General features: G+C 38.7%; 3 protein-coding genes across 3 annotated transcripts in view; 2 read left to right on the forward strand and 1 right to left on the reverse strand.

Moving 5' to 3' along the window:
• Positions 1-6,089: 6,089 nt before the first annotated feature.
• On the forward strand, positions 6,090-17,089 carry LOC140240883 (dipeptidyl peptidase 2-like). Its single transcript, XM_072320661.1, has 11 exons — positions 6,090-6,457; positions 7,051-7,190; positions 8,163-8,326; positions 10,317-10,452; positions 11,139-11,226; positions 12,293-12,459; positions 12,917-12,980; positions 13,707-13,828; positions 14,904-15,060; positions 15,608-15,743; positions 16,709-17,089. The coding sequence occupies exons 1-11, from the start codon at positions 6,211-6,213 to the stop codon at positions 16,809-16,811; spliced, it is 1,524 nt and encodes a 507-aa protein (XP_072176762.1). The 5' UTR covers positions 6,090-6,210; the 3' UTR covers positions 16,812-17,089.
• Positions 17,090-24,089: 7,000 nt separating this feature from the next.
• Positions 24,090-112,898, forward strand: LOC140240932 (uncharacterized). The gene is made up of 10 exons (XM_072320703.1): positions 24,090-24,608; positions 31,347-32,241; positions 65,560-65,635; positions 66,287-66,430; positions 67,465-68,144; positions 68,889-69,132; positions 95,434-95,602; positions 104,919-105,016; positions 106,456-106,697; positions 112,696-112,898. The coding sequence occupies exons 1-10, from the start codon at positions 24,123-24,125 to the stop codon at positions 112,896-112,898; spliced, it is 3,237 nt and encodes a 1,078-aa protein (XP_072176804.1). The 5' UTR covers positions 24,090-24,122.
• A 13,504-nt stretch (positions 112,899-126,402) lies between these two features.
• The window catches only part of LOC140240469 (pre-B-cell leukemia transcription factor 1-like), a 19,653-nt gene continuing 1,876 nt past the window's right edge, over positions 126,403-144,179 (reverse strand). Inside the window, exons 2-6 of the mRNA XM_072320240.1 lie at positions 143,217-143,410; positions 140,910-141,045; positions 138,725-139,045; positions 136,244-136,381; positions 126,403-126,624 (exon numbers count right to left, since the gene is read on the reverse strand). Of these exons, the coding sequence (XP_072176341.1) occupies positions 126,403-126,624; positions 136,244-136,381; positions 138,725-139,045; positions 140,910-141,045; positions 143,217-143,410 (1,011 nt within the window). The remainder of the gene's footprint in view (positions 126,625-136,243; positions 136,382-138,724; positions 139,046-140,909; positions 141,046-143,216; positions 143,411-144,179) is intronic.

Consider the following 144,179-nt stretch of genomic DNA (forward strand, 5'->3'; position numbering starts at 1 on the left):
ATTGTTTTAATCTGGTTCTTATGTAAAAGTGCCTCTTTGTAAATACATGTATGCTTGTACTATACACCTGACGGGATGATGGGTGAAAAGAAAGACAACTCGAGTTGATTTTGACAAATATTTTTCCTGTAATATTTTTGATGAAAGCATGCAAGCTCCAAGCACACTTTTGACGACTCCCGTGGCTTCACTCTGCATCACAAGAACACAGTTATGTTGTATTCACACAATTCCTTCCTGAGTAGGAGAATTTTTTGGAAATTCTTGAAGTCTTTTTAAAGAACAGAGCAGTGTCATGATCATTTCATATTTTTGTTTCTTTGTAAGGAGGCATTTGCCAGAACTTTTGTGACAGGGGCTGTTGTCCATTGTAAATTTGTATATGTAAATTATGTTATATTATTATATAGTATCTTTTTGTAACAATGTAATTTAAGTGTATGTACATCTAGTAGAGAAAAAGTGTTTGTAACTTGTGTAGGATGCAAAAAAAAAGAACTCTATTTATCTGAAGATAGGCTTTTATATTGTGATAATGAATTCTAGAATGTAAGTCGAGTGTTGGCAGTGACTGACTATTTTTTTAAATGTGAATTTCTCCCTTCTAAATGCCCTCTACCCCCCCCCCCCCAAGAAATAGACAGAAAAAACACTGTACATTTGTAAAAATTCCCTTCACATTTAAAAGTGGTTTCACTCACCCTGTGTCTGTAAAGCAGCCCGTGACATTTCCGAAGCATGGATATTTCTTAATAGACTCTTGTGTGCATAAATATGCATGATTTACATAATGGTGTAGAGATTTCATACATGTAATTTCAGGAAGGTTATTGTGTGGGTGGGACATTAATAAAACAGTGACTTGAATGTCAGAAACAAAAGCAAAATGATAAAAACAAAAACAGGGAACTAGAGTATGAAGTTCATTTTAAGCCAAACCAGAGGGGCTATGATGAGGTTATATGGTAGCGGTAGGAATTCAATTCGTGACATAACATATGCATCCATCCACTTGAATTTTACTATGCATGCCCATGCCATTGATGGATTTATCGTTTTAAAGTGTTTAAGATAGACTGAACCACAGGTGTAATATGGTTTGTGATAAGAATTTGACTTTTTTATTCTGTAAAAATCTTGTCCGAATTTTTGAGGCTTTTTCTTTGGAAGAAAAAAAAAAAATATGACACCAAGTATCATTAAAGTTTCTCCTACTCTGTTTTTGTTTAATGGCAAAATTATGACTTAACTATGACAAGTTTTTGTGTAAGGAGATTTCCTTACTGTGCGTGACACGTGAAGTTTAGGAGGTGGAGAGTTATGATGTTCTGTATGATTGTTTGATTTACTCAAGAAAAAAAAGAATTACTTTCATTTATATGTGCCTTCACTGCCAAGGGATGAGTTCGTTTGTGTATATTCCCATCCCCGTTCTGTCGCATTAGAAATGCACGTTGATTAGATCAGTGTCTGTCTGTCTGTCTGTCTTATTGTTGAGTTGATTATGTTTGTAGTTCTTCTTGTACAATTCTGCCCTCTCCTCCTCCTTTTCTCTGGCTCTGGTTTTGTTTTTCATGGATATCATACTATGTCTCATATAAAGGCCTCTCCAATTGTTATACTACAGCCAGCTGCAATGTCTTGTTTGCTAACTCTGTAAATGACACTGTTCTACTTCCTCTAAATTAGATTACAGCTTTTGTTGTAGTGTAACTGGTGATTTCCGATGCATGTAGTGTAAGACCTTGACTATTTTTACGTCAGTTTTGGAGATTGTTGCAAGTCGTGTATGCCAGATCTATGGGGAGGATCGTCAACCTAAAGGTTCTCCCCTCATTTTGCACCGTTCACAGATGAAATTTACCCTGCCCCAGATGTGAGGTGTTAAGATGTGAAACAGTTCTGGAATGAATGAGTGATGTAACACCAGTAATTGGCTGCTCGGACGCAAAGTAAAAGATGACGTTCCAGGTTGATGTTATTGCATTAGCACTATGTTCTGTTCAAAAAGTTTGAGGGCTTTTTGTTTTGTTGAAGTTTAAACTGTTCATTTGTTACAATATGTTATCAACCATTTCTGGCAGGTGTTCCTGTTTATAATTTTTGCCAAAACAGATCCTTGAGCACATCTCCACTTCATACTCATAATCCGTCAATATTTTTTTGTGTAGCGATGCACAATTCCACCCCCCCCCCCCCAAAGTAATTGACCACTCTTATGTCAATGGACACAATAAGATATACATGACTGATGCATTTGCCAAATTGTTGTTTAATGTCACCATTCATCTGATATCAGTTTGATATGGATTTGGGCTCCAGCTGCAAGTCAGCATTTGTTGTAGTTCAGATTCAGTTTGGAAGTCGTTCCAATCAAAATACTCTCAGTAAGGCACATTTTATATCAAAAGCAGATCATTCTTCACCCATAACTTGTGATGCAGGGGAACAAAAAGTTCTTTTCTTGTGTAAAATCTCATGGTTATTCATCAGTGTATTTTCTGTTACATACATATGCCTGTTTTGTGAAGGGTTGTTAATAAAGATATCTGGAAATGCAGATGAATTTAGATGAAACATGTTTCAACCTGTGAGCCTTTGAGTCTGGAATACATTGCATACACATATAGATAATCAAAGAAAGAATCCAATGAAAACGCTGCAGGAGCCTCTGGTGTTTACATTTGACTCTTTCTTCGATATCTGTTTATGACACACTGACAGAACGTTCATATTTTGTGTTTTATATATATATATATATATATATATATATATATATATATATATATATATATATATATGAAGTGTTTGTTTGCAAAACCGATAAGTCCATATTTGCCAAATGAGATATTTGCGATGAAAGGTCAAGAAAAACAAAGAAAATAATAAGAAATTTTTTGCTTCTTTTGACCATAACTTCAAAAAAGTACCTTTATATGTAGTGACCAATATATCGTTTAAAAGGTATTATTTTGTACTTTATGACAGAGAACGTAATTCAAAATCTTCAAAAATGGACTTATCGGTTTTTGCGAACAAACTCTTCATATATATATATATATATATATATATATATAATATTATATATATATATATATATATATATATATATATATATTAGAGAGAGAGAGAGGGAGAGACTGAAATTGCTATAGTCAACTTCTTATTGCTTACGAGTTAGCTGCTCCTAAGTAACATAGTAATAAAGCCAATTATTACAATTGCATTTTTTGGAATATGATTTCTTCACACAAATAATTTTAAAAAATAGGATGAAATTTACCTCACTTGGGATTTACAAAGAAAAATAAAAAGTTCTTTATTCCATAGGTTTGTTATTCTGAAACATGCAAATTCCTTATGACTACATGTTGTTAATCCATATACTTGTGGCATTATTGTGAAGGTTCATTTTTCCGAAAGTTTGTCAGTCCAAAATTAATTGAGTTCATTGTTCCGAAGGTTCATTATTCCAAAAATTAAATGAAGGTCATTAATCCGAAAACAGTGCGTACCAACGAAGCTACTGAATTACAAACCTAATTTCATTTTTGGATTAACAAACTTTAGGAATAACGGACTATACCACACCTACCTTATACCTAACATATATATATATATATATATATATATATGAGATTAAAACCTAAAATGGCATTAAAACGCTTTATCCTGGCGAGGAAAGCGCATGTTTTTGAAACAAGACACCAAACAGGTTAGTCATCGCATTCTTCATCAGCGACCAGGATGCGATGTGATGTTAGATTAAAAATCCGTTTCTGAAGCAGAAACGGATTTTTAATACACTTATGTATATAATATATATATATATATATACACTTATATACAAGTCCACTTTCATACATGTGGATTGAGTCAATGCAACAATATTAGAACACATCAGTGAAAGTTTGAGGAAATCCGACAATCCGTTCAAAATTCATGAATTTTTAAAATATCTGCGCAATCACTGCTGGATGAGGACACTACTACAGTGTATGATGTCACATGTGTAGAACAATGTAAGGAAAATAAAAAGAGAAGTTCACAAAGCTTTACTTTTTGAATAAAGTGCACATTTCTCCGACTTGTTACTAATGTATGTTAAAGGTAATATTATTCCCCTTGGCTTCTGAAAAAGAGACGTCTAGTTTTCTTTTGTCATGCTAGAAAAGTGAAAATATGTTGAATTTTCTTTATACTTTCTTTATATCATTGTACACATGTGACATCACAAGCTATAGTAGTCTTCTCATCCAGCCCATGACTGAGCAGAAACTTCAAAAACTCATAACTTTTGAACGGATTGTCCGATTTTCCTCAAACTCTCAGTGATGTGTTCTACTAATATTGCTGCATTCACTCAATCCACATGTCTATGAAGGTGGACTTGTCCTTATAAGATCATGTGCTCAATCATGCATGACATTGACAACATAATTAAGTATCAATGAAAAGAGGTAGAGTTCCTCACAGCCAGCATTGTGCTCTCCATAGCTGACAATTCTGAAATAGTGGCCCTCCAAATTTGGATTTTCTTTTATACACACTATATAGTAGGCCCTATACACACCACACACACACACACACACACACACACTCTCTCTCTCTCTCTCTCTCTCTCTCTCTCTTGTTTATGTAAGGACACTAAAATTGAATTCATCTTCTAAGTTCACTTTGTCTACCTATTCAAAACGCATTCCGGTACACATGACTTTGCTTATCACTCCACATGATTAAAAAAAAAAAAAAAAAAAATGATCACATTTAAATAGGTTTAAACCTATACTATTATCATTGGATAGATAAAATTTGGCAGTGAAATTTGGCCGTGAGATAAATCTTTCTGCCGAAGTTGAGCGTAAAATAGACTGAGACTGAGCCATTTTAAGACCAGAATCTTGCAACCCTGCATGGTCACGACAATCAGTTGAAATACATGCAGTTATCAAGCACTTAGCCATCAGATATTCTTCCTTTTCTGGATGCGAAAAAATAAATACCAAATAATAATAAGTACAGACTCATAAACTGTTGGTACGGTAGCCGCAATCGGGCCACAAAAACCAAAAACAAAAAAAAAAACAAAAATCATTTCTTAAATTTGGTGCATGCCTCTATTTCTGGTGGCCCAGGCCACAGGGCCTTTGCTAAGGATGAGCTTTAATTGGTACCCCGGTATAGGCCCCTATTTATGCACATGGTTTATTTCCTCTATCTTACAGTCACTGATATGGTCATTTATTAGACTTGTGGGGTATATCTAGTCTTGCAATCTTTCTGAAACAAAATACGAACTATTATAATGAATTCTTTTGCAATTCACTTCGAATGATTTATAAGTTTTCTGTTTGAAATTGTATGTTTTTTGCATTTTTCAAAAGCCATTTATAGTCACAAACACTAAGGCTAGAAATAGTGCTGGGCATGTGAAAAAAAAAAAAGCCAAAAGAAAGAAGAAAAAAAAAAAAACACTCTCGAAAATGACATCTATTACCAGGGCCCGGTTGGATGTTGTAGCGTATTTCCACTCCATACCACCTTCATAATTGACTTTATTTATTCATTACAAGTACTAGGCCCTAAATAAGCTGCTTGCCTACACTTACAGTCTGTACATGCAGAGCCGATCACTTTGAAATTACAAAGAGCTACCGCCCCTCTCTGTACCTACCCGTTCATTACCCCCATATCTACCGCCCGCCCGCCAAAAACCCAGACAAAAGAATAACACAAAACAATGGCTCGTTCACATGACTTGCTGATAACACGTGATTCGGGCTGTCACCTGACTCGTGTGTGTACGCCACAGAAGAGTTCTGTGGTGTACGCCGGTACGGTACTTGAGTCGTCGGCTAGCGACTGTAGGTCGTGAGGTAGGGAGTATAATAGCATCGCTGCTGTCACTGGATATAAATGTTCATACCGGTAATTAGTTTTGATATAGTTTCTACACGTATTCATTATCATAGTCTAGCCCGACCAGACGCTATTTATACAGCGACTGGGCTATGTATAGTTAATCATGAGCAGCATACAGTGACTCCGCTCGTGATGGAATAAAAGTGGACAAGCAGTCGCTGGTCTGGTCGACAACAGAACTTTAGAAGACTTCATCCTTTCCAGTTTGATACCGACCATTTCTTGATTTGGAGCTGATTTTTGCCGAGGTTGTTGTAGGGCCTACAGAAGTCAGAGTCTCAGTCAGCCATGGCCGTGGCTCTCAAAAACGTCCTACCACTAGTACCAGCTGCAATACTGCTCATTTCTGCGGGAATCTCTGCTGTTGCTTCTGTTTCCCTTCTTCATCTTCCTCGACAGCAAGTCCACTCCCGCCCACTAGATCTACCTCAGTACAGATACCCGTACGTCGAGAAGTATTTTGACCAGACGGTTGACCACTTCAACTCGGAGAGTTACGGGCAGCAGACGTTTCGACAGAGATACTTTTTGACAGGTAAGCCAATTTGTAGTTTACTAGAGTTCGGGTTGACTGACCATGTATAAGTGCAGTGAGAAGAGGACATGAAATAAAGTGAGAAGAAGATAACTGTGAAATATTCGCTTTTGTTGAAAGAGCTTACCCTTTTACATTAGAAAAAAAAAAGAAATGAGACACAAGCATCAGTGTGATCACAATTTGAAAAACATTGGCAAATTGGTGGAAAGCCATTACTCGGATGCAGAGAGCAGCTAGGCATGCCATGAGATTTTGATGTAATACTTGTTCGATTATCCATTCAGATTGAACCTCTTGTCTAAATGCACCAACGTACGTGTCTTCTTGTTGCTTGGCCTTGTAGCCCAACCAGATGCCATGCGAAAGTGTACAGCAACAGGGCTGTGTATAGGTGGTTGCTTTGAAAAGAGTGTTGCATATCACGTGTAACAAGTTGCACCTGAATCGCCCATGACGACACGTAATTGGCATCATTTGCGCACAAGTTGCCAATGCCATGGTACAAAGCGAGTTGAATGGTAACTTTTATGACAACCTACCTTTAATTATCACAAACCTTCACTTCACTTTCTTGCTCTTCTCTCTGGCAGAGAACTACTGGAACAACGGATCAGGTCCCATCTTCTTCTACACGGGTAACGAAGGACCACTTGAGGCCTTCTTTGATAACACCGGGTTCATGTTTGACATAGCACCAGAGTTTGAAGCTCTTGTTGTTTTTGCCGAACATGTGAGTCGATTTCTACTATCCTGTTCTCCTCCTTTTCATCTATTCTCCTCCAAGTCCTGTTCATTTTTGGAAACTTTTTCTTCCAGTACAAGTTCATCAACCTCTTCTCCTCTCTCCTTCCTCCCTTTTTTCCTCTTCTTCTTCCTATTTTACTCCCTCTTCTGCTTTGTTGTGTTCTTCTGCTCATTTTCCTAATCACTCCCCCCATTCCTCTCCTCCTTCCGCTTTCCCTTTCCTCATCTTTTCCTTTTTCTGCTCCTATTCCATAGCCTCCTCTCTCCCCCTCTTTCTCCTCTTCCTACTTTTCCAGTCTCCGCCTTCTCCTCCACCTTCTCTTTTCTTCTTCTCCTTCTTTGTTGAAATCATTTTCATCCTCTTTCCTTCCATTTCTTCTTCCAAGAACAGTAAATCCATCTGATTATTGTGTTGCAATTTGTTTTGCTTTTTAGTTATGGTGCCATGCCTCCCCCCCCCCCCCATATACCCAAAGAAATATTGTATTAAGACAAAACAGATTAAGTGATGCTAACTACTGATTTACTCAATTTCTTTTACTTTCTATTGTCATCATGTAAGAGACACCCATATATAGCCTGCTAATCTTGAATAGATTGAGAATGAGTATGAGAACAATATCCCTTTGCTGACTTCGGAGACTAGCATGCATCATTGATCAGGAATCAAATCATTGATTATATCTGTAACTGTATCAAAGTTTTGAACAAAAAACCTATTCATGTCCAAGTGGAGAACCATACACCATCTGCAATGAGAGCTAAGTGAAGTTTCTATCTTGATCTTATTTATTGACATGATATTAGAACTCCCAGATGGAGTGGCCCTCCTAACCAAACCACTTGTTTCAAGCTGAATGCATTCTGCCACTCACATGATTGCACAAAATTGAATGTGTGGGACTTTCACAACTGAGTATGATGAATATTTTATACTTGTATTTTCAATAAATTTCAGAGATATTATGGGAAGAGCCTGCCCTTCGGGAACGAGTCTTTCACCCCATCCAACCTGGGCCTCCTGACAGTGGAGCAAGCTCTAGCAGACTACGCCACACTCATCACCTCACTACGGGCAGATCTGAAAGCCCAGGACTGTCCTGTGATTGCCTTTGGTGGAAGGTTAGATATATATGTATGAAGAGTTTTATCATAAAATGAAATAACTCCATTTTTGTGAAGTTGAGATATTTGTGATGAAAAGCTGCTGAAATGAAACAATGAATATGATAAGAAAATAACAGGATATATTCAATCAGAACTTCAAGAACATTCCTTGTTGTGTTACAAGTCTGGTATCTCTGGAGATATTTTATTTAGCTCTCTTTGTCGATAGACTTACTTTCAAAATCTCTTCATGAGATCATGCATCAATTTCACATTCATTTCCATCTTCAAAAGCATATTAACTATTTTCAAGGCGTATGAAATTCAGGTTAAAAAAGTCAAGTCATGCAAACAGAGGTGAAGATAGAAATGCAAACACAAGGAACACGGAAATAAAAGGTAGGATATATATTACGCTCTTCACTAGATCATCTTTTCATCAATTACACTTTCACTTTCAAAAGAAAATCTATGTACAAGACCTGTTAAATTCAGGCTAAAGGAGAGTCAAGTCATGGTGCAGATAGAAATGCAAACACAAGGAACGCAGAAATAAAAGCAAGCAAAAAATATCTTACTGTTTCATTTAATATACGTTAGAACTAAAGTTACAGGCATATACAAGGGGGTGGAGAGATTTTGTGTTATTCTGTCCAAGTACAGTTGATATGAGGGTTTTGCAAAAGGAAGTTTTCTAGCACAACCATCAACAATTTCTGTCTATCTTTCTATAAATGTACCTCTTGATATGTATTCATGTGGTAATATTATTCCAACTATCATCTGATGTATCTAAAATCTGTGTTTATGTGCAATTATTCATCTCTACACATTCACATATATATCTTTGGTATTTACCAATTAAACCTTTAAAGGGATTGTACAGTTTTGGTTGAGACCTTATTTCAGGTTTCTAACATTTTTTTTTTTGTGAAATAATGAGAAACCTCTTATGAAATATGAAAGAGCACGTAATTCTATGAGGAATTCAACGTTTACTTGATGAAAATTGGTTTTGAAATGGCTGAGATATCCAAAAAAGAGCAATTCTAATAAAGTGTGGGACCCACACTTTATTACGATCGCTTTGTTTTACTTTGTTTTTGGATGTTTCAGTCATTCCAAACCCGATTTTCATCAAATAAACTTTGAATTCCTCTTAGAATGGTATGCTCTGTACTATATCATAAGTGTATTATTGGTATCTCGCAAAAAGTTAAAAGCCCAATTCTCATCTCCACCAATACTGTACCATCCCTTTAAACCACTTCAACTTAGGCCTTTTTATTGGATCACTTTCATGAACTGTTTTCCTCTCTCCACATTTATATGTCTATGACTATATGAATCTCTTACTCTCTCTCTCTCTCTGTCCATTTGTCGGTTTATGTATCTATTTATACATACATCCATACATACATATATATACAGTATATATGCATACACAGTATACCATAAAACCAGAAATTTTAACGGATTTTGCAAGGAACCATGATCCCCGGAATTAAAGGCACAAAAAGACTTTTGGCTCCAATTTGCAAAAATTTCATGCCGTGAATGAATATTTCTGGTTTTACAGTACAGACATATATTATCAAACACATTCTCTATTTGCATCACTTCTTACTCTGGCCCATGGAAATCATTTTAATTATAACCATACTTATGTTCTTATTTGTCATAAGTCTTTACCATTCTAATGAGTGCCATTAATATCCTCCAAGTCGATCACTGTATACACCATATATTTCGCGAATCTAAATTTTCATGAATCGGGAATTCCTGACGATTTCGCGAGTGGTTAAATTTGCGATAGTGGAGTCCTGTACTGAACGGAGAAGTGTAAACACGTACATCACATTCACATTGGGATCAGAGTCACTATTTTCGCATGTCTTTACTTTCACGAATAGCACCTGACTCGCGAAATTCGTGAAAATAAAAACCTTGCGAAATATTCAGCGTATACAGTACCTTTCATTGTCACTCGCTTTTCAAATCTTAGCTATGGAGGAATGCTGAGTGCGTACATGAGGTTCAAGTATCCCCACATCATCCAGGGGGCTCTGGCGGCCAGCGCCCCCGTTCTCAGCACTGCCAACCAATCATCGCAGACTTACTTCTTTGAGCAAGTCACAAAGGTATGCCCACAGCCCAGGGGTTGCTCTTTAAAGGTCCTGTTTACCTTTGGGAACAGCGACTTAAAAAAATGTTCAAGATGTCACATTTGATGCATATGTGTAGGTCTGTTGTATCACAAAACATCCTACCGTACCAAATTTTTGCCATAAAGCCTAAAGTATAAGGAGATATCAGTATTTTGCTTATTAAACCATAACTAGACGGTTTAATCTGACAACATTTTTATTATAACTATTGTTTATATTTTGTCTATTTAAGAATACTCAACATTGATTGTACGGATTCAAATTTTTACAGTGGTTGTTTCTATCCCAACCTCACATTTTGTTACTATTTTAAAGCACTAATGCCGGGTTTTTGTTTCATCTGGAAATGGTAAATTGTGCCTTTAAATTTGCATCTAGGCCAGTCGCCAGTCTTAAATAGCCATATTGCACCACTCGTTATGCTCTGTAGAAATTTGATTAAAGTATGTGAATATGATAGCATGTTTCATACCTCTGGTTGAACGTCTATGTGTTTAAGTATGTGTCAAGTAGTGTGTGTCCCAGGCACAAAGAAACCCAAACTGGGTATCCCTTTACATGAGTTTCTTCATGTATTGTAAAGTTCTTCGTTGGTTCTCATCATCTTTCTGTATCTTCACTAAACCATATTTTGCTCTGTTCTTGTTAATGACTTCTAGGACTTCCATGATGTCAATACCAAGTGTCCTGATATTGTCAGAGCTGGCTTTGAGAAGCTGCAACAGTTGGCAGATGAAGGCACGCAGGGTGAGCGCTCTAATTCCTTTACATTCTTTAAAGTAAATTTTTTTTTTAGGGTGCGGTCGTATCACATGGCATTACAGTGCTAACCCTATAATCAGGAACAGCTTTAAAGTTTGATGCAACAATTACATTATTTCCACTGCTTAATCAGAACTATGAGCCGCTTTATTGCAACAAATTTTGGCTGAAACACTTCCATTGCCAATCAGTAGTGCCTAGCAATGATAAGTAAATCCTTAGAAATAATCATAGGTATTTCATTTCCTCACCAGAAGCGGTTAAGCGGCAGTCCTCCTTAAACAGGAGAAAATCTTGTCTACTAACCCCTCCTGATTAAGCGGTGACCACTGTACTCCAATGCTGAATCTCAGCAGTAACGATTTTGCAGATGGTCATAACCACAGAACATTTTGTGCATGTGCATACCAGAGAATATTGCAGCTATCAAGGTAGGGCCCAAAGTACTTTTAAGTATGTTAATGAAGAAATGAAACTCTTCTGTAAAAGAGCACTTAATTACCAAAGAAACCTTTAAGTTTTTGAAGTATTTGATATGACAACAATAAAAAAAAAAAAAAAGGAAACTGGCATTAAAGGGATGGTACAGTATTGGTGGAGATGAGGGTTAAGCTTATAACTTTTTGCAAGATAACAAAAAAACTACTTACGAAATTATACAGAGCATACCATTTTAAGAGGAATTTAAAGTTTACTAAATGAAAATCGGTTTTGGAATGGCTGAGATATCCAAAACAAATTAAAGCAAAGCGAGCCAAATAAAAGGTGGGTCCCACATTTTATTAGGCTTGCTCTGTCTTGGATATCTCAGACATTTCAAAACCAATCTTAATGAAATAAACATTGAATCCCTCTGGGAATTACATGCTTTCATATTTCATGAGAGGTTTCTCATTATTTCTCCAAAAAATGTTAGAAACCTGAAGTTAGTTCTCAACCAAAACTGTACGATCCCCTTAAAGCAACAGGTAATGTGACAGACAGCGCACAACCAACTATCTTTCGCTTCATGAAGATACAGATTAATATGCCTCGTAACTTGCATGCGTAGGTTTTAAGGAGATCAGCGAGGCGTTCAAGCTGTGCAAGACCCTTGTCGCCAAGTCTGAAGTCTACCACCTCCTGGGATGGATCCGAAACTCCTTCACCTTCCAGGCCATGCTGGATTACCCCTACAGCGCCTCCTTCATGGGAAGCCTACCGGCAAACCCTGTCAACGTGAGTCTCATGCAACATCCTAGTGTGTTCTCACTCCAACCATAAAAATAGTAGGAAATGAAAAATGGCAACAGGGAAGATATTGATCATGGCAATGTTAATAGTACTGATTAAGAAGCAGTGACGTGATGATGATTATGATGATTATGATGATGATTAAAGAAGAAGTTCAGAAGAAGAAGAAGAGTGCTGCTACTGCTGACATTTCTACAGTACTTTTCAGAACATGGTGATTATGTCGGAATTGCATTAAGGATTGAATGAATTATATGTACACTTTTGACAACTGTGTTGTCAACCTCATTATGTGTATAGGAGCAGTTTACTTCTGAATGATGTTCTGCTAGAGAAATGAAAATGATTATGAAAAGTTTGATTTATAAAGTTTTAATCTAATTATTTGATTTGGAAGAGAGCTTCATGCTGGTGCTAATTCTGTTTTGTTTGTATTTTTCAGGTGTCTTGTAAGCTGCTTCTGGACACAGAAACTACACCCATGGAAGGTCTTGCAAAGGCATCAGGTAAGATGTTGGGAGATAACTGAAGTGTCTTGCCCTCCAACCAAGAGTTATGATGCTAGCTGGCATGTCAAGATTCTTCATTGTCTATTACCAAGTTTGTGTTCAAGTCATGACATTTGGAACAGTTTAATTGCTGGCAATATAGGATAATGATCACAATGGTGCTGCTACTACTGCTTTTGCTGCTGCTGCTGATAATAATAATAAAAGTGATGATGATGATGATGATGATGATGATGATGATGATGATGATGATGATGATGATGATGATGATGATAATGATGATGATGATAATAATAGTGATGATGATGATGATGATGATGATGATGATAATGATGATGATGATAATAATAGTGATGATGATGATGATGATGGTAATGGTGATAATGATCACTGCTTTGGTCACATCTTACCAACATATTTCACAACTCCTTAGCAGTTATCTAACTTGCTGCTCACCAGCAAAATCCCTCTTTCTTTGCCATGTTTAAGATGTTCTGAATATGGATAAACTGAAAATGCACCAATTAAATTTTGGACCATTAGAATTTCTCTGTTATCAAAAAGTTGTATTGTCTTCACAGGTTTGTTTGTTTATTCATGTGTATTGTGTTCTCTGAAAGGATTATCCTTTGAACCATGGTATGAAAGACACAATTTTGTTTTCTAATGCTACTGGTTAATGTTTCAGTTAAGAATAATGCAAAGTGATCTGTCTTCTCACAGCCTTGTACTACAACAGTAGCAGCACTCCCCTGAAGTGTTTCGATATATTCACCGAGTTCATCCAGTGTGCGGATCCGACGGGCTGCGGTCTTGGCACAGATAGCACTGCCTGGGACTATCAGGTGGGTTGGGATTTTGTGATGCAAAATACAAGTAGGAAATGAAACAGAAAGTTAGAAATGTGCAACGTCTAATTGTTTATACATTATGTTTTGTCTTTTACATTGTCATAGCTATCATGATGGTCACAAAAGATGTCTGCTATGATGTGCCCTTATTTGTTGTGTTGACATACTTTTGTCCTTTTTTTTTTTCTCTTTTCCTCTTTTTTTTTATTAACTCAAGATTGCCAGTTTATATCCAGCAGTTTGTTTTCCTGTCCATACTTAAAGGGGAAAGCAAATACTCATCTCAAGCCAAACTATGTAGAAATTATTCTTTGTAGGAAGCCAACATTACATAGATGAGTCTGTGCATGTGACTTTGCATATATGTCAACAAACCATCGTCAGAAAGAAATATTCATGCGTAAAACTTACACACAAGCAGAAGAGATAGAAAGACAGAAAAAAAAGAAAACTAAGGATTGCTGCATGCAGCTGCAAAAAAAAAAAAGCTTCATGTGCAGAAACATATTAAGTTTGTTGTCTGTTTAGCCTATGCTGCTGCTACGATTTGAATAGCGTGTGTCTGAAAACCACTTTGCCATATAAGATTAAAGGGGAAGGCTAGTAACTGATCAGTGGGAATCAGTGGAAATGCTGGGAGATGATTGTTCCAATCCTTATGGGATTCATTCAAGAGTTCATTGTGTATCTATTGTTGTGTGAAAATGATTTGCTTCAGAACGGTCTCATATTCAAGTAATATGCAGATTAATGCTCCGTCACTGACCAGGGACGCTAACCTGGAAGCATTAAACTGCACATTACTTGAATGTGAGACCATTCTGAAGCAAATCATTTTCACACAACAATAGATATACAATGAACTCTTGAATGAATCCAATAAGGATTGGAACAATCATCTCCCAGCATTTCCACTGATTCCCACTGATCAGTTACTAGCCTTCCCCTTTAATGCCCCATATTAGAAAATGTCAGTTCGTTTCTGCTCCAACTTGTTTGTTTGTTTGTTGTTCGTTCCTATTGTCTGTGTTTGTTGTTCGTTCCTATTATCTGTATTCCTGTCACACAGGCCTGCACTGAGGTCACTATGCCAGCTGGGAGCACCAACGTGACAGACATGTTTCCCAGCATGCCGTTCACCCTGGAGATGCGGACGGAGTACTGCAAAGACAAGTATGGCGTCGTTCCTCGAGGCGACTGGTTGGCAGTACAGGGCTTAGGAAAAGGTTAGCAGTATGCGGCATTGGTATTTAATGAACAGATGACTGTACGCACAGTATAATTTGCTGTAGTTTGTTTTGTGGGTTTATGCAAGTCAAACAATATCTACAAAATTAGCAACTTGTGAAAATATTGTCTTCCCTTTAATACACAAATGCATTGTACACAATCTCAAAAGGTGGCAATTGCATATTTCGTGAGGTTTTTGTTTTCGCAAATTTGTAAGTCAAGTGCTCTTTGCAAAATTAAAGACATGTGAAAATAATGACTCTGATCCCAACGTGACGCACACATATAAATTTCTCTGTTCAGTACAGTACTCCACGATCGCGAATTTAACCACTTGCCAAATAGTCGGGAAGTCCTGATTCATGAAAAATTTAGACTCGCTAAATATATGGCATATACAGAACGATTGTGTGTGTTCATTTGATGGAAATCAATTGAATGATGTAGATCGACTCACATTGAATTGATATGAGTAATTTCAACATGAATTATATTGAATAGAAATGAATAAAATTTTCATTTCTAAAAAAAAAAATGTCCTAGGCCTCTCACAGTCCTCCAACATCATTTTCTCCAACGGCCTGCTTGACCCGTGGAGAGAGGGCGGGATCACAGAGAGCCTGTCCGAATCCCTGGTAGCCATTCCTGTACCACAGGGAGCGCATCACCTCGATCTAAGGTAAGATACCGGTATCTGTTGTCTTCCATGGCTTTCACTGGAGGGATGGATGAATCAGTATTCCTTCAGCACATGGTAATATTTGTCTGCGTACAGTGGACTCCCTTTATAACGAAGTCCTCGGGACCGGCAGTCTTCTTTCGTTATATCAAAATGTTGTTGTAACCGATTAAATAAACAATAAAAAAGCATAGAGCCAATAATGTTGCAGCGCATAATTTGATTTTGTTGTAACCGGAGTTTCGTTATAACCCTGTTCATTATAATAGGAGTGCACTGTACTTAGATAGTTCTTTTCTGCTGTTTAAGCTGATATACTTAACTCATCTCATGTAATACTAAGTGTGGGCACTCTTCCAGTACTGTATTGTGAAAAATGAAAATGTTAATAAGATTTCACTTTGCTAAACCCAACAATCCATTCGTATTGATGATACATAAAATTGCCCTTTGGTGAACTACCTTCTTTCCCTGTCATACTTGTACTTCATTTCAAGTTTGTGGGACGCATCAATCTCTAAGATGCAGAAATAGATCATCAGGTTTTGTTGGGCAATAAGACATCTGAAAAAATCAGCAAGTCACTTGACAATGTCAAATTGTAAAGCAGCACCTACTGTAAAACCTGAAATTTTCGCATGCATGAAACTTTCGCAAATTTCCTTGCCTTGACAATGTCAAAGTGTAAAGTGTACAGCATCTCATACTTACGGTAAAACCTGAAATTTTTGCATGCATTAGACTTTCGCGAATTTCCTAGGGAATCACAATTCATTAAAGTAAAATGCGTGCAAAAGTTTTTTGACTAAACGATGTATTGCCTGCCAGTGCAAATACCGCACACCATCCTGATCGGCAATTTGTGAAAGTTTCATGCCACGATTGTTTTCTGGTTGCACACTTATCAAGTATCAAGTGTAAAGTTCCATTTCATTTGTTACCTCTGATTCATTTTTCGTCACCAGAGGATCGAACCCGAAGGATCCGCAGTCTGTCATCCAGGTTAGGAGTCAGGAGAAACTCATCATCAAGACTTGGCTTGATGTGTGGAGGAATGGAGGAGATTGAAATACCTGATGGTTTCAAAATCTTGCTGAAACTGTGAACTGAAACATCGCTCTGAATTCCACTTTCTTTTTCGTTCTTTCTTTCTTTCTTTCTTTTTGTTCTGGCTACCAAAGTGCATGACCTGATTGAGAAAGCATCACTGTTCATGTTTTTTTTTTTTTTCAAAACACTAATTATGCATTCTCACAGGAAAATGCGTGATGCAAATACAGTAATGGGTGACAACCTAAATTTCATCCCCCCACTCCAAGATATGGAGTGTGTGGCATTGGAGTTCTCCAAGCAACTATCTTACTACAAATTTGGGACCTGGGTGGGTGGGGGGGGGGGGGGGGAGAGGTTGTACTTGATTGTCCAACATGTTTTTTAATAGATTTGAGCTTAGACAGTACAGCCCTTCTCAGAGTGTCAAGAACAATCACAATGATACATTGGTATGTATATATATATATATATATATATATATATATATATATATATTTACACATATATATGTATTTTTTCTTCTTCTTCTTTTCAGAGGGATCGGAGAGGAGTGGTGTTGTTATTATGCTACGTTCAGTTTTCACAAATCATGATCTTCCTGAAATTTGCTCTTTTTTTTGAGGCTTCATTTTCATGTTTTAAAGACTTCTAGAAAAATTGTCGAAGAAAGAAGAAAACATGATACTGTGAGTATATTTCATCAATGAAATTTAGCAAATCTGTGCAATTCCGTGATTGGAAGATATACCATTTGGATGCATCTACTTCCTGTCCACTGACTCTGTTCTCCATCCGTACATCAATATGGACCTTCCAGTCAATCCGTAGGATCTGAAATAGTGGCAAAACAGTAGTTGTAGTTTAAGTGGTTCATCTGATCAATCATGTTTAATTCATCTCTTTATTCATCTGTGTCATTTTTGTTCCTTGTCAATTCCAGTGTTGTTTCTATGTGATGCTTAGCGTAAATCAGAGCAGCAGCAAGATTTCCTTCCAGATCCCTTTGATTTTGTACTCTCTATTTTACGGGTCACAATTACTTGTTCAATTGGTCACATGTACTTGTTCAGGAAGGCTTCTTGTGCTTCAGTCAAGAGCAGGATGTAAAGCTGCACCGTTTTTGTTCTTTTGTAATTTCTTGGAGTGCAGAGGCACTGAAGGGAATTATATATATATATATGCATATATACATGATATTTGCATATTCATGTTATTCATATATTCATATTGCAGAAATGAGAAATATGATGAGATAGAGGACTGTATCTGATTCAGTATTGCATTGTCTAATATGGGGAAAGTTGCAGACAGGTCAGAAACTGATCTTTTTTATGTAACTCACACTAGTATTTCTTTTTTTTTAGTGCTATCATGGAATGTGATGTGATAAATTTTGACATTGAATGAGGCTGAAGAGAATAGTTTACCACACAGAAAGTAAAGAGTGAATAAAGCTATAAATGATGATGATAATTCACAGCATTAGTATGGCACCATATACTAGAGTCTGTCAGAAAAAACACTCAAAAGTGCAGACCCGTCCAAGATAGTATAATAATAATTACTCTGATGAAAATCAGATAGATCTTTAGGTGCATGCAGCACTCATTAGATTTTATACACATTTTATGTATGTGAAGTATGAAGCGACATATGACTTGATGGATATACATTTTAATGATATTTTTATTCAAAGTTTTTATTGAATAAAGATATGGATATTTCTTCTCAAAAGAGCTTTGGATATCTCTATGTGATGTATTCTGTGGTTATGAAGATATGTGTAAGTGAACTAAGCATGTGTTTCCATTATGTCTCTGTTGTGTGATGCAGTTGTTGTTCTCATTCATGTGTGTTTACTTTTGTTATCTTCTGTTGTTGTTATGCTTGTTGCTAGCACTCAGAATCGTATTCAATTATTCTTTTTAAATATATGTATCACATTTCGTACCATATTTTCATCACTGCGTAGACCATAGAACACAAATACAAACTAGTGAAGACACATGCCTACATAAAAAAATAAGAAAATAAATATTGAACCCCTTAAAAATATTGAATTAGAGATTTAATAGTCCTCACACATCTAACCCCCCCCCCCCCCCACACACACACACACACACACACACACACTTACCAGAGTGGTGGCCTAGTGGGGTCTTCAATGAAATGTCTATGTGAATCTTCAGGTCCTATACTTTAATTTACTTGTCTAACATTATGTCATAGCATCGAAACTTCTCACTACCATACAAGTAACACAGAACCAGATGGGAGTAGCCCCCACCCCCCCCCCCCCATTTTTGGCTCTTGAAAAAACAAAAATAAAAACAAAACCCATAACGTTCCGTTGGTTCCGTCTGGAAATTTGCCCGTGCGAAGGGCGTAAACTATTGCCCCCCCATTCACACACACACACACACACACACACACACACACACAATTCACACAATGAAAAAAAAAAAACAACCACAAAACATTCTGCGGCTTCAGTCTGCGCTCGGCAATCACTGAATTACATCAATCACAATCATAGAAAAAAAAAAAATCACCATTTACTACACGTAGAGGGAGTTCAACTTGGCAATTGTGTGACTTTTGCCGATAGATGGCGCTCTTCTGAAACCCGCTCTGGAATTGGATGTATCCAAGAGGTAGGTAGAAGAAAACGCGTTATGTATGGAAAGGGGCGGGGTGCTATGAATTGGGATTTACATAGATTTCACTTGATTTATTTGAACTTTTGGAAGTCAAAGGTATGCTGACAACACGTTCTTATTTGAGAAATATGTAATGATAGATTAATATCTACAAAAAATCTGTGTGATGCAAACTGGATGTACCATGAATAGGTTTCTGACGAACCCGCTGCGTATAGCCGCAGTCGGCCACAAAAATAATGCAACTTTTAAAACGCCGCCTCGATTCGGTGGAAGTTAATATTTTCAATTATTTTCATATTCTTTTCATGGAATAACTGAACCGTGTTGTGTTTTATTTTGGTTTGTTTTTGAAAGACATCGACAGACAAGCAAAAGAGGCCCTAGCATATAAAGATTAAGTATAAGCTCTCCTTGAGATACAACTTCATTTGACGTAATGTAACGATTTGAAAGTATTGCGGGATGAAAAGAAAGATATAAAGAGAAGGATGAGAGAGAGAGAGATAAAGAGACGGAGAATAGAACATGAAGCGAGTATAGTCAAAGCAATTAAGTACCACATCTTGAATTGTCAGAAACAAATCTTTTTATCATCAACCATTCGTGTTTACAATCTCCAGAATTGTCACTAATCATAAATACATTACCATAGCATCATCAAAAACATATTCTGCGTAGCTAATTACGTATTTCTCATGATTAATGTAATTCACTGCAAATCATTTCCACGCAGAACTCGACGCATATTGATTTCATAAACTTATTTATAGATTTTAACTTTGCCCCGTAGTAATTTGAGACGCCTTTAGCTGTGGTTATTAGCGTTCATTTCCGAAACATCTACAAAATCAACAATTCAATTAAAGGATTCGTAGATATAAATGAAATGCAATGAATTAATTTTGAACCGACTGTGTGCTTTGAGTATCGATTTGCACAGAAACCGCATGGCGTGCTATATACACACTGCAAAAGAAAGGACCGAAACCCCATTGGTATATTTGATGGCAGAATAGATCATCGTGCGTCATGTTCATGGGTAGAACATTATTTCACACAGATATCAGTATTTCAATCGATTTAACCACTCATGAGAGGAGAAACTTATATTCATGAACAATTAGTGTGTTATATTTTAATCATAAGTTATTGTAAAGGCTAGGTGACGCAGTTCTAATTTCGATAGCCCATTAAGTCAAACGAAATGGTAAGACAGTGGAATTGCGTGCTATACTTTACTCATACATACAATGTGAGAGATATCATAGTGACTGAAAATACTACAAAGGAAATGCAGCGATAAAAGAAAATATCAGCTTTGACTAGAAACCCCCAGAAATACATATGCATATCTTAGGTTTCACTTGCATTCAAGCTGTTACCAACCGCTGCAATGATCCCTCTCATTTAGATTCGCTTTATTTAGAATACTCAGTGAGATATTCCGGACCTAAGTTGCATAATATGGTGGGTGCTAACTCAAGCTTATCAAACTTTATAGGCATATTCGTGCTCAGACATAGACATGACAGACAGACATGCAATATAACATAACGACAGCTTTACGGAACGACGACTATTACGCACATTCACACACAAACACAGGCACACACACAACCGTTAATGAGTATGCCCTATATATACCGTATCCTGCCCCCCCCCAAAAAAAAAAACAAACAAACATATATATATATATATATATATATATATACATGTATATATATATATATATATATATATATATATATATATATATATATATATATATACATGTATATATATATATATATATATATATATATATATATATATATATATATATATATATATTATTATTATTATTATTATTATTATTATTATTATTATTATTATTATTATTATTATTATATACAACGGGACCCTCCGCAACGATAACTACAAAGATAGTGAATCAATCCAAATACAATTCAGGGTATATAAAACTATTTTTATCACCCACATCTTACAGAAGACCCCATTCCCATTTGCTTTAGTGGTCAAAGAGAACTGAAGATCCTTGCAGAGCATGTTAGAATGCCTTCCCTCAAAGTTCTGTCCATTGTGTTCACATATTAAAGGGATTGTCTAGTTTTGGTTGAGACCTAATTTCAGGTTTCTAACATTTATCGGTGAGATAATGACAAACCTCTTATGAAACACCATATGAAAGAGAACGTAATTCCATAAGGAATTCAATGTTTATTTGATGAAAATTGGTTTGAAATGGCTGAGATATCCAAAACAGAGCGAATCTAATAAGTGCCGGACCCACACTTTATCACGATCTCTTTGTTTTACTTTGTTTTTGGATGTTTCAGTCATTCCAAACCCGATTTACATCAAATAAACTTTGAATTCCCCTTAAAAGGGTATGCTCTGTATTGTTTCATAAGTGTTTTCTTGGTATCTCACAAAAAGTTAAAAGCACAATTCTCATCTCCTGCAGTTCCAAGAGCATCCAAATGCTAAGCTTGGAAGAAACATACCGATGACATGCTTTACAACGACCCACACTTCTCTGTGACCACTTAATCAAATTGAATGGGGTTTTTCTGCAAAAGAGAGGTAAGATGTTATATTTTTAGACTGTATTTTTATACTGTATATGCACTGCAATATCTCCAATATTGAAAGATAACTACATCTATATCTTTCTGTCTTACTTTCTTTCTGGTGTTAGTTTGTCCACACTCGAGGACATGACGTGTGTGTAAGCCTACTATAGACGAAATTAGACATTTCATAGAATTCCTGTTCATCCGTCTCGGATTGTTATCACATTTTCTTTCTTTCTTTTTTTTTCTGAGTGGGAAGGAGGGGTAGGGAAATATGGGTTTAGAATCTAAGAATAGGAAAGTGATTGTGAAGTGAGAAAAAACAACTATTTTTGGTTTATTTAGAGGGAAGCTTGACGGGAAGGGAAGGGGAGGGAAAAAAAAGTCTTAATTCGTCCCGGATTCTGAGCATACTTTTTTCATCATGTCCCAACTATTCTTCTTGACGAGATGTTTCCTTTAGACAGTCTTGTGCAATCTAAACTATTTCACTGCAATCATGCGTGATATCTAGCTCTTTGTACGCCTACTTGATGAAACTATCTTTTTTTTTTTTTTTTCTTTTTTTTTTTGGAGAATTGAGAAATAAATCCATTGATTAAAAATAGATCCCTGTCAGGAGTGACTTTGATACAACAAGCTGCCGGAAGTAAAACGAACAGAAGAATGAAAGTATCACCATCCTTCGGCGAAGACCAGTTAAGGAGAATTCAGTTTTGAACATATTATAGAAGTTTCATAAGATAATTTAAGGAAATAAATTCAGGCGGACTTGTGGCGGCCGATCATGATCTCGTCAATATGCAAATCATTGATTATGACGTGTTTTGATGTCATCTCAAGCGCCCTTTGCACACGGGTACATGTATAAACGTTCATTCAGATTGATTGTGTCGATGATTTAACAAGTTATTTAAATACTCTCCTTAATAAAGAAATCTTGAGATTATCAGCTATCGCTTAATCCTTACAACGACGGGACAGATTGAAACGGGATAAACTCACCATCGGAATCATTTCAAATCATTTTCAGTCATTTATCATCAGATCATTCGAATTATTCCCAAAATCTTACCACTGAAAAAAGACACAGAAATCCAAGCATATTCTAGTTTGAGCAAATCAATATTGAACATGTCCTCATATTATATAGCCTAAGCATTGTGTGATTTTGATTGATGTCGTTGGAGTGATGCAGTCTTGTGTAATTTCCATAACTTGTTAATCTACGGAGACCAACAATGCCCTACTAGGTTGAGGTTGTGGAACTTTAAATCGTGGAAATTTACTTGGAAGTCATAAATAGGTTAGACCTATCCAGAAAATCGGTACATACTACATTATATTTGAAAATTCAAAATCTTACTTACCATGTACACAAAACAAGGAAACATTGAAACATAAATGCAATTACGATCATAATGAAAACAAAGCTACTCTCGAAGCTAGAGGTTTAATGCTCCATTTTAACATCAGACTGTGGTGGTTGTTGTTTGGTTCTCACAGCTGAGTCAAATTCTGCGAAAAGTTTTACTAGCGGTCACCAGCTTATATGTTTACATTGGCTTCCATTGCACGCACGCTGCGGTACCTTCATTGCCATAAGAAATCTGGTTCCACAAAGACTTCGTTAAGTGCATGGCGGGCACTTTACCTAATTGATAAAAGGGAAGAGGGCTCAAATCGATTTGCGTCTTTTCAAATATGACACAATTGCAGCATTGAAGCTTTACTTTTTCGTTGGATCGAGAACAAGGAAGGGATAAACGCTTGAATAGCCCGCAATCGGTCAATGGCAACCATCTAATTTACATATCATGGATATTCATTGAAGCCAACTTCTTTGAAAGGGGATTGGATGATGACGTCATGTGACAAATATTTGCATGCATAATAGAGTGTACATCTAGCAACAATACGGCAGACGCCATGTTCAAAAAGAGACAACAGGTGAAACCGGCTGACGTATGGAATATGACACTTTCTATGTGACACCGTCGGAATTTCGAGGATTTAAGAGAAGCGTAATGTCAACATTCGATTGTGATGACCTTCTGGCGGATATGTAGTTGAGTTTATAGTCTGAAAACATGAACGCTATCCATTATTCTGGGCGGCCCATTCATCGCGGCGGCCAGCAGATATCCGCGACTGGGCAAAATTTCGATCCCACCGTGGCGGCTCTCGTGTCTTCGATGAGGCAGGATCTGGTGGTTCCCGAGTCGTCGTCGACTCCCATTCCAAATGGCTATCCTTCTTATTCCCCTGGTTCAACTCAGATGGATATCTACACTCCAATCACTCCACCGCCCGAATTCCGTGGTGGAATATCCCCAGTACCGAGTGGCGGCTACCAGGGGCCGGCGAATTCGTACGACTACCGGCAGGAGAGCGTGAAAGTTGAGCATCCACGCCAGCGAAATGGGCGGACAAGTCCGTTGGTGTACGGGCGCGGTTTCATGATCAGCGGCACGCCGTCGCCTCGGTCCCCGAGAGAGGCCGGGCAGCAATCCGCTCACTACTATGGTCATCAGCAACAATCGCCCCATAAACACGTACACGAGAATAACCAGGTAGTCCTTCACTCAGTTGGCTAGAATACAAATGCTGCCATCTTGAATATACTGTAGGCCTATGTCTAAAATATACCTTATTAATTAGGGAATGTACCATTGACAAAAACAAATTGAAATCACTGGTTTACGACAATAATAGCCAAAATAAACCCAAATAGACAGGTAGTAAAATTGGAGAAATTGGAGATACTTAAGTTAGAGTGAGATCACAACTAGATTTCTAGTGCTATTAAAAACCTCTGCATTAATAACCTTTCATACTACCCTACTCGTTCATGTAACACGGTGTAATTATTTGGTGTAAATGGGTAACACTGAACATTTATCATTCACTTTGATATAAATGGTACCGTACCGGTATTGCTAGATTGAATATGTCTCTGGATCTAAGTTTTCTTACACTTGTTTAGCCATATTAAAATACTTCAGTCAATGAAATGTACGTAGTTCTACTCAACCTTTTTTTTGTTCTTCATGCCTCATTTCCTGAGTTAAACAGAAACCAGGGATGAGTGTTTCTGTTGAGCTAGGTATTGCGATCTCTATTTTTGTGCAATATTTAAAAGACGGATCTTGTATTTGTCCAACATAATTCAGCTAAGCACATTATTTTTTTTTTATACCCATCCTTAAAGCAGAGGCTATATTAAATGATACTCAACTAACTAATTTTGAGCTGTCCAAACTATTCTAAATCTCTCTGCATTCTGCATTACACATTCTGATCTTACACAAGTGTAGTTGACCATGCTGCTGTGATTGTTGCTGACGAAAGCTTGAGATGGAAATGTTTTGCATCTGATTGATACTGCTTGCACAGGAAATTGTCATTACAGTGCACTCCTGTTATAACGAACACGATTATGAGGCTGCTTTCAAATAGAAGTATTCGGTATTCGCTATTCGCTTTTCGCTATTCGAGCACCGAATACACCATCACCCGCACCGTCAACTCACCATCCCATGTAGTGAGGATTTCTTTCTCCTACATCGCAGCAAATTTTATAAACAATTTCTAAACTGCATCAGAATGTCGGTCTACATGCTTATATTTGCTAACGGGCAAATCCAGACCAAAAGTGTCATTATTTCATAAACGAGAGACGGTATATGCTGCAAGAAAATCGAACAAGTTCGATTCCCGCTTTGCTATACTTTTCACAGGTATTCGGTACTTTCGAATAGTGCCCTCTTATGTGAACCGGTGTGAGGAAATCCTATCGTTCGATTCAAGCTATTCGCGTGCCCTCGAAAAACGAGCCCGAATACCCGAATAGTATACTTCTATGTGAAAGCAGCCTAATGAAATTCTCGGTACAACAAAATAGAAGTCCAGGCCCCCAAATTATTACCTCTACACATGTCTTTATACTGTGCTGTGATTGTCAATTACAAAATTTCATTATAATGAAAGAAAACTGCCGGTCCCAAAGACTTTCTTATCAAACAGGAGTACGAGTACTGTATCACTCAAGTGATGGCCTTTTTCCTAAAATCAAGCATGAAAGAAAAAAAAAGTGTCTCTGCGGGGGGTACTTGAATGCATCATGTCTGTTAATAAGACATGACAGGAGGATTAGCAAAATCTGTTCATATATTTGTACATTTGTAATTCCAGATCAGAGTTCATTAAGAACATATCTTGTGCATTGTTCACCAGTCACTTCGTGTCCCAAGTCTGTTAGTACTATATTTATGTATTGATTTGTAATCTACAAGTACACTTATTGTGATGGTTAAGAAATGACATACACGATGGCATACACTGTACTGTAAAACAGATTCGCGGCATGAAATTTTCGCAAATTGGAGCCGACGGCCTTTTTCGTGGCATGAAATATTCGCGAATTGCCACTGGCGTTCAATGCATAATATACATTGTAGTGTAGACAAGAAATTTTATGTGCATTTTAATTTCGCGAATCTTGGCGCTCGCGAAATTGAAAGGCACACGAACATTCCTCGTTTTACAGTATACCTGCATATTATAAAGATTGGCCATACTATGAAGTTTGTCATAAATTCAGTATTCCATCAGCATCAATTAGTCGTCCAGTTCTAACCATTTTGATAACCAAGAATGAGTTGAGCACGTGAGAGGTAAAATGCATCTTGCTTCCATGTTACTCACAGGTTCTTTAATTTGTTTGACTTTTCCGCAATTGAAAAAGACAAGAAAGTAATCATGCCATGCCACAATGGCCTTTGCCGGGAATTCTTTTGTTTATATCTCTACTTTTCACGTGTTGCATGATAAGCAGCACAAAGAGCAATCTATGATCATCAAACCCAAATTGTTTGATGAGCACCCCTATCAGAATCTGTCTTAGGTACACACGCTCACCTGTTGATTGATGTGCAAAGTCCAAATAATCAGATCGATGAGACAGTCATTCAAAAGATATGAGAAATTTTGTGGAACGTTGGAATCTAGACTTGGTTCCAAAGTCAACTGCGCAGAATGAGTTCACAAGAAGAGACAATAGGAATTATCGAATGCTTGTTCTGCTGGAGGTGATCTGTGCTGGCATTGGGTGTCAAGTATTCTGACCTGGAGGGCTGGAGCGATATGTAGTGTCTATCGTTGGTGCTTGGACTTTCAGAATTGCTTCAGTTTGCAAGGAATAACTTTGCTGTTTCTTTGGGTTCTGGTCTTGCTGTCTGATGGGATTATTCCTCTGTGTATAAAATATAAATCTGAAAAGATGTTCGTTCGTGTGATCAAAACGATGTCTTGTTCCTGCGATGGAGGGTGTTCTTGATATTGGAAACATTGACTTGGATGTATGGGACTCTGATGAAGAGTCTAACGTAAGTAGCAGGATTGGCATGATTCAGGAAGCGCAGAAATGTAGTGTAATTTAAATGTGCATGATTTGGCATTTATATTTCTTCATAAACCTCAGTTATTGAAGGTGATTGTTCAATTGCTTCATAGTCTTTGATCATGTTTGATGCTTTGTAATTGAAATTCAATGGTTTTATATCATGGACTAGTTTTATTCATAAATCTTGGCAAAGTTCATTCATACCTCCAAAGTACATGCATGTGGGTCTTGTATTCACAGCACATGTGCCATCAGCCAAGCTGAAAGGAAGTACATGCATGGTCTTGTTCAGCTCATTATCATCAAAAAAGTTTTCACAGAACACTAAGAGTGAGGAACAATATATTTTTTTTTAACCCTCACTTCCTTCTAACCAGTTGCTTTGATCCTGCAGGATTTTATTGAAAGATATCAAACAACTTCCTTTAAAAAAAATTATAATAATAATTTCCTTTCACAAATTGGGAAATATACTGACAAAGCATTTAAACCAAGTGTCATCTTTGCTCCGATCAGTCGCAAACTTGTTTGTAGAAGTTAATAGTTCACTAATTGTAGCTCTGATGTGTGTTCTGTTCACTATATGAAGTGTGGGTACAATTATGGGATGCACATTGTAGGCAGGCTAGACTTAAAAGTAAATGCTGATTACTTGTACACCTTGAAGTAGGGTAGATATAACCAAAGATATGCTGTTAAGTGCCAATTCAGGGATCTCTTGCCCGACAGTGTTATTTGCCCTGCAACTGTAGGTGAACAGGTCACAGGAATTGTAGTTTAACCTGCCTTGAACACAACTATAAAACTGAATTTAATACATTTGCATTCATGACTCATATATCAGATGCATAGAAAATAGGTCAGTTTGCTATCACTTTCCATATCATAGGCATACAATTGTGGGGAAAAAAAGAGTTGTTTTTGACAACCAGAGAGTTTTCCTGTATATTTAGTAGGCAAGACGTCATGTAGAAAAATTCATTCCGTCTTTAATTACGGTTAAAAAAAAAAAAAAAAAAAAATTATGGAATATTATGCACAGGGCAAATAGAAGGAGAGCTCCCATGCAACATCTTGATGTTGCCTATTTACACTTGTTTGATCAAAACCATAAAAAAAAAATCACTACTTTCTTGATGGTCCTCTCATTTTTCTGCATCTGTTCACAATCTTGAACTTATTTTCAGGGTGGACCTCCCGTATTCATCTTCCATACTAAAGCATCGTCTGTGATGCCAGTGCAGCAAAACGTTGATTCTGAGTGCTAAGATTGATTAAATAGAAGCAGGTGAACTGAACACTCAGTAACTTTATTACTCTGTTTTGGAGGGAGAGGGAGTTCTGTACGTAGATATTACCAGTAATCCTAATTAAACCAGCCTACTGTCTCCATGTCTTATGGTACAAGTATACAACATGTGCCCAATTGTCTATTTACATATATATGTAGCTTTGCCTTCACTTAAAGAGAAAAATCCAGTCCAAATATAAGTTAGTCTGATAAAAAAAGAGTAAATTTTTACGAGTTCAATGGTAAAAATTTGACTGAAATCGGATGGAAAAAAAGAAAGTTATGAAATTTTGATAAATTCTTCAAAACAGTTCTTGTACGGTGGGTATGAATATGCACATGAGTGAGCTAGCCATGTCATACCCTCAAAATTTTCTATTGATTAAATGTACAAAAAATGACGAAAATTCAATGGTTCTGTCATTGAAGTATGAAACATGACGTTATTCCTGATTGAATACCTTCAAAATAGTGATCAATTTGATATATATGAGGATTTGAGCCACGGGCATAAATGCGTTTGAATGAAAAACAGAAAATTTCAAAATTTTATGTACAAAGTGTATGGTAAGTTGTGAGGGAATAACATGCTCACTTTGCCATTTGTTTTATTATATTCATATTGACTGTTCAAGAACTGTTTTCCCCAAGAATTGCAAAATTTCAAAATGTCATAACTTCCTTATTTTTCATCAGATTACGATCAAATTTATACCGTTGCACTCGTAATATTTTACTCTTTCTTATCATATCAGACTAACTTATATTTGGACTGGATTTCCACTTTAAAGGGGTTGTATAGTTTTGATTGAGACTTACTTCAGGTTTTTATCATTTTTTGATGAGATAGTGAGAAACCTCGTATGAAATATGAAAGAGCATGCAATTCCAAGAGGATTTCAACATTTATTTGATGAAAATTGATTTTGAAATGGCTGGGATATCCAAAAAAGAGTGATCCTAATAAAATGTGGGACCCACTTTTTATTACGATCATTTTGTTTTACTTTGTTTTTAGATGTTTCAGCTATTCCAATCCCGATTTTCATCAAATAAACCTTGAATTCCTCTTGATATGGTATGCTCTGTACTATTTCATAAGTGTTTTCTTGGTATATCTCGCAAAAAAGTTAACGCCCAATTTTCATCTCCACCAATACTGTACCATCCCTTTTAAAAGCATTCTGGGAAGAGAAGTAGAGAACACATACTAGACTGTCCTAGAAGACAAGAGCACAAACGGAATAGATCATGAATCATTACATTTGTCTAAATTGCACATGGATTGGCTCATACACTTCCTTGAAGGATGCAATTGTAGCTTTATATGGACCATTGTAAACAAAGAGATGCTATCTATAGTTTCACTTTTGTGTCATTGCTACTTCACATAATCATTTAAAAACAAGAATAAGTATAGACATCAGCACTCACATTGATTATGATATTGCTTTTCAGTGCATTAACTTCCATTTTCTGTGTATACCCAGTACATAGTATGCAGAAACTGAAGGACCAGCGCAGTTTTCATGCAAACAAAGAAAGTGAAATTAAAATCTGAGATCCTTTCTTCATTATTTGATGAAGTACAGTACGATATATGATCAATATCTTTAAATATAATTTGGACGTCACACATAATGGAAGGTCCATTGAGTTGAAAACCTTCCAAGATCATGCTTATTATATTACAAACCTACAAACTAGTCTCTGATTGCAACTGATTGACAAATCACTCTACATTGACGTAAATAACCTCTGATTCAATCAGTGTTTTACTTATAGCCATGATAAAAATCATGGGCATACATTCTTGAGCTGGATTCAAACCAATGACCTCCTGATCACCACACAGGCGTCTCATAATCCACTTAGACCACCAAGCTTTCATCGGACAGCCAGTACTGGTTCTAATGTTTAGCATGCAGCGGGTATCACATATTTATTCAAATTATTAAATTACATTCATGCATTGAGATGTTTTCATTGCAACTGATTGACTTCTTGGAAAGCAATTTCTTTGTCTTTTAATGACATGCTTCTTATAACTGCACAAGAAAAGAAACATCTTTTCTTTCTTTTTTTTTCTTTGCTTTGCTTGAGCAAATCTACAAATTCTTGGATAATATTGTAGTATTAGACATGAGAATCTATAAGTCAGTGCAGAGATAGATATGGATGCCATTACAGTACAATGTCTTGTGTGGAAACTGACAAAAATTATCTCATATAAAGGGTTATAATGAGTTTCAAAGTGCTTATGTTTGGTTTGATTTTGAGCTATTGACCATGTCTATAAGCTTCCAAGAATAAGACAAACAAAGTAGTGAAGCATTTTAATCAATCCAGCTTCAAGGAAGGCAATCAATGATTTCGGTCCCTACTGATGCAGTCAATGCAACATGTTATGATGTATTTGGTATTTAGCTGAGTTTTCTCTTGGACTTGTGGCCTATGGAATGGTGTTTTCTGAAACTTTCTTAATATGCTAAAATGATTTTAAAAGGCTGACAGAAATTATGACCTTATCATGGTAGAGTGGCTAAATAACAAAATGAAAACAAACTGGATAAATGGTGAGCTCATTCCTTCTTTTTTTTTTGACCTCTTCATTCACAGGGAGAGCCAGTGCTCAACAACAATCATGGTTATGTGAGACCACATCAAAGTGACTACATACACGGCAAGCATGCAGGGAGTGTGCTAGCCCCACAGAATGGCTACGTTGGCTCGGCAGATTTCAGCCACAGCAGCCACCATCCTGTGACGACGTATCATGAGGAAATCCAATTTAGCACGAGCGGAACCCCAGATGGCGGTGCGGTGACACCGGCCCAGCTCTGCCATGCTGCCGTTACGCAGAATGGGGTGGGTGCGCCCTCGCCGCGTGACGGGGGCGCAATCCAACCCAAGCCCCCCTCTTCCATGAAACCGCGTGGCTCAAGGACGCGGCGCAGCCTGAGGCGAGCGGCAGACATGTTGCTGAATCGAAGCAGGCAGAGTCTCTCTGATACGGAGGGCAAGGGTTCACGCAACCCCACCCCGAAACCAACCCCTCCCCAGCCCTCCCCGCAGACTGCATACCCTTCCGAGGGTGTACCAACCTCCGGCGAGGAAAGGGCGCCCTCTGTGCGTGAAAGGCTGCAGAAGAACCGGGCCCGCATGGGCGAGCTCCTCCGCTCGCCAAGCCTCTCTAGGTGGAAAAAAGGAAGCAAGGAGAACTCGGGAGAAAACTCAGGTTCGCAAAAGTCCCCCTTTCAAAATGGAAGCAGTCAGCCGGCAAGACGCCAGTACAGGAGTGCGGAGAATTTGCATACGCCGTCCTACACCTCGTACGAATCTCCTGATGCTCTGCTCGATAGTCGGACAGACCACAGCTATGCAGACAGCTCGGATGGGATGTCCTCCCGGTCCATTGACTCCACCCCGGCGGACTACCACCACCAGGGGAGGCGGTACTCCAGTGACCACACCCATCAGAGGACCAGGAGCAGAGACAGGGGAAACCACAGAGGTGAGTTTTGTACCTGGCTCCAGGAATGATGGTAGGCATTTGCCTGCAAACCACCCTGCCCTAAAATCCCCTGTGATAATCTCTCTCACCCTCTGTTCTACAATTCATCTAACACCAAGACTCTGTTTCACAGGACAGGAATAGCTCTAAGTAGTTGTCCCTCGCACTATGGTAACTAAAAGTTTCCATTATACTCATTTGGTAGCCTGGAGATCTTTTAAAGGCTCACATTGATACTCATTTAATAATTGCTTACTTACCTACTTTTACTCCAGTTAATCATGTATTTATTCATATCTGTAGGTTTATCAACTTCTGTATGTCTATCAAGGTATACCGTGCCAGCATACTGAAAGGATCTATTCTGTAGAAAGTGATAATACATGGATACATAATGCTTCGAGACTTTTAAAGTTGCAAGACATTTTTTTTTCTTCATGATTCCAATGAGTGCACTGGATAAGGGGAATGATAAGGGAGTGCTAGTTGAGTGTGTGTGTGTGTATTTGTTCGTTGATTTCCTGTAAAACTGAATTTTCAACAAAACCAAAGCCCAATATGTAAATGTGGATTGAGTGAAAGCAGAGCAATATTTATAGTAGAACACATCAGTGAAAGTGTGAGCGAAATTAGACAATCAATTCAAAAGTTTTAAATGGCTTTTTAAAGTTTTGGTGTCATCATTGCTGGACAAGGAGACAACTACACTTCATGAGATCATTATGGACAACAATATAAAGAAAATCCAAAGAAAATTCAATCATTTTGGCTTTTCTAGCATAATGAAAGAGCTGTCAACTTACAATGTTTTCAGGAAAAATTCATTTTTGTGGAATTCTCCTTATAATATTCTCCTTTATATTGTTGTTGAGAATTATGTTATGAATTGCAGTTGTCTTCTTGTCCAGCAATTACATTGTATGGCACGAAAACTTGAAGAATTCTTAAGTTCTGAATCAATAGTCTGATTTTCTTCAAACTTTCACTGATGTGTTCTGTTGCTGCTTTTACTCAATCCACATTGATATTTGGGCTTTGTTTTCTTTTAAATATTACAGAACTTTCAATATGTCTTTTTATGAATACCTTCCCACTTGCTTTTGTGTATGTAGCAACTCATCCAGGAATTCAATTATCGCAAAAATGTTTAAAAGTAGGAGGAGCAGTACTGTAGATATACGTAGGCGTAAATCTCTGAGATGTATTTTGAGCCATGCTGTTCATCATGACTCACCAGAAATGAGTGAGTAAAGGGAGAAAACGCAATCCCTTGCACTACCTGACCCTTTAGGAATTACAGTATTCATCGCATAATCGGGCATCTGATAATCGGGAACCTCGCTTAAATGACATACGCTTCCCAGAAACATTTCCAATGCATGTTATTTTCACTGGATAATCAGGCGGGGACCTCTGATAAACGGGACAATTTTTCTTCAGGCGATCTTTGATTTTGTTGATATTTTACACAAAAAATCTACCAGAATACCACAACAGTATTTCAAAGATTCCCTATCAGTTGTCGTTTACATCGAACTTACAAAGCAAACTTCAGACTGGTGTGTTTTGACCTCCGTCCATCCAGTACACGTACATTTCAGCGCGCTGCCCGCCTTCGCTTTTCTGTACATGTGTATATATGGCGAGCTAGATAGCTACATATTGACAACACATGTACAGTGAAGTGATCGCGGCAAGTAAACAATCAAGCCGTGATGACTGAATGATTGATGGACTTCTCATTGACGTTACCACATCAGTTCTGGGTAATCATTTCCCATGGTTGTGGATATGTATTTATACGGAACGCCCTACGTGTCCAAGAATTCTACGAATGTTTAAGAAAGTGCTAGCTTTGAATCCACATATTTTCTGTTCGAAGAGAGGTGACAGAAGAAGAACCCGGTTGCGATTACTCTACATCATTGCGAGAATGCAGGGAGCTCTGGAGAGCTAGAGGGTCGCGCGGAGGGGTAGCGTGGTTGTGTATTCATGTACATGTACAGTACGTCAGTATGCATCATGTGTGTGTGTGTGTGTGTGCACTAGACATGTCGTATGCAGTTAGTGTATGGTGAGTGCTCATCGCGAAATCGGGCACCCCGCTTAAAGGGGCCGTGTTTGCTACTCCCAACCCAGGCGCGGTGGAGCACCCCAATTATCTCGCAGAAATCCATCGGCAGCCGAGCCTCATTTGCATAAAGTAAACAACATGTACTCGCGTAGTTGAGAAAAAGTAAACAACTTCTCAAGCTAATAACAATTTAAGGAAACCTATTTTCGGATTAAAATTGAGTTAGTTTGAATTTGAAAACATGTCCGAATATGCACATATAACATATCAAAGGATTTGACAATGATAAAATGTGAAATTTTAGCGAAAACCTGGCGAGCAAAATTACCAAAAATATGCCTCGAAAATCATCCTAAAATTCACGAAGTGTGATTGCGGAACCAAAGCGCCATTCGAACAAAGTACACCGAAATTTATTTATCTGCTTGCATTTTAAATGTCATACCGTAATATTCCCGGCCATGGTTGTGTCGGAAAAAAACAGAAGGTGATGTCAAAAATGACACGAACGCAAAGCGTACAGGTCGGTCCCATGTATATATAATCGCATGACTGTAGCGTTGCATGTCACAGCACACACAACGCTTTGCTGCATGCAGCGTGCGCGGCAGCAGCTCAGCAGTCACCGCCGTGCGACACTCAGCAAAATTGACTGCGTCACATGCAAACCAACAATGAGCACGAAATCCTGAATCTCACGTACCACGCATGCCCAATATTACGGGAAAAGAAATGACGTCATTTTCAATTGTTTCGCTTACTACAATTTTCTATTCCAAACCCTGTAGAAACATGTTGATTTCTCAAAAAGTACAGGTGGAACCAAGCGAAAACTTTCACCATACATGGATTGAGGCCTGATAAACTTATGTTGCCAATTTCGGACACATTGGAGCCCGGCCATAGTCCAGTCGGAAAAAAACAGATAGCATGTTTTGCGAGAGGTGATTTTCAAAACGCTTTAATATCTCAAGTTCTAGTGCAGCAAATTTCATAATTTTTTCATCAAAAGGAAGGTTTTTAAAAACTTAGATAGTGTGGGAAGTTTGAGTTTACTAGCGGCACGCATAGCGGCACAAGGAGAAGGTAAAGATTTGACTTTTTCATGCACACAGTTTCGGGCAGCCGTGGATGCCCGTTGGAAATTCAAATAGAACGGGGCGATAATGAGATGCAAATTGAGGTGCTCCACCGCGCCTGAACCTGTCCCGATTATGCGATGAATACTGTATAGCACTAGCATGTTATCCACTCCCACTACTCCTGTAAAGTCATGATGCTTCATAGTTATATGCATCATAGCTAAATTCCACTGTTGGAGATTATCATCATCATCAAATTGAAATCATCTTTCTCCCTGGCAGTTGTTTGAAATGATCACTTTTGCAATATTTGGTCGCTCAAGACAAGCAATACCTTTACAGAACAAAGCAAGACAAACCTCAAGTCTTTCTGGTTCTGAATTTTTTTCTTTTTAAATGCCCTTTTATACAGGAATGTAAATTTGACCGACCCCCATCTGTCAATAAAAGTATGTCATGAAAGTGGAGAGAGAGAGAACCAGTTTTGAGTCAAAATCATCTTCAAGTTGCCATGTGACAGTTGACTTGATTAGACCATGATTACACAAAATAAAATCACAAGCAATGAAATTCAAGGAGTTTCAGGGACAAACTGCATACAAGGGCTTTCCAAACTGTAGCTCAGTTGGTAAGAGCACCACTGTACCAAGCCAGAAGTCTTGGGTTTTTATCCCCATGGAATCCCATTTTCGTTACTCATTTTCACTCACGTGTACTGATAGTTCTGGTCAGTTTTGTTTTTTTTGTTGAAACTAAAATAAAATCAGATATCATGAGCAGAAAGGGAGAAGTATCAACAGAATGAAAAAGAATCTGAATAAACTTGGAAAGTTACGGAGTTTCAAAGTTTGGCAGGTTTTCACTATGGCGTGATGTTGGTTGCAACCATATGTGTATCATTTAATGCAAATAATTCCCTGAGGCAATGATATCATCAACTCATATTGAATAGTATTCTGTTAGTTCATGCCTGAAACTTCTTTGAAAGTCAGAAACCTTTTTTTTTTTAAGGTAATCCAGCAAACATGCAACTCATTTACAAGACAGTCATCATCACCATTTGGATTTTGCAAGAAGGCACAACTCTGATGCAACGGATGATTCAGTTTTACTTTCTGATTTCATGCAGACAATAAGATATTTTGGTCATGATTATCATGTATTTCAGTGGTATACTTTTATGATTTTGACATCATTTCCTCATTTTCATTGATATATAATAATACTACAGTAATATGGTATAATATCATATTAGTATCACTGTTTCATATCATGGCATCTGCCTTGCAATCCATTTATTCTTGTTCAATTGCCATTAAAGTCTAGCTGAGCAATGCTGCATGTAATCATGTCGTCCCCTCTAGTTTCAGAGGGGAAAAAAAAAAACACTCTGTCCCTCGGATAGGGGCTCCCATGTGTGAGGGATGCATGGAAAAAAAAATCCCACTTTATTCTCTCATTGCAAGCAGCAGGGGGCTAACCTGGTGAAGTAGTCCACCCTACATTATACCCACACCTGAAAACAGGTATGAATGATGCAGACCCCTTGTGGTTCACCCCAGGTGACTAGCAATTTAGTCAGCAAATGGTATCAACCAGAGTCCCAATATATTGCCTTACAAGGAAGAAGAAGAAGAAGAAGAAGGTGACAGTTGCATGGAAACAAGTACAATTTTAGAATCCCATAACTTTCTTATTTAACAGTATGAGTATAGGTGTGATTTTGATGTGATTTCTACCATACTGTGTGCTTGATATTTAATATTCATAGTGATTGAAGCCATTTTACCACGCTCTGGAAGTGCTGTTAACAATAATAGATGATTGCATGCAGATCAAAGAGGAAAAAAGTGATTTGTAATGATGTTTGCTCTGAACCAGCGTATAAATACAGTAGTCAATGCAATAGGTTTCTTTGTTTTGTTTTTTCTAAACACAGCTTTTAGAATTATTTGAGAGAGTGGTGCTGATTCATTCGGGTGAATCTCCTTCTTTCCCCTTTGCAAAACTTACGTCAGTTTCTATATTCAGCCAACGCAAAACAATTCCCATCTAATTGCCCTCAATTTAACGAGTTCCCGTTTGTCCCAGTCTCTTCATAAAAAGATTTCCTGTAATCGACTACGTACTTGACTCTGTGAGAGAGAAAGAGAGAGAGAGAGTGTGTGTGTGTGTAATATCTCACAAATAGTGATAGTATGGTTGGCAAGTAATTATGCCATCCTCTACTTGGCGAGAATATGCACCTCAGAGTGATGCATGGGTGTTGCCGTGGCAACTCGTTCATGTGATTCAGGCATCCAATTACACTGAGGAGTTTTGCACTTTGATAAACTAATTATCGAGATACATATGTACATGACATGTGTCTGGCAAGCATCTTGTTGCTTTAATATGGCTTCATGTGCTTAGCCAAATTTGTGTCCCTCTATGATGATTGTGGATTTCTGAAGCGCCGTACATTTGTAAGTCACTGTTTTATCAAAATGCTGAAAATGCCATGTGAAACAGAGACTCCAACTCTCCCGTTTTCGACGGGAGATCTCCCGCCGAAAGCTCATTTTTGCACAATCTCCCGTTCTCCCGTTTGAGATTTGATTTCTCCCGCCCTGGCTCTGTGTCTCCCGGTGGAAAGGATTTCTTACTTATTTCTATCGTATGTTGAAAAAATAAGCCTTAATATAGCACCAGAGAACATCTAGAATCCTAACGAACTTCGCACTTCGCACACATCAGCTTGGAGTCTCCCGTTTGCTAGGGGTTTCAGGCGGGAGAATCTCCAGATCAGAAGGTGCTTGGGGTTGGAGTCTCTGGTGAAAGAAGGAATTCATATGACCACATAAATTAATGCAACTGCTGTTGTGCTCTGAATCACCATGTGAGGTATAAAACCACAGGTACATCCAGGCATCTCATGCAGTACACACTCATACAATAGCAATGTTTACCTTCGGGGAAAATAATGGATTTGTTTTTTAGAGTGTTCAAGAATATGAACAATGAAGTACCACTGTATGTGAGCTACATCATTTGAATATGATGTAATAAAAGTTATTAGAAGCTATCCATAGAGTTATTGATATGAAGGGTTAATTCTAATGTGATAAATTCAAGACCTTTGGATGCATTATTAGTTGTGCTTGTATTGATCATTAAGTTTGCAATTATTGTGTAAGAAAAAAAAAACCCAACTTTTTTTATGGGTTCAGAAAACTCTGACCCTAACCACTGTAAAGTTTTCATTTTTGCCTTTCACTTGTGTTGAAACAAGTCAGCATCAAGCATAATTTGAAGGCTGTAGTCTCAAAAAGAGAATGCTTTTAAACCAACTTTTCTGTAGTTGATCTACAGTGTAAACCATGAAGTGCAATATGAATGACAAAGTGACTTTTATGCTCAGATGGTGATCCTTAACCTCAAGTATAGCTATCTTCAAGGATCAGCTCTTAGTTAAGCACCATGTAGACATACTCTTTGATAGCTAACTTGACGTTAACTCAAAGATTACTATCCATGAGATATCTCAGGGTCATAGCTCTCTGTCAATCAGCCGGGGGAATCCCACTCGTAGTTAAGCATTGTGTGGACATAAACATGAACATTACTTGCAAATTATTCCACATACTTATAATCTCACACAGCTACATTTTAAGAAAATTTGCTTATTCATGATAGGCTCTCCAGACAATTAACCTGGTCCATGTACTGAATAATCCCCATCTAGACTTAATACACAGGCCGCCAAGTTCCCGCAGGGAATGGGTTAAGAGACACCTTCAGGATTTCTGTTTTCAAGTCTAACCACCGAGAACATGAAGTGCAAACAGTTTTGCCAAGAACAGTCTTGTTACCAAACCACACTGATGCTTTCAACAAAGTATGATGCAGCACAGCATTGCTCATTCAATGAATTTATTGTCTGTGGAGAAACTCTTAACAGTTATTGATGGAGTGATCTCAAATGGAAAATTTGAGAGAGTTCATAGAGCTAGGAAAACTGGAGTAGAAAGGAGATCGTGCTCCATTTTGAATCATTCAGTGAGATTTGAAAGATTCTATGGACTCTCTTTAAAATGATATACATGTATTACCAGGGTTCGAAATTGGCGATGGTCCGCTGGTCATTGGCCACCCAAAATCACGTCGGACTAGCTAAAAATCATAAAATTCTGAAGTTACTAGTCCGTCTGGCTAGCCAAAATATTGCTTCAGTGTCAAAATTGATTCTAAGTAGTCCGCCTGGCTAGTTAAAAAAAAAGTTAAGTGCGACCCGATCATGCTTGAGTATACCCATCTATGTCATACTTACATTTACAATAAATTTCTTACACTCTCCACTGTCCACAATACCTCATCCCCATCGATGCCCAAGAGGGGGGCAAGGGGTTGGATTGTAAGGGTCATTAGTGCAGACGTCCATGATTTCCTGCCCAATCATACAGCGTAGATCGTCGGCGATTAGCGGTTGGGAAGCCGAAACACACTCACTGCTCACTGTTGTCGAGGGAGTTAGTCAACTTCCAAACACTTGCTGCTTAATCCCGTTGTTGCGACATTACTCGTTGCCCGCACTGGGCTTCCAATAATCTTCGGCGTTTTCCACCGTTCAGTACCTGTGTCGGGCATTGCTATCTTGTACAAGCGCAAGGTATCATACCATGACATGTTAAAAGGCAATATTTATTGAAATGATGTTCCAAATGGGATACATTGATTGTCAGAGCTGTTCCTGACTTGAGCTGCTATTTGCCACATGTTGAGTCTACCATTCGGGCATGAGGATATCAGGAGGGCAGGTTTGGATATAATCATTTTGTCAAAATCTTCGCACTTGACACCACCATGGCCGTGTTTATCAACCACATGGCAGTCCGGCTGGAATACAGGAGGTTCGGTACGTGAGAATAAAGTGTGTTTTTCTGTCCCACGTGAAGCAAGCTTTACAGGGATAGAATAGTTTATGATAGTACTATATGTTAATATTCAAATCAATATTCAGATATGCTTTGGTTTTTAGCAAATGACTTGCTCTCTCTCTCTCTCTCTCTCTCTCTCTCTCTTTTTCTTATTTGGGCCACTGCATTTCCCATCCATTTGATGTTTAAAGTTGCATGCTACTGTCTGAAACGATACTGGTAGCAATTTGCCATTCAAATCATCAGGATTGCTTGTGTGCATTTCTGTTCAAGAACAATAGACACTTGTTTATTAATTAATGAATTAATGTAATAACTTTGTTTTTCCATCTTTGGTGTTATATAACAAGTACATGTAATCAAATTTACTTTTTAGTACTTTGAATCCAGTTTAAATGTGTCAGTTGTTGCTATGGGTATGTTATCAACTCACTTCTGGCACAAAAGTTTTCCAACAACTTGATACACGTAAATTATGCAAAACTGTCAAAAGTTACTGACTGTTCTGTGTAAAGATGGTACTAATGCATTAGAGGTACTCATTTGGCAGACAAGAGTTGTTAAAATTCTGCTGTTACCATCAAGAAATCTGTGACCAAAATCACCATGCTAATCTTTATGTTGTGTTCACTGTTCAGATGCCATATACCATGTAGTTCATATATTGCTTTTGACTGCAAGACTAATTGAGTATAATGGTGAACTTAGTCATTCAAATGCAGATTTTCACATCTTTAAAGCATCAAGCATTCATTTACAAAGGCCATTAATTTAGTGTATTTTGCACAATACTTTAACAAAGATACCAACAGCATGTAGGACCACATACATTGTAGCTCATGTTTTTCATATTAGAATACTTTGTCAGAGTCTTTGATGCCATGTACACAATAGGGCCTCAAGGTGATGACTATCACATTAATCATTACATTCATTCCTAATCCTACAAGGTCTCACTATGTTTTCCGTGTGCACATGACCCCGCAACCTGTCACCCGCATTAAATGCACAGATGATGCATCGTAACCAACTAAGCAAGCATTCTACTCGATACTTTTAATTAGTACACGTTTTCTCTGGCATCGCACACCCATCGCACTCACCTGTGTCGTAGAAGACCTTGTGAATTATTGATCCCTTTGAGGGATGAATGGAGGACAGTTACGGGGTTTAGGCTCTTTTCTTCATCTTGGCTTGTGCAAATTGTGTCTCGCACTCTTGCGTTAGATGTGCTCAGTGTGGGGAGACCCCTACTTGTGGTGCAGTTGTAAAATTGTGTGAGTGTGCATTCAGTGATTGATTTTTTGTGTGAGCTTGTGAAACTATTGTTTGTGTGGGGCATTCGTTAAAATGCAGTCATTCCAGTCAACATCATTGTGCGTATGCAGGAAACCGGACAGAAACAGTGGTTCCTCACACCTTACCACATTATCTAGCAAGAGGCAAAACACTCTGTCCCTCGGATAGGACATAAAATGGAGGTCCCGTGTAAGAGAGAGTCACAGCTCATGCACGTAAAAGATCCCGCTTCATTCATTCATCGCAAAGAGCAGGGTGTTTAACCCGGTGAAGTGGTTCCACCCCACATCCAACTGGACCCCATGGAAGACCAGCTTAGTGTAGCTGAATATGGGCTATCCAGCCATCTTCACAGATGGAAAATGAACAACAACAACAACAACAACTTACAATTTGTACCATTTCTTTTGAACAACACCTCCACTTTATTGCTTTACGTCACCATCTGAAAACACTGTATAAAGTGCATAACTATTTGTATTCAAGTGGGTAGCCTTTGCACTGTAGGCAGACATCAAGTAGATCGCTGCAGTTTTTAATAACTTTGTTGAACTTTACGTTATGACTTTCGTCACTGATACTGGATCTACAAGTATGATGGGTCACAGTATACCTGTTCTTGCTTCCAGATATCAGACTAATGATTTATTTGTCTAGTAGAACAAGAAAGAAATGACATTCTTATAATGTCCATGCCTGCAACTTGCCTGCCAAGTGACAAATTGTCAACAGATATTATTCGCCTCATTCCACTATACATGTACATGTATGGTTTCTGAGCTGGAGTAACATGTAGCAAACTAGGAAACTATACCCATGGTAGCCTTAAAGCTGTATCATTGTTTCATTGATACATGTCGTAAATTTGTCTTCAAATTGTAGTTCCTCTTCTTTTAGTTTTGCTCAAGTTTTTCTACATCTGTAATTTATTGTCCCCGCCGAACGAGTTCGAGCAGGGGACTATGAAACGGGCTCCGTACGTGTGTGTGTCCGTGTGTCCGTCCGTGCGTCCGTGTGTCCGTCCGTGCGTCCGTGTGTCCGTGCGTCCGTGTGTGATCAAAATGTTCAAAATGCTACTCCTTCGCCATTTCTAACCCGATTTTGATTCTGTTTGCTTTATATGATAGCACTACATAGGAGCTTTGAAACTTCTATACAGAATTTCAGTTGTGACCTTTGACCTTGACCTTTGACCTATATTGTACATTTTGCTTCAAAATGCTACTCCTTCGCCATTTGTAACCCGATTTCGATTCCGTTTGCTTTATATGATGGCACTAGGTGAGGGCTTCAAAACTTCTACACAGAATTTTGACCTTTGACTTCTTTGACCTTTGACCTTGATTTTTGACCTATATTGTACTTTTTTGCTACAAAATGCTACTCCTTCGCCATTTGTAACCCGATTTCAATTCCGTTTGCTTCATGTGATGGCACTAGGTGAGGGCTTCAAAACTTCTACACGGAATTTTGACCTTTGACTTCTTTGACCTTTGACCTTGATTTTTTACCTATATTGTACTTTTTTGCTACCAAATGCTACTCCTTCGCCATTTGTAACCCGATTTCGATTCCGTTTGCTTTAAGTGATGGCACTAGGTGAGGGCTTCAAAACTTCTACACAGAATTTTGACCTTTGACTTCTTTGACCTTTGACCTTGATTTTTGACCTGTATTGTACATTTTGCTACCAAATGCTACTCCTTTGCCATTTCTAACCCGATTTCGATTCCGTTTGCTTTATGTGATGGCACTAGGTGAGGGCTTCAAAACTTCTACACAGAATTTTGACCTTTGACTTCTTTGACCTTTGACCTTGATTTTTTTACCTATATTGTACATTGGCTACAAAATGCTACTCCTTCGTCATTTCTAACCCGATTTCGATTCCGTTTGCTTTATGTGATGGCACTAGGTGAGGGCTTCAAAACTTCTACATAGAATTTTGACCCTTGACTTCTTTCACCTTTGACCTTGATCTTTTTACCTATATTGTACATTTTGCTACTAAATGCTACTTCCGGCGGGGACATATTTTACGCACCGCGTAATTTCTACTTTTCCTTGTATTGTTATTAAAAAGTAAATGCTTGATTTGACTACTTGCTGTCAGTTGTTATGGAGATTAGAAAAGGGGTATCTTGATGTTGTACAATGTGGACTTTAATAGCTAGACTGTTTCTGATGTGCAGGGGCAGATCCAGGAATTCCATAAAGGGGGTGCTGGGCATGCTCCATTTTTTTCTTTTTATTTCTTTTGTTTTAACAAAAAATAAAGGGAAGAACACCTGATGCACCCTCATCTGGATCTGCTACTGCCTTGTGTCAAAATCCATCCATGTTTCTTTTTTTGGACAGCCTATGTAGTAATGAACCATTTTATTTGCCTGCTTGGGGCCTCTTAGGCAGCAATCCGCTTCCTAAAGCATGAAATTGATTAGTTGTTGCTAGGTAGGGTAAGTCTCCGGTAAGCTTTGTGCTTGTTTGAATACACCATGTACACACAGAAGTGGCCTCTCTGGGTGATCACTGCACTGGGCTATATTATGAGCAAGTATTTGATTCATATGTCTCAGTGTACATTCAATGGACATGAAACATTTACTAGGATAAAAACTGATATAAATCCATTTTTATCAACTTGAGATAATTAGAAGATTATGAAGATACAGTGTATACATGATTATTCTGATTTTGGTTAATTCCTATGGACAGAGTTTAAATACCTCACAGAGAGTAACGCTTGTTTGAGCCACGATGCTTGTTACCATGGCAACACCAAACATTTCTGGAGAGCACACTCATGCATGTAGAGTATGTAAATAAACATGGAACATGTGACTAAAACTATATCTTTGTTTGCCTACTTGGGCAATATGACTTCCAGGCGTGTTGGACGTTGATCCTAAAGTTAACCAGATGTTTGTTTGTTTGTTTGTTTTATTTTATTTGAGAGCTTCGTGTAGAATGTGACACAATTTTGCCCCAGGCCAAGGTACAGAGTACACCTATTTGTTGCAAGACTGTGTACACATCGGAATGACTGTTCATAAAATTGCATGCCTTGACTTGCATTTTCTCATGTAACTTGTTCAATGTAAGTAAACAAGAGTGTCAACAAATACCACTTCAAGTTTGCAACTTGGACCCCGTTTACAGTGCGGGGCTGGGCCGAGCCGCGGCCGAGCCCAGCCTTAATTGCGGGGCCGAGCCCCGCAATTCTGTCCGTTTACACTGCCGGGCTCGGCCGCTCTTTTAATTCAAATGTTTCAATATTTTGTGGTAGTGGCGCTCTGCTTGTAAACAAACGCAATTCGGTATAGTCTGGTTTTCAGACCCTTTGCCAACTGTATTCTGTGGCGACGAAGTCGCCGTTCGGGCAAAGGCCTTTGCCGAAGGAAAAATCCTTTGCAGGACAAAACCACCTTAAACTATACTAGTTTTCGACGTTGAGGGGGTTAATATCCTGAATAGCGAAATAGTACGGGCAGAGGGTTTGGAAGCCAGACTAAAATTGGCCGCGCATTTGGCCCAGTATAGTCTGGTTTTCAGACCCTTTGCCAACTGTATTCTGTGGCGACGAAGTCGCCGTTCGGGCAAAGGCCTTTGTCGAAGGAAAAATCCTTTGCAGGACAAAACCACCTTAAACTATACTAGTTTTCGACGTTGAGGGGGTTAATATCCTGAATAGCGAAATAGTACGGGCAGAGGGTTTGGAAGCCAGACTAAAATTGGCCACGCATTTGGCCCAGTTTGCGTTTACACTGAGAAAAGGCCGGGCTTGGCCGTGGCCGAGACCACCTCCAGAGCATGGCCAAATGCGCGGCCAATTTTGGCCCCGCATTTGGCCTTTTGTGTGTTTACACTGAAATGAAGGCGGGCTTGGCCGCGGCCGAGCCTCACACCGTAAACGGGGTCCTAGTCACAACAATGCCAGCCATTTACAATGTACTTTAGGGCCAAAGAACAAAGTATGAGGCTAGTTTATAAACCATACAGTGGAATACTGCTTTAGGATTGCATTATAATCAATGATAAAATAGTGTGCTATGACTTACATTTTCTCATAAAACTGGTCAACAAAAGCATGAACATGTCATACAACTTCAAGATGACAATAATACTAGCTCAATGAGTGTTTAAATGGATAGAAAAAGAAGTAAGGGGAATATAGTCTTATCACTTACGTGTAATCTTTCCTCTATCAGACATTGTTAACAATGTTTATGTTACAGTGGAAGTTTTTTTTTTTCTCCCTCTTTATGCTGACATTTTATAGATTTGTCAAGAGAATGTCAATCATGTTATAAGATAAGCCAAATAATAGTATGTTATTACTTTCTTACAATACAATTTTTATCTTTGTAACAGCTAGTAAACTTGGTTATTTCAAGCCTGGAGGAGGACTGGGGCTGTCAGTCTGTTTTATGTATAGGTCAAAATTTATGGAACATACATATTGTACAACATTTGTACCCTGGAAATTGGAAGAGATATGGGGGGGGGGGGGACTCATTTTAATAGGTGCAACACATTTTATGCGTATAAATGTACAATACAGAATTGATAGATTTGAAGGAGTACCAAATCACTTGTGTGATCACCAACTGTACCAAAACAGGCCAAAATTACATTTGTATGTGGCACAGGATGAAGATACCCATGATGCAGGCTTGTACAATGTATGCCTACAATGTGTAGACTGAAATGTGAAACAACTTTTATAACCTGTTAAGAACGGTTTGATTTTGCTACAACATGCATTTCGCATCAGAAGCTTGCTTGGGTACACTTGGGTCTTGTACTCAATGGGTTAACGTACATTGTACTTCAGTGATTTTGCTGTTCCTTAAAAAGAAGGGAAAGAAAAAAGTATAATTTCACCAATTAAAGGACAAGTTCACCTTCATTAACATAAGGATTGAGAGAATGCAGCAATATTAGTAGAACACATCAGTGAAAGTTTGAGGAAAATTGGGCAATCGATGCAAAAGTTATGAATTTTTTAAACTTTTGTGTTGGAACCGCTGGATGAGGAGACTACTAAGGCTCGTGATGTCATATGAGTACAACGGTATAAAGAAAATGTAAAGAAAATTCAACATATTTTCACTTTTTTCGCATAATAAAAGAGCACTTGACTTGCCTCTTTCTAAAGGCAATGGGAATAATATTACCCATAACATATGTCAGTAACGAGTCAAGCGAATGTGTACTTTTTCAAAAGATGAAATTTTGTGAAATTCTCTTTATATTTTCCTTTCAATATATGGCTGTACGCATGTGACATCATACACTGCAGTAGTCTTCTCATCCAGCGGTGACTGCACAAACACTTCAAAAATTCATAACTTTTGAACGGATTGTCTGATTTTCCTCAAACTTTCAATGATGTGTTCTACTAATATTGCTACATTCTCTCAATCCTTATGTTAATGAAGGTAAACTTGTCCTTTAAAAGGATATCCATGATTGTGGATTGTTTTGAGGGATCATGCTAATATGCTACATTTTATCCATTGATGTAAAATTGGTAAATAAACAAACAAACAAACCCCAAAAAACTAAAATGAAAGTGGAAAAATGCACCACGATGCGTATGAGTGGGAGTACTAAGAATTATTGATGGATGCTGTCCATATTTTGTGTAGTTATTTTACAATGGAAAAATTGCTGTGTAATAATGTCTAAGATTGATGATTTAGTAAGACTCTGAATTGAGGAGCTTCAACTTCTGAATAGATGACAGTGTGCATATGTGTAGTCAGATGACTGGAACACATTTCAAAACATAACCCTATGTAAATCCCACTGAAGTTTGTCATATTTACGGGTAAAGTCAGTTTGTTCAAATAGCTGTAGTACCATTCCACACAAAATGAAAAAGCCAACAGATTTGACCAATCAACCCTGAGAATATCCACAAAATTACCAAATTGAAAAGATAAAATACAAACTCTAGATTTTAAGTGACTATTAGAGTTTGAAATGTTTGATATTGTGGATATACAGCGTGTCCCAGAAAAAACGAAACCGGATTTCCATGCAACTTTTTACTATCGAAATCATACATTTTCTTTACGAGCTATATAAACTTTCCTTCTTTCATTTGATGTACAACTTAATGTTCATTGTTCATGCATGACTGAGTTAGAACAATGAAAAGTGGTGCTACCAAATTTTCATTTGCACGCGCAAATGGTGACTTTAAGTGAATTTTTCAGACTTTTAACGTTACGGTTTCGAAAAACAAAGTTCTTAACCCAAATATTCATATTTTCTTCTTTCATATGAGACCTAACGAGTCAAATATGAATAACGCACGCTTGAGAAAAATCTGTATGAAAGCATGCTTCATTTCTGCCAATTCTACGGATAGTCGAAAAAAGCAAGCATTCAGCTCTCCCGACATAGCATTAGACAATGGGCTCATCTGCACCATTGAATTCACACAAAATATTAACCAAAGTGCTACAGTGAATGTTGTTTGGGGGGGGGGGGGGATATTTACAGAGGATGCTGTATGAGACGAACAACCCTTTGTTGTCATTCATTAAGAATAAGCTATGAGACATAACCAATAATTAAAGACTAATATCGTAAGTATTCTCAGGCTGCACGCAGTCCAATGGCTACGTGAAATCGTAAAACAATGATACACATTTTGATGATTTTATACCTCAAACTTATTTCACTGTTTTCATTCCTCTCTACATTTCCCTCACGCGTGGTTAGTCCTTTATCAGTTACAGGGTTTTGAAGTTTTTGAAGGGGAGGGGAAGCAGAAAGAGAGGGTTCTTCACTTTATTTATCACTGAACTTGCTTTGTACATTTCAAAGGTACAAGTGCAGGACAAAAAGTCGTCTTCTGTTTTGTTCTGTTTTGTGTGTGTGTGTGTGGGGGGGGGGGGGGGGGGCTCGGAAGGCTTTTTCAGTTACTTTTCTCCCCCTTCACATTCCGCTGATGAACACCCTTGCTCTGTGGTTGGATCATGTGCTAATTTACAACCCCATTCCGAACCGTCTCTAACATTCCCTTTTAACCCCTCTCTTCACGTTTGTGTAAATTCATTGAAGCATGAAGGCCATTGTTATTTGCCAAGTCGGGCAGGCGTCGGGAAAGCTAACTGACTCCGTACTTACTATCCATCTTTCTGAGTAAAATGGAAGCATATTTTCAAATTAGGTTTCCTCGAGTAGGCGTAGATCAGTTTTTACGCATGAGATGTCATTTGAAAGGTAAAAGAATGGATAGTAAGGTCATGATTTCATTTTTTTACAAAGGATAGCAGAAAAAGCCCAAAAAACTCATCCAAAGTCGCCATTTGCTCGTGCAAATGAAAATTTAGTAGTATTACTTTCTATTGTTCTAACTCAGCCATGCATGAATTATGAACAATGAGTTGTGCATCAAATGAAAGAAGAGAAATAAATCTTTCCATTCATGCATATCTCATAAAACAAATATATGATTATGATCCCAAAAAATTGCAATGAAACTTGGTTTCGTTTTTTCTGGGACACGCTGTATAAGGTGATAACTACAAACACAAAGTGTACATACATACATGCTATACAGTTTGTACATGCTAAACTATGGGAGTAGTCTTCAGAGGTAGATGCAGGTTTTATTTAGAACATCTTCAATAGTGCGCCCGACCTAGTTATGGGTCCAGAGGTCAGATTATACAGTTGTACAGGAATACCTGTGTTCCTACTTCAAATTGGACTTTGAATACATCTATGCATCTTCTTTGACGCAGTAACCAAGGAGTTTTCTGGAATTTACAACTTGAAAATAATTGAACATAATACAATCCTTCTCTCACAGTGATACTCTTTACTGATATTCACAGGGGCTGACTGGAAAATGGCTGAGAGGTTTTAGGTTGTGATGACATGCAGTAAATTTCTCTTTGCAGGCACTGATCTTACTGCATCATTAGTCGCGGAATTCGTGAACCAATAGGGAATATTCATTCTTAATCTCTTGTCTCTTTTCTATTCGTTGAGTATTTAAATAGCTAATCCCATTCTTTCATCCCCTATAACTCTCCTCCACTGTTGGGCAACAGTCCAAAGAAGAAGAAGAAGAAGAAAGAGGAAAACAGGCTGTACAATGAAAGGCCCGAGCTCCACTCAAGCCTGACGATGACCCTTGGCTGGACGTTTGGAATCACTAGGCGTGTCTTCATCAGCCCGAAGTTTCAAGATAGCGCGCTATCTTGCGGTTACCAAACTAGTCCGATGTCAAAATAGCGCGCTATCTGTGTAGTGAAGACGCAGATAGCGCGCTATTTGATCGGGAAAATTTCCCCCAAAATCTTGGTCTAGTTCGTCAACTAGAGCGCTAATTCGTGAAATAGCGCGCTATCTTGGGTGCGTCTCCATCAGCCCGAAATTTTCTCGATCCCTCCATGCTTCTGGTTCGCCAGCTGGCAATGGAAAGCGCATGTACAAGCAGCTAGTGATTGTGTATATAGTACATTACACGCACGGTGTATTCAAGGATCACATGTGTGTACTATAGGCCTACTGTTGTTGTCATCTTTAAAACCAGGGAGGTTATTTCTCTCACCTCCCTATTAAAACTCAGTGCCTTGCATGCTAGCTGGTTTTTTTGTTTGTTTGTTTGTTTGTTTGTTTTTTGGTAAACTTCTTCTTCTGGTCCACTCTATTCATACCTTAGCTGAAGATTCTTGCAGATTGTGTGCATTTTGGATTTGTTTAAACATTGCAATTCGTTAATTTCATATAAGATGCCTCACTGGACAGAAGAAAGAGTAGCGTTATTAATATCCCTTTGGCGAGAATTTGCTGTACTGCTCACCTCCCTGGTTGTAGAATCGTACATACGGTGATATAGGAGATTTTGAGCGGGGAAATCCACTTTCGAACCGCGAGCCAGGCAGAGTAATATTGCAAAGTGCGAATGCGTCAATTTTCGGACTAATTTCCCGAAGCAGGTTGTTCGAGCTGATGAAGACGCACATTCGCTGTATCGGGCTATTTTCTAAGACCGCAAAATGTCCCGCTAGTTTGAACTTCGGGCTGATGAAGACACGCCTACTAACTGTCCCCCTTCTACAAAAGAATGCATAGAATTTATGGCCACAACTATTTACCAATGTAGGCGAAGATAAGATTATCTCACCAGTGAAAATATCTCACACACATGGGGCAGTAGTTTGCCTCCACTAATTAATCGAGTTGGGATAGGAACCTACGTGAGAGAGAGGAGAGTGTGTTCTGTGAGACGTAGAACGCCAAGCGCAGAGATTATCTGTTGATCAATTGTGCAGTGAAACTTGTCCAGCGTCTTCAATTGATTGAAGTTTATGGTCATTAATGGCTGCATGCTGATAGCACTGCGTGGAGAATATGGGCATGATGAGATGGGGCTCACTATAAGAAGGAGCTTATACCTGAAGCAGACTGATAATGATCTTACAGACTTACAGATCTACATACAGGTCTTACAGATCTACAGACTAATACTGATCTTACGAAGCAACCAGGAAATTTGAAGTGATACTTGAGTGGTACACCTCATCAGTGATCTGCCAGGATATCATCGCCATTATCATCAGTCTAGACTTAGTCGCGGTCTATCGTCTGCTCAGATGATGGTGATCTTGCTCTCCAGTGGTCATTCAAGTCTCCATTCGGATTCTTTCTCCAGTGGTCAGTCAGTGATCTACTTTGTGCAAAGTGTCCACCTCATGCATGTACCATTTGTCTTGGATTAAAAATAGGAGGATTCTAAATGGATTTTTTTTTTCTCCATTTAGTTATCAGTTTGAGGACCTGGCATATGTGCCCCAGAGAGAGCAAGTCTAGAATTCTCAGGATGCAAACTCACACTCCATATTGATCGAGCTTTTTAGCATCATTGCAGGAAGAACTTGGGCAGCATGCATAGGGATCACAGTACTTGCAATCATTCATTTTGGTCTGGGTGAATGTCAGTTTGTGTTGGATACTATCAATTTGAGCGCGAATGTCAATTTATGGAGCAAACAGTGAATCTGTCACAGGTTGTGATGGCGCCAAACCTCGGATGCGGCAATACATGGTGCTGAAGCTTGCTTCATCAAATGTGATCACATTTCCCCCCCCCCCCCACCACATCTGTGACTATCATCATCTCATGGTTGTGTTGGAATAGTGTCACGGAGTCGATTTTTACAACCGCTACCAATTTGCAATCTGGATAGGCGATTACTGACGCGCATTGGGTGATTGGCTTTGTTTGCTTCCAGTGTCGGCTGCTCCGGAGTGATTGGAAAGCAGCGTGCCTTCTTTTTCGGGGCCACAGATGTGCAATTTGGAAGCATTTGGTCAGATGGGACAGTGTTCTCCACAAGGAGTAAAGATGCATCTTTCTTTGTGAGCTGGAACACCACGCCTTGTTTTTTTTTCTCTCTTTTTATTTCTTATTTGCTTCCTTGCCACTGACTCGTGTGGACATCATTCTTGAGATGATTTCTAGATGAACATACAGTGTGTATCACACTTCAAGTCGACTTATCCTTGGTTATCCATGACAGAAAATTGGAGCCAACAGAAATCCCAAACTACGATCTATTGCAGAAAGAGTTATTCTGTGGTACAGAGTGAAGCAGCTTCAATTTGATTAGAGAAATCACCATATTGTGAGGAGTCTGATGTATGTGTTCGTCCTGTGGACGTTGTCGAAGAGAAAGAAGATATCGACATTCGCCAACCTTGGAACTAATCTGGAATATTCTCGCATTACCCCTACATGGAGTCAAACTGACCAAGATGGATATTTTAATGGAGAGAGTTTCATTTGTCATGTGGATTTAATGACAAGTGGAAGGAACAATGATATTGTTGTCATGTGAGCAGTGATATGACCTTTCACCTCTGACACTCTTAAAAGGAAAATGGTGTAGTGTTATGTTGTCTTCTAATGGAAACATCATCAGCTTGAACCTGGCTGTGGAATGTGGTCACGTCGGCATGTCTACAGCTTGAATTTTGTGATTTTAGACATCTGTGGAGCTTTGAATGGCTGGTCAATCAAGCTAGTGATTTTATGCAGAAATCAGTTCCTATAGAATCCTTGAGAACTGAAGATGTATCAGTCTTCTGAACAGTTCGATATCATCTCAGAGATATTTGAATAATCTGCAGCATCTCAAAGACAGAATAAAATCAACTCATCTCCTTCATTTTTTGTGCTTGGAAGTGGTGAAGCGCCAGCAATACTGACTAATTGCATGAGCAAGGAAGTGGCAGGCATTTGAAAAAAAAAAGAAAAGAAGAAAAGACTAAATGGAGATGCTCACATACATAGTGTGATAAATGTATCCACTCAGCCGTCTGAACAAGAAACTGGATCAAGTTCACCTTAACCCCCTTGTACTCTCAGGGGAGCGCATACATGCAACAAAATTCTCGCCCTTCCCACTCGGAAGAAACACAGGCAGACACATAGCTCGTAAACAGAACACTTACTTCCTTACAGACAGAAACACATAGAATCGTCACTCTTCATAACGTATGCAACCAGCCTTCCAAGTGCACTTGTGTTTTTGTTGTGACAAGCACAGACTATGAATTTTGCATAGCGCTTTAACTGCTGTTGACTATAATAATAGCACCTGCTTGAATTTCCCAGTGGTTCCTCGATTGCTGTTTGAGGGAGATAGAAAGTGCATCCAGTTCGATATGTACGGCATCCGATTCTTGTGTGTGTGGCTATAGTGACTGGGAGGGACAAAAAGATACGTCATGGACTCTGGCCGGCGGAGGGCAAACTACTCAGCAGTGTGAAACAGGATTGGGTTTCAACCTCGACTTCTTCCTGGTGTGATCTCGATCATACCGAGAGGGCGTTTTAATAGACATTTTCTTTCCATCAGAAGTGTTCAGGTTTGCTGTATGGGCCCAGCGGAGCAAAGCCATGCTGCGGGCGAGTAGGAGGCAACAATGACTGCAGGCTGTGCAATGGAGGTCAGAAAGGGTTGCCATGGCAGCGGAGGTATACAACCACAAACAAAGCAGGTGTATCGCCCTGCCCCCGTGCTGTGTGTGCAGAATGAGTGTGGTGGGTTGTATCACTGTTTTGCTAGTTGTGCTACACCCCCTGTGTATGCATACAATATCTGTGTGTGTTTATAGTGGATTGCAATGTCAAGTGTGTGAGCATGTGAATGTACACGTATCCATGAGTGTGCTCTGTGTAGGTTCATTTTATGTTCATAAGCGTGTGTCTGGTCTTCAGTACACATCCATGACAGGTAGATTATACATTATGAATACTTATTATTCATACCTCTCTCAGACAGATTGACTTTTTTCCCCTTTTTGCCCATGGATGCATTTTGGCTGAACAGCTTAATTATTCATCTCGCCTGAAAATGTATTTGTTCAATCAAGATTGAGAAAAATCCAGTCTCATAATGTGTCTAGATTTTGCATGCCTTACATTTGTTACCGGAACATCTTTGTGTGTGTGTGTGTGTGTGTGTGTGTGTGTGTGTGTGTGTGTTTAATCTTATCACATTTTAGGGAAGCAAATGCCTGCAAGTGTGCTTGATTATTCAATAAATGTGCAAAAATCCACATTCGGAGTACATCATGATTACTGTGTGTACATACAACAGATACAGCTGTAATATGTTTGTCATCACAGTTTGAATATATTTGCATAGCATTCAAGGGAGCATTTCTTTTACCACAGAAGATAATTTCACGGCAATATAATTTCACAGCAAGTCTATTTTGCAGCTGTTTGTGGGTGTTTTGATCGCATTTCCTGATGGTTTCAGCATACCTGGCTCGATCACAGGTATTGAAAATGAAAGTGAAGGTCCTTTGGCAATCCAAAGTGCGGATGTAGAATATTTTAATCTCTCTGAATGTGGGTTCTAAACATATAATTGTCATAATTTTAATGATGGCACATGTGAGTGATAGTTGTGTCTTGTTTTCTTCTTGTTGGAGTGGGAAGAGGAAATGTATGGCTCAAAAAACTTTCAGCGCATGATTAGTGGCAAAACATGTAATTCCTATCTTCTGTCACTATATCCCTTTTGGTTGTTATTACAATGTACTTTCTATGCAGCACTGGATTGCGTTTGAATCAAATGCATTCAGTTAGAATGACAAGTTAGTTACGCTCACTTGTGATGTGATGAGTTGGAGGTTTTGTCTTTGGTTGCTGTCTTCATTAATTAAGCCTTTCAGCACTACCATTCTGAAATGCTATTGACTTTGTTTGCAAAAAATATGCTGGCAGGGCTGCAAGTGTGAAAAGGTCCCTGCATGAGCCTTCACTCTAAAAACTGAAATGGTAAATTTACATTTTAAATGCTATCACTTCAAACTTTTTTTTTTTGTAAATTATGTTAAATTTAACACTCTTTAGACTGAAAAAAAAAAAGCGATTCAATATTCATGCTGTGACTAGTGAGTCGGTTTGGCATGTTAATGTGCTAATCTGCAAATTTAAAGACAGCTGGAAAATTAGGAAACCATGCATGGTGCTTACTTGCCTGGCATTTGTCATGGTACCAAGTTCACTAGATTGGCTTGTCAGATATCATTGCTTTGAAATAATGAATGATGAGCAGAAGGCAGGCACTGTATAATTTTCTTTGCCATTTCAAATAATATGCATGACTTCATGATCAGTCATATTTCCAGCCCCGCAGCCCATTTGCATCCAATTAGTTGTACCGACAATTTCTAACAGATGTGGGACTGGGAGGAGGGAGGCACATGAATTGTCAATTACCAGTGGATTATTCACCCTTTCTTTGTCCTAGATATATGCAGGATCAGTCATGAACTAAAAAAAAAAAAGTACAGAAATCATGGAACAGTTTTTCAGGACCTAATTGTCTCGTGGAGCGACAATTTATTTCTTGGCCTGGCGGCACACTGAAATAAGCAGCAGAAGGAGGAAGACATCACAAAATATATGCTTAGTTTCCATTTGTGCCTGTTTTCATACCAAGATCACCATTTACTGTACGTGAGACTAAAGGGAGAGACTTTAATCGCATTATATCTGGCTGTAATTAGGCATTCTTGGTGAGCTTTGTGCAGAGGTTGGCTGTTCACTGCTCACCCAGTATCACTTGGCTTTCAAGAAAGAAGGCTCTTTGCGCGAAATCTTACGAGACGTGACAGATTGTCCGTTGTTTGAGCAAACGTAGTCAGCGAGCAATGGTGGTGGTGTATGTAGATTTATCTGTTCCCTGGGAAGTGTTTCGCCAGTTGAGGGCCTTGAACTTGGAATTGAGTTTAGTTTGGCAACCGCAACAAGGAGAGGTGCTCTACGACGGCAATGAATCTGATTGCGGTGAGAAGATTTTAATTGTGCCTGCTATACTAGTCTTGAGTTGAAGATTTTATTGTGCTGAATAATGAGTGATAAAGTTATATCATTGATGTATTACAAAACTTTTTTAATCACTCCGTCAGCTTTACATTAAGGATCATTGCTTTCTGCCCAGAATATCTGACCACAATGTGTAGGGCATCTTGACTGGAGACAACATCCTATCTCAGTGAATTTAAAAAACCAACATGCCTGTCGGAACAAATGACCTTTCTCTACTTATGAGCAAAGTGGAATTCAGAAATGGCTTGTTACTTACATTTGATGGCTCTTGTTGGAAGTGAGGATATTGTGTTTTATAAATTTCCATTGTTAGAATTCAGGAAATTTTTGTTATGTTTGACTTTGGGTATTGTGAGAGCTAGGGGATGCCACGAGTAAGTGTGTTATGTGTTGTTTTTTTTTTCCACATCAGTACTGTACAATGATGGTATTTTATTCCACGATAAAAGTTCAAAGAAATCACCATCTCTTTTACAGTTGTATTTACCAAATCCTTGATATTTAAAATCTTTCTATAAAAGCCCAGTAGTCTAAATTGAAAGCTCGTCAGCTCATTGAATACTTCCAAGTGAATTAAAGTTGTGTAAGCCAAGCTTTGCAAGAGTATTGCTTGTTTTTCCAAACAGGAATGCAGTGTTTATTCAGACCAGAAAGAACAGACAGTGCCAATTATCTGAATGGTAACTGGACCCTTTAAAGGATTCAATTAATTAACAGTTTTATCCTGAAAGAAATTGTGCTTATTGTGTGACACAGTATTTACATTGTCCTGCCTAGAAGGGCAGTGGAATGGAACACTGAAAATTGATTACGTTTGCGTCATATATTGTCATTGTCATCTTTGATAGGGGCATCTCTTAGTGTTAACCCCTTCTTTGACCTTTCTTGTTTCGTTGTAGAACTCGTACAAGCACTAGATCCGGTTGCTAACATGCTCCACTGACTTTGTTAAAAAACACTTCTACGAACGGGAGAAATCTCTGTTGTCTTTTCAATGCAATTCAAGTATTCAAAGATATTTTTCTTCTGATAGTTTTCTTGATACTGATAAATGACCATATCTTGCAAAATATGAAACTACAAGTCTGTAGATAAAAGCAAAATGCACTAAAAGGAAAGAAAATGTGTGAAATGAGTACAGTGGCCAGTCATTTGGCTTCTTTTTACCCAAAGGCAGTTGCAAAGAAACTCTTTGCACTGAAAAATTCTATCACTGTTTTATCGAACATGTGCTTGGAATGATACCTTTGGTACTTTCACCATGTGAAATGCTTGATTTGATTCTACTCTATGCAATGTTTTATTCAACGCAAAGAAAGCAAAGGGAAAGTGAATTATTTATTTGATAGTAAAACTGATATTCTGGTTGATTTCCTGCTCATAGCAGGGTCAGAATTGTTTTGGAGGTTTACAAATATAAACATACATATTCTGCTGGAAGGATGGGCTTAATAATGATGAATATTTTTATTCATAATTTAGTGATGTGCGAGAAGCCAAGTGTTGCCATTTTTTTAATTCAGTAATGGCTCCTTCAGAAAAAGTCTTACCAATGTGCAAAGAATATACGTGAATTACATTCTGATATGTTCCTTTAATATGTTTCAGGTTTTAATATAGAGTGTTCAAATATGTATCAAAATGAAATAAGACTCCTACAAACCACTAAGTACTGCAAACAACATTTCATATGACAGCTGGGTCAAAAAGTCCATGCTTTCTGGTAAGATGAGAACGAAAAACAAGGGCCAGAGCTTGCTATCGCAACGAAATTGTGATCATGCCCCCCAGTGGCAATAGAATACAAATTTATACATTGTCACTGATTGTGATTGTGAATCTGTGGTTTGTGTGTCAAAATGTAATGGCCAAATTTTCCTATGGTGGCACTAGCAATAAATCAATTTTTTTTTTCTAGTTTGCCCTTTGAGGCATAATTTTCCTGATGTTGCGTGTCGTCATGTGAGCTGGGACAAGAGAAAACAGAAACAAGGAAATTCACAATTCCAGTTAGTTCTGTAACGTGAGCTCCGATGAGTTTTTCAGCTGTCCTCTCAAGAACAGTGGGTTTCGGTTTGTGAAAGCATTTCTCAGTATATTCGAAGTATATATTGTTATAGGTAATAATATGTCTGGACTCCATTGCTTTCACTCAGTCTGAAGAGAACTTAAAGGGTGTGTACAGTTCTGGTCCAGGTGAGGATTTAGCTTTTAACGTTTTGCGAGATATTCAGAAACCACTCTATGAGATGTCAAAGAGCATGCAGTTCTAAGGGGTATCAAAAGTTTATTCGATGAAAATTGGTTTTGAAATTGCTGAGATATCCAAAAACAAGGTGAAACAAAGAGATCCTAATAAAGTTGTAGCATGTCGCCTTTTATTATTAGCACTTTTTGGGATATCTCAGCCATTTGAAAACCAATTTTCATCAAATAAACGTTGAATTACATGCTCTTTCATATTTCATAGAGGCTTTTCATTATCTCACTTAGGAATGTTCAAAACATGAATCCCCACCTCGACCAGTACTGTACAGTCCCTTTAACATTTGAGTATGACAGTCACAATATTCTCAAAGACTGTCTAAAACTTCAGACTTGTTGAACCTGCAGAATGTCACTGTAATGCATAATTACTGCATATGCCATATATCTAGTGAGTTTAATTTTTCAAAAATCGGAACGTCCTGACAATTTTTTTGAGTGGTTAAATTTGCGATTATGGAGCACAGTCTGAACATACATGTAAAAATGCATGCGTGCACGTCACATTCATGTCATCATCAGAGTTAATGTAAAATTTTCTTCTTTTTAAAAAAATTCACGAATAGCACCCAACTCACAAAATTGGCAAAAATAAAAACCTCGCACAATATTCTGCATAACATTGTACAATACATGTGTGTGTGTGTATGTATGTCTGTGTGGTTTTATACTGAAATATATTCATGCCAATAACTTTATATTGCCAAATGTAGCTTCTGAACAATTTTTTGCCAAGTTCAAAGTATCCTTAATCTACACTCATGTTTTGAGACAAGTTTTTCTTGACTACTTTCTTAAGACTGTAATGTGGAAAAGGAATTTTGCAGTCTACTAGTGTTTTCATCTTAACCCCCAGCCCCCTAAAAAGGAAAACACAGAAAAAAAAAGTATATATACAATTGGTTTAGGCCAAATCAGATACCTGGTGCTCAAATAGTTAGCTCAAATATAAATACCTAAAGGCATATTGCAATGAAATTAAACTCATTACCAAAATATATTGCCAGTAATGACAATCTTGGGCAAGGCCAAACCCTCCAATAGGCACACAGTTACAAACCCTTTGCAGCAGTACTGCTAATCAAACACACACCATCCATGCCTGCCTGGCTGGGCTAATAATGCCTGCAGCTGTTTTTACAAGCTCATTTTTTTTTCTCTCTCTCTCTTTCTTTTCTCTTTCTTCTTGCTTCAGTCTTTGCCTAGGGGGATGTAATTTGCATGTGAAAAGATGCGGAGAAATCAATAGGCTTTTATTAGAGTGGTTTTCATCTCTCCCCCTGAGCCATTGCTCTACAATGGGTTTTTGCAAGCCTTCTTTATCGTGTCTTTAAAGTGGAACATGATTTTGGATAACGGGGGATATACTGAGAGTAGTTCCAGTCCCTTTTGTGTGGGGCTCAATGGGAAGGGATCACTCTTCATGGGCAGCTAGAGATGTTGGCTTGAGGCTGCAGCTTAAAGGGAAGGTAAACCCAAAGAGCAATGTGGATTGAGTGAAAGCAGGAACATTAGTGGAACACATCAGTGAAAGTTTGAGAAAAATCGGACAATCGATGCAAAAGTTATGAATTTTTAAAGTTTTGGTATTGGAACCGCTGGATGAGGAGACTACTAGAGGATATGACGTATGAGTGGACAACAATACAAAGAAAATATAAAGGATATTCAACAAAAATTCACTTTTCTAGAATTATGAAAGAGCAGTGGACCAACCGCTTTCAGAAAGCAGGGGGAATAATTGCTACCCTTAACATATGTCAATATCAAGTTGATGGAATTTGTAATTTTCATGAAAAATGGATTTTTGTAGTATTTTCTTTATATTTTCTTGATATTGTAGTCCACTCATACGTCATAACCTCTACTAGTCTCCTCATCCGGTGGTTCCAACAACAAAACTTTAAAAATTCATAACTTTTGCATCGATTGTCCGATTTTCTTCAAACTTTCACTGATGTGTTCTACTAATGTTGCTGCTTTCACTCAATCCACATTGTTCTTGGGGTTTATCTTCCCTTTAATATTGGGAAGAGTGTTAAGGGATTGGTGCGTAGTGTCTAGTGGATTGTGGAGGGTTTGTTTATAGGGTCCATTGGGCAGTGATGTACAGTACGCAAAGTTTGTACAAGCCCTTCTGCAGAATTTAGGGCTATTTCGCCCATGTTGCCTCTTTTGAAGAATTCCAAAAAGAAGAGCGATTACACTGAATGATGTCCTGTTGATGTGTACAGATCCCTTTCCAGTTTGGACACTAAATAGCAATGCTTTTTAGCCATGATTATCGAAGAAATAAGATGGGCATTGATAACAAACGAAAACAGAAAAACTGACCAGAAATGAATATCATTTATTAGTGGAATTTTCTTTGCTCAATTTTCCACTAATATAAGACATTGATATCGGTACAAGGGGAACGTCAAACATTAGCATTCAGGGCAGACAATACTGCTGATAAGTTTCTGAAATTGGCAGAATTCCCAAACTTCAGAGAGGCATCGTGATAAGTTTTTATTAGCTTTTATTTTGTCAACTTAATTCCTTTTCTTGTTTCAGTTTGAACATTTGTCTTGAAAGAAAAAAAAAGCTAAAGTTTGTTTTGAATCATGTTTACTTGTAGTTCAATTCCAAAGTTTCTGACATTGTAAAAAACTGCAAAAATTACAGAAAAATAAGGAAAAACTTGTGTGTAAGTGTGTGTGTGTGTGTGGCTGGGTCTGTGTCTGTCTAGCTGTCTGTCTGTGTGCCTGCTTGGGTTTACCATCATGTAGTGTGGGATGAGCTCTTGGGACTGCTTATTGGATGATTATCTGTGTTAGTTTGATAGCGCAGTTAAACATTTGAACCCTTGAGAGCACACATGTATGATGATAATGTCATCTTATCATTTCATCAAGTGTAGAGGGAAGAGGGAAATATGAAATCATATTCGTTGTGGTTTAGCCAAACTTGTCAGATTGTCTGTGATATGAGGAAAGGCAATCTGATACCAACTTCCTCCTTCTGAAAAGGAAATGAAAATACAATGTGTATATATGGAGATTCTTTGAGGGTTGTCAAAAGAAAGCAACTACAGTTGTACTCTTTGAGCCAAGATCGAGTTGTCATCTCTGTAGAACATGCAATCTGATATTGTGACATGGTTTTAATCTGTGTCACTGTCACCATTTCCAGGCATTTCAGTGAACTCCTCGAGACTCAATTTGTGTTTGATATCAGTGAAATAGATATGCTGAGAATAAATGGTGGGAAAATTCAGGTTGATTTGCATCAAATCAAAACCAAAGAATTAGTCATAAGGCAGCCATTATTGGGTTATAGTGCTATACAGTTCAATTTTATCATACAGTGTATTGTGGATATTCAGCCCGCTGTGCTGTTGCTCAGAGGGGATTTTATCATTTGTAGCATGCAATGGGCGAGTTGATTGTCTGCCAGGTACTCCCTCCACTGTGCCTCCTTTCATGCCGTCTCCAGGAGCCGAGCATCCTTGGTTACCATGGAGATGGCTTCCTTAGTGATAAATTCCCCTCCTGAGGTATTCAAAGAATGAATGGAATTCCCTCCGCTTGCAGATCCGCAGCCTGCTCGTACACAGTTTGTAAATAGTATGGCATTAAACCGGCATACGACCCTTCCACATTGTGCCTGGTTTGTGTATTCGTAGGATTACGTGCCCAGCGTGCTTTGCCTCGTACTATCATCGGTTGCATTTGTGATTACCACTGCGCAGACTATAACCGCTCACATTGCATCCTAATTGATGTGTCAATAGGCAGCCATTATCGCAGTCAATGGGAGGCATATTAATGAATCTATCATCAAGATGTTCCTCTCCCATCTAGCTCACAGTGAATGGAAATTAATGTATTTCGATCAATGGCCACATTTGTAGTACCCTACCAGCCCTGTGCAGTGTGTTTTATGTGTTATCAATTCTGTCCTGTCATCTAGTGCAAATTAATTCTGTTCTTTGTTGTTTTCCTCTCTAGATATATTTTGTTTTGTTTTGTTTTTGTTTTTGTTTTGTTTTGTTTTGTTTTGTGTTGTGTTTTGTTTTATTTTGTCATTGGAAGAGCTCTATCTTTAATTTGATTCAGAAAATTTAATTTTTTTTTTTGATGGTCAGAAATTTTTATTTCTGTAGTGTGAAGTATTCACACTGTATTCCTAATTATGAAAAAAGAGTTACCCTCTAAGAAAAAAAGTGTTCTTGACTAAATTGATCATTGATAAAGAAAAAGCAGCAGATCAGTGGATTTTTAGGCAATTAATTCACACTTATGTGTATTGATACATGTATAAACCATATTACATTTTTAGGGTAGGGATCTTATAAAAGTCATTTGACTCTGAAGCAAGATATCAACTGTGTAGAAATTGTTTGCTGATGTGCAAAGGAAAAAAAAAAACCAAAACAGAATATCAATACTGTATCCAGACTTTTTGTAAATTATTGATATCTCTATTCTTTTATGATTATTTGTCAGTATGATCAATGTTTTCTTTTAACAAGGTCGCAATAAGAATGCACTTTTAAAGAAAATGTTGAAGTAGTCACAGGTGTATTCATTGGCCCGAATTCACGAAGGTGGTATAAATGAAACCACGGTTTAAACCAGAGACAAAAACCATGGAGTACCAAGTGTCGCACGGAATATTTCGTTAGGAAATTGGTCATTTCGTCGACAAAATGAATATTTCGTTAACGAAATTATCATTTCGTACAAGAAATGTTCATTTAGTTACAAAATGTTGCCATTTCGTTATAAAAGAATAATTTCATCGACGAAAAGACTGATTTCGTAACGGAATATTCCATGCGACACTTGGCGCTACATGGTTTTTGTCCATGGTTTAAACCATGGTTTCATTTGTACCACCTTCGTGAATTCGGGCCATTGTGTTCAAGATAAATTGTATATTGTCATTTGTCAAAATGAGCTGTGATGGAAACCAAATGAAATGCAATGTATGACTTGCATTGATTGTGGTCAGATGGTCAATTTAATTTCCTGGTCAGCATTACCCCAACTATGTTACATAGTTTTCTTTGTATTTACTTTTTTTCTTCTTGTGTTCATGCAGTCAGTCTGTAAAGTTGGATTCATGTTTTCTAATGATAGTCAGAGGTAAAAAGCATCTATCACAGCTTGTGATAGAATTTTACACCAGTGGGTTATACCAAAAAAAAAAAAAAAAAAGGCTCCAGGGAACTATTTTCCAATTCAAATTTGATCATCAATTTCAGCTGATGAACAATATTTTAAATGGTATCCTGTACACTTCTGTGGAAGAAAACTTCAACACAAAAGGTAGTTTGTGTAGCAGTGGTGTGTAAAACTATGTAGCAAATTGTGATGCGATACCAGGAAAATTATTCCCCAGGCTCATGTTCACACAACTATTGAAAAGCGAACTGTGATTGCTGGGCATACATACGAGTGCATGTGTGGGTTTGTGTGTACTGTATGTCTCTATATTCTGATGCGTGTGTAAGGCATTTAATTGTATTGACACGACATTTTATCGTTGAACATTTTGTCGTTGTTGGTTTTGTTTTTGTCATGTGTAAATGCTACTTCACATTTGTGTGTGTGTGTGTGTGTGTGTGTGTGTGTGTGTATGTGTGTGTGTATATCTATGTGTGTATGGTGTACAATAATCTGCCTGTAGAGGATTTGGAAACTGCATGTACATGTATGTGTTGTTGATAAAATCAGCGTCATCATTATACAGCACAATCTAGAAGTAAATATTGTTACTATTCAAAAGCAATTCCAATTTTGAGTAAATCTGTAAAAACTTATATCACAATAAGCCTGTATGAAATTAAGCTGTGGTAGGCGAATGCTTTTTGCTGCCTGTGAAGAAAATTACACATTTATGCAAATTTCAGAATTATTATAATGTGCTTCCTGCGAGAGAGAGTCATAGATATTCCAAACAGAGATTGTGTTTGTTCTTCAGTCATGAGTGGCTGCAATACCGGCACCCTTCTCAGCGTCATATTTGTCTCATTATAATTCAGCCTTTTGTTAGCAGATGTTCTGCTCGATAAAGTATGTCTAATTAGCTACATGACATCCATGCGTGTACATACATGTATGTCGTGACTTCCTGCCATTCTATTTGCACAAGCTGCCCACATGTGTTGACATACACTCTCCAACACTCTTCAGTTGTATCGATTGGAAAGCAAACAGGCCGAGTGGTCTGTAACAACTTACCCCCTCTTGAGGTCAGATTTGGACAATTAATCACATCCAAACTGCAAACTGCAACTGTGTACAGGGATATGTAGATATTGCAGACAGTTTAAAAAACAAAACAACAAATCCCACCTCCATTTTTTTTTAACGTGAAATATGTGCCCTAGCAATTGTCTGAGATAAATGAACATCTTTGTTCTATTTGTTTGCCCGTTTATATGCATGTTTTTTATTAGGTGATCCGAGTATCCTCTCGGATCACTGTACTGATTCTTTGTTTTTCTTCTTCTTCTTTATTTGTCCTCAAAAGTTGTGTAAAGGTTAGCTCAGAAAGTGCTCTGCCTATCAATTCCAAACTTATACCATATATGTATCGTTTCCCAAAGACGACAGAACTAGTAAAATCATTGTGATCAGTCGACCGTGACGTCACTATGACATCATTATATGAAAACACATTTTCACTCATATCTCATTAATGGAATGGAATTTTTCATTATTATTATTATTTTTTTAGTATTTTAAGTTTGTCCTAAACTACCATGCAATACAGTAGTACCAGTACTTGCATCTCAGACTATTATGTTATGTCTGAGAGTGGATTAACATAGGATCTGTAACCCTTAGGACATGTAATCACCTCATTGAAACAAGATTCTACGATGAATAATTACATTCCCAAAAATGTTTGTGTTTCGGTGTCTAACTTCTCTTGTTTTAAAATATCAATAAAGGCGTACATGTATTGAATAGTTGACCAACATATAAATAATTGAAATATCCTTGGATCATTCCGTCTATAATTTGTCAACTGACAAGAACTGTAAATCATATGTCATTGTTATTTTCTTGATCCAGTATTATTCTTCTTTGCCAGGCTATTTGTATTTAAAAGTAAAGTACTAATATAATCCCCACCCGGTATAAAAAGTACGGTGACAGTGATGTGCTTGTGATGTGTGTAGAAACAAAACAAAACAAAAAAAGTTTGTTTTGTGTGTGTGGATTTATCCTCCACTTAATCAACATGCTTCCTTTCAGACAGCCTATAACTAACCATTTCTGTTTGTATTTCTGTTGTTCCTTTCAGGCTACCATACCGCAGACAGTGACACCGATTCAAGTTACAGCAGACATGATGGAACAAATGATGATTCCCAAAGCAGGCAAGTCAAACTCAGTCTTTTATTTTAGTGTCGGCGTGAAACTGAAACCCAAAACTTCGCGAGAAGTTTCTTTATGATCACATCAATATGCTACATTGCTCCATGTGATTACAAGCTGTAGAAAAATTCATTTATGGTAAGTTAGATTTAAAACTGTGTCCAATGAACTTAAGAAATCTCCACATATCTTTTTTTATGTCCATATTAGTGGATGACTTTATGAATCTATTATGCTATTTAGTTTTTTGTTCTGTTTTGTTTTTGTTTTTTGTGGGTTTTTTTTTATTACATATTGTACTGACCCAGAGATGACATCTCAATGCGCTTTGTACCCACTGGAGAAAACACTATATACATATTACGATGTGCTTATCAAATATAAAAAGGCATCCAGTTCACACTAGAAGGAAGATTCCACAATAAAACTCACATGTTGAAAAAACAAAGCAGACTATTGTAGAGGGAACTTTTCCCACATACAAACATTGTCCAAACCTAACCTGGAGAATGGATTGTCTTGAAAAAATGAAAATTTGGTTTGTTGTTTGTTATTTTTGTTTGGGAATCCCAGATATGAATGCTTATTCTACCATATCGAGCTGTCAGGCAAGACATTAACGGTTTTAATTTCTGAATTTCTCTTTGCCTCAGACATAACTCCAAGAGACCGCTCCCTTCCTCCTTCCGGTTACTGTCCAAGGGGAACAGGGAGGGGCCCATGAGGACCACACCCAAGGGCCCCAGTGGACCCCTCAAAGCTGATCACAGCATACAACCTTTTACAAAAGAAAAGAGGTTTGTCACTTCTCATGCCAAACATTGGATGCCAGATTTCCTTTATTTCATTTGAAAATATATCTTGCCAAGTTATGCATCTTTTTGGATAATTCATTTTGTTTTTGTTTTTTGTTTCTTGTTCATGTATTCAAGGTACCATGAGGAATGAGAATAGATATTACCATGTATATTATCATTGTAAGTTGTTATCAGTAATGAATGAATCCTGACAAAGTGAAACATGTTTATTGTCACCATTGCATACGTGTCTTTTGAGGTGGTGCATTCTGTGGCATACTGCACTACAATGCACAGATAAAAGTGTACGCGCATGTGTAAGCAGTGTAGAGTTGAAATGATGTCTCATTTGTCTGAAATGCAGTGAAAGATTGTGCGACCAAAAGATGAAGGAAACTGCCTTCAGAATTGTCATGTACATAAAGGTGTGAGGATGATTTTTTTTTCTGCTGCTAATGCACAACATTGCATCAGTATGTTGTGAAGAAATCCAAATTATCTTTTTGATATTGAAAACTTTTTCATTAACCCAGCATGTAACTCCATGGTTAAAGGGATGGTACAGTTTTGGTTGACACCTACAACATAACTTCAGGTTTCTAGCATTTTTTTGGTGAGATAATGAGAAACCTTTTGTAGAATGTGGAAGAGGATGTAATTCCAAGAGGAATTCAACTTATTTGATTAAAATTGGTTCGGAAACGGGTGAGATATCCAAAACAAGGCAATTCTAATAAAAGGTGGGACCCACCTTTTATTACGATGGCTGTGTTTTACTTTGTTTTTGGATGTCTCGGCCATTCCAAAACTGAATTTTATCGAACAAACTTTGGATTCCTTTTAGAATGGTACGCTCTGTACTATTTCATATGTAGTTTTTTGGTATCTCGCACAAAGTTAAAAGCCCAATCCTCATCTCCACCAATACTATACCAGCCCTTTTTACATTTTGAAGGGTGAAGCAATGTCAGAGAATAAGTTCATGCAATTGTCTTTGTCACCGTAAAAATCTTCTTCTCTCCAAATGTGTCAAGATCACCCGACAACTCCCCTAGAGATCTCTGGGCTGAGCAAGGAGCGCGTCCCAAGCAATATTCTTCCACAGACTCCTTAGAGACGGAGCAAGTTACTCACATCGTATTTCAGGACACGCCTATCCGCAGCGAGCCTGACGAGAGGACGCCCACGTCCCGGCCGACCACGCCCTCAGCGCTTCGCAAGTCTTCGCGCCCGCCCTCGCCGAGCAGATCGGTCAGGTTCGACGACGACACAGACGGATCGTACGACAGCGACCGCCGCGAGCGCAGGCCGCACTCCTGGCAGGGGAGCAGCAGCAGAAGGAGCGAATCTCCCTCAGGCGGTGTCAGGAACTCGCTGCACAATGGACGCCACCCGGAACAGGAGGAGATGCCGCTGTACGCGACTGTCGACAAAACGCGGAAGTCGCGGAGGTCCCAGGAGCAGACGGATGGTCGACGGTCCCGTCATGATGTCTGGACTAACGGTGTGGAGAAAGAGGACCCATATTCCACCATCAAGGACAGTGGTTATTCAAATTCGAGTCGGAGGAGGACTAAAAGTGAAAACGACTATGAGGAAGTTAGATTTAGATCGGAAGACGAGACGAGAAGCGTGCCTGGTAGCAGACATGGACAAGTACACGGTGACCAGAGGCATGGGTCAGGAGACTCAAGAAAACGCAGCTCAAGTAAAGGTTGGTGCTCCTCTCTCTCCTCCTGAGATGGAATAACATGGGATGTAATGCCAAATAAAAAGGCAGGAAACTCCTATGACATTGCTTCCATCCATCAAATTCTCTTTTGATGCAGTGAGGAATGTGCTATGATAATATTCAATGTGATTCATCATGTCGGGAGTGGCATTAAATAGAAGAATACCACTAAAATGACAAAATGTATACATACCTGGTCCATTCAGATGTATATATTTTTTTGTTTTGTTTTGCTGTTCGTACTGACTGTATCAGATATATACTATGAAATGAAGAACTCCCTTATAGTTAGTATGAGATATTACAAGCTATACTGTATTCTGATTATTGGTAGTTCATTAGTGTTTGACATCAGGGATCAGTGATAGTATGAGAGCATTCAAGGCCCAAGGGGAAACAAAGTCGTATCATGCAACATCGAAGCAAGGAGTCAAAATCAAATGAAAATTTCTGCTTAATATCCCAATTTCAATCATTTTATTCTTCAAAGAATGTGAGTTTGGAATTGTCTTTGTTGTCGTTGCACAAGAGCAACTCTGAAATTGACGGTACCCAAGTATTGCCTTGCGATACACATGTACAACATACAAACCTGACTGTATTGTCATCATTAAGATGATAGCATGTTGGCAAGAGGTAACATCCGGGATGTGCGGTGGCATATCTAACTCTTGTGTTCTGAATCATACTGAATTGTATCCGTATCAAACTTCTTCATCTCCCAAGACTCTAGGACGTCCAGACCCCCCTCCCCTAGTTACAACCAGCCTCCCTATGCAACGGTAGACAGGTCAGCGTCCAGACAGGCCGGTGGACCGGACAGTTCGGCCACGCAGCGAGGCGGTCCGGGCCGCGGCCGGACGCAGTCCCGCGAGAGTCTCAACTCCTTCGGCAACCCCTGCGTCACTGAGGCGGACAACTCCATTGAGCACCTTGGTTCCAGTCGTCTGGATGACTTCCCATTCGCAAGGTATGGAGGAATGATTTCCTTTTGAAGGTCTAAGAGACAGAAAAAAAAAATTGCATGTTTGCAAGATATGTATGTTTTCTTTCCTCAGGATCAGTGAATAGTGACTAAATGTGGCAACTTGAAAGAAGCTCCTGGATCAAGAACACAAAATAGTCTTGGAGTGACACAAAAGGCTAAGGATAGCCTGATGTAACAGCTATCACATCATTCAATCATTATTCCTGCAGCAGGAATTGGTACTCAAATCTAGTTGAAGGAACCAGGCTCACAATTCATAACCCAGCCATTCAATCACCCCCATCTTCACAAAGAAATCACCTTCATCTCGATTTTATCAGCTTTATTCCGTCACTGTCAGTTTTATTTCAGGAACCTTTGTGTTTCTGCCATAGAGGAGGAAGAAATGCAAGACCAAAATATATTCACATTAACAAAGAGATATTGAAGATGAGAGACCAATTTTTGTGTGCTTTCAGCAATTTAATCCTCAACCTAATTACTTTTCTTGTTAGAAGAATAAAGTCTATAGAAATTATACATCTATAGGATAGTCACTAGTACCTTAACTTGGTGAGTGCTTACATGTGTGTAATGGATGCCGTAGCTGAATTCTTGTCGTATCTTTGCAGGTTTATTAATCACCTTCAGCTCAATTTGAGTAGAGGAGAAAAAAAAAAAGTGCATACACATTAGGGAGTGTCCTAGATAGTTATTCTGCTTCCCCCTTCCTGCTACGGGGGGTGTATCACATGCCAAAATGTGAATAATTAAAGTCCGCGGCAGCGAGCCCTAAGCCGCTGGAAGAGGAAAGTCACGATCAAGTGACCCCTTGCTCCCGGCGAAGGTCAGTCAGGCGCCTCGTCCTCGTCCCCCCGCATCCCCCTGTCTGATCCCCCCCCCCCCCTCCCCTCTGACATCAACAGCTTGGGTTGCGTGCCATGGCGACGCCTAATATACACATCTTTCTTTTTTTTCCCTTCCTTTTCATCATTTGGGGAGGGGGACAATGTAACGCCCACCCACTTCCTCTTAACAGGAAGTGTGACATTAATGTCAAGGAAAGGTATTAATTAATATCTTTCCCGCCTGCATCATATTCGTGGAACTTCTGTCAGTACTGAAGAAGAATTCTCATACAAGGTGATAATTTTTTTTCCTCAGTCTCCCTGAGACATGCTTGTTGTTGTTTTTTTGTTCTCTTTCCACATCAGAGTGTCATAGCATTGACATATGATAGCAGACTGATCAGTCTTGAAGTTTGAAGGAATAATAAAGACCAAAGCAACGACAACAATGATAAAGGAGTAGATAGTCAAACTTTATCCCAGTCGTTGAACCTATTTATAATCTTCTTTTGACATGGCCCTAATGAGCTTTTTTTTTTTCAAGCTCAGCCCAGCCAGAGTCTAGAGGAGAAAGAAGCAAACGTGGCTCTCAGGATTGTCGAGCCAAAGAAACTCTCCAAAGCAGTGTGAGTGGCATAAACAAAGAGTTTTGTAATCTTGTTCGTAGATGTAGAGGATGTTCCTTATTACAGTAAGGTCACACGGGAGGATACCCAGTGGTCTAGTGGTTATGTTGCTTTCGTTTGCGGAGTTCAGGATGGTTGCGGATTCAAGCCCCACATCTTTTTCCTCTTCATCTATTTGTTACCTTCAAGGTTAATAACTTGATCTCTCCCTTCCCTAGAGCCATGAGAAATAATCCTCTGTTGTGTGAAAAATATCATCGTATTTTTTTGAAGGAGCCGTAATAAAAAGCGGGATTGCAACTAAATTTGGATGCCCTATATCATCTGATGACATTTACTGTTGCCAGTATGTCACGACTGTTGATTTACCACCAATGTATTCCTGAACGAGAAATAACAAACGATTCTCTAGTTTTCAGTCCATACATATGATGAAGATCAAACCTGTATTCATAGCTAGTATAAATGCATAAGCCCTCAGAACACCAGTAAAAACAAACAAACAAGCAAACAAACAAACAAACAAACAAACAAAACAAACAAACAAACAAACGAAACAAACAAGTATCAACAACCCACGCCTTTCTGTTAGCCTTTGTAGGGAAATTGTCACATTTTTTTTTCAAGGCTCCTTCATACAGGCAGTTTATCAAGTTTCTTCCAGTGTGGCTCAGACATTTCATCAATAACTTGACAGGGTTATTGAGAACCATTTCTGACAGTTAATGGGTATGGGGGGGGGGGGGGGGGTTAGGGGAGGAAGAAAAGTGTCTTACTTTTAGCGTCTTACAGATTGTAGATACTCATAGTCAAGATGGTGCCTATTCATCAATTAATAATTTTCAATGGTTTTATTCTGCCTTCTTTTATCTCATTTGTTAAATCTTTGACAGCTACCATTGCAAGAAACAGTAACATTAAACATGTCCATGATATGTAGAGTTTTACCTTCTAACTACATGGAATGGTGTCAGAATGAATGGATATTAAAATTTCCACTTGTTCAGCTTCTGTGGCAGAAACAGGCCTGAATCTCAGTGAAGCTACATATCTACACTGAAAAATCACTTTCTTTTCTTCATGAAAAAAAAAAGCCTGCCCTGAACAACATTCCTTCTTTTTGATCTCTTTCCCACTGAATGTTATTTACAGTCTCAAACAAACATATAAGCACATACAGTGTAACACATGTTTCAGAATTACCCTGACAATTCCTTGCCGGACCAAAATAGTTTCTTCACCTGTTAGAAAACACAACATCTGCTGGGACGTGACTGTGTTCAAGTAGAATGTTGCAAGGCTGAAAGTGAAAAAAAAAAAAAAAGTTAAAAGATTGGCCAGAATCTGCAAAATGAAAGACGGGTTGAGGAAGTTCTGTTGTTTTTTGAAGTAAAATCTGAGAAAAAAACAACAACACAAAGTGAAGTTTCACAAGAAGGTAGACTTGATGCAGGCCTAAATGCTGCATGATTTGGGAAAATAAGGAGTGATTAACTTTTTTTTTTTGCACAGCATTGTCAGTTTGTTTGTTTGTTGTTTGCTTGGCTTTTTTTGCTAGACAGGAAGTGTGAGAAGTGAAAATGCTAAAACAGTTTTCTTCTTTCCAAAAGACTGATAAACATCGCTGCAATCTCTCTGTGCAGGCGTTACATAGTCTTCTTGGCTTTATCGCTATCAGCACTTTTTTTCTCTTTATTTTGTTTTATTTTGTTGGAGGGAAGGGGGATATTAAAGGCAGGGGCACGTAGCATCACCGGCATTATGGTTACTTTTATAATCGGGAGTCTGCACTGAATAATTTGGGAGTGAAGTGGATTACGGGATAGAGGGAGGCATCAGGCATCTATATTAGGCGATCAAAAGCTTTAATGTGACGTCGGGCTGGGTGTTGTGACACGCATGTAGGTGTGTGTGTGTGTGTGTGTGTGTGTGTGTGTGTGTTAGTGTGTGTGTTAATTGGCAAGAGAAGGAGAGAGAGATGGGTAGAGAGAGAGAGAGAGAGAGAGAGAGAATGGAAGGGAGGGAATGATATTGCAGAGTTCAAAAATAGCTTTGGGAAGGTCATGGGGCTCGACGGGTTAAGTGCTCTCCTTCGGCTAATGCAATTAATGATTCTTGAGGGTTGTTAAGAGAGGAAGCTTTCCTCGTGCTGCGGACAAACTCTGGAATGACTTCTCTTGTTCTCTCACTGTCTTGCTCTTCCGATGCGTTGGGTCGGTTGCTTGCTGCTGTTAGTCTATGATACAGATGTGCTGTTCATTTTTCTTGCGAGTCATCCCCCCAAACGACAGCTTGATACGTCCCGATTTGTAGCTGGTAGCAAAGAAATGAGGGGGGAAAAGAGTCAAGTATGTAGCATTTGGTTTTCTTCACTGAGGAGAGACATCGATGCAGCTGGTGCGACTCACTCCTGACAGATCCTTTCATCAGTGATCCCCCCCCCCCAACCTCCATCACCCGACCGATCTATGAACTTGGTCAGAGGGAACCACACGCGCCGCCAAACTTGTGCGACAGTACTCTCTGTCTCTCTACTTTGCTGTCACTTGGGTGTCGTCTGTACCTCTAGTCACACCGAGTGGGAACCAAAGGACACAGTTCCTCTGATTATTGTGTCATACAACATTGGCTCACTGAATTACAGCCTCCACATATCCCGTACCTCTGGACCAGTACATTTGGAGTAAACCCCTCTTGGTGGATCAAGAAAACTTTTTTTTAGTCACTGCTTATTTCTGCTATCCTGTGCAGAATGTGAAAGGATACTTGCCCCTTTTTTCCTTTTATTTCCCAAAATTTTGTGGTACGTCCGTAGTTGAGTTTCCATGATGAATTGCTCACTCTTGGACTCAAAGGTGGTCTGCACGCCAAAGAAGAACTTAATATCCCCCGTTCAGCTCAGTAGGAGTAGACGGTACATCCACCGGCCCTGCACGCCGATCCAGAATCTCGTCGAGTACCCCGGAAAGGTGCGCCGCGGCTGCAAGCGGAAAACTAGGTAGGAGTGCTGCATTGATCATCGTCGCCTGTTTTTTTCTTTGTTTGTTTCTTTTTGGGGGCATATTTTTCAAGATTTACATGAACTGGACTCTGCAGTGACAGATTTGAAAACTAAAAATGCCCATCCTTTTAATCTCATATTTCAAGTGTCTTTCCTTATCATATTCTCAGCAGAAGTGTTCCTTAGTTTTATCACCTTGTCACAGATATGAATTCAGTCAACTGAAAACAAAACTTTGCTCCGTAATGCATCAAAGAGAAGGACTTAAACAGTATCTGTAGAGTAGTCTAAGTAGCTAGATGTTGAGTTTATATACCTTAACTCATGAGTGTTGTGTAAAAATTGTAACCATGCACAAAGTTTACTAGTTAGCTAAGGATGAGAAATGAAGAAAGGGACCCTTTCACTCCGACAAAATTTAGGATGAATTTTTGTAAGAAGTAAATTTAATGATGCATTTTGTTTTTGTGTGTCAATCATGTTGTGTGAAGACATTATTTTTGTAAAAAAAAAAATAGTGCTATATAATGCATCACTTTGATAACCTACCATCTGCAGTATTATCAGATTATCATCATCAATTCCAACATCTCCACATCATTAAAGCCAACAGTAATATTCAGTATTTACCTTTTGTATAATTTGATTTTTTCCCCTTGATATATTTTTGAATCATATTCCTGTATTACTGGAATGCATGTATTATTGTCAGTTAGTGTTTGGTACCAATGCATCTGCTATGCATTGCCTGCTATAAAGTCGGCAAACATACAGGAGTAGAACATTATTTTCTTTGCTTAATTAAGAGAGATTAAGGCATTGCTTTCTGTATGATTCCATGTCAGGTTACAAAAAGGGAAAATGCTGTTTGCCCTACCTTTTCTGTTAACATCTTTCTGACTCATATTGTTTAGCCCCTCCCCATCCCACCCCCTCCCCCTTCTTTTTTTTTTTTTTTTTGTGGTGGGGGGGGGGGGGGGGAATGGGGTCGAGGAATGGGTAGAGATCAGATGATGGTGAATGACTTGTGTCCACTTCTCAAGATGTGATTCATATTTTCTTTCAGGTGTATGCCAGGTTGTCGGAATACCCTGGACAATACTCGAGGATAGTGTTTAAGGTTTCGGCTGAAAATAGCCGCAGCATGCATGCCATGAGGGATGATGGAAGAGTCCTGGACTTTGGGGGCGGGGAGGATGGAGAGGTTGCTTAGGGATAGGGTGATGAGGACAGAGAGGAGATGAAGATGGGAACGGGAGAGATGGTTTGGAGTTTGGATGGGCAGAATGAAGAGGAACAAAAGGAAGGAGTGTTGTTGTTTTTGTTGATGCTTAAGGGCGCTTTATTCAGTATTGAATGTTTACGGCTTTATCTTATATATAAAGATTCACACTCAATAATTTTCGGAACAAAGGGAAAAACAGATATTCCAGTACTAGACAACTAAAATAATAATCTTAATAGTAATTTGGGGCAGGGAGCAATCTGCACGCCTATATGGTTGAGACAGAGTGGAAAGGGAAGAAAATAAGGACATTCCAGAAGACTAGAAAGATTGTCAGACAGTAAGGGGGAAAAGAGTAGAGAGAGAGAAAGATAGAGATAGAGAGAAAGTTATCGTGTATGTGTGTATTTGTAATAGATAAACAGATATATGGGTAGATGGATGGAAAGAGACAGAATGAGAAAATGAGAAAGAGAGGGAGAGAGATGAATAGGAATCAAGGAGAATATTATTGGAAAAGAGAAGAGATGAGAGATGGAGGGAATGAGAACACCAGAGGGGTGGGAATGGATGATGAAACAGATAAGAACATCCAAGGATGACAGGAGATAATAAAAATGAGGCATAGGAAAAAATGGAGAATGGTATGAGAAGAGAAGAAAGGATTGGAGGGAAAACAAGTTTGAGAGTTTAACAATAGAGGAGGGGAAATGGAAAAGATGTTAGGATGGGTCATGTCGTGTAGTGGGAGAGAAGGAAAGCTATGCTCTGGAGTCAAATGATGTGGGTGGAGAGACCCAGATTTTTGGTGTCTCTGGGGTCTTTTTTTTTTTCTGGTACTTGTGTATATCCAGGCAAACTTTACCCGATTAAAAAGGCCACCTTTACAATACACCAAGTGTTGAAGAGTTGAAAATATCATAACACTCTGGTATAAAATCTAAATCGGTTTGTGGAATTTCATTTTCGATGTTAAATTAAGTTAAACAAGTGAACATGTTTTATCACTGAAAAAAAAAATAAGGCATAGTGCTCTGACATGTAACTATTACTGGTAGGTGAGAAATATTGAAATAGAAGGTTTTGACAGCTATGGACGTGACCCGTGTATCTTCTAGCATCAATCCCTTTTATTCGTATGTTTTACTTTCTAGAATAAAACAACAAAACTTGTGTGTTGGAGGGAATGGTCCAGCGTGTAAAATTGGTGACAGAGGAGCATAAGTGTCATTGTCTTCCAATGATAGACAGAATAACGGGGAAATGGAGAGATAGAAGGAGAAATTAAATACAAGAAGAATGTCAAATCACTCTGGGTGCATCAAACTTAGAAGCTCAACAGAGATTGCGGCAATCTCTTGGGGGTACATCAAACTTCGAAGCTCTACAGAACTTGATTTATCATAGAATGGGGTTAGTTCTAACTCTTGACTCTACAACATTTTTGTGTGAAACAACATGCTCATTTAATACTTTCAAACATTCTTCATATCAAGCATGCACTCAGAAATAACTCAAGTGACTGGCACTTTTAGCCTAAACCAAAATACATTCAGAATTCACACACAAAAAGACCCCAAACAGAGTGACATCAGCTAAATGAGGCGAGATTTAGAAAAAAAAGAAGAAGACGTTTTTAAATTATGTTAACTTGGCCCTGCCAATTCCCAGATACTAGATCACAGCAGTTGGTGACTGATTGAATTTACTGCAGCGTATGTGATGAAAAAATGATTATGGCTGTTGCAGAAAGATTCCAGGCCATGTCTTTTTCCCTGTTGAAATAATGAAAAAAATGTATGAAAGGCACTCTAGTGGGTTTTTTTAAAGTCTATTACTGGAAAGCCAATACATAAATTGTTTATATATTTTAATGGCTAGCTTCGAGGACAAATAATTATTGTGGAGGCACGGCAGTCAAGTCACTGTAAAGAGTAGAACACCGTAGAGTCGGTGCTGTTCGGAGAATTGTCATAGATAGTCAGCATTAGTCAACATTTACTGTAGCGCGTAATTGAGTTTGTAATTTATACAGTTTTGTCTGGTTATAAATCAAAATAAGAAGAATATCAAGCTTGTTTAGATCAATTTTAATAGGAAATGGGCATAAAATAGCACTTGTTGTACATTCTGGGCGAATGCCGTCCTGCACCGTCCTGCACCCTTACTGTTTGATGATAATATATTTTGTCACAATATCCTTGAGAAAAGAGGTTTTAGTGGCTTTTTTTTTTCTGTACCAGTACTTGGCCATGAAGAGTCCACTCTCTATGTGAGTAATAGCTCTTCTGTGATGGCTACACTGATCTGTTGCTACTGTACTGACCTGTTTTTATTCTTGAACAGTACCAGTGTGCCGCATGCTAAAGGCACTTATGGTGCGCATTTTCATTCCTTTTTTTTTTTACTTCTTTTTTTTTTTCTGTAAAACAGAGTTGCACATGTTATAAAATGTCAGTGTTAAAAATCAAGGAGAAAATGAGAAAGTTGCCAATACAGACAAGAAAACAATCCAGAAAAGTGTAAGGAGTCATAAGTGTGACCTAGAACTGTAACCTTTGATAGATATTGTGGAGCATTCTGTGAGGTACATGTTGATGTTTTTTTTTTTCCTTTGTTACATTATATTAAGGTGTCGGTAGCTTGATTTATTGATGAATAGACATCAAATAGGCAGAGACAATTATTTCGATTAGACAGCTGGTCAGACTGTGTTGTGAGTGTATTGCAGCATAGCCCTGTCCTGGCTGGACAGCTGGACACTGGTCAAGGGGTGTCTCGAGAAGGCTGAAGTGTGAGTAGTGGAGAGAGGCTGGCCATGTTTTTACAGTAGATGGCGCTAGACCATGTCTGCTTCTCTTACTCTGGCCAGATTGAACCATCACCACATACATGGTGGTTATCCCTATGAAGCAAGCTATACCACAGTCTTATTGTTTCATGCCATGGATTATAAATATCAAAATCTATCACTGCTTTTGACAAATTTTGTATTCTTACCTCAATATGTTACATATTTTTTTTTTATTTAAAGTTTTCTATACTTAAATGTAAAATTTATCGTGAGTTTCTGTTGTATGGAAATTTTTATGATCCTGACAAAGTCAAGAGTAGATCGACTTCTATTTCATAAATCAAATTTCTTGAGAGCATGCAATCTTTTTAAACTTAATGCATATACATCATTGAATAAAGCTACTTTTTGTTAGGAATTTGTTAGGAACAGTTTACTCACTAATCCTGACACATATTCCATTAGGGAATGGCTTTTGATACAATGTACTTCACTTGTTAAATACATTTAAAGGCATATTCAGTACAATATAGGTTGCAATTATTGCTGTGTGCTTTAGGGAAACACGGCCCTGAAATGAAATGAGCAGTCATTTTCGGTAATTCTGGTGGTTCCTTTTGGGCTGGGAGCCCCAGCATGCTACATATCAGCAACCCAGCAGGTTGTTTCCACTTTGAGGATACCATCAATTGGTAGAATCTTTTAACAAGCCCCATCCTTCACTAACAATCCCATAGAATCATTTTAGTCAAACAATTTGGAGCACAACCAGTTCTCATCCTAGTGACCGAGGAATGGATTTGGAGACTCCATTTCATTAACAGATCACAAGTTCTCTATCAAATAGTGTGCAGTGATTGTCAAATTTATTTGTAGCAATTGAAATGCTAGTAGTGGTAGTAGAAGCACTAGTAATAGTAGTATCAGCAGTGATAGTAGCAATATGTACAGCTGTAGTGGTAATGGGGGTGGTAGTAGTTGTGGAAGTACATGTACTATCACTTAAAAAAAAGTTCAATTTTGTGCCTTTCTGACCAGTGAACCAATGGGAGCACCTTTAGAGGTACAGCTTTGCACCTTTCTGTTCTGAAAGGTGCAAAGTTGCACCGGTAAAGCCAAAAGTGCTTCCAGTGTGACACTGGTAAAGGTGCAAAGTTAAATCTATCTTTCATGATGGAGTGTAGCAGTCTTTATGGTACAGTGTAGATGTATAATTTGTGGTACACTTGTAGTATTATTTCTAGTATTGCTGGTAGTCTAGAAGTTGAAGCTTGAATTAGGGTTGTGATGTAGGTATAAAGACAATGAAGCTTTAATGTACATGCTAGTCATATAGGATCACAAGTTTCCTCTTCAATTGGTCTTGAGTTTGACCCTTTAGTCATTGAGTCACCCCTCCCCTTCATCAGTAATATTCTAACAGCCGTAGGATTTATTCTGACCACTTTCTCTGTCACCTTGAAGAAAACAATCAGCAATCGCGGGGTCTTAGTCATTCAGCGATGGCTTTGACGGCTGCTGGCAGTTTCCACAGGGGTCACACCCCATTGAAAATATACAGGGCATTTAGAACACTCAGAGCCCCATTTCATGAAAAAAAAAAATGATATGATAGCGATTCTTACTGGAATGGCAATTGTCATGGTAATGACAAGAATCCAGCTTCCTGATTGGCTGTTGCTACGGGAAGTTGTCATTCCAGGAAGAGTTGCCATCCTAACATCTTTTATGACATCAGGCCCAGGAGTGCTCCTGAACCTCTGTAAATTCAACTCTGTAGCCTTGTACACAATGTCCAAGTGCCTGGTGCTTCTAGTCACATCAGTTTAATCACGCATCATCCGTGTGGCGTCCCATCCTGGTTTAGGGTAAATGTAGTCATATATGCACTGTACACACTGTACAGATGATTGCTTCAAAACCATTGTGATAATTTTCACCAAGGATTGCACCATCCTTTAACTTGAAGTCAAGTGATTTGGGTGTGGTCAACACTTCAGTCCTTCCCCATCTTTCTTTCGGTGACATCATATAGATGGTGGAACTGGTCCATAACTGTGTGTCAGCAGTGCACATAATTATACAATTTTCTTCACCACAGTGGGTCGCCTTCAGTCTACAAACTGTGCATGTAATCAAATCTAGGTTATCCTCTCTTCATTAGCAGATTCTTCAATCAATGAACACTTCCTGAATAATCTTTACGCACTCTGTGGTAAATTGCCCAATCATGGCTGCAGTAAATTGAAGCTTTTGACAGCAGGCTCCAAACTGTTGCGACTGAAATGCATTTGATGCCTTGCAAAAATTTGGTTATGACTGACTGAGAAGGATTGGAACCCTCTCAGAATAAAATGGAATCATAACTTCTGATTAACTGTACAAGTTGTAGCCAATTTCTAGATAGAGAGAGTTGTTTTTCTTCGGTTTGAATGTGGTTGTTACAGGAGACTGATATTGGAATTTTCAATACTTTCTGTTATGGATTTCTTACATGTCATCATATCCTGCTACTGGTATTTATTCCTGCACTCTTTCATCATCTCACATTATACTTCCCTGCATTTTGAGTATCACTCCTCATGATTTCCCCTTAGCCACACTAAGCTTTGGCCTCAAAATTTCTCCTATAACCTTTGTAAGATTTTAAGACTGTCTGACAAGTAAAGATAATATTTTTTGTCTTCCCTTGATCAGTGAATTCAGGAATGTATTTGCTCTACAAAGCAAAGCAAAAACAATGACTGACTAGGGAGCTACCATTCTGTTGCAGTTTTCTGGTGAATTCAGCCTTGCTCCGTTTTTAACAGCTTTTGATGCATGCAACTATTAACATTTGACCATGGCATGAATCTTAACTTTCTCTGTTCCAAATTGTAGTTATTTGAGTAGTCACTCTATTAATCTTCATTTGTGACCTGTTACAACATAAGGATCTAAAAGTCGGGGGAGGACAATTTTCTGAAGATGATATGACATTATTCCCTTACTCTTCCACTTTAATTTCATATATAACACGACTCATAAAAGTACTCAGATATTGATGATTTTATTAGCCCATGTCGAGTGGTTTAGGAAATCAGCGTTTCGAGAAAACTGCCTTCAAAGTTTTCCTTCCGACGCTATCATGATCAAGGGGAGGCAAGACAGTGTTCACCTCTTGACAATAAGAAGGTCTGCTCATAGCAACCTCCGCGGCGTTCATTCAAGCTTAGCACCAGCGGTCTATGCATGACCAATCAGTAACCAGGATGCCACGCACTGACCAATAAGATCACTCTCTCGTTGCTAGGGGCAGAGTCTAGCTGCGCCGCTAAATCCAAATCTTCGGACATGTTCCTGTTCCGTTAAAAGTCGGAAAATCATGGACCAGAAAAACGCTTATTTTTTGCCTTTCCTCATTTAGCTTCTAAATTTTGGCAGATGATAGATGATACATTAGACTACAAAACTATGCCAAACACAGAAATCCAAATGTTTTGACTGATTTTGATGATCTGACTTCAAACTTGATTTTCTTGACTCAGCCGTCAGCGACTTTAGGATTCTTTTGTTGTGGTGGGTCACATTTAGTCTCCTTCCTGTTTCTGTCTGTGTCGCCCTCCCCTTCCTAGTAGAAGGACTCAGGGGGGAATCCAAAGTTTGTACTTTCTGTGTCCAAGGATGTGAGTCAGAGTACGAGATCAAGCTATTATGTAATCGACCAAGGATCAATCTCATCTCTAGCTTAAGATCAGTTAACTGACAACTTGAAGCCGGCTCAGGTAGTTTGTGTCATGCAGGAATAATATGCACACTGGATTTGCCGACGTTGGACACAAGAAAGGTCGAGATGTAGTGCTAGTCAAAACGGTTACCGCGAACAGTCTGGATGGAGGATCTCTGCCAACAGTGACGATGCCAAGAACACACTGCATTTGTTTGGCACCCGAAGTTTTGATGGTTCAAAACCCGAAGTTTGTATGATTCAGGAGGATGCTTCTGTACAGTGCCAGAGCAAGTTGCTGAATGCTGACACTCATTTTTTTCCCTCTCTTCTCTCCAGCATCTGCTTTTCAGCTTGTTATGCAAGTATCTACATCTCCTTTCCTTCCAGCACTTCTCGTACGTGAGCGAAAAGATCAAAATCGATTCTGACTGCGTAATCAGCTCGTTTTGAGCGAGGCCCGAGCTGTTACATGTTTTCTCCGGCACATAAAAGATCGAGGTGTGAGCCCAGCCAGGGAGGATTCTAATGATTGGAAGAGATATCGTAGGGTTCTGATTTACAGCTCTTCCTGCAGCCTGGAGACTGCGTGTTACCTTGGATGTCTACCACTTGCCTGGGCTAGCTGACGGTGAATTCCTCTACTAATCACAGCAAGGTGTTAACTTCTAAGTGGAAGCATTTATTAGCAGCAGGAGTGAATTGTCCTCCGTGAATGACCCTGTAGGTGTGAGTGTGTAGAAAGGTCCAAACGATGGCATATTGTGTCCATGTTGCCACACCTCTGACAATATACCATTCTGGAGCACTCAAATTTAGAAGGGTTAGCTGAACAGTGGAATGTGATCAGCTCCATTTTGGCAGTGTGATGTTTGGAAAGTTCCATTTCAAAAGGTGCACTTGTACAGAACTGTCACAATTTCTCTCTTTTGCGGATTAGAACGTTTTTGCTCTGACTCAACGTAAGCACATGTTGCAAAGCCATGGATTATTTTGCTTGATTTGGATTGCAGAGCTGATTGGACCAATCAAAAGATCGTGCAAGGAACTGCTCCCATCAATTTTGTCCTTTTCCAGTACAGTTGCCATTTTTTCCCAGGATGCCACCGGCCGAGCGAGATATTTCGCAGAAATGCGACGGGCAGCACCGTCTCTCCTGCCTGGATCTCTCCCACCAGAGCCAGACAGACAATAATAAGGCATTACAGGGCCGCCCTCCCATTCAACCCCCGTTACGGACCCACTGCAGCAAACGACCGTCCCCTTGTTCGGTCTATCGGCGGTACGCCGTCATCAACCACACGAACCGGCGGCTACAGAACGCCAGCCCTGCCACCACCCCGTTCAGGGAACCAAGTAGATCAGTAAACCACATGTACCAGCGGAGAGAGTGCCGACCAACCTCCATTGCATCCTGCATAGAGTTGTAAATGAAATATCACTATTATGATCATCTCACATTGAAATTTTCTCATTGTGCATGACTCCAGTACATTCACCTTAATTTGTGTTATCTCTGCTTGTGTAATACATTAACAGAACTTTTAGCTATGTGATCATTTTGGGGTCTTTGTAAGCAAATTTACTTGCATTTTTTTTTCTCCCTTCACATGCATGATCCTTCACCCATGTTTTCTGATCTCTTTTATCAGCAAGGCGAGCTGTGACATGTATCCCACAAGTCCATTCCTGTGCACATACTTTCAGTTTTGGCTGTAGGATAGGAATCTCCAACCATTCAACCAAATTCAACAATTAAAATGCCTGCTTGATGGTGCTTCATCGTGTGCTATTCATGATCACACACTTACGAGCCTGACAGTTGTAGCAAGTTTTGATTCTTTTCTGTGCAGTTCAACCTCTCCTGTCTTTATAGTCCCTGTCCCACAATCCTGTCATCTCCCTGTGCTATCCCCAAGGATCTCCTACCCTGGATAGTCAAGGGATACTTCCCCCTCATAGCTTGATCAGACTCCCTGAAGGGAGGGAAGGGGGGAGGGGGTGGTTAGATACCAGAACCAGTTCAACCATCACTCTGCACTCCCTCCCTCCTCCCTACCCACTTCTTTATATTGAATATTACCTTTCCTTCTCCCCCAACTCTGCCTTCCCAGTACCCCCCCACCCCCCACCCCCACCCCCACCCACCCCATGACAGACTGACACACATAGCTACCTGGGATATACAAACACAGCTTCACAGAAGTCGCATCATTACCTGACACTTTCAAGGGGATGATAAGATTAAAATAGCGATAAAGCTGTCAGTGACCGACTTGTCAGGACGATGAGGCGAGGATCGGGTTCCTGGTTATCGTGGGTATTGTCAGTTCTCTTGAGTCGCACCATCCAAACAATGTGCAACTTGAACTTGTTTAGATTGTAATTTGGGGCCCTCTATCAGAAAGACAAGGTTGAAGGTCACTTTTTATAGATAAGTAGAAGATATAAAGCGGATATGACCAAACGCTTTCTGTAATTTTCAGTAAACACTTTCAAGAAATTTTGATTTTTTTTTAACCTTTTATTATCATCTTCCTCTGACTTAGCAAAAATAGCAACAAAACAAAAAACAAAGCATTACTTGACCTGTATTTGCTGTTTGTTTTCATTCTTATTCATCACCGGACCCTTATTTTGCATTTTGATATTCATTTCTTATTTAGGGATGATGTCTATTAATTCCATGCATATCAAACTGTTGATGAAGAGCCAAGTAATACATATTTTTAATTTTGATCATTTCTTCTTCTTTTTAAATGGCTATCCCATCATCCCCCAAATCATCATCCATTTCAAACAAGGCAACCCTTTCCGACGGAGAGGTTAGATTCAAATTGGCAACATCCGAATATATCTCAGTCATGTGATATTTTGTCATTTCTTTGATGTCGCCAACAGCCATGGGAAAGTGCAAAATCAGAATGGTACAGTGTATGCCAATTTCAAAGGTTATTCTTCTCAAAGTAAATTGTATGCCCTAGCACAGAGAGTGGTTGTGCTGTAGTAGTCTGATCTGAAGTTGTTTCTGTCTTGTTTGATGCGCAGGCAGATCATGAGTTAAGAGATAAAAGGTTAACCTTCTGTGATTATTGACAGTGCTTTTGTTCTGCTTGAAACTCTTGACTTGCCCTATTGACAAATCTTTAATATAAAAAAGAAAATGAAAAAATAAGTCTTCACTTGGCTGCAATGAATGCTGCCCTCGATGTCAGATTTTTAAATTCTCCTTTACATCTCATCTGAGGTGTAGTGAAAGGGAAGACGAATGAGTGAGAAGGTGCCTACTACTTTGATTGGAGCAGTTGTTGGAAATACACCACTTCCTTCGGGGGATTAACAAGGGAAATATTGGACAGAATTGGCTAAATATAGCACTCATTTTTTTAAGTTGTTCTAAATAGCTGTACGGCGGCGGTTTGAGTGCAGCGAGTGTTTCAAGGCAGGTGACGGGAGAAATCTGTAGCGGAGTTAAAATCACAATGCACCAGATGTGCTTTTTCATGGATTGACAGAAAACACAAGCAAAAACAGACAATGCCACAAAAACAAAAGGAAAGTGAGTTTGCCAGCCATATTTTTACTGTGACACGACATTGCTCCTGCAGCACTTGCTCCAGTCTTAATTTCTCCAAGGACTATTAAAGGGTAAGGGTTTTGATAAGGTTGTAGGTTTAGTTTGATGTGAGGATTGAGATTAAGGTTAGGGTTATATTTGTAAGTAGAATTTATGTTTGGCTTAGCTTGCAGATATTTCAATGGGGCAATTATCTCAAGAGCAAATATCATATAACCATTTTTACACACTAACTGTAGAAGAATTCCCTTCAAACTTCCTTATAAAGTGAATTGAATGAGGCAGGATTTTTTTTTAGTTTTGGAAACTTTGCATATGTCTGTTAATTTTGATCACATGACAAAACTGATAGAGATTTTTTCCCTTTTTGGAGTTTTTAAAGTGATGCTGCTGAAGTTACACCACAAAGATTTTATATTAAACTTAAAATACAGTTTGCAAAGTTAGAGGAATATGATTACCTGAAAATTTGAAATGAGTTGTTCTCCAAATTTACAAGTTTGGAATGCATACCGTATTCAATAGAAGGAGGATATCTAAATCACACAGGTGGTTATTTTCCAGCATTTTTCTTGTCTTGGATTTCTCCCTTTTACAGTTTATACCTGCAAATAACTTCACACTTTCATTGATGATTTCAGATTTTTGTGGAAGCTTTTTAATGTTAGTATGACATTTGAGATCCATCATTGGTTGTTGGTAAACACTCCAGTCACTTTTGACTGTTCTAGCTGCAAACAGCTTGCAGTGGTATAGGAATAGCTGGTATAGTACGTGTTTCTTCCAGGGGACATTGCGTTTTGCTAGGGTCTCCTTGCACAGTGATTTGAATGGATCGCACATGTGCAATGCGATGCTTCTACCGTGCATATACTGAATCTTCTTTTAAGCAAGAGCTGCCCCCTCCCTTTCTCAGGAAATGTGAAATTATCCCCCCCCCCTTCTTTTGTGATCGGTGCAAGAGGTGCCAAGAGTTCATAGAAGTCTGCCGGTGTCAGTCGTGCGAAAGCCAACACGCGTTAATTAGTATTTCCCCTAATCATTTAGGTGGATAGCAGGATGATATGCAGGGGGGATGTTGGGGTTGATTTGACTATTAAATGTTGGAAGCATGTTGACTGTCTCACAATCAACACTCATTGATGAAACCTCGGCATTGTAATTATTGCGAATGAAATGTTGCGATGTTCCTGTGGTTCCTCTCCGCCTTTTGTGCTGGTTTGCAACTACTATTTCTCGTTTATGTCATTGTTCTCGATGCAAAGCAAAATTTTGATAGAGTCAAAAGCTTGTCTGTGTTTGGGGGGGACGGGACTTGAAAATCTTGGCACTTGTTCAAATAAAATGATACTGGCATATGCCTGTTGAATTATGATCAGATTTATCGACATTGATATAGGAGCACTCCTTGCCTTTCAACTCAATTAGTGATTATTCTCATGACTGCCATATGTATCACAAGCTTTGAAAAAAAATGAAGAGACTAGACCCGTGTTCTAGATAAATTCTGATAGCAGATCTGACATCGCTGTATGCGGCACTTGTGATTGTTCTTTGAGCACAACATGTAGAAAGCCTGGTATCTCTTTCAGTACCAGAGCCTGTGGACAGGGTGTAACTGGCACTCAAGGCGCACATAGGGTTCAACATTAACCCGTTGAGGACAGCCTGATTTTGCTGTAACATGCATGTCCCATAGGCACATGCCGGAGTATTCACGGGACTCACTTTCAACAGGTTAATCACCATGCAAGAATATTTGCATCCTTCACTGCCGATCAAATTTTGATGCTGTGTATTCAAGTCTGCAAGTCTATTCCAAGCAGAATCATAGACTTAACCTCAACAAGATTTACCGGTACATGTAGTGTGAAATTGCTTTAGATATGCCCTGTATGAATCATAGGTTTAGGTTTTTTTCCCCTTATTAGTGAAGATTTCTTGAAACTAGAACAACTATGTCTTGTGAAAGTGGCTTAAACTCACAAGTTTAGAGATTTTGGGTTGAAAGGAAAGAAAAGAATTACAAGCTTAGGGAAAGTAATCCCCACATAGCTTTCCTAATAAGTGTTTGTATCAACTCCTCTACTGAAAAGATACATTCTTTAGTTTAATGCATGATATGGAGGTCTTGGTCTTGGATCAGCGTCTTATCGCAACTCAAGTACCGCTTTAAGATCTGGAATAGATATCAAATTACATATGACTACAAAATATGTGTTACTGGAGTCAGCAGGGATTCCAGGATTAGGTCTGAAAGTTTATGATTTTTTTTTCTTTCTTGTTTTATTGGCAGGAAAACATAATTTCAGATGCACACCTGGCATAAGGAGATAGGATCACTAAAAGAAGGGTTACATAGTCTGAAGCTTTTTTTGCTTTTTTGTTTTCAAAGTACTGTATGCAGTGAATTTCTTGGTGTTTTATCTCGGCAAATATCCTGTGTCGATCGATACTTGTAAAATTTGTGACTCGTATCACCACCCATAACATAAATGTACTATATATCGTCTTCATGGTTGGAATACACAAACTTTACTGCTAAAAAAGGGATAGTACCTTTTTCCCATTCTGTCAACTGCTACTTGTACGGCAAATTCAACCACTTGGGAAGTTGTGTTACAAGTTACGATTAGTGAACTATTGTACTTGTGAAATACAGTCAACCTTGTCCAAGTTCGATCTATTTGGACTGAAGAAATAGCTTTGACTCTGAATAGAGAAAATTTGACTTATAAGGGATTGAAATCAATAGAATATAAAGAGAAGAGGACTTGAAAAGACCTTCGACTTCGGCGATTGTTCGACTGATGTGAGGTCGACTGTATATATGTATGTGAAGTGTGTTCCATTGATTATGAGACAGTTCGCAGAAGTGAAAAAGAATGCAAACAAGAATGCTTTTGCTGAATAGTTTCATTTTCGACATTACTTTGAATAGAGTGTATAGGCTTAAGAGCAGTCTGTGAGGTTCAGTCTGAAGGGTGAAAAGAAAATTGTGAAAATATTGTAGTCACTTAGGGAACTGTTGCTCACATACTGATGTGATAGTTTGAAACTTTGATAAAAATCAGCCAGTCAGCATTTTGCCTCCACAGTAGAAATCAATTCATGTATATTTTGACAAGTTGTAATTCTTTTTTCATGTACTATCCCATTTCGAATTATCTGATATCTCAGATTTACATTGTAAGGACCCATGGTTTTTCATTATTTTCTGTTCCAAAATTTCCACTTGTATAATATTTTTGGGAAAATTTGCCTACTCTTGATTGTCCTTTGGTTAATGGGGGGATTCCATGGATGTAACATGCTTAAGGTTGAGAGTCCAATATAGCACTTTCATTTTTTTTTGTGGACACATCAAACACATGCTAAAAGAAAATAAATCATCTTTATGATTACATTGCTGCACACGTAGTGCCTTCTGTGAATCATCAGTCTTTTCCTCTGCTCTTCTGGTCAACTTCTTCCCGATTTAGACTTTGAAAAATATCAGATTTGATTCACTTTGGCAAGTGCTCTATCATGTCTCTTCTGTTGTTTGGATTTCTAATTGATTTGATCTTTTGTTTACATGATTTACACCTGTGCATGTTGTAACCACATATATCTTTTTTTTCTCCTCTCAGTGTATTGTACTCTTGTATGGAGTTTGTATAGTGTATAATTCCCCTTTAGATAGGCAATGCCAGGGAAGAAGGTGGGGGGGGGGGGGGAGAGGTTGAAGGAAGAAGGGCATCACTATGTTTGTTTGAACATGAGCAACATCATGGAGGTGTTTGTTTTGATTTTATAAAGGCAAAAAAAAAAACTAAACCTTAAAATATCACTGTTCAAGGCTGTAGGTGAAAGTGGCTGTCTTTTAGCACATGTCTCTGTGGTGCATGTGGCATTGTCTCACATAGCCGCTTCAAGGAAACAATGTGTCGGAACTGGGCATTTTCTCTCGGATCCTCTTCCGTTTACTTATTTTTAGACAAATTTCTCCACGTTTTGCTCCGAGAGAACAGGTTAATGTGAGTCACAACTTCATTTTTGGAAGAGTTTGGGGGCATGGCGAACACAGCTCCTGCAAGCGACCAGCGATAATGTCGGGAGACGTGGTTTTTGCCGGTCGTCCCTGCACATTCCTCGATCACGGGGAGCGGATGACTTGACGTTGCATCATGCGTCTAATTTGGCCAGCGCTGCTCAATGCATTAAGGCATCATTGCTATACTTAGCAATAGCAGTAGAACAGCAACAACAACAACAAAAACAATGACAGATCAAGTTAAAGTTTGACAGCCCGGTCAGTGTCATACACTTGTATGAAGATCTTATCGTGTGTGTGATCACAGTCTATTCTCGAACGTCGCCTGCCAATGACTGCATTTGGGAGTGATGGTGACGGTGTGCGTCACTTGGTCGGGCGGGGAAACCCATCTGCACCATGGCCGATGAAGATTATCGTGAGGGTGAATAGGCCTTGAAGACATCCTCGGCTTTAATCTGAGGTCTCCCTCAGCTGGGCCAAGGCTTACTCAGCGATTCCAAAAATGTAACTTTGATTTTCACAGTCTTGCTGTTGTGCACATGAGTCAATCGTTTCATGGTACCTGACGAGTTTATACGCCATTGCTACTGGAATTCTTCTTGGACGAATGCCCCTGCATCTGCTGTGTAGCGTATTGTTACATCAGCCACAAATTACATGTACCACAAAATAAAAAAAAATCACTTCTAAGTGGATGTTAGATGTCACAAGGACATCCATGTATTTGGTTCAACATAGGAAGAAAGTTGTATCTTCTGTTACCCCCCACCCCCCCCCCCATAAGAATAAAGAAGAAGAAAGTATCCACTTTATGCCTTGGAGAGCCCACAATACAGCTTTGTCTGAATTTACATAATTTAATACATGCTCATTTTTTGAATGAGTACATAATTCATTTACTATGATGCATACATATGTATAGTCACCAATATGTAACAGAAAGGTTGACATGCACCCCAATTTGACCATAAAGAAAGCTCTAAATACTGCAATAATATTTCAGCTCTACACAACTGTGAATATTATGCTAGTGGTATGTGGCTAAGTTTCAGGGGTAAGTGTTTTGTTCGGGGGGGGGGGGGGGGGGAGAGCAAGTTCTCCTTACGATATCTGATCTAATGATAATGTCGAGGGGCCACTTTGGCTCGCCACTGATTTGATTACCAAGAACTTGGATGTTTTAATTAAGGGGTTTCGACCACCGCGCTGGTGAGAAAACGGAAAACGATATCACAGAATTCGCAGGGCCTCCCCCCTTCTCCAACACATCTGTATCCTCTGGGATTCATGGTGTCACATTACTTTGCGATGTGACTTCACGTTTTGTGAGGGTGGGGGGAAAGTAGCTTTAAAGCGCTGACAGCACGTGATCAATTTTTTTTTTGCGAGGGATTTAACAAGAGTTGTAGGGAGGGAGGCATGATCAGCAAGCACCCATCAAAGCCAGAGAAGGCAAAGATCCGTTTCGCTATCCTCTTTATATCTCCCCCTCCATCTCAATCTCCGGCCGGGCTCTCCATGTTCCCCTCCTGGAAGCAAGCCAAGTGCGCGTGTGTCACGTCGGGAACGAGACGAGATGAATCTTTTGCCAGCAAAACCGTGGTCTCTGACTAAGACATCTAGATCAGGCCATCACATCTCAGGCAGGCATGCTAAAATTGGAACGTCCCCCTCTTTTTTTTCTCCTTCTTCTTTCTCGTTCTTTTTCTTTTTTGAAGTGTCATTCTTTCTTTAGGCTGTATCTTTGACTCTCTCTCTCTCTCTCTCTCTCTCTATGCTTTCGTCATTTCCCTTTCTCGAACCGCTTGCCTGGCACGATTCTCGAAATTCGGAGCATGCTGATTAGATGTCGATTGAATAGTATAGAGTGAATCTTGCTGGTGAAAGCTGCTCTCAAGGGAGCTCCTTGGATGATTTCTCTCATCATGACGATATCTTTCACCGTGACGATATCTTCCTCTGGACGTGTCCATCAACCATCTTCCTCGTGAGGTGTCTTTGTTGTTATTATTGTTGTCATATTACTTTTGATGGTCAGTGAAGGTGTATTCAGAGACATGGAATCGTTAGCCAGGATTTTTCGGAAGTACGGTGTCCGCGTGAAAGTTCTGAAGAGTTGTCTGTGCTTTCAGGTGGATGTCCCAGAGAGGTGAGTTTGTAGTGTTGGCTCCTTTCGAGCCACTCACTGCGTGATGATCAGACCACTTACTTTTGTACTGCACACTTTATTCTATGTACTTCTTGTGCCCGGAAAAGTGGCCAACTTTACTCGATTGTCAGGAGACTCCTTGAAACTTCTTTAAATTCCTAATGTCAGCAAGGTAGAAAAACAAACAAACAAACAAACTTCCTTGGGAATTTGAAAATGGTGAAGTATGTAAGTGCAAAAAGTTACACATAATGAAGCCAAATACATCCTACATCAATCTATTTCTTTTCAGCATTTCACTGAAAATTTTGTGTTAGCATGCACTGTCAAACCTGTCAAGAGCAGCTACCTAAGGGAGCAGAAATAAGTTGCTATTATATGCAGGTGGCCGCTATAGACAGGGCCGTTAACACGGCTTTTCTCCGTGGGGGGGGGGGGGGTGTTTTGGTGGCCATATATGGCAGGTGGCCACTAAGCGGGGTTTGACTGTATCATAAAAACAGGAGACATTTAAGAGCTAGTTAACTCAGTGTTCAAAATGACTCTACATAAGAAGAAAAACAAACAAACAGAACTGTAACAAGTTCAGTATGTTTCAGTATATTGTACAAAGTTGAATACAATGAGATTATTATGGCATTACCTGTGTTAAAATCCTCTTTAAACTTTCTTGTACCAAAAAAAAAGTTGAAAGATTGGGGGAAGAAAAGATCAGCCATTGGTAGTACTCTGTATAAATACAGTCTCAGTGAAGACAACCTGGCAAATCTGTACCCTTGCATCATTGGCTACTTATGAAGTGGAAGAGTTACATACAACATCTTTTATGATACTTTTCCATGTGAAAATTCGTTATGGTCTGGATTGCCATTGCTCTAATAGGTGCTGTAGAAAGATATCATTTTTCTGTGCGAAAATATCCACACTTACTACTTGGTCAGCTCAGGGAGAAAGGAATTACCATTCCATGGCAACTCATCAGTGTATTTAAGGAGAATTAGGTCACCGCCGATTATATTCATCCCTTTTTTGTGCTTCAAAAGCCAATGTCCTCTAGCCATCTGCCAATCATACGTCCAGCTGGTTGATCTCTGTGGTCGTATTGCAAGCTTTCGTGGTCGTGTGTGACATCATTGACCCCCCCAGATGGTCGGGATGATTAGGCTGTTGGTGGTTTTTTGTCTGCCGTCCATCTGCTGTGCAGAGGATGAGAATGCAATTTCTATTGTCTTGTTCACCATGATTGATGATGGGCATCGCATTCTAAAAAGTCTTCATTAACTCGCTCTGTGCCGTGGACCTTGCATAGTGTGTACAATGCTATGGGGTATTTTGTGCCAGTCGCCAGTCAAAGCACACAAAGTGTTAATAGTGTATGAATGACTCACCTTGATTGGACATAATAATCTGATACTGGTATTTCATGTATGACATTAAAGGGGAAATCCAGTCCAAATATTAGTTAATCTGATAAGAAAGAGTAAAATATTACGAGTTCAACGGTGTAATTTTGATGAAAATCGGACGAAAAGTAAAGAAGGTATGACATTTTGAAGTTTTGCTAATTTTTTGGGAAACAGTTCTTGAACAGTCAATGAGAATATGCATATGGCAAAATGACCATGTCCTTCTCTCACAACTTGCCATATAGTTTGTGCATAAAATTTTTAAATTTTCAGTTATTTATTCAAATGCAATTATGCCTGAGGCTCAAATCCTTGTACAATGTTTATCTAACTGATCACTATTCTGAAGTTATTCAACCAGGAATAACATCATGTTTCAGACTTCAATGATAGAAACATTGAATTTTCGCCATTTTTTGTTGTTTTTTTTTGTACATGATCAATGGAAAATTGTGAGGTTATGACATGGTTAGCTCACTCATTTGCATATTCATATCCACTGTACAAGAACTATTTTGCAGAAATTAGCAAAACTTCAAAATGTCATTAATTCCTTATTTTTCGTCCAATTTCTGTCAAATTTTTACCGTTGAACTCGTAAGTTCAGACTTACTTATATTTGGACTGGATTTCCCCTTTAATTTGATGTCCTGTGCGCAATAATGTTACAGAAGATGGCCAGTGATGATGGCTGACGTACAACAATGTAGTACTGTGGCAATGTCAAGCTATATTGTAGCACTAATGGCAAAATTAGATTCCACTGGCCATTGGACTAGCATGTCATCAACAGTGCAATCAGGGGCTGAGCAATCACATGCAGTCAAAAAACTGCCACTGCACCTCATTTTATTCATGTTTTTATAACAACATGGTCACAGTCTTAGCAGATTTTTGCAATTTTGTTTGCTTACAGTTAACATCGTGTCAACTAGGAATTTGATGGCAGCTTTTCTTGTGCGTGTGGCATGCAGCAAATGTTAATGTTACAATTTTTACTACTTTTATTACCACCATTGAGACAAACAGACAGACTGACAAGCAAGTGGTTGCTCATATTTGTTTAGAAGTACACACAATAATTTTGTCTGTTGTATTGTGTGTGTTTGTGTCTGTTGGTTTGTTATTGTAGGCTTCTTTCTCCCGCCCCCTTCCTCTCATCACATGGGTAGGAATATCTGTCATACATGTTATAAGTCTGTCTGACTGTGCGTCACGTAGACTATGTAGTCTGATGCCGGAAACGCCTGTCACGGGTGAGAATCATCAGAACTTGGACTACGGGCTCAAATTAATTCTGAAAGCATCCGGAGAATGACAATTTGAGGACAATCTCGTTTGTGCGTCGTGCACTTTTTGGTTGTTGCCACAAGGCTCCACTTTCTTCTGCCTGATCTATTGTGTCATGTCCCTGGTATATGATGCAACATTACATCTGACAGAAAAGAAATATGACCTGTGATTGAATTTTGAGCTGTTTCATATCTTCTTTCTGGGAGATAAGACCGGATTTCGATGCAGCAATGAAAAGTGATATTGCTCCCCGGTGTTAAGTTTTAATTGCCTAATCATCACTTGTCTTTTTTTTTTAATCCCCCTAGATGTTTAATTTGTCATATATCATAAATCAAATTTATCTTTAATTGCCTAATCATCACTTGTCTTTTTTTTTTAATCCCCCTAGATGTTTAATTAATCATATGATATCATAAATCAAATTCATGGGAGTCTCCAAAGGCACATGTGTGAGCCACAAAAATGTGCAGTCATTATGATCATTGATATTGAATGATCATCTAATCCTTCTGAAGTTGCTCCAAATCTTAGCATTGCAGCCTTTTTCTTTGCTGTGAATGAAATGGGAAATGAGATTGGTGCAAGTGTCTCTGAATTTTATTGTAGATAGTGCAATGTATCTGATATTGTAAAAACATCAGGTTGATTTGGGTATATTCATTAAAACATAACCAAAATCAGAAAGAAATAAAAAAAAGAATATTGAAAGAATGACAAGAGCTTTAATTCTATACTTTGTGTTGCCAATTTGATGATCAGCAACAAAGTTGGGAATTGAAAGGCCTGTGAAAAATTTTGCAACCGAAACAAATGATTCTGTATGACCGTCAAACGGCTTAGATAAGAGATAATTTTTTACTTTACCCCTAGACAGACTAACAATGATGAGTGAAAACTGTGATAAAGAGACACAGCACAAAACCACAAAAATGTGGTTTTCTGGGACTTTCGATGAGTTCCAAGACTGGCGTGTTGTACACACCATCTAACATGCTACTTGCGAAGATACAAATAGACTTCCATGTAGATGTTTCACTCTCTGAAGCATGTGTGCAACAATTTGGCACGTTCCCAATTTGGTGATTAGTTCCTCGTTACAGTTAATTAAAAGGGATGTACAATTGATTGGGGTGCTGCCTCACTCTCTTATTTGTACTTGCAAAAGTGAGGTTAATATAATGGAGTTCTCCCAGGGAAGAGAAACTTGTAAACTGAGTGAAATTAATTGACATTAATATCAAAGCAGACTTTTTTTTTTAACTTTAATAATGTCAGTGTAAATTTTAGTTTTCATCATTGATGATTAAATGTAACGCAAGTCTTTTATTCAGATGCTTTTCTAAGTAATGTGTTATACTTTAATGCATCATAGCACTGATGATTACAAATTTAGTTTGGATTTCCATGAGACATTGCCACAACTACTACCTTCATTTCAAAGTTCTTATGTTTAGAGTATTTCTTAATAAGGCAAGTATTCACACACATCAAACACATACATCGGCGAAGAGAGAACGGCATGTGACTTTAAGTAGGCTATTAAGAAGTGATGTAAAGAAGCATTCCAAATTACAACATGTATGTGATTTTTATGAATTACCCTTGTATTCTCTGTTTCTCTGCCTATGTTTCTACAGCGACTATGACAGCTACAAGAAACTCTCGGGCTCACAGCTCTCGATCATGTCAAGATCGTCACTGTCGGAGAAGGTGGAGAAGACGAAAAAGAAGCTGCGGAGGGCGCTAAGTCTCGACAAGCTCTCGTCGACGTCAAACAAGGACAGTTACTCGGTGGAAAAACCAAAGGTGAGAAAACAGACAACCCTTTGTGTCACAGGTGTACCAGGTGTCAGTACTGTGTACGCCACATATTTCGTGAGGTTTTATTTTTATTAGTGGAAGAATGAGCAAAGAAGATGGGATTCCATCGGGATTTGAACCCGAGACCTCCGGATTGCTAGCCCGGTGCTCTACTGACTGAGCCATTGAAAGCCCTAGTTCAGTGTTCATCCCAGAAACCCTTAATTCTCAATGCTCCAAAGGTCAGAAGCTATAGCAGTGTGTTTGTGTGAGACACACACGCACACGCTTAAACCTGGCATAAACCCAAAGGAGAATTGATTCAGTTTGGGGATGAATGCGAGGGATCAACAAAGTGATGCAGCTTTTTGAGTATGTAACAAACGCAAACAGAACAAAACAGACTAGAAATGAGGTTTTATTTTTGTGAATTTCTTGAGTCCAGTGCTATTCTCAAATTTAAAAACATGCAAAAATATGAAATCTGATCCCGACATGAATATGACTTACTGTGCTGTACTCCACGATAGCGAGTTTAACCACTTGCAAAATTGTCGCAAAGTCTCAGTTTGCAGAAAATTAGACATGCTAGATATATGGCACATACAGTAATTTGATAACTTCTTTTGGAGCTGGGAATGAATGCGAAGTCTATTTTATTGTAGCAGTAGGGCGCCATCTTTAGGTGGTTTACACTGTAGCTGCTATCAGATGGTCATCATACTCTAAAATGTTACAGCAAAAGTGGAAATTTTCTTGTGTGTAACTTTATGTGTTCAGCCGGGTAAGATGAATTTTGCTTGATTTTAGTTCCGAGGAATCATAACATAAATAGTGTTATATACATACAGTGTAACAAGCAAAAAAAAAAAAAAAAAATATTTAACTCTAGTTTCTTATCGCATGAAATGTGTGAAAATTTTACATTGATGTCAAAAATCAGGCAAATTTTTGAGAATGCCAATTTGGCTGAATTATGCTGTTCTCTGTTTTCTTTTGTTTTGTTTTTTGTTTGTTTGACTAATTTTGCTCTGGCCAAAACCTCTAAATACTTCATGATATCCTACTGTATTCAATTGAAATGCTGTCATAGGAGTGTAAAAAACAAAAACAAATGAGCAAAGATAGCCCCTCCTTTGTATTCCATGTTATTTTTTTTTCCCTGTGTGTATGTTTGTTTGTTTGTATACTACAGGAAGATCAAAGAAGGTATAGTCTTTACTCAAGAGGCATTTTGAATGAAAATTGAAGATATTACATATTGCTGGTTAAAGCCTGGGAGAGAGGCTACTGTGTACATTGTAGCCTTGAATGCTGAGCTACAGTGTAACTGAACAAATAAAAAAAAACAACTTTAACATTCTAAAAATTCTGTGGCCCCGCTTGCCATGATTCATAGGAAGAAAAAAAAAAAAACAGAATTCTCTTGGGAGGAGAATATCACTTGACATGTCTGGCGATATTAGGAGAGACCTGGGACTTGTTCTTTCTCTGTTGCCATGACAACACTAGCCCAGGAGGGAAGCCTTCGGTGCCTGTAGCCATCATGAGCTGATATCAGACGGTAGATTAATGTGTCATCACTTTATTTCGCACAAGGCTAAACTGTCTTTTTAGGGGTTTGCACAGAGTCAAGCTTATTTAGTATCGTCTCCCTGAATCAAATGTACGTGTAGTCACAGGCATGCTTTTTATGGGAATGCACATACAAGTGTTGTACCATGTACTATGTGAAATATATATCATGTGTGACATATGCCTCTACACACTGCACTATATTGCCAAGGTACATGTAGGGGTGTTTGATATTTTAGCAATTATAGAGTCTGCATTTGACTGATTGCATTTAGAGCTTGGACCGGGTGTGAAGTGAGTTGTGAATGTGGAACATAATGAGTGTGTAAACTATGCCATAACTTTCATTTTGACATTTCTGTTTCAAAAGAAATAAAATGACTGCGAGCTTTGTGTGAAATAGTGTACTCAGTGAGGAGAAAGTATGATATCTAGTGATACACTGCAGGAACTATCTCTTATCAAAAATGCAAAATAGGAATTCATGAAAAAAAGCAACAACAGCAAATATTTGATCATAACTCAAGTGTAATTGCATTAAACATACATATCTTATCTTTTGAATAGAACCATCGGGCTACCAAGGATCTTAATTTCCCATCTGTACATTATACAGAATTCATCATGCTCCTTTATGCAAGGGGTTTGTAGCTGTATGTTCTATTTTGATGAGCAGCATTTCAGGTTTCAGTCAATGCTGCAAGACTGGACATCCATCCATTCCCGAACATATTAACCCGTTGAGGATGAGTCTCGAGTATACTCGGGCAAGCGTCTGTGGATGGGAATTGTGTGTTGTAGCAAAATTAAACCGTCCTCAACGGGTTGAGATCTCAACTGTTAAGCCAGCACATTGAATAACACTTATCTACCAGTATAGGCCTACTTGACTGGCCCTTCGCGTCATTATTTCCGACCTCAGACAGACAAAATAGGCCCCGTCTCTGTACTCCAAACTCTATTTTGGGGATTTTATTTTCTGGGGTAGACTTTCCAGAACAAATGGTGTTAATATGCTTATGTGGTGTGCTGATATGTTCGTTTAATGGGGGAAGGGGGGAAGGGGGAAGGGGAACAAAGCCACAATTTTGGGCGGAGGCTAAGCACAAGAGGAAACGTTGTTAATTGTCTATTGCTGACTCCTATGCCACACCTGTCAATAGTAACAGTGAAGGTTATGGGGGAGGGGGAGGGTTCGGAGAGTTGCATTCAGAGGAAGTGCAGGCTCTCTTGTATGGTCGACTTTCTGTTACAATGAAGTCCTTAGAACTGGTATTTTTCTTTAGCTATATCGAAATTTCATTACAACCAAAGGGAATTTTTTGCACCATAGACTCCAATGATAATAATTTGGGGAGCTGATGTTTTATTTTGGCGCAATGAAATTTTGTTATAATTGTGTTTGTTGTCACAGGGGTGCTTGGTAATAAGAGTTGAAATTTAAAGAGACATGATAGGGAGGATTACAGAAATGATTGGGATATTGACAATTAGGTGAAAAATATAAAATCAAATCAGCTTAGGAGGGGATGTTACATTAAGGGGGGGGGGGGAGTGATCATATAGATGACAAAGAATCATATGGAATCAGAGATATGTGTGAAATGAGCAAAAATTAACCAAAAAAAAAAAAAAAAGAAAGGAAGCAAAGACATGATAAATGGATGCCAAGAAATTGCCATGAAAGGTGGTTGTTAATCTGATGTTGTCTGAAGGAAGAGAAGACTTGGAAGAAAAAAAAAATTAAATGAAGTTGCAGAATGCAAGAGGTACAGTGTCTGATTACATGAGATAGTCTTTTTACCTTGAAAGAAATATTGGAACTCGAGCAGCAGGTATCAAACCTATAATTGAGGATTTACCTACCAACAAAGATGAGGGCAATCATGGCAGAAGATATGCATGTATGAGATATAACATACATTTTAATTCCAAGGTATTTCAGAACAGCACAAATTTATGGAATGAAGGGATTAACTTCCTCCCCATAAGTCGCATCCCTCAGCATGTTTTATGACGTAAATCATGACATTTTCACGTCGAACCTCGGCCAAAAATGTGGCCAACTTTTATGTATCGGCTCCTCAACATTTGATTTCTACACAATGCATTGTAGATATACTGAGAAGAATCACTGCCAACCCGGTCAAAAAAAAACAACCGTAAAAATTTCTGTTCGACAAAAATCTGAGATGTTATCGGTGCTGAGGAAGAAGTCGTGTGCCACAACTGTTGGAGTTGGCGCCCTTTCGTTGCCAACCCACTGACTCACCTTTTGCAGTCGCTGATTTGAATCTCTGATATCCAAATTAGAAAACAGACTTTCGATAGAGAGAGATAGAGATGGCCAAAGGAGATCGGCATGCAGGATCTCGGCCCAGTTGCATCAAGGACGGATGTACGTCAGCAGGAAATATATTTTCAAATTCTCATCTCCCGCTAATTTTGTTTGCAGAAAAACGGTCACATTTGTTCTTTTATTAAATTCTTTTTGTGCATGTGTGAAGGAATGGTTGGCTGGGATGTTAAGGTTGAGAATTATGTGCGTCAACTCGGAGACGAGATTCTTGAGGCTCAAGCTAAGGGAGGGAAAATTTTTCAAGCTTTGAAGATCTTGATGAAGATGAGTTTAAAACCAGTGATCACAGATTCCACTCAGATAAAAATAATATTTGGTAGTATTTGTGAAATTGCAAGACAAACAGGAATGAATGAGTAAATGTACTCATAACTCTTGTCATATTAAACCAGATAGCAGATTGATGCAAGTTTACAAGCATAAAAGGAGCAGAGAGAAAGAGAGATGGATGAACTGATGAATAGATGGATGGATGGGTGCATAGATAGATTTATAGATAGATAGATGGATGGATGGAGGGATGGATGGATGGATCAAAACATTTAACTTTCTCTCTGTTCATGCCATAAGCTTGACTTGGCAAGATTTTTTTTGTTAGCTTTCAGTAATCCACCCACACTTGACCTAGTTGTAGATTAGCGAGCCCACTCAGGTGTAGCAATGTGCCTCAATCCAACAGGAAGGCCATGGGGACACAATGGGGTGTAAGGGGATTAGCTAATCTCTTCTTTAACAATTACAGTTAGTTTTCATACATCTGTGCCAAATGGTGAAGGAAGAGTTCAAGGGTGCCTGCCAATCGGAGAACAAAGCACAATAAGGGTTAAATTGAATTGAGAAGAAGGATTCATAATTGGAAAGCTACATCTTTGATGTTTAAAGGGAAAATCCAGTCCAAATATAAGTTTGTCTGATAAAAAGGAGTAAAATCTTATGAGTTGAATGGTAAAAATTTGACTGAAAGCTATAAATTCATATTGACTGTTCAAGAACTGTTTCTTGAAAAAGTAGTGAAACTTCAAAATGTCACAACTTCCGTATTTTTCACCCGATTTCAATCAAAATTCTACCGTTGAACTCATAATATTTTATTCTTTCTTTTCAGACTAACGTATATTTTTACTGGATTTTCCCTTTAACTAACTTATCCAATTCTGTTACACAAATATGTGCATGATTATTTGATTTGTCATATTTCCTAAAAATTGAGTTGAGAACACAAGGGGGAATAAACAGCATGTGAATGAGAGGAGGAGGAGGAAGAGAAAGAGGAGAGAGAGAGAGAGAGAGAGAGAGAAATATGAGAAGCAAGAAGAATAAGGAAAAATGCAAATATGATAGATTCATATTAAGGAAAAGGATAGAATAAATAGATCATGTCAGAAGCCTCATGGTAAGATATATATATGTATAAATATGATTTGGTAAGATAAACAATAAAGAGTGGAAAAGAGGAAATAGAAAAAGATATTTTAGCAAGGAAGGTAGAGGAAATAGTGTGCCTATGTGTGTGAATCCTGTATATGATGTTATATACTTCATATGCACTTTACATCATACATAATATATGTGATATATAGGATATATTTTGTAATAGATTGAGACCTAAAAAGGAGTGATATAGCGTGCATATCATATCTGTGTTAATGCCAAACTGTGCCAGATATCAGAAAAAGAAACAGAAATTGGCACAGATGACGGTTCCGATGAGTGTCAGTTAAGGTCAGATCCTATGTCATATCAAGATCTGGCTCGCCAAGGTCGCATGAAGTTTGATCCATGTCACTTTATCGTGCCAAGCCATCAGGTGTAAGTGTGCAAGTGTAGGAGTCAGGCTGTAAACATTTTCTTGTACATCAGTTTGTGGGTTGGTTTGTTTGTTTGTTTTGTTTTTCCAGCGACTGTTATCTCTCAATATAGATCACATGCATCATGGACATATACTAGAGCCAAACATGTGACTGAAATTAAGTGACCAATCATACACTCTTCAGCCCTTTCCAAGTTAGGTGATTCATACCCCATTTTTTTTTTTTTTTTTTTACATAAAAGTTGGGCACAGGGGCACTCCCGAAGCACTTTGACTTTATATGTAAGCCGCTTTGGGTTTGCTCAATCAGAGAGTCACTAATACCACCCACACATAAAGTGGCTGAAAGGGGCATAAATGTCATGGTGCTTCTAATGTATAAACTATGTAGATAGAGATAAATAACTAGAATAAAAATAAACAATATACACTAATATGTGACCCGCTACAACAAAAGGATCCGAAAGTCGGGGGAGGACAATTTTGTACTCATTAACAAAAAGCATCTTAATATCAATGTGATTTGTTGACATAGGGATAATAATAATGATAACTCACAATATTTATAAAGCACTTAACACGACACTTTAAAATGTCTCCAAGCTCTGAAAAAAAAAAAATAGAGAGAAAGAAAGGATTGACGAGGAAGGCACAGCAACTCAGTTTCAGAATGTTGAGATGTATGCAAAACAACAATTACCAGCTACACATTCTCACTCATGAGACTATTCAATAAACAAGTATAAAGTCGTCAACATAGATTTGAATTTATCTGTTGAGTCAGTTTGATTTATACATTCAGGTAGATTATTCCACAGCTGAGGTGATGCATGACATGACAATTCTTAGGAAATCATATTATCCTGTCTGCATCTTGATTTCCTATCGATTCATGGCAGATTTCAATTTCAGAATTGGATGTGCTGCCCCCTGCTGCTAAGCAATTAGCCTAGTTAACAGGAAATTCTAGAGAGCATTTTTTTTTCTTTGAAACCATAAGTAATTGGAAGCAATTACTGAGCAGTGCAATCGGATACAAAGTGAGGTGAACCATTGTATGATATTGTATTTGCTTCCTCAGGTGGAGAGCATTCCAATCTGAAGAAAAAAAAGATAATCCTTCCTGTAATAGGAGTCAAAAGTTTGGCCTCTTTTGTATATTGAGATATAACCCCAGGACTTATTTACATGTTATCAATCACTGTTGAGCACGAGGTACTCTGTATTGTGTGGAATGCCATCACAACTCCAAAATATGTTTATTACAGAGAGAGAACAGGAGAGAAAGAAAGGGGGAGGGATAGAGAGAAAAGATATATATATATATATTTTTATCTCATTCATCCTTACACTGCTAATGCTGCTTGCCATGGAATTGATCTAAGAGCAGTCAGGCTTGACTTGATTCATTTATGGGAGGTTGATCAATCCCTTTAAGTCACTCAAACGAAACTATTTCCTCGTCCTCTGCCCTATTGTATCCATTGAGCGAGAAGGGTTTGACTTCTGTCTGTGGTTGTCCACAGCGAAGAGTGTCGCAGAGTATCCTTTCCTTGACGGAGGTGGTCCGCAATGATGTCTTGCCGGCCTTGTGTGCGATTCATTCCACTGGACTGTTAAACATGCCCGGACTGTTAAACATTGTGGGCTGGTAGCCGTTTGGTCTCGGGATGGCTCGACCGTCAAGAGAACGTCGCAGGCATAGTTTGGCAATTTCGTGGTTATATCAGGACAACGAGGTCTGTGTGAGACATTCGATGTCATAATTAGTGATCGATGTTTGTATAGTGATCGTTGATTAATAGTGCATTCCTGGCATTCTTTATTTGACATTGCTGTAAAGGGAATTACATCAGCATTTGTAATCTTGTAGAATCATGTACATGATCTGCATTCATCTGAAATGGTATGCTATGTTTCAATAAAATAGACTTCAGTTCTCGCTTGTTCAAGTAGTTTCAGATTTCTGGCAGAGTGAAGTTAAAAGCAACATGAACCAAGTATGATAAGACCTTCTAGAACTTTTAATATCAAAAGTCTACCAAGTTTGAGATGTTGAAATATTTTGCATCAGCTCTAGTCTCCCACAGGTATTCTACCCTTATGACCTGGGGAGTGTTTCATAAAGCTGTTCTTAAAGTTACGAACGACTTAAGAACGTCTGGAACACGTTTTGATGTGCCATACATATCAGGATTTCAATAATTCAGCACAAGAACTGATTACCAGTCGTCCTTAAAGTAGTTTGTAACTTTAAGAACAGCTTTTTGAAACACCCCCGTGTTGTTAAAATTTGATATGTAGTTAGGGTTGTACATACACATAGAATCTACAAATATACATTTGTGTACATCAACTCATTCAGACATTATATAAACATTATATACATTGTAAACATATAGATAATGTAGGTACATACATGTATAATGTATTTACACTGTATGTGCATATGTACAATGCATTGATAGATACATTGTAAATCAATGGGGCAGTGTAGCATAGTGGATAAGACTCTTGGCTTTCAAAATGGATATGCCAAGTTTGAATCCTGCTGAGTTCTTAGTCCTTGGACAAGATGTTTTTCATACCCACGATGTCCCTCTCGACCCAGGTGTACAAATGGGTACCTGGTAACGATGGGGTAGTAATAATGGCAGGGCCATCTGGTAGAGCAGTGGCAACACTGAAGGGGCTACCCTGGATAAATAAAACCACATTATTGTGTCATTTTACCTTGATACATTAGCTACATGCCCAGCCATGGATAAACTACTGCATGGGAAAGTTTCAGTTGACGACTGATAGTTGAAGCCTGACAAGGAAGAAAAGAAAAATCAAAGAACCAACAAATTGCCTACAGCCTTGTGTAACATCTTAATAATGGTTTTCAGCTAGCAACATTTGTTGACATGTACAACTGTAGCTGTCCCCTTTTCTCTTCTCGAAATCCATGGGTCATGGGGTTGTTATCTGTCTTTGGACTGTAGGATAAATTCAACTTTCCTATGTGCAACATGAAAAGTTCCGTATACGAGTATGTTCTTGTTTTGTTTTTGTGGGTTTTTTTTTTTCATTGCAGGACCAATTTTAGAAATCTTTGATCACTTGTGACATTTGCATGTGAGAAAATTTATTTTCACATGCAAGATCTGATATTGCCTAGATAGTGATATATCATTTTACAGAGTTAAGTTGAGTGAAATGCACGATTAATTGCCAACTAATAATCAATTAATTTCCTGGTGGATAGAAACTGAGCACTGTGCTTTGTCAGTGTAGCTCAGCTGATAGGTTGCTCTAAAAGTGCTGTGCAATCAGTGTGAACACGACTGCTCAGTCATATATTTGATATCGACACAATTCTGTCTGTCTTACTTCAACTGAAAACAAAGCAATGCAAATGTGCAAACGCTGCTCATTCGTGCATGAATGATCCTAAAATGAATGCAACATATTTGTTTACTTCTTATTTCAACTGGGGAAAAAAATGGCAAATGTACAAACATTGCTTATAATTCATACAGTGTATATGTATGCTCCTAACACTGACTCAACTTTGTCGCACTCTTCTATTTCAGCTGAAAAAGTCCCCCTCTCTGAGGTCACTCACAGGGCTGCTGAAGAAAAAAGACAAGGACAGTGACTCGGGCTTCTCAGACGGCTTCTATGGCAAAAGGTCAGTCAGATGTCACCAGCTAGCCTTGGGGCAAAAAAGCAAGCAAACAAACAAAACAAAGGAATGTCATTGACTTTGAAGGATGTGTTTTTGACATCTCAAAGCAGCAATGTTCATGTGCATATCAAAAAGAATCGCCAGTTCAGATACCGACATTTTTGTTTGCCGTTATTCTTTTCTTCTTCTTTTTTTTTTCACCAGTGTCTTTTTAAGTGCTGTTATTGACTTTTGGTATTGAAGAGTTTTATTGAAAAAACATTTTTTATCCTCTCTAAATTGGCAACAGAACTCAAATCTCTTCCTCCATATTTCTGAAGGTCCTGAGTATTCCTGTTAGATGAACCCGGGGCAGGATTACTTGAAGTGACACTGTATCAGATGGCAATGAGAAGTGTCATTTATACAGTAATCAGAGTTGGGGAAGTACCTTCGACGTACTCCACACTCTTCTTTTGTTCAAGTGTTCAGATGCGGGCGACTGTAATGCTGCCTCCTAGAAATGAAAGTGATATCGAATGGTGTGCACACTCTCTGTTCTTATTATGGCCAAGTTTAGCTTCGATAGTCGGCATTCAACTCAACCCAGAATAACTTGACACAACAGATATGACCAGGAATTACAACCTTTTTAACCCTTACTGTGCAATGTTCACCAGTTGGCAATGCATGGTGGAGCGATTTCTTCGCCTGTGTGGCATAGATGTCTGGAAACCAATTGTTAGAGAATAGAGATTAGCTAATCCCCCTAAGCTGTATTGTGTTGCCATGGCTCTTCCTGTTGGACTGATACTGTACGTAAAAGTGGATATTTTCGCATGACTAATTTTTCGCGCGTGGCCAAGTTAGAAGAGTTTTGCATGTTTTTAATTCCGCAGAATCGAGACATCAACTACTGGAACATATGGCATGCAAAAATATCCGCGTGCTTTTATTTTCGCGCTAGCTTCTGGTTGCGCGAAAATTTCAACACCGCAAAAAATTCCACTTTTACAGTACACACATCGGTACATGTGAGTGTGTCGGCTAACTTTACAATTACGTGTGTAAGTCAAGTTTGGTTAGATTACTGAATGCTGATTAAAATAGCGTAACAGTTTAAGTACCTTGGCATGCAAAGGGGGTTAATTCTCTGTTACTGGAGAGGAGTGTGAAGGCCACATAAATATGAGGATGGGGTGTCTTACCCCTTATAACCCTTTTATTATGGTAGTATCATTTTTAACCTTGTTTAAAAATAACAATGGCAATGCTGTCTGGGAGAGCAATGGGGTTGATAGGGTTACCCTGGCTGAGTAAAACCATGTCATGAATATAAAACTGAATGCTGTGGTCTAAAACACAGGCATGTTTCTGCTAGAGGTACATGTAGTATTATGTTTATGCAAGTAAGTGTGGTACGGTGACCCCTTTGACACTCTTAACATGCCCACTCAATCCAGGCGGTCTGCTAGCGTACTTGGCCTGGAAACCGCCCCGTTATCGCCGTCATCTTTGAAAGATGCCTACACCCGGCCGCAGCGGACGACGGAGGAGACCGACGTGACGCTGCCGACCCATGGGCGCAAGATCGGTCGCTTGCTGGCGGTCAAGCCGGATGGGACGCAGGTCATCCAGCTGGTCAAGCCGCCGAACGGACCCTTTGGGTTCTACATTGCCAAGGGGACCTCAAGTCATGGGGATGGTAAGATTTGACGGAAGCTATCCCAAAACAATGTTGTGTTCATGCAGACAAGGTTGTCTCCCTCTAGCGTGGAGAGCTTTCATTAAAACTGGTCCTCCTGAGATGCCCACTGTTAACTCTTTTGCAGTAATTTGTAATGTCTTTTTTTTTTTGGGGGGGGGGGACACAATATACTGCAAGTTTCATGGAAAATACTGTTTTTCCAAAATGCATTAATGTGCTTGTCTTGTGCAGGAAAGGTAAGAATGCCTGCTTTACCACAACCCCCCCCCCAAAAAAAAAAAAACAAAAAAAAAACAACAACAACAAAAAAAAAACAAAAACACACACCAAACAAACAAACAAACAAACAAACAAACAAACAAACAAACATATTGCATCCTTTGGGATACTGCAATGCTGTTTACAAGGTTGTCATTCCTGGGCCCCATTTTATCAGAAGATGTAATCGATTATAAATTTCCTTACCACGCAGACTGCCATAGTCTTATGATAGAAATCAACTAAATAATCAGTTATAACTCTTCACAAAACAGGGCCCTGGTCTTCACATTTGGGTTTATTCTAAGCGTACTGTACATACGTAGTCACTGTTGGTAATTATAGCGTGGACATGTACAACAGTGCAAATCAGTTGTGCATGATTTGTGACATATAACACTGTGAATATTTTGGCAGAGCATATACAATTCTATGTGGAATTCACACTGAAAGCAGCCATCTTCTAGAAAGATAAAAAAGAGAATGATCACTGATGTGTATTGATTATTATCATGACACCACTCTGTACACATCAGGCTAAACTTGTCAAATCAGAGTTTGCTGCAAAAACGATGACTGGGTAAAGGTATTCCATCAATATATACTGAAAAAGGGCAAGATACATGTCTGTAATGGATGCAACGTAAGCTTGGGTACATGGAGGGAAATGAAAGAATGCCGTATAGTATTGTATTTGAGTCCTGGCACAATAGGACCCAACCAGATCTTGTTGTGTGAGACAAGGTTTAGTGGGTGGTGGAAGCATCATACTCTTAAAGTGGAAATTTTCGCGGTGTTGAAATTTTTGCGCATTTCGCGCAATCAGAAACTAGCGCGAAAATAAAAACACGCGAATATTTTTGCTTGCCATACGTTCCTGTGCGTGATGTCTTGATTCCGCGGAATTAAAAGCACGCGAAACTCTTCTGACCCGGCCTAGCGCGAAAAATTAGTCCCGCGAAAATATCCACTTTTACAGTAATACCCATGACTACCACTCCTAACACACCTGTATGGGCAACTACAATCGCTCTTCTGAACATTCCATTGTGTCATGCCTTGAAGAATCTCTTTTTAACTGTGTGTATACATGTTTGTTTGTGTGTATGGTGGGGGGGGGGGGGATAAAAATTGATGATAATCCCCGTCTCGTATGAATGATCCCTCAATAATGATCGCTACAGGGGGTAATCATTTCATGGAAGCTTCACATCTCCTTTTGACACATTTTTTTTTTCTTTAGCACGAGAGTGAGAAAAAGACAGACAGACAGACAGAGAGAACAAAGAGAGGGAGAGAAAGAGAAAAAAAAAATCATGTTTTAAATGGCATGTAGTTTTACTTTGCAGTGAGGATAGCAAGCTAGAAATGATATATATATATATATATTTTTTTTTTTTCATCTCAAAATATTTGCCTGTATTGTTATATGGCCCTTCCCAGTCTTTAGGTGGATGTGAACTTGTCTATGTGGCACTTTTTTCTTTCTTTCTTTTTTCCTACAAAATGTCTGTGTAAAGGTTGGTTGTTATCTACATGGCTGTCTTTCCTTCTTTCTACAGGTGTATCTGTGGTTTTTAGTGTCACGCTACAAATTTTTAAATGTCGCCCAGTGTTCTATTTCAAGTCCAAACCAGCTCCTGTAAAGATTTTCATCACCAGATGACTACATTTTAGATCACTAGATTCACAGATTCGACTGCTAATCTTAGCTGATTTAAAACAAAGGGTTGGGGGGGGGGGGGGGAGGGGACGTCACTCACAAAGGAGATGTTCCTGTAAAAGGATGCTCCTTGCCATCACTTGTTTCACAGGAGGAAGTTACAGTGCAAATATCTGTAATGTGAAACACCTGGATAGACTCGCCAGATCGCATCACTCACCCACCTCTCCTATTACTTGGAACTTGGGAATGCTGCCCTCTTGTGGTCAATGTTGGCATAATGTACCTCTCCTGTGTCAATGACCATGGGGTCACCCTGTATCACATTGCGCTGCTTTACTCTACTGCCAAGCTGCGACCAGAGACAAATCAGGTCACAAAGACATGAGGAAAGTTAAGAGAAATGTAAAAGACAGGGGGTTGGGGGGGGGGGGGATTTACTGCAACACTCAATGTTGGGATCTCACTTTGGCTGTATATTATCAATCAACCAGCAATTAACCAGTCTATCTATCAATCTACCTATCTGTCTATCTGTCTATCTATCTATCTATCTATTTATCTGTCTGTGTATGTATCTATCTATCTTGATATCTATCCATATACACGTATGTATATATATTTAGAGAGAGAGAAAAAACAAAAAAAAAAACAAAAAAGAGATTATTAAAGAGAAAGATCTAATTACCTATCTGTCTGTTTATGAATATATACACACACTTTTGAATTAAAAGAATGAATGAGTACTGATGCTAGGATATTCCGTGTGTCTATTTTCAGACAAAGGGCTGAAATTTTAAGAAGATTCAATCAAATGAAGAAAGGGAGAAAATCCTTCTTTGATCAGAATTACAGACAGTGTAAATGCTTTGAGGAAGTAAAAAAACTTGAAGTTAATTCCACCCCGCATTCCCCGGATTAGGAGCTGAGGTGAGTCGGCAGTTTGATGTCTGTTAGCGTTTGGCCGTGGGAAAAATCCCGACAGAGGCTGCTGGTTGGGTTTGCACTTAACGTCCAAGGATAGAGAGAGAAACTGACATTTAAGTTTCTAATGTGTCACATTGGAACAAGAAGGATGGGATTACAATTACCTGTGTAGACTAGTACATCTCTCGAGGTTCTGTAAATGAATGTGTAAAAATAAAGAACTCTGCTACAAAGAAAAGCTTTACAAAGACTAGAAGAAAAAAAAAAAGAAGACCAGGAAATATTTTTCCACTGGCATGAAAAGATGAGGAAAGGAATGCTGCATCGGATTAACCCCCTTGCTGTCTGGCACAGACAACCCCCATAGTGCTGTAGACACTGTCCAAAGTCCCTGGCGCAGAAAGGGATAGCAAAGAGGTGGAGTCGGGGCGGGATTGAGTTGAGAACAATGGGGGATTGATACAAACAAGGCTGACCTACACATTGTGGGAGGAGAGTGAGAGAAGATAGTTTTGGTGGCAGAGAACGCAGAATGGGTATAAAGAGCTGAGGGAGAGGGGATAAGAGTGGGGAGAAAAGAGAATTTCTAGCACAGAAGAGGAGGGAAAGAGAGTTATAAATGGTGACAAGATCTTTCTCTCTTCTGGAAGTTCAATTTATTGAGTGGTCCACATCTCATAAAGTTTGTCTTTTATGTGGGCCTCTCTTTTCCTAAAATAGAACTATGTGAAACATATAGTGTAATTTATGTATGTTCATATATTTTAGTTTTACGTGGATATTCTCCAATTGTATGAAAAATGTGATATTGGAAAAAATGAATTTGAATTTGAAGATCAATAAATCAGTTTCGGTAAAATCAAGAAATAGAGCTGAAACAATTGAAGTGCTAACCCCCTTCCCCCAGTGCAAGGAAACAGGGGAAAGAGGGAAAATGAGAGACAGACAGACAGACAGACAAACAGACAGACAGACAGAAAGAGAAAGTATGATGAGGAAAAGGGTAGTACGCTATAATTAGATTTTAAAGACAAAAGTTTGCACTGAGTGGGAAAGGGTTGTGAGTGGGAGTTGATTAAAATAAAAAGCAGTAAGATGAATGTGACATTTATTGGCAATGTTTCATTGAGATCTTTGGAAAGGAAGACAAGTAGCGAAAGGAAAACAAACAACGAAACAAAGAGATGAAAGAGGAGAACATGCTTATATGGGCTTATAGAAATATACACAGTCATGCTTGGTAGGAAATGGAAACGGGCGGGGGGGGGGGGGGAACGGTCATGGGGTTTGAATAGATGAATCAGAGAAAGATACTGCAAAAACAGAAATTTTCGTGTGCATGAAACTTTCGCGAATTTTGTGAGGAACTAAGATTCGCGAAAGTAAAATGCACCCAAAAGTGTTTGTCTACGCCATGCATTGAATGCCAGTGGCGTTTGCGAAAGTTTCATGCTGCGAAAAAGACCCTCGGCTCCAGTTCACCAAAGTTTCATGCTGCAAATATTTCTGGTTTTACAGTTGTCTCTTTTTTTTAGGGGGGGGGGGGAGGGGGTGGTTTTGATGGGACGGAGGAAAGAAAATGGAGAAAGCAGATGTTTGGAGCTGCAGACGACAGCTAGTCCCTCCAGGAAGTGCAGATTATGGATGAAGTGATGACATGGTGGCCAACATGAAGGAAATTATTCATGTTTCCTTTTAGATTGGGGGGAAAGAACTGCTGACAGAACTCTGGCATCAGCTCCCATCACATACCCCCACCACCATTCCCCACTCCCTCCTCTTTACCCTTCCACTCCTCTTCCCTGCACCCCTTGCACTCTTTCTCTCCTTATTTTCCCTACACTCAGTCCCCTTTCCTCCTTCCTTTACTCTTAGCCCAATCCCCACTCCCTCTACATCCTATACTCAACCTTTTTCTACACTTTTCTTGACCACACATCCTCCTCTCCCACTTTACCCTACACCATACACCTTACACTCATACCCTTCTTCCCCTTTCCAGTTACTCCCTATTACACTCATGTCCCATATGCTATAGGCGGAAGCCTGTACCATATTATGCTTGTCCCCTTTTCCCTTTGTCCGTACGACACTCATCCCCTTTCCCTTTCTCCGTACACCCTACACTGACACCCTTATTCCTTCTCCATACACCCTACACTCATTCTCCTTTCCCCCTCCCCTACACCCTACACCCATTCCCTTTTCCTCTTCTTCCTACACCCTACACTGACACCCTTATTCCTTCTCCATACACCCTACACTCATTCTCCTTTCCCCTTCCCCTACACCCTACACCCATTCCCTTTTCCTCTTCTTCCTACACCCAACACTGACACCCTTATTCTTTCTCCGCACACCCTACACTCATTTCCTTTTCCCCCTCCCCTACACCCTGCACTCACCCCTTTTTCCTGTTCTTTCTACACCCAATACTCATCCCCTTTTCCATTTCTCTCTACACCCTCATCTCATCTCCTACCCCTTTCCCCACACACCCTACACTCAATCCCCCTTCCCCCTCCCCTACATCATACACCCATCTCCTTTTCCCCTTCCCATTACACTTGTTCGTTTTCATCTCTTTCTCCACCATGGAGGCATTTCACTTTGAACAGTGTGATAAGATGGATCTCAGAATTAGTCCCTTTCATCATTTTAAATCACTTGTATGGTGCATCTCATTTTTGTTATGCACATGAAACATAATTTTTTTTTTTTCTCAGAGGATGTATTTTCTTCATTACTTTACACAAGATTGATACAAAAATTAATAGTTTTTCACTGCTACATGTAACAAGATACAGGAATTATAGACAGTCTTGCATAATATTATGACATATTACTACAGTAGTTTGAGCAAAATGTATGTATTGTATAAGTACATACCCTATGTGCATGTGTGTGTGATTGTGCGTGAGTGAAATGCAAATAGGGGATACACATAATGGTGCACGAGCAAGGTATGTTTTATAGCAACTGCTAGACAGCTAAGTCAGAAAGTATGATGACTTTTAAACTGACAGACTGAACTAGGTATTAAGAAATTTATGGCCATTTATTATGGCTTTTTTGATGTTTCTGTAGTTACTGCATTCTTCCTGCATCACCACTCTTATTCTCCCCTTCTTCCCACCCGCACTGCAGGAATCTTTGTGACGCGTCTGGGAGATGGACACCCGGCCAAGATCCTGGCAGGCCTCCTGCATGTTGGTGACGAGATCCTGGAGATCAACGGTCAGGACCTGCGGCGGAAGAAACTGGATGACGTCTACGACCTCATGATGGACAACGATGTGCTGGCGCTCCGCGTCCGACCCCTGGCATCGCGGGAGGAGTACGGCTCATGAGGGCGCCATTATAATGTTTCATTTTCCTCTTCCCTGCTCGAACATCGTTGATATTGACAATGTGCCCAGTTGTGAGGGAGGCATTGCTTCCATCACCGTGCCAACGAGGATTCCACCTTCCCACGAACAAAAAGAAAAAAACTCAGGTTCCAGTCGGTGGAAGTGGGGTGAATTCCTTGAGTCACTGTGTGATAAGATTGGATGACTGGATGCCTTATGGTTTCTCGTTGCCATGGCAACATCAGTGGCCACCCTCCGATGAGGGAAGAAGCGTGGTGCAGCAGCAATGCCTTGCATACTATAAAAGGGAGACACCATATCTTGCCTTCAGCGATGGACGGTGCGAACTTATTTCTTTTGATAACACTGTTTGTGCTCCTAATGGAAACTATCTGATGTGTGTGGATATGCAAGCCAGTTGTACGTTTCCCTCGAAAAGATTGGGTATTGTTTTGAGGTTGCGCAATGGTAACAAAGTGATCTTCACAGAAATTATCCCTCCTCCAACACCCCCTCCCCTTGAAAAAAAAAATAGGAAAACTAAATAGGCATGTACAATAAAGCGGTGGCTTCCATTAGCCAAATATCACAAGATGTCTCAGTCGGCCAAGACTAGGCTCAGTTGTGATTGACTTGAATTGAGAGTCTTATTCAAGTGGCAAAGAAAAAGTAAACCTTTAGAACACTTTTTCACTCTGCAGTGTCACACTTGGAAAGCCAATCAGCCACACTAGATGTGATGACTTCATTCAGATCCCATATCAAAGTCACAGCTGAAGGCTTCATCTAATTTTGAGGGAGTGTGTGAAAGCGAAGTGCTGATCGAAGTCGGAGTCTATCTATGGTGACTGATGATTATTCTTCCAAAAGCATGTTTATGGAGGTACTTGTTACACAACACACTAAATTCCATGAATTAATGAACTATGATCAACTTATTGAACATAACATAGTGAAGCAAATGCTCCTCTCCACATTTTCTGGCTTAACTGCAATTGTATTATGTACTCAGTGCACATTTGGTGTCAGATTCACCAACATTTTTGTACAGCAAGTAAACATCCCATCAAACCAACACACAGCTTGTTTATGCCAAATATCTTTACCTTACTTTTCAGGATGTTACCAGTAGTCATAATTTTTTTCTTCCCCTTTGTAAGTGAACCATCAAACATTTCAAACATTGTCATTGATGATGGATTATGACAATAGAAAGGGGGGGGGGGGTTGTAGTTGATGTTGTAGTAGCGATGCGGGGGTGGGGGAAATCACAATTACATGTACGAAAACTCCCCGACGATTTTACTGCAAAGACAACAACAAAAATGACAATAATGATCCGTAAATTGTGCCGCTCCAAGGGCAATTCTTGAGCAGATGTTGTTTCCCAAGGTTCATTGGAAGGTCATGATCGGGACATACATTTTGTAAATGATTTGGAATGCAAGCTGCCTCCTGCTCAAACACAGTCCATGTTTAACAATACAGCTTTTATACTTAACAGCATATTTCTCTTCCTCGTTGGGTTCAGATACACCTGGTACCTGCAATAACAACGGTTGTAGAAATTACAGGGTTTTTCTTCTTTCGTGTACCTACAAACCCACTTGCAAAGTCATGAGATATATTCCTTTTTGTAGTTATGCTGCATCTTGATATGAAGGTTAAAGGGAGGCTAAAATATTTTGGAATACACTTTACTTGAAACTAAGTTATGTGAATCATCACTTGGGTAATTAAATCTTGAAAAACCTTATCATGTATTTCATGAATTTAAGCTTCCAAGATCCATGATTTTCTAGACCCCTTTCAAATCACATAACTATTTAGAAAATCTCACCTGGCATGTTCAAAACTTTTGGTGTAAAGTCTCCCTGTAGTCTCGTGTGAGTAGTAGAAACAGACTTGATCAGCCTTGTGTAGCAACGGGACTATTAATTCACATGTAATCTCATTACTAAGCATGGTTGGGCGATGCACTTTACTTCATGTGGCTATATTAAAGCCTGCAAGAAGACCACTCAAAGAGGACTGTGAAAGTTTTAGCAAAACTTGGTATGAGACAACCCTTCTGTCTTTTAATCCCTAGCAAAGTCAATTATTCTCAAAGCAATATTGGAGTCTGAACCAAGTGAACATAGACCAAATGGCACTGATCCAAATTCTTCTGCAGCTAGATGCTTTATTTAGATATAGCTGCTTGAGATCCAGTCTTTTCAAAACATTCAGGAGGAATTTATTTCTCCTGTATCCAACTGCATAGGTTCCTGTCTAATTCTTGAAATCAATCTGTTTACTTTATGGGGCAATATTTTCCAGTTTTCTGACGATGCGATATTACAAGATGTCTTCCTGCTATTAACAATCGTCAGACATTTTGGATATTTTGTGTTTTCTTTTTTATACTCGCATTATTTTTATTAGAGTGATTGGCAAATTGCTGAAAGTCTACATGCTTTCATCAGGTACTCTGATTTACAGATATGAAATTACTCGGAAGATAAGCATAAAAAGAGAAAGATATAAGCAAGCACACAAACCACTCTCACTGAAATCATTCTGGAAAACAGAAAGTCACTTTATGGTATCTTGTGGGGTTTTCTTTATCTTTCTTTGTTTTCCTGTCAAAATTTTATGAGCTCTGCTCTTAACATGAAAGAAAAAATACTTCTGCAATTTTTATAAAGAGCAATAGGATACCACACAATAATGATTTACTCACCTTGCATTTTTACATATTATCAATACTGGGTGCCTCCACGTAACCATTTCCATTGACCATGTGTCTTTCAAAATTGTGATTTATTATCATTCTGTGCTCTCTTGCTCTCTTTGCTGATGCATTCTTATGACTTTTTTTTTTTTTTTTTGGGTAGTGAATGCTTTCACCTGGATGAATTGTGATTTCAAAATCTTGTATGAATATCATATCTCCTAGACAAATAACTCACAAGTAGAAAGTGTATTAATGTAGATCTGTGTGAGTGATGAAATAGCAAGTAGATGATGTCATACTGATGAAGTTGTAGGCAGAACACATGTTTGAGTTTGTGTAAGTGTATGTGTGCGTGTGTAAAGTATTCACAAATCTCATGTCTTCCAGGCATTTCATTTAGGAGACGGGTTTTAGACAGGTGTAGAAATAGGATTCAGCTCAATCTGAGTGGAATCCCCACTCAGCAGCAATAGACCAATTTGGTTTGGGTACTGTTTTTTTTGTGTGTGGTAATTTCTAACTGCGGGCTTCAAGTATGCCCAACAAAAAATGATTTATGCACTGACATAGCAACGCACCTGACTCATTGCATACCCCATTGAAAGTGCTTTTGTTCTTCTTTGGAAGCCCCCCAGTGATGGCCGCCATAAGTTACAGTGCTCTGAAGTCGGATTCATCTATAGCATCAACCCATATATTGTACACAATGGCCTAGTGGAAACATTCAATCTATATTGACAGCTGATTGTACAATGTATTGTATACAGTGAAAGACAAACCTTCCGTTGTTCAAAAGCTATGGATATATCTAAACCTAAAAGAATCAAAGAGCAATCAACCAATTTATTCATATAATGAAATTTTATGCAAATCTTCGTCTAAAATTTGGCAGGGCATTTCCGACACCCCATAACATTTGCCTACTACTGAACAGCCAGACATACATGTAGCAACAACTAATGCATGCAAGCTGACTTCCAAAGGATTGAAAGATGCTTGATAAGAATTGGTGAATAGAATTGCATGTAGCTGTCAGTCTTCAGGGTAAGAAAAAATATGTCTTCAATTTTTGAATTCATTCATGGTACCCGATCAATTTCATCTTCTTCTTACCATCATTTTTGATGTGTAAAATCAGCTGTTGCTTTGTTTGGAATTCCTTTAATAGGCAAACCTCATGCAAGATTTAAGTTGCCATGGATATGCCTTTGTGAAGGGAAGTGTGCAAACTTGTTACATAATGGCAGTGAACTAGTCTGCTGTTGCTGTGTTGTGCAAGTCCCTAGCTACATATGTAGCTTTATATTTGTTTATTTGTTTGTTTGTTTAAGGGGCTGTTGTGTGTAACATCCAGTACAGGTTGCGTGTGACACATTCTGATAGAATTTGAGGTTTGTCTACTAATGAGACGTGATACAATTAATCTGTGTGAACCTAGTATTCATTCCATTCATAGAGTGGCAGGGCTAGAACTTCTGATTTCTTTCCTCACTCAAAAACAGTGCAAGAATCCAAGGAAACTTACACTGCAACATACACAACATTCCAAACATAGCTAGAAGTTTGATTGGTAGTTCACTTCAGTCTTTAGATTTTTCCACCATGTTTTTTCTTAGCCTGACAAAAATATCATGTTCAAGATACAACATGTAGTAAACAAATATACCATGTACTGAGAGACTCTAGTCGAAATATGGAATGCAGGGAGGCAGGAATAGCAATATTTTCTGAAGGGGACAGCCCCGAAGAAAATAGTGCAATTTCTGTCATCGAGGAATCCAGTGCATGATATAATTGTTTTATATCTTTCCGACAAATCTTAAGTAAAAAAGAGTAAACTTCTTGTTGCAGTGCATACGAAAAGAACCATGCCCAACTGTGGTGGACACAATTTTACACTGCGGTCTATGAGGCCGATATCAGTTGGCACTTCATTCATGCTATTGATGAAAAATGTTGATTGTTGGTGTATCTATGATGTAATATTTATGGTATAGTGCATTATACCATGAATATTACATCACAGTATAGCACAATCTTCTCCATCGGCATTTTGTCTTCAACATAGCAATGTCATGTTTAGTCACCTGACGCTATGTGGACCAATCACTGCACAGGATTTTGTTATTGAAGGATTTGATATGAATTATGCTTGTATTGAGTGTGAAATCTTTGTATTCCTTGGCCGTTATAAGAGGTTTTATTCCACAGACCCAAATCCCCTTCTCTAAACTGTGGAATGTAAGTTTGGTAGTCTTGTTATCTGACACTGGACTTGAAATATTCCAGTGTAAATAGTCTGGGTTTTGAGTTCATCAAGCAGTCTCATCAACACATATTGCTACTTTCCCCAGTGCTACTTATTCTGTTTGTTCCTGTCGAAGTTGAAGTTGAGAGGTTTCAAATTGTATAATTGTCTTTCTTTTGACTTTTAACATGTGCATGAGCTATGCAGTCTTGGTTATGTGTGATGTTACATTGTACATCCTGTAATCTTCAATATGCAATGGTTTACAATGTGTGCTGTGTTTTTGTACCAGCTTTTACTTTATGAAACCAACTAATTCAATTATTTATTCACCTTTCACTTGAATCATGACTTTCACCACTCTTGGAAAATATTCCACCTCAGATGATAACATAGTCCTAAATTCCTCCATGCGCAATTGTAGATTTCCTCCTTTTTTATCCTACCAAAATCGAATGGCAATGTGTGAGCACATTCAGCTTACCGTAGCTGGCAGTAGACATAATGCAATCTATAAGAATTGTTGTTGTTGTTGTTGGGTTTTGTTTTTTTTTTTTTTGGGGGGGGGGGGAGGAAAAGAGGAGGCAGGGGGGTTGATAATGTGAATTTCTCAGAAATGCAGGACAGTTTTTGAGAAGTTCTTTCAGGGTCTTGCAGAGGTTGTGGTTGGAAGATTCCACTTGGACCCACACTTTCTTGGGAGAATTTAATTACTCCCATATTTCACTGTGGCATTCACATTCTGTTGGGGTTACCCCAAGCAATGCACAAACTAAATGGGGAAAGTCTTGTGGAGATGAATTTTTAAAATTTTGCTTATTTATATATACCTCCGCTAACTTTGGGTGATTTGCCTGACATTCACATGAACTGACAAATTCTTACAAGATGTGAATTCGCATCCCGCACCAAATTTGTGACTATCTTTGCAATAGGAAAGTAAGGTTCTATTTTGAATTGCATGTGGAATATTTTGTACGTGTTAATATCATTGTTACCTTATGTAGAATATTGTTACATACACTAATGTTTTAGATATTATCAATGAGAATCCATGATTAGTATTTTCCATTGTATGGTGGTCTCAAAAATGAAATGTATTTTTGAATGTTATTGTAAATAAAATATACTGAGGCATAAATATATGTTACGAGTATGTATGTAGATTCCTGCATGACAGTGGTCTAAGTGAAAAGTCTAATAACAAAATAAATTTGTACAATGCTTTTGAAATCTATTGCCGTGTTCTGAATTTTTTCTGTAGTGTGATACCAAGTGTTTCATACATGTACATTTATTTGCAGTTCAAACAAACATACCAAAGAATAAGAGATACATAGATAGAGATAATGAATATACCTTTGTGTCTGTACGTGCATTCAAATACATGCAGCATGAAAATATTTTCATCATGAGAAAATATTGATGTCTTCATGACTGCATATAACTATATAAATCACAGTCAGTTATGAGCACTGCCACTGATCACTCATAATTGTCATTGTAAGCGATCATTTTCATCAACCGCATTTCGTATGAGTTGCCATCGTTCTGATTGCCATCGACATCAATAAGCCAGTTCGGAGTTAGCTCATGGGCATAATGGTACGAATGACCTTTCTGTTTTCTCAGTTCGTTAGGGGCGCTTCACTCGTTTTCAGAGCAATATAAGCTTTACGTAACAATTTATGGGATTCATCAATCCTGTTCAAACAAAGAATAAACTCGCGAAGACCAGATGAGCAGAATGATTCGTCAATTAACACTTGAGAAAGCATCCATTTCATTATTTTGCATTGGATGTATTGATAATCTCTTTCTATTGATATTGCCAAATACCACTTTTGCTGTCAGGTGGATGTAATTGCAAGTGGCATTTATGAGGATTACATGAATAATCATTACATCACAGATGCCTATCCCAGTGAATTTAAAAACCAACATGCCTGTTATGACCTTGTTTCTGCTCAAGTGCAAAGTGGAACTCTGAACTGGCTTATTATTATCACAGTCATTGTTTTCATCATCAATACTATCATCGGCAGCAGTAGCATTCTTTATCTCATCATTGCCATCCTCCTTTACGTTTGAACTCCCATCATCATCGTCATCATCATGATCATCTTCTTTCTTACCATCACTACAAATATCCTCAATCATCTGCTCTCCTATCGTCATCATCTTTCTCACAGCCATCATTATAATCCTCATTAATATCATCCATCATCTTCATTTCCCGTCGTAATCTCCGTCACCATGTTTCTCATCTTCATCTTTTTGAATACCATCACCCATCAGCTGCTTCTCCCGTTATCATTGTCACAATAATTTTTTCATCACCATCATCGTTGTCCTCATTAATATCATCCAATCGCATCATCATCACCATCATCATCATCATCATCATCACCATCATCACCATCATCATCATCATCATCACCATCATCACCATCATCACCATCATCACCATCATCATCATCATCATCACCATCATCACCATCATCACCATCATCACCATCATCACCATCATCACCATCATCATCATCATTAGTGGAAACTATAAAATGAAATTTAATGAGGGAAAAAACTGTTTACCACAAGGAAGTTCTTCCTTTGATACAATGTTTATTATGTACACTCTGTCACATCATATCTTTATGTCACGACTCCTTGTCTGTGTGTTTTTTTTCTTAGTCAAAAAAAAAAGAAGAAAAAATAGAATAGCAAGTACAGCAGGCTTGCTTGTAGCAAACATTGTGGGAACACATGGGTGGGGGTAGGGAGAAGGAGAAGGGAGCAAATACAAAAAAAGAAAAAGAAAAAAAGAAGTTAGAACCAGGAGTTCCCCAAATCTGCATGTTTGGAACAGATACACTCTTGCTTCTAAAATGATATCATTATCTACAGCAAATTTGTTACACAGATGAGTGAATGGTATCCTTGCATTTAATCATATTACAATATGACTTATTTCCACACATCCAATATTTTGTTTTCTTTTTCTTTTTCTTTTTTTTTTTGGCAAAAATGAATTTGGACACCTCTGAACACTTACTGGGGGCTCTGTGCTCACTGGTTGATGCATGGGTTCAATAGACAACATCTCTCCCACACCCCCCTCCTAAACCCACCCCATCCCAGCCCCAACCCACATGCAGTCGAGAAAGCCTCGCAGACTCTATAAACTATTCCATGAAAAATAGCAGACTAACTGTTCAAAAATTTGAAAGCAGTAATCACATAACTTACAACCAGAGGTTGAACAAAAGAGGAAAAAAAAAAAACGAAACAAACACTTTTGTTTTTATTGAAATAAAATAAAAATGTTAAAAAGCAGGATGGAGTTTGTACAATGAAAGAGACACATAACTATGAAAACATACCTTAACAATTCCTCAGAGTATCTTCTTATTTTTCCTATCTCTCAGCAAATCAATTTAATCAAATACTTTACATCTTCTACGTCAATATTTGGCAAGGAGAGATCGATCCGTCCACACAAGGCTGTCCAAAAAATTCCTGCACGTGGACAGCAAACCTCTTACTTTACACCCCTGGACAAATCATCAAATCACACTTTTCAACCGTCTCATAATAATGTGGAGAAGCAGAGGGTAAATAAAATAAAAACAACAACCTTGTCCCTCAAATCAAAACTGAGGTCAGAAAGCTAAAAAAGGCTTCGGAAAGATAATATGTACAGTTGAAGCCTACCACTCTCTGTCATTGATGAACAATAGCTGATGTTTTTGCCCTTTGAAAAAACAAGTATCAAGTACACATTTTTAGGAACAAACACCTCTATAATGTGAAATTTACTTTAAGAAATAAGAGAAATAAATAACTATAAAAAATATGCTCCTCAGATTCCTGAAATACCATAGATTATTTGTCATTCTGAAGGAATGACTAATAATTTTTTTTTTTTTTTTGCCTTTACCTCCCCAATAGAATATATCATATATATATCACCATGGCAACCGTCCATTCTCCCGACGATAAAAGCGATCTATCCTGAGATGTGAGTTCACAAATAGTGTTCAAGGATCTTTCCAAATATCCGGTGTTTTTTTTTTTACAAGAGCGAAGTGTCAACAAGCACATTGATGGGGCATCCCTTTCCACTGACAAAATAACGAGGGGGTGTGTCCAAGTATATTTTGAAAATGGATCTTTTCAAGACAATTGAAATTTTGCTCATTATCTGAGTTCATGGGTTAGTGATACATCACACCAATAAGCACAAAGTAACGTGGACATATTGGTACCGACCCTTGGCAAGGAATATTGACATGTTTTCATTTTCCCCACCACACTGTATTCACACATTGCTCCAAATGCACAGAACTTTCCCAATCTGTGTTTACATGAGCATTAACTCTCAGTGGAGTAGATATTGTTTGGTTTGGTTTTTGCTGTGTCATCTACTATAACTGTATCATTTATTCATCTATTTATCTATCTATCTATCTGACTGTTGATCTATCTATCTATTTATCTATTTCCTTTCTCTATGTACTTGAATATCTGTGTTCATCAGTTACTTTTTTTCTCTCAATGACTGAAAGACAATTTCAGCAAGTTAAAAAACAAAAAAAGAATATTAGACTTGTGTTTTCTCTTACCCTTGCTATATCATGACACAATTTAAAGAAGAGAGTGGCTTATCAATTAGTGTAGACTCAGAAAATTACAATCTATGAATATCGGGGAAAAAACTCAATTTTCTGTTATTTGACTCTACATAACAATGGTAGTGTATGAATGCAGTCAATAGCAACAAAAACATCAACAATCTGCATAATGCTCGGAAAAACTCGAGGCCAATTTCTCTCAAAAAGCAGAACATTATCTGCTTCATAAATAATACAAGTTAGCATTCCAGATATTATCACTTCACTTGTGAGTCTAACAGTGCATTAGGTGTTTTCACATCAGCTCGATGAAAATCCAAGCTTGAGGTTTTTTTTTTGTTCTTTTTTCACGATCATAATTTAGCGCGCTTCTTCATTTTGTATTCATATTAGCCCAAAGAGAATTAGACCAAATTCTTTTCAAGTTGATTCGATAGCTGAGCATGCGCAAACAGCGTCGGTACAGTGCACACCTTCAAAAAGTATTTGTGTGCATGTTACCTTGATCAATCAGGTCACACACACTAGGCATGATGGGATGCATCGCACTAATTTAAGGTGAATTCACATTATCAAATTCAAAAATCATCCCGCCATTTCGGATATTTCCCGAGTTTGGGTCGAGAAATTTTCTCGAGCTTAGCTTTCAAATTAGCGTGGCACGCCAATTTGATCTCACATTTTAGCATGAAATAGAATGCTATTTCAAAACATCGGGCTGATGCGAAAATGCCTATTGTCTGCAGTGAATCGAGTGTAATCAGAAAAGGCTAAAATGAGCTCATTGACTGCCCCAAGACCCCTGATAGTGCCTGCCTGTGCATGGAAGAAAACGCAATTTATTTCAAATGCATCTATCTATCAATGTATCATAGAGTTTATAACTGCTGGGAGAAGTCTCAATCACCAAGCTACATACACTCCCTCCTGCGAAAGACTGCGAATGAATAGCAATTGAAAGCCTGATGTGCCACATTCATTGATGCTTGTATGCTGGAAAATGCACGGAAAAAACTAATACAAATTTCACTGTTAGAAATAAAACAGAAACAACTCAAAATATCACCGATTCAAAAACTGATGCCAAACGTTCTTATTAAAGGTATGCACTCGACTTTGATTAATGTGTCTCTCAAGTCGCATCAACACACGATTTGCTAGAGCATGTTTGTTGAAAACAGAACACCCATACATTGTAGGTGTTCCACCATTGAAGAAAATAATTTGGCCCCAAAAAACAATACAAACCCCAAATTGGTGAACTTTTTTTTTCATGTGTTTTGTTGTTGTTGTTGCTGTTGCTCTTGAGTCTTTGTTTGTCTGGAGAAGTTAATAAAATCAAATAAAGACTACTTACAACCAACCTGCAAAAAAACAAATCCATCAGGCTCAAATACCACTTCTGCCACTTAAAGGACATGTGACCTTCACACACATCAATTCTTTGTTTCTAACTGGATGAAAGAGAGAATCAGGATATTTTCTTTTTCTGACACACTAAATGTGATGACCAAAGCAAGGCCGACTCTAAAATATTCACGAAAACAACAAATATTACCTAATACACATTCTCACATCGATTGGCTTGAATACAGAGAGAATTCAACTTATTTGGCACAAGACACAGGAAAAAGGTATGTTTCCACTCACAGTATCATCATCATCAGGAGTGTGAAGCCCCAAACACAGTCCGAGAGAAAATCATAAAACAGATAACACTCACATGCTAGTTTTTCTTCACTCATGAGCATAGCAATGGACAAGTCATATAGCATTTGTGTTGATAAGGTAAATGACCATAGAACTATGCCTGAAGACCAAGATTGGACTCACATTTGTCTATCTGATGTCACAGTTTTCATGAATGGAAAAATGTTGGGAAAAAGGTCATCGGCTCCAAAGTTTCATGCCACGATTATTTCTGGTTTTACAGTATTAAAACTAAAGGCCTCTCTACAAATTGTATCTGAAATTCTGTTTGTAATACCCGGCACACAATATGAACTTCAGCATATTTTTTTTTTCTGCTTCTTTGAATTGTGACCTCTCTGACATTGCAGGTTTCTATAGAGTTGATGCACGGCTCAACCAGTTCCAAGAGGCATCGGGTTAGTGGGCGAGTCCATATAATCATGAATACCCACGTGTCAACCCATGCAGGGGGAAAAATCTAGCCAGTTTTGGGCAATATTTATTTTTGTTTGTTACCAAACCTGCAACAGCAAACTACAGCTAAAGTCTTAGTATGAGGCTCTGCCATCACAGCATGAAGAAATATCAACAATGATAAAACATATTCCTGTTAAATCGGTGAGAACTCCTCAAATTGGCAAGTGAATTACATTGCTGGTTACAATATGCGAGGTTCGACACTTAACTTTTTCTTTTGGTTGGCCGATCTGGCAACTAAAACATACATGGAGCTTTTCTTTAAAAAGTGGTGGTCAAACATCTATTTCTGGTTGCCCGGGGCCACCGAATCATTGCTAATGTCCAGCCCTGCAATAAGTATTTGATAGGTTACTGACTGTATGGAATCCAAGAGGGACAATGTGTATGTGTGTATATGTGTGCAAAATGGTGTGTCCGGCAATTTCTTTGATTGACCAGCTCTCACTTTGCACTGAAAACATGAACCACATTCTTTGTGTGGTGTGGCTTGACCGTAGATGATTTAATGGCCCGAATAGGTTCAGGAGTAACAGAGTACAGCTATGGGACCGCTTACAGGAGCCAGTACTCGCCATCTTAATAAGATGTACATGTACTTGTATATTTGCAAGTGCTTACTTCAGGCCTGTTGTACAACTCGACACACACAGCAACCGTACAAACTACAATCGTCACAGGTGTGATTGTGTGTGTCATAATGGCATCTAACGACTGTCCATCTGGAGTTGACACTAGAGTACATTACCTAATGACAGGTCACAGGACCGTTCAAACTACTGCTGTTGGGCTCTGATGTGAAATATTGAAGTACATGTTTAATGATCTCTATTTTACCATCTTTGAACACTTTGCCTATCTTTTAAACATCCTACGATGAACGTGTCATATATCTCGACTGACTGTGCCAGAAGGGCTACGAATCAAAATTTGTGACATATTAATGGCATGAATCGTCTTAAAAGAAGCAATCTTGACATATTAAACCATAAATCTGCACTTAACGAGTCTTGCAGGCAATTTAACTTCTTAGAAGACAATCAGTTTTTTTTTTCTTCATAAGATTGTTTCAGAGTGTTGCAAAAACATCATGAAATCAACTTAAAATCAATAACTCAAAACATCTAGTGCTCTGGACATGAATAATGTCACAGTCGAGCGAAAAATGGATGATGTGATGTGTTTACTACACTGTTTGTCTGCAGTCCCTGGTTTGACCGATTATTGGCCGAGACAAATTGATATCTACGAGAAATCTTGCAACCACGAGGAGACGAATCCAAATCAGACCAAGCGCAAAGGTCCGAGTCCCAATGCATTTTGTGTTTGTACCATTTATATTTGCTATACCCCTAAAACTGGTCGTATGTGGCATCCTTCATTGACTTATACTTGCTACGAGGCTATCTGGACTACTCCAGAAATTGACGACAGGAGCTTGAAAGAGGCTAACATGACAAGACAATATTTTGGCACTGGACTGAATACAAAGAAATAGAAATGAACAGACTGTAGAAAAAAGAGAGGGCAACAATTTCACTTACACGTAAGAATACATTCCCCCGTAATATCTTGTTATAGAACAATAACCATAACAAAAATTCTAAAATGAGACAAGGGGTGTATTTTGTCCACTTGTCTGTTTCTCTCTCCCTCTCTTTCTCTCGTATTCTCTCTCTCTCTCTCTCTCTCTCTCTCTCACTTGCTGCCTTCTTGCGGTACGACGATCTCTTGGTTTCAGTGTTTGCTGCTGCTGCTGCGAGAGTCGCGTCCTTCCTCGAACGCGGCGCCCTCTATGGGTTGGATGCCGAAGTCGAGGTTGGACTGGCCACCAGCCCAGCTGGCGTTGCCGTCCTCTGCGGCGTTCCCGTTGCTACTGCTCCTCTCCTCCCCGCCGGGGCGGGGCGAGGTATGCTGACTGTCGCTGCCACTCCCTATGCGGTCATGTGACCCCGTGTCCTATTAAGGGGGGCAGGGGGTGTGGGGGGAAGGGCAGGCAGGGCGGGGTGGGGGATGGAGAAAGAGAGAGAGAGAGAGAGGTGGAGAGGTACAAAAAGAAAGAAGAGACAGAAAGAAGAAACAAGTAAGGAAATGTTGTCAATAAATGAGCTCTCTTCCAAGTTTTGGGCGTAAAACTTCAAAATGGGACATTTTCAATTCTGTCATTTCAAAGAAACTACAAGCCTTAATGCATTCACGACATACCTACGTGTAGTGACCGAGTTCTACCCCCATGGCTTGACATTTTAACCTTATCCTAACAATTTTTCCCCCCTCTAACTCCTGCATTCCCTGACGCACAGCATGTGAGGGTGGGTTTCAGGAGACAGCTATTTTTCTCTCGTCTTTTTTTTTTTTTTTGTCTTTTTTATCTTGGATAAGTGGTTTTAGGAGTGGCTGGCGAGTGAATAAAAAGATGATAAACAGACCCATGCAGAGGTTGGTATTTGTGAGTATTCTGAAAGCATGACAAACTTTGAAGGAAAAACAAAACCAAAAAAAAATTTACGTGGAGGGTATGGTAAGGGTGACAGCCACAAAAATGCAGGGCATTACACAAATATCATTCCCCCACTTGCATGAATGGGCATGTTTGTACGTCTGGGCCTCATACATTGAACGGGCAAACGCCCGGTCATCGCAGTTTGCCCGACGGCGAGTACTAACTGCCCAACAGGCAAGTGGGGCAAGTGGGTTTGTCGCACCCTGGAAATGTCATCATGCTTAGCCATTTGCACACATGCAGTTGTTTGAAGTGGTATATGGTCCAAAAGCGGGGGTTCTCGTTTAGCTACGTGATTCTGCACTCTACGGGGGTCATGCATTACTGAATGAATAGTACCACCTGCCGTGGGCATTATCAAAAGAGGAATCGTTTATTATATCATCTACGATGGTATGAATACTGAGGGTGGGGATGGTCATGTATCATGCAGACATGCAAAACATATGCCAACTGGCCACAACTATACGTATGTAGTAAGATTATATCGGGATGGGGGTAAAAAAAGAGCTCATTTATTACATAACATTTCAATACATTCTCCATTTCTTTCCATCTCTTCTTACCTCTCTCCTTCTCTTCCCTCTTCCTCTCACATTCTTTCCTTCCCTCAATCAAAGCTCTCCTTTCTCTCTCTCTTTCTTTTCTGATTTCTTATTTTCATTTTTTCTTTCTTTCTTTCTTATGGTTTTGTCTTTGACTATTCCGACTGCCATTCTAAATATCTTGAAACTCGGCAAAGAAGTTACAACATTGGAGATTAATCAACTTCTCCAACAACAAAAATACAAAGTTGTTCATTTTTGAATGAAAGCACTGGAACAAAATAACAACTTAGCAGAAATTTTGAGCAAACTCAAACCAAATATCAAGAACTCAATGACTAAGTGAATGTGAGATGACAGCATATCAATTTGCTATCCAGCAGATGTTGTGGGAATAAAAATTGCTGCATCTACGTGACTGTGATGCTGCTTGCGCAGAACTGCTTATTTGTGTTTAGTCAAACATTTTTTTTGTTACAGAAATATTTCTCATTCTGCACGAGGGTAGGCTTATGATATACACTTAGATTTTGTTATCTAGAATTTACTTTTTTTTCTTCTTTTGTCACTACTTACTGCTGAGCAAATTAAAAACAAGGGACGACATATATAGTTAAATATTTTGCGTTGACCAAGAACACAACATTGAGTGATGCCCAAAACAGGAAGAAACTTGCTATTAAAACTGAATTTCAAAAGATATTTCTTTCACTTTTCTGATCCATTATTTTTTTTTTCTCCTGGTATTTTCACCACAATGCTGATTTGTTTTCATTCATAACATTTTCCCCCTCTCTTTCATGGCATTAATTTGAATGAATATGATTTCATATCTCTATGATGTCATTCCAGCATTAGATCATAAATGAGGATATTCTGCCATATCCTAACATGATTGCAGTGTCTATTTGTTTCTTCAGATAAATTTTCCATCTTCTAGCAGATCTGGTCTGACTAGAAATTAATTCCATGAAGAGAAAACAGAACAAAATGAATTGAAAGAATCTGTTCTTTCAATTGAATGTTGATCCTAATGCTTTTGGTCGTCTAATCCACACTTAAAATAATAATAATAATAATAATAAAAAAAAGCCTCACCACAATGAAAACGAGCGTAAACAAAATTAGCAAGTGTGTTAGTAAAGGATTACAGGGTTTCATAAAAAGAACATGCATAAATATGGGCAGAGCTTCAAGATATTTCAGATGCTGCTAGCAAAACAAAACAAAGTGTTACTGTCTCCTTTTAGGGTTATGCTTTTGAAATTTGAGAAAGAAAAAATCCTCAAATAATGGTATGATGGCTTCAGGGAATTGATAGAGTGAATTTCTTGGTGACAGAAATCAGATGGAATATTTGATCACATTGACATCATCAATTTTGTAGCAAGATTCCTCTGAATTTGTGACGTGAAACGTGATAACAATGACTAGATGTATGCAGAATTACATATTTGTGTTGTTACAAACTACAATGTACATTTTCAGAGTTTATGTAAAGGAAGCTGAAAGATTTTCTTCTTTTTTTTAATATATCTTTGTAGCAAGTCTTTGAAATGAAGCAGAGATGACACACACAACACACATACACACAGAGAGTTAGATGAAAGCCGTTCATTAGTAGAAGCTGCGTAATAAATGATGCTGTATGGGAAGAAAGTGCAAAAAGCAAACGAGGAAAAAAAAAAAAGGTTTGCGATGTCGAATGGCTAGAAATGTTTATGTGGTTGAGACTTCCTGAAAAGCATAAATATACATCTAAAGTCCATCTTAATGTCACGAACAAGATAATATGTGACGTCGAATGGCTAGAAATGTTTATGTGGTCGAGACGTCCTGAACAACATAAAATGTACATCCAAAGTCCATTTAATATTACGAACAAGATAATATGCGACGTCAAATGGCTAGAAATGTTTATGTGGTCGAGACATCCTGAAAAATATAAAATGTACATCTAAAGTTCATCTTGTCATTGTACGAGATATAATAGTAAAATGCGGTTCAACTATGTGAAACCGAACAGTTCCCAGTAGAGCTTGTGGTCAGGTTTTGTTAAAAGTTGGGAACTTCCTTTGTCATAGCACTCTTCTAGGACATGATGACATGACTGAAGAGACACCTCAGTCCGGCGATCAAATCTGACCCTTTGTATCGTCAACATGTTTGTAACATTCCGAGAAAACAAACACAAATTTGAAGTACACCATGGAGCTCTTTTTTTTTTTGGCACTGATTTAATGTTTTATTTAGGTATAAGTGCTGACCATTACCTTGACAATATACATGTACACGGCATATAAATACAAATTCTAAAGTGATTGAGAAGAATGCGATGAAATTGGCATGTACAAGAGATCAAATCAAAAAATGATTTCCCAGTTAAAAAAAAAAAATATGAGGATAATTGGTATGACTCATTAAACTCTGCATTTTCATATCCATATTGACAAGAAAAAAATATACATTTGATACGGACTTGAGCATTGCAGCTTGTGAAGTCTGGAAAAAAAAAATACTATTAGAAAAGGAAAGAGAACATACGACCACATTGCTTGCACAATGTCTTATATGGCTACTTCTCAGCATGATTGTATAATACAGGTAACAACTGACAGATACTTGTACACAATGGAAGATACCCTACACATAATCCTTATCTCTCTCTTATACATGTATGTATACTACTTCATTCTTGATATTTTTTTGTTGTTTCTTTCCAAAACAAAACAAAACAAAAATAATGGGGGAAAGCTTAATTTAGGTTTGGCATAACATAGAATTCAAAACATTAACATTGGCAATACAGCAACAACAACAACAAAAAAGAAGAAAAAATGCTTATGGAATAACATTTTGAAATATATCACGTTTACAGCCTACAGGAATCACAAACATGGATAGTTAGGTAAAGTACCTTGCTGCGAGATTATGAGAGAGCAGCCATATGGCTCAAATTGGTTGATTTTACGGGTTTTTTTTTCCTCTTTTCATGGCAAGTTCCGATAACATAATTGGCAAAAACTAGTCTGCATTCAAGAAGATGAGAAGACTATTCATCTCTGTTCATCTGGATTTCACATCTGGGCAGAGGGTGCAGAGAGTTACAGGTGTATGGTGCAACTCTTATAACAAACAAACATGGATTTGGAAAATAAAACAACCTGACTGTGTCTCATGTATGTCTTGTTGACACTAGACAGCCCCTTCAAAACCAATTCCAAACTACGCTTTTCCAAGATGGCGGCCCTGATTCCTCACTCTAGACCGTGTGGAAGAGGAGCGCACATCAAACTACAACGCTGCACTGTGAAGGGGTTTCAGCTGTATTTCCCAAAAATTTACCTCTATACTGTAAAATTGGGATAATCCATTTACCAACATTTTTTTATAGACTTATTGTAAGTGGAAACACTCTATACATTCCTTCCGCTTCCATTATTTCGATTTACCCAAAAGATTATTATTATTTTTTTTTGACATTGTGGATTTAATTTATATCCCACCTCATATTACTATAAAAGTGGATACTTTCGCGTGAGTAATTTTTTTTTTTTTTGCATTCTGCTGAGTAAGATGAATTTTGCGTATCATCAATTCCATTGAATCAAGACATTACATAGTGGTATACATGACAAGCAAAAATATTTGTGTGATTTTATTTTCACGCTAGTTTCTGGTCGCATGATATACACAAAAATTTCCACACCGCGAAAATGTCCACTTTTACAGTGACTCTCACAATACCGTCAACAAATTGTTTAGACATGACGTCAATGGCATTTCCCATTGGTTGGGTCTGAGTGGTCCATGTCTCAATCCCCTGTGTCACGGGCTACAAAGGAACTTATGTCGACAGCATGATTAAAAACCAAAACAAATCTGCAGAATGAATCTTCAACAGTTTCCTTCCTAAGCAAAACCAACTAACCACCACTGGACTAGCAAACAAATGCACTCTTATGAAATTACTGCACTCCTTTTTGTATTATTTCAACAACAAAAAAATGATAATGATAATAATTATTAGTCTGATCTGTATCAGCTGGTAACAGGACCAAACCTAAAAGTGCACATCAAAGGCGCACTGTTAACTGTGTACTTACACCAATAAACCAGTGATAAGTATTCTGGACCACAAAATCAATTTTCTCCTTGCATTGTATATCCCACTTTCCTTACTACCTTCCATGAGCAGAAACATGCTTATTAAAAAATACTTCAATTTAGGGGATGTTTGGGATAGATCTTGAAGTACCCAATCCTCAGCTTGGAGCCATTTTTTTGCAAATTCATTTTTTAGCAAATTCAGGGCATACATTCACCTAAAGCTGTGTCCATGCATAGCAAAGTGTGTGAGTGGATATCCTGACCATGGGCTATCCTTAAACAGCCATAAAAACCTACCCCTTGAAGATGCTTTCAAGTTAGAGGATTCCAGTATGCTTATATAATTAATAAATCACCACTAACTCAAGTGGTAAGGAGTTGATATGTTTCAAATCTGTCATATTTTCTCCTCCTTCTTCTTTACATCTTAAAATGTCATTGCTTCTGACAATTTCTAAATATCCCATGGAAAGAAACATTTAATTTCCCATGTGTATTCTATGGGCCATACATTTAGCTATAACTTAAATATTGTGCCATTCCCTTAAGCTACAAGGACACAGTTTACTTTCATCTCTATTTAAAAAAAGAAAGATGAAAAATCTCCATCTCTGCTCGTCAAATTTACGGCTTTTACAGTAGATTTCCACTGAGACTGAAATGTTCTCTAATTTCTTAAAAAGTTTAGTGTGAGAGGTATTGTAGCATAGCAACTAGGACGTGTGTGGGCGGGATCAAACCACATGAACTTGATAGCTACATGCTGATCTTCAAAGATAAAAATATGCATAAAAAGAGATTATATATTCATCTCTGGTCTTATCTCCTCTCAAATACCTCACTTTTTTAAAAAGCAAATACTTGTACTAAAATGCATTGCAATAAAATGTCCCAGAATTACATGATAATCTGAATGGGTTATATTTTCACTGAAAAATCACAGATTATCTTAAAAGAAAGATATATTTATACTTGTGATCAGCTCTAGTGCAAGAACTCTGTCTAAAATCCCCTGGATTGAAATAAAACTTGAAAAGTGAGAAAGATGACTCCTTTCATAAAACAATTTACAGTCATAAGAGAGACATCACAGGACAGTGCAAGATATTGTTATACAGAGCAGCAAAATGGGTTACAAAAGTTAAAAGTCTCATTAGTTGAGACATTTCATTTTAAAAACAAAAACACGATCCCAGTTTAGCGATTCTGACAATTTGTGTAGGCCAACGGTCCAACCGACAAATTTGGTTCTTTTGATGGAGTGATAACTCACATGAGTCTCACAAAATCAATCAACATGGATTTAGAGGTTTCATTTGTTAGTACGAGAGAGTTGTACACACAGTGTGAAATAATGAGATAGGTGTCTGCAGAAGCAATGGCCTTTTATATTCTGAACAGAGTGTATCATAAAAAAGTGATAAGACTAAACGCTAAACTTTGGTAAGTATTCAAAGTCTCATCTATTAGAAAGAGAGGCCATCTGCTTTCAGTAGCGCTAACTTCTGTTCCATCAATATTGACCCGTAGGATCCATAGCAAAGTACGATTTTGGCTGGACGCTAGCTCGCAATGCACATGAAACATAAATTCCGCTTAGATTGAAATGATGGCTGCATTCTTAACAGGCAGAACTTGGGATAAAAAACACTTGCGGACTTCCAAATTTTCCCATCCGAGAAAAATCGTACCAGAAGAAGTTAGTATATTAGGCAGCTAACATGCACTAAAAAAAGAAAGAAAAAAAAAAAGAACTGTCTGTTTCTTATCTCTTTCTTCTCCTGTTTCTTTTAAAGCAATGCATACAAAACCTGGAGGCTTATAGGCCGACATACAACTGGATATCTACTACATTCATATTTACATACATGTTTTGACATAAGAATTGTTGCATTTTGATAATTGTCTCCCGTTATACGTCAGGAAATTGGCACAAGCTGATTTTTTTATCGTCACACCGTGATAAGGGCAGAAGAGAAAACAAAATACAAACAAGAAAACGTGAATCCTGACAAAACGGCAGCAGGGTGGCATCCTAAAAGATGAAAACAAGACGATAAACGAGGGCCTCAATTTCAGTTGCAGGTGGGTGAACTCTCTATCCCTTTCTCACTTATCACTTTTTCTGTCATTAGGAGGAGAGAGAAGCGAGAGAAGGAGAGAAGAACGAGCAAGAGAAGGAGAGAAAGAGCGAGCAAGAGATGGAGAAATAAGCTAGCAAGAGAAAGAGAGAGCGCGAGAGATGGAGGTATCAGCAGTGTGTATAGATCTCGATTTCAGCTTTCTCTTAAAACCCGTTGAGGACGAGTCGCGAGTATACTCGGGCAGGTGTCTACGGGAAATGTGTGTTGTAGCAAAATGAGTCCGTCCTCGATGGGTCAGTATCATGTGGCCATTTGGTTTTTCTTCCCCATTCCTCAAATCCAAGGACATAACACTCTACAGAGGAGTTGGTGATTTTCCGAATTCCAACAGGAATTATTGGACACAGTTTTAGATTTGGCACAAAATCTCTCACCCCTGAGTTGTGAGGGGAGGAGAATATATAGGTACTTGCATCCTTTAAAAGTTGCAAACTTTCTTTCTTGTGGGCAGTCAGTGAAAGAACAAACATATGCTGAGTTTGAGCTACCTTTTATTTGCTGCCTTCTAGTTGTAAGGCTCTATCGACCTCTGTGGAACAAAAGGAACATCAAAATAAAATGGTGCTCAACTAAAAGCACAATCTGAGGGGAATAATATTTTGGTAACAAGATTTGAAATTTGCATGGATGAAGCATGTTAAATCACCTTCGCAGAAAGACATATTTTTACTTCATGGTTTAGGCAATATTTGGCTTCTTTGACTGAAGAAAAAAAGGAAGAAAAAGAAAAAGATATACTCGTTATGGCAAAAAAAAAAAGTTCTAGTTGGCACCTCTGAAATTATCCCAAAAGACATGTAGTAGGCTAAGGATGAGGAGGTAGCAGAGATGTAACTTTGTGTTTCTGTGCTTCAAATGTATACACCAACCTCCGCAACAGGTGCAGATCTCCTAGGTTGTATGGTATTTAAACTGGCAATGTTGAATTCATATGAGACAAACATCAAAATGTGTTCATTAACCAGCTGCTGTACATGAGAGTTTTCTCACTTTTTTTCTCTCTCTGAACACAGAGTGATAAGGATTCAAGAGAAAGAGTGAAAAGAGGATATTTTTCTAGCCTTATGCAACTGCTTTACCCAAATTTATGTGAGAATATGGCGGTGTCTGTAAGTGCACTGATGTACACAGGCTACATAACTTGGTGAAAGGTAAGAGACTTACTGAACACCCGTAAATATCACCGGTGCTGCGATCGAACTTGTGCCAATTTTCAGACAGGTTGACGAGTGTTTTCTCAAGACCCACACTCATCTTTGAGACAAATCAAAAAATAATCTTTGAAAAAAAAAAGAGAGAGAGAACGAGTGTGTTCTTACTTCAAAGAGATTTACAATAATCCTGAATCCATTTTTGCGTCGCAATCTTTGTCTTTTTTTTTTCTTCCTCTCTCTCTTCTATTCGTAATTCGGTGGTAATGTCTCATATGTACATCAAGAATCTATTGGCATAATTTACAGGTTTGGAATCCGCAGGCTCGCGACTCTTCAGGTCGGGACCAGGCTGAAATCCACTTCACATGTAGGCTGATGTTTTCCATCCTGAGGTTGGGGGGAAATTCCCCCCAGTGATGCAACAGAACTAGCATGATTTTTGGCACCCCGCACCATTCCTCTCAATATCAAATCCATCCAATTTAGTGCATAATTTGGATGAACTGCTTGATAGATATACGGGCTCTGTCGACAAATTGCTATGGATTTGCCTTCACCGGATGAAGACGCAAAGATTACTTTTTTCTTGGGAGGTATTCTTAAAGGTGTTTATCATCGGAGTCTGAAACAGGAAATTTCAATTGATGTGTTGATAAATGTCCATTATGATATATGGATTGAGAATGGATCATCTTGAACATCCATCAAGATGGTATTTGACTTTGATAATCACAAAGGTCTATGACCCTTTCTAATAGATATACGTGGCAAAATTTCTGAAGGTCAAATAGCGTGAGACTGTACATCATCCAACAAGGTTTTCAGAGTGAGGTAATAACTGATACAGCTGCTTCCGTGCCTCTGTGATAGTGTCGAAATTCCCTGGAAGAGGCTACTCCAAGATTTCAGGATGTGTGAAAGAGTAATCTACAGACGGACTCATAGAGAGAGGTACATCATTCCTGCTTTTTCTGTTGCAGCTCACTGTGGGGGAGAATCCTCCCAAAGTCAAGACGAACTGGGTAGCACTTGCAATGCTGCGTATCTCTCTGCTTCTCACTGCGTTAACTTTTAAAAGGAGGGTTAGGGTTGGAGATGGAGAGGGGGTCATGTTGCACCTACCATGTCCCCGCTAGCCCGCCCCGACGGGTACTGGCCCAGGGAAGGGGTGTTGTAGATGGACGGCGGCTGGGAGTGCGGAGGCAGGCTGTCGCTGCTGTAGCTACCGGTCTGTGATATGACTTGCCTCAAACTGGCCACCTGGATATCGGGGGTGGGTGGGTAGAGGGGAGAGGAAGGAGGAGAAGGAGGAGAGAGGAAAATGGGGGAGGGAGGAGTCAGATCAGAAAAGAGACAAGAACAGGAAATATGCATAATTATTGACAGAGAAGGAAAGAAGGTGAGGGGTAGAGCAGACAGATAGGGGAGGAGTAAAAGGAGGGGGAAGAAAAGATGAAAAAGTGAGTTAAGACACAGAGGAGGTTGTGGGTGTGGTCGGTCGAGGGGTGCACAGGGGCGAGTTGTGAGTTGGAGATTTGTATGATAGAGTTTGCAAAGGGGGTAAAGGGGGGGGGGGGGAGGTGGGTTAGAAGTAGGATAATGACATGATACCAGGGCAGAGGAATAGACAGTATTCATTATGGGGAAGCAATAGGAAGAAGAATTAGCAAAGTGGAGACAGTTTGGGAGGGGGAATGGGTGGATGAAATAAAGAGTTGGAATGCAGGGAAATAAAGTGAAGAATGAGAGATGTAAGAGATTGAGTGGCAGAAGAGAGAAAGAAATGAATATTGTAAAAAAGAGAATGCGATACATTTAGGTGTCAAGAGTTTCATAAAGATGTAGGAGTGACAGAGAGGCATGTGGTTGAAGGGCAAAAAGGCAGTAAGTGTCAAGAAGGTAAGGATGCAGAGATGGGGAAAGGGCGAGATGGGAAGAAAATGACAGAAATAATAAGCATTTAAAATGCGGTGTATCAAATGCTGCACAGTTTAATGCAATATACATAGTACGTGCAATGAGAGGCAATTTACTGGTTTCGAGGCAGAAGGATGTAAGTCCTTCCAAATCTGTGCACACATCTGTGGGGACCCCTTTTGGCAGAACTGGGACAATGCATACAATTTTAGCCATCACTATCTTTTGATGTCTCCTCCTCTTCTTCTTGTCTCATTATGGATGAGAAATGTAAAGAAGAACAGGAGCGATGTGGGCAATGAATGAATGAATGAACGAAAGAAGGAACAAAGGGTGAGGGCGGGGTGATCTTGACGAGCTCTGGTGCTCCCGCGACAGATAGCTTGCATATGGTGCGCGGCGGGAAGAAGGGTGATGGAATGAGCTCTGAAATCTGCACGCCCCGGGCAATGCGTTATCTCTGATTTACCGGCATATCGCCGCATCATGGAACATTATCATTTAGAAGGACACTCTAAAAGCATGCAAATGGCAGCTTGAAATATTCATGGGAAAAATGATGCCACTGCAAAAGGCTGCCATATTGCATACAGGTGTAACAGAAGTAAGGGTGAAGGTTTCTAGACATCACAAACTGGTCCAAGCAAAATGAAAAACAAACAAACAAACACACAAACACCAAAAAACCAATCACACCTAAAAGGGGGGCTAATGGTAATACATGTGTCGTGACATAAGTGGAGCGCTTAATTCTCCCGCGATTTACCGCTCAAAATTCCATGCATAGCAACAAGCACCACCACCACACTCTCCCCTCATCTTAATTTCAAACGCAATCATACGGACCCAATTGGCGTGCTCTACCTAAGCAAGGGGGGATGAACGCCTCTTTTATAAGCCATCAAAAGTGAGAATTTCCACCTCCATAATGATGCCCACATCCATTCCTTCGATAAATCTTAAAGAGATTCATTCATGATTCTGGTGATCTGCCACAAAAAAAAACATAAAAAAACCCTCACGATCCGGTGCAGATAAAGCATGACTTTTCAACCCCCACGACAAAGTGACACAAATCTCGTGTAAGGGTTTAAAACAAAATTTCCAGGGCAAATACAAAAGCAGCTGTTTACATTATCCTACCAATTTCAAATGTATTTTTGAGGGCATCAAGACAGGTCTTAAATGTAATAAGGTGATTTTTTTTAAATCAAATCTGAATTTATATTAGCACTTTTTACTAAACCCTTTAATCACACACAAGTTCCTGCTTGCAACAAACACAAATCTAAAGTGATTAAGTCAAACATTTTGTCAACTACTTGATCATTCGCCAAAGCCTTTAACTTCTTCAAAAAGTTAGTATCACCGCACACTTCACATGCATAATTGCCACATGACACGCCCACTCATCTAAATGTTTTATTCTGCCAGAAAAAAAACAAAAAATTTCTCTATCTAACTCTACCCCATTGTCCTTTCTCTACCACACACAAAATGAATACATAAATATTTTGGTTAGAAAAAGAATTCAAGAATAAAGAGTCCATAACCATTGTGCCTTTCAAAGAAGCTCATAGTATTGTTTTTATGCCAAAGTTAATCTAACTTTTGTAAACCTTTTAATGGTATGGAAGAAGAAAGAGAGAGGGGAACCCTATCCTCACACCTCACACATCTCAATACCTGGGACTGAACGTTGGCACCCACTTGATTTGGCAGCTGGTAGCTGTCCCCGTTCTGCATGCCCATGTACTCCTGCCCGCCGGCGCCCATCATGCTCCCGCCCGACGACATGCCGTAGCCCCCGCCCCCGCCCGAGCCCGAGGTGGGCGTGCCCGGTGATTGGCCCTCCTGCGAGCCGGCCGAGGCCTGCGATTGGCTGGACGGGTTGACGCTCGAGACCGCCGAGGCGGCGTTCTTTGCAGCATAGAGGTTGGCTTCTTCTTGGGCCTTGCCGATGTTCTTCTTATAGCGAATTCGCTTGTTGCCAAACCAGTTGGAAACCTTGAATGGGAAATGAAGAAAAAACTTTGTGTACCACATTGCTAGGAAAACCATTTATCACACACACACATATGTACCAATATGTCTATGACATGTATAACAGAACATTATCCGTCTTCTTCGTATAGCACATTGTAGCTGGTTGATACCATATGCTGATTACTGCTAATCATGTGATATGGCATACGCCATTTCGATAATGAATAACGCCATTGCCTACAGAAACATAGAATGTCCTGTGGATTTTCTATGAAGATTTCAGAATCTCATAGGATAATGATTAAAGCTGTTGGAAATCATTGATAAAGAGAGCAACCAAGTAGAGTTACATCCAGACTGTTAAATAGGTCAAGTCCCTCCCTGTTCTAAAAATCACACCACAAATACTTGATATCTCATGCCAAGAGCAATCTCAAGCCATTCCCAGATATAAACATACTTGTACTGCTGAACAATTTTGTGAGCTGTACGCTATTTCATGATTAAATATACCATCCCAAAATGAGTCAAATGTTACCATTTCCCCTTCATAATTTTGCTGAAAACAGGTTGGTGGCTAAAAAAAACAAACATGCTTAATCCCCAAGCAAAGTCTTTCATGGGGATGTGAGAAAATGTAAAACCCCGTAAACTGATGTCATCTGCTATCTAATTTCGGATTGAAGTCAGATTGGATGAGTACTGATTGTCATTGATATCCAGAGGAAAAAGCAAGAGTTTCACACATATTCTTTATGAGGACCTAACAACCCTACTAAAGCTAATTCTTTTTAGACCCTCATTAATCCCAAGAAATAAAATGACAATGAAATTATTATAGATGGTGAAGAGATTGAATGCTTTCACTCCAAAAAAAAAAGGAAAGAAATAAAATTCTACTACAAATGAACAAAAAAGATAAATAATGAAACTGGAAAAGAGACAAGTATATGTGAAGAATGGCTGATTAGTTGGCACATATTGTATTCACAAGGTTATGACATTCTTTTCTCAAAAGCAATTAGTTATTGAGAGAATGTGAGGGGGAGATAAATGTCACTAGCTCAAGGGGATTGCATGGCAGTGAAAATATGATTGCTGAAATATTGATCGCCATGATCTGATTTAGAAAGTATTAACCTACAGAATATTCTCCCTTCATAGCGTAATCTCTGTACAGGAGATATTGTTCTGTATTTCCAATAAATCTATTCGTCTAGAAAAAACAAAAACAACAACAAAAACAAAAACAACAACAAACAAACCAGAAACAAAGCCCTAACAAAATAATTGCAAATGAGGTAAAAAGCTTCATTAGCAAACTGTTCTTAAGAATTTTCAGTTAGACAACTTCAGTGGAGCTCAAAAACTAGTATCACATACCATCAACACATATTTTTCCCCAGTATGTGATCCAACAACACTCCTTAGCACTAAATAAGACGGTGATAACAAACTAATTTGTTTTTTTTTTGTTTTTTTTGTTTTTTTTTACTTTGATATGATAAGTTGGGAAAAAATTATAAGCAGATAAAAGTTTGAAAACATGAAGCATATCAACAGTCCTTCTCATTTGCAAACCTTGAATGTGAATGGATGTGAACTTTTTTTGTCAGTTTCACTTTGTGGACAGGGAGTTTATATTTTTTTTTTACCCTCTATAATCTAGAAGGGTTGTCTCATTTTTCTGTGGTTCAGAGAGCATTCCAAGGACCAGGTCAACATGCTGTATGACCTCCAGAGCCATTAATCCTTTGTGTGCTTTGAGCACTGATTGGCACAGAAAACCCCATAGTCTTATGTACCCTCCCCGAAGTCCCTGGCATCAGTTTAGGAGAAAAAATGTTTGGAGGGCTCCGCGCCCACTGCGCTCCTCCACACTTACCTGTGCCACCGTGATGCCGCACTTTCTCGCTAGTTCTTCCTTCGCCTCCTCGCTGGGGTACGGGTTGCTCAGGTGGGAGTAGAAGTATTCGTTGAGGATCTCCGTCGCCTGCTTGCTGAAATTCCTCCGTTTTCTCCTGGAAAGGGGTGAGGGGGAAGGGAGGGTGTCGGGGGGGGGGGGGGAGGAGAATTTGATGATTGAATTGAATTCTGGTTGTCAAAGGTGTACGTGTTGTCATGGTGACAGGTGTATTATCACAGGGGCAAGTTTAACCTTGAGAACTAGTACCATTTGGGTCAATGATTCAATTCAATACACATTTTTTACTTTCTAAAAATGTTTTTGGAAGAGTTTTCAGAGTGGTACATTTCACGTGACTTGTAGCTGGGGGGAAAAATAATAGACTGCTATAAGATAACAAAATACAATGCAAAGCAAATTTCAATAATCTATAAATAAGTCTACACATTAGGATACTCTTCTTCCAGTGTTAACTGGAATTCATGACATATTCTTTCATTTGCATGATAATTTCTTCAGTTCTGCCTGCCTGTAAAAAGCATGATGCATAGTCAAATAAAAAGAAAGCAATATTGCTAAGCTACAAGTATGTTGTATACATGTGCTGTAAGTAAACAAATTAGGATTACATTGTATGATGAATCTATGAAACTTGAAACTTACAAACATGAACTAACAATATAATACCATTCTCATACATACTTCATGAGAAGAAAACAATACAAGTTAAAAAATAGTCTAGGACTGCTGACATTCACACATAAAAATCAGGGCCATTCTAGACAGAAATCAGGAAATTACTTTGAAAAACAAAATCAAATCCCAAATCATGCAGCCATTTATATTCTCTCAGGACATTAAGAGATATTTCAGTTTTCAGGAAGTCTCCAGCAGAATCTAGGAGACTTTTCATCTCTTTGTAGTGAGTTCCTTGTTGACAAAAATCCAACAACAAAATGAGTGGATGGTTGCACCACTTTAAAGAAACAGCGCCCTCTGTGTGTAGAGTGCAGTCCAGTGTCTTCTTAGATGTTGCTGATGACACCATTTTGTGCAAATCACATCTCATGGCACAACGGTAAATATTACAAAACAGCTAGAAACACACAACATACATAATTTGATACTATCACTGCAGCACTAAATTATTTAATATTGACATTAATAAAGGGCATTTATATTCATATATTTCTTGACAGTACACTCAATTAAAAATTGACAATTTCTCATGGTAAACAAGCTAAAAGAAGAGGTAAAAAAAACTTGGTAGGGCAAGCACATGTAACTTCTTGTTTTTCTCTCACGTTTGATTCAGTTAATGATATCAGCTGCTTAATTTCTGTTGCCTTGAACGTCACAAGGACTCCATGACAAATTCGAGCAAGACTTTCACCAAATCAAAAACTCAAAAGCAGCAGCCAATGAGCAGGTCACACAAGTTTGATCTACACCATTTCTTTCTACGTTGCAGAATGGGGGATCAGATACAAATTGAGTTTCACTAATATACTCTAGTGCAGACACGAACAGTAACACTAATTCACACAATGTTACAGTCTCATGATTTTTACACAAGTTTGATTATATCAGCAGTCTGTCCATTTGTGATGCTGTGGTGTCACTTGTGCTAAAAAAATTAAAAGTATTATTACTCTTTTAACATCTGGTGAAGATGCGGTTGAACAAAAAAATCTACATTCTTACTCACTGCTCTGTATCACTCGGTCAATGATCTGTACAAATTTGATTCACTTTCTCAAATCAAGGCAGGGCTTTTGATTAGTGCTGATCGATGTTGTTTTGCATTATGACCTGCTGCCTCCACCACGAGAGGGAGGAGGTTATGTTTTCATTACCATTTGTTTGTTTGTTTGTATGTCTACGTGCAAAATAACTCAAAAAGTTGTGCATGGATCTGGATGAAACTTGCAGGATAGGTTCAGAATGACACAAGGAACAGCTGATTAAATCTTGGTAGTGATCCGAAAATTTTTATGGATTTTACGAAGGATTTTCGATATTTTGGCAGGTAGGGTCAATGAACTTGGGAGGGTTTATGACGTAACAAAGGCTTCTATATATTGAGAAATCGGGCAATTTTTCAGCATGCATATGTATGGGTGGAAATCACTGATCTCTATGGAAGAGCAAGATCATCGGTGGAAAGCAGCTGCTTGGCGGAGGTCTGCGCACTCAGAGTGCTTTTCTAGTTTGGGGGATTTCTTTGCGTGTGTTGATTCTTTTACTGTGTAAGAATTGGAAACAATTTATGGGCCAAAAACTCACCTTGCATCCAGGAAGCGGGAGCGTAGGATCATGACGGCCTCGCACGTGCTCTGCTTGAGTTGTACCTGGATGGCGTTGAACTTGCGGTGGATGATGCTGACCATGCGCTCGATCTCCTTGGGCGCGATCGGCCGCGTCCGGCTCTGCTCCCGCAGCAGGTTCATGACGTGCGTCGTGAACTCGTTACAGGCCTGCTTGAGAGTCAGATGCAGAACAGGGGGGGATGAAGTCGGATCGAGGCGTGACTTTTGGCAATCCTTCAATCTCCAGGGTGGTTTGATATTACTCTTTTAACTTTTTACTTTGTCCCCCTTCAACTTTTCCTCCTGAGGGCTCACCCCTCAACAGTTAACAGTGAATACTGTAAAAGTGGATATTTTCCAGAGTGGAAATTTTCAAGCAATTCGCCCAGCATGAAACAGCAGCAAAATAAAAGCATGCCAAGTTTTCCCTTGTTATGTAACAACATTTTTATGCTCTGATTCCTTGGAATTGGAAACATGGGAAATCATCTTACTCAAATGGACACAAAAAACTACCTGAGCGAAAAAATACTGTTTTTATAGTACCTTTCTTTGTAGCTGAAGACAGACGTGAAGCTACACTAATCTACTGACACCATTAGTTCTTAAAATAAATCCTCTTCATCATAATGCTATGATGACTCAAACTCTTTGTTCAACACATTGCCCGTTCAGATTCTTCTTCAGGCTGATGAAGAATCTTGTTTTCAAGAAGCCTGGAAGAACTGGAGTTCAAATAATGAAGTTCATGAGTGGAAATGCTTGTATCATGCGCATATTACAAATCTATGTGCATTAACATTCTCTCCAGTTTGAGACCAAAAGTCAGCCCATTTCTGCTTCAAGACAGAAGTGACAAGACTTTTGCCCTACTTTTTGCCGCCTAAGCTTGGGATCAGAAAGTAGAAATAACTCCACACTGCCGGGAGGTGGCAGAAAA

Source organism: Diadema setosum, chromosome 17 (assembly GCF_964275005.1).
Source record: "Diadema setosum chromosome 17, eeDiaSeto1, whole genome shotgun sequence".
Classification (NCBI taxonomy): domain Eukaryota; kingdom Metazoa; phylum Echinodermata; class Echinoidea; order Diadematoida; family Diadematidae; genus Diadema; species Diadema setosum.

Excerpts from the sequence above, each read along its gene's own strand:
- LOC140240932 (XM_072320703.1), top strand. The coding sequence starts at position 24,123 with ATGAACGCTATCCATTATTCTGGGCGGCCCATTCATCGCGGCGGCCAG. Across the intron at positions 32,242-65,559 it reads AGACAGGGGAAACCACAGAG|GCTACCATACCGCAGACAGT; the intron begins GTGAGTTTTGTA and ends TGTTCCTTTCAG. Across the intron at positions 106,698-112,695 it reads GACCTCAAGTCATGGGGATG|GAATCTTTGTGACGCGTCTG; the intron begins GTAAGATTTGAC and ends CCCGCACTGCAG.
- LOC140240883 (XM_072320661.1), top strand. The coding sequence starts at position 6,211 with ATGGCCGTGGCTCTCAAAAACGTCCTACCACTAGTACCAGCTGCAATA. Across the intron at positions 10,453-11,138 it reads TCTTTGAGCAAGTCACAAAG|GACTTCCATGATGTCAATAC; the intron begins GTATGCCCACAG and ends AATGACTTCTAG. Across the intron at positions 13,829-14,903 it reads GCACTGCCTGGGACTATCAG|GCCTGCACTGAGGTCACTAT; the intron begins GTGGGTTGGGAT and ends CCTGTCACACAG.